Below are 144,179 nucleotides of genomic sequence, written 5' to 3'. Positions count from 1 at the left end.
CTGTTCATTGGGGAGCCCAGCAGTGCCAGCGTGGGTAGAAAATTGGTATTGGCCAAACAGGTTCGACATCACACGTAGATCGACAGAATCTGAAAGTAAATGAACTGCTGAAAAGAAAACTCAAGAAGGATGAGATAAGGATGAGTAAAAACATGCTACCTGAAAGCATGTTTCTGTCTTGGTTAAAGGTCTGGATTACGTCTATGTCGAGTGGTCCTTCACATATTGTGATAGCTTGTTATCAAATGCTGATGAGTATGTGCGAGTTTAAAAAGGCAGTAGTTAAGGTAAGAAGTGCCATCTAGCAACTGTGCATTGAAATTAAGATTAAGAGCATAATATTTCTCTTTCTTGCCTTGTTTTAGGGAATTAGTCTCAGTCAACATGGGCATGAGGCCTTTTATAGACTAATTATGCGCGGTGATAATTTTGAGGACCTAGCAGAACTTGGATGTTTGCGGCAGGATGGTAAATTGCCTGTCGGACTGTTCATTTTTTGTCCGCTTGTATTCACTCCTTGCAAGAAACTTTGTTCAGGATGAGGGTGTGTCAAGGGTGTCCTGTGAGCACTACGTTGTTCATCGTAAAAATGAACTCCACAGCCAAGATAATTCTGAAGTCTATGATGCATTAAGCCTTTGTCGCCGACCTTCAAATTGCATGCAAATCCTTCAATCCTCCACCACATCAACACGTGAGAAACAGATACAAATGACGCAAAACAAACTACTTTTTAGGCAGATGGAAATGAATTTAAGTTTTTTCTGCAAAAAAACAGCAGCTGTTTTTTTCTCATTCAAGAGGCTTTCATGTTGACCCTGCTGTATCTAAATGAAACTACGCTGCTGTTAAGACAACAGCATAAATTTTCAAACTATATTTTATAAAAAACTCGCATTCCTACCTCACATAAATACCCTCACTGCGAAGGTATCACATTCTCTGAACATCCTCAGAGTGCTCTGAGAAGCGCTGGGAATACAATAAGACATGTCTTCTTCAGATTTATCACTCTTTTTTACCATCTCTGTTGGATTATGGATGCATAGTGTACAGTCCCACAAAGCTGTCATGCCTAAAAAAGTTACCCTGTACATAATTCAGGCCTTCACCTTTCTAAGAAGCATGAAAAGCTATTTATTAAAGCTAAAAAACATGAACAAACAATCATTATTCAATCAGTCCTCTTTACAGCAGAGAAATAAAGAAATTTGATCTAGCTTCACTAACAACGAAGGTATCGACGATCGAAAAGAGACACCTCCTCTCCCCATTGAACTCGGGGCTTGCCACCATGCATGAAAAAAGGTTTGTTGGCGCTCACCATGCCCCAACCTCATCAGTTGGGTGTGCCCAGTAAGAGGGTGCAGTCAAATAACCCATTTGACATTAATGGTAACAGTGTGGTTACGTATGCATGGTGAGATGTCACCCTAATTGGCTGCTAGCGGTCACTTTCTAGAAATTATTTTCCTGTTATAGGGCCCACACAGAGATTTTAAATTTACTGGAATATTCACAGGGACCACCTTTGTAAATTTGTTGTATTAGCATATTACCATAAATGTAATTTCTGGGTCCCTTCAATGCAGATTATGCACATCTCCCCTAGCAAGCTTGTGTATATGAAGAAATGAACACCCACTTGATAGTATATGAACTACACTTACTTGCATATAAGGTCCAAATTCTACCAGAATACATCTGCTATTTGGTTGCAACGAACTGTTCTAGAATAATATTCAACAACAAACTATGCCACTCCTTTGCAACTTGAACAGATATGCCAAAAATCTTGAAATGCTAAAACAAGTCATTGCTCAGAGATGTAACCCACTAATCTCCAGTGCAGTGTGCTGACTCACTCTCGCACTGCAGTTCTGCAACAGCTCATCATTCAAGAATTCCTGAACTTCATGAAAAATATAGCAGTTTGAAAACCCCGCCGGGGTGGCGCAGTGGTTACGGCGCTCGACTACTGTTCCCAAGGACGCGGGATCAAATCCCGGCCTCGCCGGCAGCTTTTCGATGGAGGCGAAAAGCAAGGCGCCCGTGTGCTGTGCGATGTCAGTGCACGTTAAAGAACCCCAGGTGGTCGAAATTTCCGGAGTCCTCCACTACGGCATCTCTCATAGCCTGAGTCGCTTTGGGACGTTAAGCCCCACAAACCAACCAACCAACCATAGCAGTTTGAAAATGGTTGTTTATGTTGGAAGTGCAGTAGTGCAAGGAAATTAGAGGGAAACATTAAGACTTTACAGCGTGCATCCACCACCTTTATTAAGCGTTATGCCATCTTGGCTGCTGTAGCAAAAATAGCATTTACACAGACTCCTTAAGTACGCTCACTGGGGGCATCATACATAATGTAACAAATGCAACGACTCAACTATGTAGCTTAAAATGCTTCTGGTTCCATGTCATGTTGGCATTAAAGGCAATGAAAGAGTAGGTGTGTGTGCTGCTCAAGCTCATAGCAACCTGATCAAGAAAGTAACTATACTATTTAATGACTACATGCAGTTAGTGCAGTATAAACAGAGCGAGAAAACTTGCAGTTTTCTTAGAACAGGGAATTAAATCACAAGCTACATCTAGTCAGGCCCCTGTTAGTAGAATGAAAATCATGCACACACCAGAAACGTTTCAAGGAAGTGATTTTATGCCACTTATAACTTCATACTGACAAAACAAGACAAGCCCCTTTGTGTTGAATGTAGAAATGAGCTAACAGTAAACCACATTTTACTCATGCGGAAAACTTAAAGCAATAAAGAACTAACCTTTTACTCTGTTTTATAATGAACATATCCCTTTTCATCCAGCATTGCTTTGAAGGGGAAATGCTATTTGTTTTGTTTTAGATTTTCAAAAGCTGCAGATGTCATCTGTGTTTAGCATTCCCTTCCCAACAATGCTATCTAAAGCATGGCACTAGTCCTTGAAACAAAGCCTGTCAAAATAAATGGATGTGTCCCTTCACAGTACTACAAGACGAAAATGAGAACAAGAATGGGCATGCAGACAGTGCTGTGTATGCCTTCAGTGCCATCTATGTGTCCCTTCTTGTTCTCATCTTCGTCTTGTTTCAGTTCAGGCGTTCAGTCGTGTCCGACTCTTCGTGACCCTATGGACCATGTCACGCCACGCTTTCCGGTCTCTCACTATCTTCTTAACATCACATAGCTTCATCTGCAATGCCTCGAGAATGCCATCTAACCATCGCGTTCGCTGCCTACCCCTTCTCCGGCGACCCTCAACCTTTCCCAACATCAAATCTTTCTCCAGCGACTCCTCTCTTCTCATCAGATGACCAAAGTAGCTGAGCTTTAACTTTAGAATTTGACCCTCCAATGAGCAGTCAGGGTTTATGGTCGACAATATCGACTGATTTGATCTTCTGGCAGTCCAAGGAACTCTTAAGAGTCTTCGCCAGCACCACAATTCAAACGCGTCAATTCTTCGGCGGTCAGCCTTCTTCACAGTCCAACTCTCGCATCCATACATCACAACTGGAAAGACCATAGCACATGTTATACGGATCTTGGTTGGCAGACTAATGTCTCTGCTCTTTACTAGGCGGTCAAGGCTAACCATTGCTCTCTTTCCCAGAAGCAGGCGTCTCCTAATTTCATGGCTGCAGTCTCCTTCAGAGGTAATCTTGGCGCCCAAGAACAGAAAATCTGTCACAGCTTCCACTTCTTGCCCATTGATGCTCCAGGACTTGATAGGGCAAGACGCCATGATCTTCGTCTTTTTAATGTTCAGTTTAAGCCCAAACTTCTCACTCTCTTCTTGTACGCGCATCAGAAGTCTCTTGAGTTCCACTTCACTTTCTGCCATTAAAGTGGTATCATCCGCATATCTAAGGTTGTTGATACGTTTTCCAGCAATCTTCACTCCAGCTGAAGACTCGTCCAGACCAGCCTTCCTCATGATGCACTCTGCATATAGGTTAAATAGGCAGGGCGACAGTATGCAGCCTTGCCTCACCCCTTTCTCAATCGGAAACCAATCAGTAAGACCATGCCCAGTTCTGACTGTGGCCTCTTGCCCTTCATAAAGGTTCCTGAGGAGACACCGTTCTTATTCTGATGTGCTTTGAGATCTAAAACAAGAGCTTATTGTGCTGCTGTGCTGCTTTGTTTCTTAAGTAAATTTAGCAGCATTAAGTATGCAAATGTTAAACTGAAGAAGATTAATTGTAGTATATATATTCAACAGCATTTAGAGAACTAGTGACGTTTGCAAGTTTGTCCAGCTACCATGGGCCATTACTTGCAGCAGTCCTGATGGAAGTGTGATTTACTGTCCCTGTTGAAGCTTATGTGAGATAAAAAAAAACTTTTCATAGTGTTTAAATATGACAATATGCATTTGCTTTATCATTTATTGGTGATAATTGCTAGTACCTGCTGATTTGAGGCTAAGCTTTGCAGCCGTAATATAGCTAGATAATCTCTGCTTCAAGAAAAAAAAAACTCCGCTTCTTCAGAGGTGATCGTTCATTAACCTGTGGATGCAGATGCAACTCCGTTTGAGGAGGTGTCTTTTTGCTAAAATAGCTTTATAGCGGCCATGTGACAGGGGTGTGATTAGTGTCTAACAGCAGCCCTCGTATGGCATGCTCTACACCTGAAAACGTTGTGGAATCCAACTTTTCTTTAATTTTGATAGACTTTTATTCTATATAGAGTGTACTCCTAACGGGATTACTCATCTTATGATAGGCAGTGTCTAGTTCGTTCCCAAGCATTGTCTGCAACGGCTTCGATGCAAACCAGGTGAGGGATAGCAATGCCTTGCAAGAGATATACTGCCAGCACACCCGTAAAAAGTTTCTCACTAACCTGGGTTCAATGTTTTCGCCCACAGGTTTTTGATAAGTTTATCTATTGCCATTTTTTGTGTGTCAAATTATTTCACAATTTCGTTAGAGTTGGATATATCAGAGTTTGACTGAATTGCCTTATCTTTTTTACAAAATACATTGGCAGTAGCCATTGTGCGTGAATATAACCAAGAAAATAAAAGCGTTACCACAGCAACCAAATACTGGAGGTGTATTTTGCAACAAAAAAAAGATGGGCTGAAATTGCTCACCGACTGTAATGTGTGGATAATCTTTTAGTCTCCAAGCTTGATTATAAAACTAAATACCTCTTTTCTTTTCTTTATCGAATTAATGGTGCATCTAATGTGCATGATGAAATTTACCATGTTTTCTTTTCTCTGAGATCTGCCTGTTGCAAAGTATGTTTAGAAGTAGTAGTCTCGCCGTAATCACAATCGTTTTTGGCTTGTGCAGGCAATCCAGAAGAACAACCTGGAGGGTGCACGGATCCATGCTGAAAACTCAATCAGGCAAAAGAACCAGGCTCTCAACTACCTCCGCATGGCATCACGCGTGGACGCAGTGGCCAGCAGGGTCCAGACAGCCGTCACCACCAAGAAGGTCACTACCTCCATGGCTGGCGTGGTCAAGGCAATGGATGCCGCCATGAAGAGTATGAACCTCGAAAAGGTGGGCAGCACAGCCAATGAGGTGTGGCAACACTTGTGTACACTTTGGAGCTGTGACACTGAGGCCCATTTAGTTTCTCATTTTTGAAGGCCGTCATGCAAGTAATGAAACTAGCAAAAATAAGTATACTCAACTAGATGTGCAGGGCGGCACAAAAGGACTCAGCCCGGAACATCTACATGCGAGGAAGGATCACAGTCACTCGCACCAAAAGAGAAATCTAAGAAGGAACTAAAACTTTTTCACAGGCTTGTTGATTCATGGTCTTTGTCCTCATCTGTACAGCTTATACCTGTTTCAAAGACCAAGAAGGAAGCCTGTGATTGCTTCGTCATGAGAAAGGATGATTACTATGTTGAAAGGAAAGGGATGAAGCTTGAGGTTGACTGAAAGGAGTCCAGATGACAACTCAGAAGGAGGTGGCTAAATGATGTAGAGGATCAGCTGAAGGCAAAAAAGGATCACCATAAGGTGAAAAAAAGGGAGGGAGTGGAGTCATCAGAAACAGTGATTACTAATATTACGTAAGGCAAAACTGCAAAGAGGGAAAACCAGCAGCATTTGTGCTTCTACATTTCCTCAAATGCTGCCTATCTTTGGCTGAGCAAGGTACACACCTGACTGACGTAGTAGACAGGGAAAAGCTTGCATCAAAAAGTGGCTGTGCCTAGTTGGCGGCTGAGTGCAGCTGTTAAGGCAACACTCTCGGTGACACCAGTTCACACATCATCAATGGTAGGCCTAATGGTCAAGGCATCACCATATTCAACAGTCGTGATTGAAAGGTCGCTGTGATTGATCTGAAAAGGACATGGCAACAGCCATCTGTTCACCCTGCTCCATGTGCAGGTATATTACTGTATTTACTTGATTCTAACGCACCCTTTTTCTGGAAAAAGAACGCCGACCAATGACTTGCACATGAGCATCGAATACGAAAATAAGACTATGATAGCAGCACACTGTTATCATCGCCATCACAAAATGGCTGCTTTGTAGTTCTTGACGAGTCGATGTACGATATGAGCACAGCGCTTTGTCCTCGTTGTTGTCCCTTGACATAACTCCCGGCAGCGAAAGCACCGTCCCGGTGCTAAGTGGAAGACAGAGCAGGTGCATGGTACGGCTAGAGGCGAACAACGTTAACAACGCCAGTGGCAGGGCGGGTGGATGACGTCATAGAATCAAGGGAGACAACCTCATATGCCATGTTGGTCACCTGACGGAGCACACGATAAGGGCCGTTGTACTGATGAAGGAGTTTCTCGGAAAGACCGACACACTGAGAAGGAGACCAAGCGAGAACGAGTGAACCTGGGGCATAGTGTACGGGGCGATGCCGGCGGGCGTAAACAGACTTCTGGTAGGTCTGGGAGGCGGTGAGACGGTTGCGGGCTATTTCGTGGGCCATAGTTGCTTGGGCGATGGCGTCACGTGCGTACTCCATGGTCGAGGTCAAAGAATGTGGCAGTAGTGTATCCAGTGGCAATGCAGCATGTCAACCAAATAGAAGATAGAAAGGCGAATAGCCTGTGGTGTCATGCCGCGACGAATTATAAGCAAATGTTACATAGGAGAAGGCAGTGTCCCAATCACGATGGTCAGGCGCGACATACATAGATAGCATGTCAGTCAGGGTCCTGTTCAGCCGCTCAGTGAGCCCGTTCATGAGGATAGTACGCTGTAGTGAGCTTATGCTGTGTGGAACAGGACTGGAGTATGTCATCAACTACCCAAGACAAAAAGCAGCGGCCACAATCCGTCAACAATTGGCGTGGAGCACCATGGTGAAGGATGACATTTTGTATCAGAAAATCGGCGACATCGGTGGCACAACTGGATGGTAATACACACATGATAGAGTACCGAGTGGCGTAGTCAGTCGCAACAGTGGTCTAGTGGTTGCCGGCACTGGACGTTGGAAAAGGTTCGAGGATGTCTAGTCCGATGGAATGGTTCCAGGGGTACGTCGATAGGCTACAGAAGGCCAGCAGGCAAAGTAGATGGGCGCTTCCTGCATTGACAGAGGTCGCAGCTGGCAATGTAACGCTGAACACTACGGTATAGACCAAGCCAAAGAAGTGGCGTCGGACCCAATCATACTCTCGTGAGACACCGAGGTGGCCCGCGATGGGAAGGTCATGTAGTTCCCTAAGGACAGACGAGCGGAGACGCAGGGGAACGTCAAGCAGGAGCAGATGTGTGTCAGGGCAAAGGTTTCGGCGGTATAGGATCTCATCGCGAAGAACAAAGAGTTTGAGTTAAGGGTCCGAGGGGGCACCGCTGAGGGTAACGCTGGCATCTGTGCGAACTTCAGTTGGGGCCGACAGGTTGAAGTAGGCCAATACAGGAGGTGAGCAAGTGGGTAAGTGAAGAAAATTAGTTTACTTGGGCAGGGCCCCAGGTAAAAGGGGTGTCTTTCTTAAGGAGGTCGGTGAGGGGACGGGCGACGGGAGCGAAATTTTTGATGTAACGTCGAAAATAGGAGCACAAGCCAACAAAGCTTCGCACATCCGTAGACCATCAAGGAAGAGGGAAGTCCTTGGCAACTTGAAGTTTAGCAGGATCTGGGCAGACACCATAAGCATCGACAAGAGGCCCAAGGATTGTGAGTTGGCAGCGCCTGAATTGGCATTTGTACGAGTTGAGCTGCTACCTGTCTTTACGGAAGACGGAAAAAATGCTGGTCAGTCTTTCGAGGTGCGTGGAAAATGTGGACGAAAAAAAACCACAACGTCATTGAGGTAACACAGGCATGTAATCCATTTAAAGCACCGAAGCAAGGAGTCCATCATTCGCTCGAAGGTGACTGGTGCATTGCAGAAACCGAACAGCATGACTGTAAACTGATATAATCTGTCCAGTGTGACGAATGTGGTCTATTCATGGCCTTTGTCATCAACAGCTATTGCCACTTACCGGGTTCGAAGGTCGATGGAAGAGAAAAATTGGGCTCCGTGAAGACAATCCAACGCGTCATTGATCCTTGGGAGAGGATACACGTCCTTTTTCGTGATGCCATTGAGGTGCCGGTAATCAACGCAGAAGCGCCAACTCCCGTCATTCTTTTTAACAAGGACAACTGATGAGGCTGAAGGGCTCGCCGAGGGCTCTATGATGCCTTTGGTAAGCATCTTGTCCACCTCCAGCTGAATGATGTTGCGTTCTATACTGGACACTCTATACGGATGTCTGTGAATCGAAGCAGCATCACTGGTGTTTATGTGATGCGTAACCACAGAGGTCCGAGCCAAAGGGTGGTTATTGAAGTCAAAGATGTCGCGAAAAGAGGAAAGAAGATGTCTGAGGTAGTGAGTTTGTGCTGGTAAGAGGTCAGAAGCAATCATTTTTATGTATTCGTCAGATGGTGGGACATCTGACATGTGGTGGTTCGCCAAGGGGGTACGCAACCTATAACAGCTGATACAATGCATTCGGAAGCAGGGCACAGCGTGGCGAGCAACATGCCTTGAGGAAGCGGCTGAACGTGTGATGCAAAGTTGAGGACCGGAAGGGAGAGTTGATTGGCAAACATAGTGACCACGGTATGCGCAAGGGCAACGTTCCGTGCGAGAGGTTCATCAAGGGCTGGAGAAACGATGTACTGGCCGTCGGGGACTGGTGGGACGGACGAGAACGCTACATATGTGACGGCTTCGGGGTCCAAGCAGAGAAAATCGACAGTACATAGGCGGTGCACAACTGTATCTAGCTGCTCCTCCGTAAAAGATAGGTCGAGCTGAACAACACTTGTGGCACAATCAATGAGGGCAGAATGTTCATAGAGAAAGCCAAGGCCGAGGATTAGGTCATGAGGGCGGTGTTCAAGGACAGTGAAGAGAACAGAATTATAACGGCCCGCGATTGAAATACGAGCTGTACACATTCCAACGGCAACAGAAATACCACCATCAGCGACACGGACAACAGCTGAGGGGGTAGGAGTGAGTACTTTTCTTAGGCGAAGGCGGAGACTGGCATTTATAATGGAAACGTGCACTCCGGTGTCGATCAGAACTGTAACGGATCCCGTCCATGTCGACACTAAGCATGTTCTGTCGGGCCTGGAGAGTTGGAGGGTTTTCGGGTCGGGTCGTCAGAGCAGCATCACCTCCAGACGCTGCAACTGTCAGTTTTTTGAACAACATCGAGCATACGGGTCAGGAGATGACGGGCGGCGAGATCGGGGCGACTGAGAACGGCGGCGGTAGGGCGACGACGAACGGTTGGCGGGCAGAGTCTGAGCGTCAGAGCTTCAGAATTGCTGTTCAGAGGGTGATGAAGAGCGGCGGGAATCGACAGAATCCGGGTAGTGGTGGTATGTCGATGATGGACGAGTTCGGCAGTGTCAAGAGATGGGACTGACTTGGGAGCAGTGAAAGCAGATAGGCCTGTTGTCAGGTGTTCTCCACTCATCTGTTGTTGCTACGGCGAGGGTAGTACGGATGTCCAGAACCAAGTATCGGGGACATACGGCGAGCATCTCGGGAGCTAATGGAGCATATAGGTTGGATCCAGAGATTGGTGAATTCTTATAAGGGATACTGTAGGGGCCCTGTCCGGTACCAATAGTTGGGAAACTGTGGGAGACACTACTTCTAGTTCCCGGCGCACAAGTGAGATGTTGGCAGAGGTCAAGGTGGGATTGAGTTCACATAGGACGACTTCGCAGCCGTGTTCGGCAGCCGCGTGAACTGAGAGGAAATACGGCGGCTTTTCGCTTGTTCATATCGGCGGCATTCTTTTAGAATCGTGTCAACCATTCCGCAGTCCTTGTACACGAGCAAGTTGAAGGCGTTGTCTACTGTTCCCTTCAATACATGATCAACTTTATCACTCTCTGTCATAGGGGTGTCAACTTTCATGTAGACGGCCAATATGTCCTGAATGTATGACACGTACGACTCTGTAGACGATTGTGCTCGGCATGCAAGCTCCTTCTTCACAGCCAGCTGACGTCCGATTGGCTTGCCAAACAAGTTAGAAAGCTTCCGTTTGCAGAGGTCCCAACTGGTTAGTTCATCCTCATGTGTCTCGAACCAGACCCTTGCAGTGTCCGTCAGGTAGAAAAGGACGTTAGCCAACTTCATGGTCGGGTCCCACCTGTTGTGTGCGCTCACGCGCTCGTAAACAGTGAGCCAGTCCTCCACATCAGCACTGTCCACTCCATTAAAGGTTCCGGGATCACGCGGGTGGGCAATTATGATAGCCAGGGTGGGGAAAACCGATGGTGCTGCCCCATTGCTGGGCATGGCTAAAGAGCCGGGAAGGTGAAAACCGCTGTCAAGTTCTGTGCTTGCTGTAGGCTACCCAGCATCTCCAACCAATAGTGTAACGTGCATGCACGCACACAAAGAGTGGATGTATTTTACAGATATTTACATAGGGGTAGCTGACAAGAGTGCTGACAAACAACTTCGGGACTTCAGGCCAGTGGTGCCCAGCATGAACCACACACACTTCGTCATCCTCGCGTTCCATATGTTTCACACACGAGCACAGCGCTTTGTCCTCGTCCCTTCACAATTCTTTGCTATGAGTTGGTTCAACCAAAGAAGGGGAGCGTTGATGTTTCATTCATTTAGGCAGGCCACTCATACATCTGTCTTACACAAGGTAGTAGCATTCTTTTATTTAATGGGTTTGTACTGGCAAAGTGTCCAGTGTGTTTATCTCTGTATACTCAGTAGCCATGCATGCCTGTTTTGTCCTGTTCTCAGTGCAGCATTGAAGACCATTGTAAACTGGGGGGCAGCTACAACCAAAACTTGTCAATTTTAAAAGTCCCAACGCTTCGAGGCTGCCTCAGCTTCTTCCTAAGAGGCGACAGGGTGACAATTGCCTTGCAAAGAGAAGGGGAGAAGGGAGGAGTGAAGCATAGCGAATAAACATTGACGTGAGGTTGAGAAGTCGCATTGCAGGACTATGCGGGCGCAGTCATTGGCGTCTATTCTTTTTTTTTTTATGGCTGTATCTTTGCTGCCCTGTCAGCCCTGGAGAAAACGCCGAATTGGTTCTGAAACACCAAGACTTTTAAAATTAAAAAGGTTTGGTTGGAGACTCCTCGGAGTTTAGTACAATAATTATTGTGCCTAACCAGATGGCCAGTTCTGTTGAAATGTCAATATTCATTTAGCATTAAAGACTGCCACACAGTGTTTTTTTTTACTCGGGGTAGGTGCCACAAAGCAGAAGTGCCACGCATGCACACACGCTGTTGCACTTTTTGTCTTTCTGTAGGCCTCTGCCACTGGGTTTCTGCCGTTAGCACCCTCTCATTCTAAGCATGCCCTTCGCTTCCATGTCCCTTTCACAGATTTCTGGGCTGATGGACAAGTTTGAGAAGCAGTTTGAAGACCTGGACGTGCAGGCATCGTGCATGGAGGACACCATGAGCTCCACCACCACGGTGACGGCACCCCAGCATGAGGTGGAGGGCCTCATGCAGCAGGTAGCCGACGAAGCCGGGTGAGTGCCCGTGGCTCCAACGGCAACCCTCTTTTGATCCTCTAAATTAATTCTGGCTCAAGATGATTTTGCCACAGTTTTAGCTTTGTACATTATAGAGGCTTGGGAACATGTGAGCAGCTTTCCATGGCAATGCACGTGTGTTCTCTGGCAGCTGGGACACTCTTTTTCCGATTCACTGCTGTTGTCGGTTTGCCAGGACGTAGTAGTGCACAAAGTGCATTGTTACCTAATTGCTGCACTGTAAAGCCTACTATGATGTAAAAGGAGTGCTGCTTTGACCCGGAATGTATGACTCACACTGTCTATTTGGTACATTTTTGGCACGAGTGACACCTTGAAACTAGCAAATTTTGGTGAAGACTCAGTGCTCCTGTCCTTGAAATTTAACGCTTACTTCATTGCTGGGCCTTTCTTTCAATTATGTGCACCTGACTATGGTCTTTGCACAAGAAGTAACGCTTCAACTGTGAGACTTGCCAAAGTCAAGTCATTTGTGTTGCCCTTGGAATGAGAAGCATGCTCCGTCTGACCTGTCTGAGGAAACAAAGAATAGATTTAAAATGTAAATCTTTTTACTTGATCGTCTTTAATTATTAATGTAAGCAGTCGGTAATATTTTTGTGCAGTACTAAGCATCTGCACAAAAAAAAAAAAAAAAAAGATACCTTGTTTCACCAGAATACTATAAGGTGTTATGTCAACAACATCCACAGTAGATATACTATATGGCTGCACGCATTTACAGACCTCATGCAAAGGCCATTTTGGTGAATGCAATTCTTGGCGTTGGTCTCAGTGTGCTACGCTATTATAGCCCATTAATGGCAGTGTTTTATAGACCAAAACTGACCTTTGACATAAGCAAGATGCAGTCAGCGGCAGTGCCGTTGCCAGCTGAGTCACCTGGGTACTTAAAATAGGGTTAGCACGAAGAGTTTTCAAATACTATTCGAAATTTCAAAATATGAATCGAATATGTTTGTTGTTCGGTTCATATTCATTTCGAAAAACCGTTGTTCGGAATTGTCCAAATATTAGAAAATCTCGAATTCACCGCACTGCGTGCTTCACTGTAATCCTTGACCTATAGTATGAAAAGTCACTTCAGAGATGGTGTGATTTGGGGGTGTGAGGCAGGAGTGAGACAGCAAAACTTTCTCAAATATTTTTCTCCACCATTCTTAACTAGTTGTCAAATACTTTGGAGAAGGGTGTGGCAAAGTATGCTGTGTCTTTTCAAAGAATCCTTTCAAAATGCCATGATAAATGTGCATGGGGAAGCCGAGCATACCCTCAAAAGGTGCTCTATCCACCGGATGATTCCTCGAAAATGCAAGCTTCTCACCTGGTTAAACATGCTACCGCATGCACTGCATTAGCTGACTAATACGGTCACTCAGACTAAACCGCCTACAATGAAATCTCATTACTACAATCCTCACATTGACAAATTTTTAATATTTACTAACTTTTTGGAAATCCTTGCCAAAATGCTTATATCTGCAATCTGCAAGTGCTAGTACAAATACAAATGCCAAAATACCGAACATTTCAGAAGAATGAGCATAATTTATTTGCTTGCCGGTTATAAACACACCTCACTATTATGAATTTTTCCCAATTACATTGTGCTCATGCCACTCTAGCTCTGTTAAAAGCCATCATCATCATCAGAAAAAAATTACTAAATCGTCTGTAATTATAAGCCAGATGCAGATTAGCTGCACTGGCACATTGGGTTTCACTTCAGTTATGGTTCGAGGCTCTGTTTTCAAGGTCAAGCAGGCTTCAGGCAAACATTGAGGAAATTGGTGATTGGTGGCCTTAGTGGTATAGCACAGTATAAAATGTTGGGACTTAAGACCTTTTAACGCACACTAAAAGGGCAGTGCAATAGTGGTGCATTCAGGATCCATTTTACACAGATGGACATTTATGAAGACAACCAAAGTGCAGCCTGAGAGGCTCGCATTTAGATCATGCAAGGTGTTCGGCTGCAGCCACCATTACTCGCAGCCATAAAATATTTTATTTTCTTTTAAGGTCAAGGAGGGGCTTTGGACCCTCGAACTTCGGCAGAATCTGAGATCAGGAGTTTTAGCGCTAGCGCACTAAATGCAGCTTTGTTCGGTCAAATGTGTCAGATGTACGCTCTACTAAACCTTTCACTAGTTGGGCATGGGCCTTAGAATTAAATCTCATCAAAGCATGGTGTTGGTGATTGCCCTGGCTTTCATTCTCGCTATTATTATTTTTTAAATTCTTTTATGTGTAATGTTGTCCTTGTACTGTACGCTCTACCGTTGCAGCCTGGAGTTGAACATGGAGCTGCCACAGGGTGTAAACAGCACCATCGGCCAGTCGACAGCAGCCTCCACAGAACAGGTGAGCACTGGTACAGCCAGCGGAAGCATGGAAGGGCTCCCAAAGCAGTCTCCTGCTGCTGTCCTTCATTTCTAAAGAACACATAATAAATCTCCTAATCTTAAATTGGTAATTTAGTACTATTGAATTGTGGATGCAATTAATCACAACATCATTATTTTTTTTACATACTTGTTCTTTGAACTTCGATAAAGGATGAACCTGTAAGCTGTGATGCTAACGACATAGCACGTATAGTAAGATCACTGGCCGAAATGTAATCCGTACTTTCAAGAGCACACTTGCTATGTTGTCATAATCTCAGGATGCGAGGTTGTAGGCTCACAACTGTTTCACAAGCGCTTCTGACTTTTCCTCTGCAATTAAGGTGCACAAACCATCGCTCGCTGCAGTTAAAAACAAACAAAAAAAGACCTGCTGTACCTGACAAGTTAGGAGGCAGTGACAGTTACTCCTACAAACATGCAAGTTCTTTATATTCTAAAATTCTGAAGCTGAAATCAGTTTAGGTCTTCCTACATTTGTTGGCAATTGGTGAAATATTTCTCAAGCATGCTATGCTCTGCTCTTAGTGTATCGCAGCCTCTAGCTTGGTTGCTTCAGTACCAAAATCGAAATCCATTGGGACGTCTCAAATGCATATTCTGTTCAGCCCTTCAGTACTTGGGCGTGTGCATTAAAAACCGTATCTTTATCAGTGGGTAACGTTGGCCATTTCCATTGCTGTCACTCCGATTTAATTTTGGTGTAACAAAAGTGCTCACTATCAGCAGCCACTGGTGCTTATCTTGGAACCAGCTGCAATGCGAAGCCCTGTTAGTACACAGCGCTGAAGTCGTGAAACTGGCAGTGCGTTAAGTCGCAGATGCGAGCGCTGTAACCGTGATGCATTCAGGCATGCGGAGCCTGCTGTCATTTAAAGCTGTGATTAAAAATTGAGATAATTAATGCCATTTAATTAACAGTCATCATCATCATCAACCATAGTATGCCCACTGCAGGACAAAGGCCTCTCCCATAAGCCTTAATTACTAAATTAGACGAAACAAAAAACATATGCCTGCCAGTACTTTACATACCTGCTAGGAACATTCTAGACCTAAATTCAGGAGAACACTTTGTTTTTGTTTTAAAATTTTTATCCAGCTCAGCTGACACAACCTGTAGATTAACATTGCTGTGTAGCTTTGTTCTGTTTGTTTTTTCACGCTCGGTGCCACTGGTTGGGGCTTTATCACTTTCTCTGTAGCGCAAGATGAGCTGAGGTTTATGTCAAATGATTGCAGTCATGTGCGAATTCTTCCACATTGTTCCAAATCATTCTAGGTCACTTTACCGAGATGCTGCTGTTCTTTTTGGTGAAATTCGCCACTAGCATTTGAGCTTGTCCCTTTTGAAAACAGGCGATGCCGAGTCCTCAGTCTAAGAGCAACTGTGCAAGTCTCCTAACAATGCCTTCTGCAGTCTCGATACCCTTGGTGTGATAACCATGGGGACAATGTGACGCTTGATCAATGAGTTACACTTTTCACTGAGGAGATCTCGAGCAATATGATACTTCAAAGTTGTCCTGACAGTTATGGCTCTGTTCATTGAAAGCTTAATGAGCATGGAAGGAATGTTGATGATCACTCGATATTTTCTCAGGAAGTCCATGCCCAAAATCACATTGTGAGAGCACTTCTGCAGGGTTGTCAAGTAGTGAACTCGATTGTCCACCAAGGCAGTAACCGCGTGACCATTGATAGGCACCTCATGGTGTATTGTTTATGTTCTAGCATCACATGTTGGTCTTGCTGTCTGTTCCCTACTTGATTGTGTACTGTTGTTATTTCGCCGAGCAGCGGTATTGTTTCTAAGTCTGATCACATCATCGTTGATGTCGTTGTCTTGTGCAGCAGCGTGGTAATTTTTGCAGCATCAGTAGCAGCAGAGGATTTTCGTTATTTCGCTGTGAAACATCACCTCCAAAGGTTGCTCCCTTCAGTTTCCCCTTCAGGGGCTAGAGGACTCCTTCACACAGCCACAGCATAGATGCACCCTGGCGATGAAAATCACAGGCTGAGTGGCAGTGGGGAGCGGGACCGATGGTCTGACACCATGTACTCTCCTCTGAGCTGGTAGTCGTCGATTTCTTACCATCATTCGCTGATGCGTCATCGTGGAGCGTTGATAGCAAAACCACAGTGGCCAGTTCGTCTGTATCGGTGGTGACGAAGAATGTAGCCAGCATCACTGCAATCAGGCATCGCATTTTCCTTTTCCCTAGGGGACGCTTCTTGAATTAACTCTACTGTTTGCTGATGTTTGGGTACGAGGCCTACCAACAGTTGATTCTTGACGCCTCGCATCAGTACCTTTACTTTTTTGTCCTCCATCATTTCAAGCTTGGCACCTATGAGGAGATGTTTCATTTCTTCTGTATCTGTATAAATTATGACGGACTCATTGAACTGTTGAACATGTGGGTGCAGCCCTCAGTTCAGCCCTCTCTTTGCAGATGACACTTGTAAATGTCTTTATATGCTCTTGCTTGACCAGAGGGTTAACCAGTATGTCTGGTTTTTATACCAGACTCAGGCAGACTCATCCAAAGCAAATACCACACTTTTATAGTGAGCATGGCCATTGAGTGTTGCTGTATGTTCAAATATAGTGCCTAGAATATACTGACTAGTGTGTCGAGCGCGCCGGCTGGGATGGCTCGAATAGCAATGAAAGCCGCCGGCGGCCGCATAGCGGCGCTGTGGTGCGAGAGGGTGCGAGCCGGCTTCTCGCGCACATTGCGCCGCGCTGCTGAGAGTTGGAAAGGGAGCTGCGCGTTGCTTTGGCTCACGTTTAATACTTTGTTTTAGAGCTATTTCAGGAGCTTAGGATTGATATAACGTTTTAACATGCTAACATTAGTATCGAATTGCTTTGTGCAGATTGCTCGAACTTGAAAGCTCAATCGGTACGTGAGCCACACGCTAACCCGGTAAACGCACATGAGAGCTTTCGCGTTTGGACGAATTCAAACTCAAAGAATACAAGTCACGAAACGCAGATTCAGTTTAATAGAACGAAGGCAGCATGTTTAATCAAAGGTGACAATGCGAGTGGAAGGCAATGCTGGCATATGTTCTTCCCACTTGTCCAGATATCCTAAAAAGTCTTCCAAGAAACGCATGTCTGGGCTACCCGGCTTAAGTGCACGCTTGGTTATCCTGGAGGTCATTACTCGTATCAGGCGATTGATTAGCTTGACGAAGTCTTCTGTTGGTTGCACCCGAGTGTATATATTCTCCACATGCCGCCGGTGCAAAAAAAGTCCTTTAATAACCTCATCTCCAAAAAGTTGTAATGCAAGGTCAACCTTCATCTTTTCAAAGTTATTGGGTCTTAAGCATAAGCTAGGCTGTCATCCACGGAAGGTATCCGCATCCATGTAACCGGAATGAGAGTGTCCTCAAACGGATGACGGCCTCCGTGGTGGTTATGTGTCTGCAGTGTGGCCTGCAGCTGCCACTCTGTTCACCCACAATGCCCGCTTCACTGGAGCCGGAGGAGTCGTTGCAGTCTTGAAAGCCAGCTTCGAGAAAACAGGAGCCCTCGTTGATTTCCGAGCCCGAATCGCCGGGTCCAGTCCCTGCGTCCCGCTTATGGCGTTTACGAGCTGGTTGCTGCTCGCATATATGTTTCTTTCCTTCCTTTTTGGTGCCATCTTGGGCACCAGGTGTGGAGGGTATAATGTTAACGCTTTGAAAATAACGATGTTAAAATAACCATCTTCTACATGCTTCTGTTTCGCACCCCAGTTATGTAACCCCCCTCACATAATAACTCCAATCGTAGCCAATGAGGTATTTGAATAAAAAAATAAATAAATAAAAAAAACTGCAGAACACAAACGAGGAACCTTTACTTAGAGCGGCTAATTAAGGTACATCGCGGCCTGCGATTGCACAAGGCTTTGCCGAAGTCATCATCTTTTGAATGAAAAAGCTGACAAAGTTTTTTTTTTTTTCTCAGATACACAATATGCACGAGATGGGCCGGTTAATCGCAATGAAGCTCGTTGGTAATGCCGCGCTTACGGTGAAACATGCGCCTAATATATAACTGCATCCATATGACATATGTGTAGCGCAAAAGGACAATCGAGGGACACAGAAAAAGTAAACAACACAGGTGCTGTCTGTAGCGCCTGTGTACACTCTTTGTGCTACACACTGCCATGGAGCACCGTTACCGACTCGCCCAGGTTTGCATCCTTGTGAATATAACTGCATGCTCTAAAAATGTTTCTCGCCAACAAAAGCAGTTGCCGTTTACCTTCCGTCATTTCTATCGATGCTTCGTTCCCATTGTACAGAATGCGTACTTACGTAGCATCAGATAGCGCAGTAATACGTACGCTCCTTGTTCTAGCGGTAGCCCCGTTTGCCAAAAAAGCAAGTCTTCTCTGTGCACCACCGCTTTCTTTTTGGCATTTTTCTCTGCAGTCTAGTGAGAGGCACTGGGGAAACAACAATAGGGAACCGCGCTTCACCACTGGCGACGCAGTAAAAAAAGAAGGGATACAGGTGAGCACAGAATGCGCGCACAAAACGAGAAAAGAAAAAAACCCGATGCAATCGTCGCCGAGCAGGTAGAAGTGCGGAACGACTCGCATGAGCAAACACCTACACCGTAAATAAACTACTGCACCTTCGTGAAAGCAAAAGACGCGCAGAAGCAGGTTTAACACGCACGCACAACACCAACAGATTGCCGTATTCTGAAGAGAGAAAACTGCGTCGTCTGCTCAGGTGGCACCCTCCCGACAAGCAGCGCTCTCTGCCGCTAACGATTGGCTTTCATTGCAAATAGCGCCATCCTCGCCCATAGGGAAGCGCCGGCGCTCGTCACACTAGCCAGTATATTCTAGGCACTATAGTTCAAACTATTACATTTCTTTGGGATCATGGTTAACCATTGAACGTTGGTGGCAGTTAATGCAATTGGGGCATCAATAAGGACATGCACATTCCCACACCTCCACCAGATAGTCAAGAAGGCACCAGGAGGCTTTTGAAGGAAATAGGTTATTGGGCCGACTTGCACCTGCAAAAGAACTGTATAACTTGGCTGTGGGGATAGCAGAAAAAAACGTATTCAGCAGTTGTTGAAGTGCTGAATTCTCGCTGCTCTTGTGGAAGCATTCATGTGTGGTTGTGATCTTTTGAACTTAACCTTGACATACCTTGCACTACAAAGGAAACTATTAAACTTGGCAACGCCTGGTATTAAGCATGAGTAAACAAACAACAAAACTATGTGGCAATATCTACAACTTTCATGAAGTGAATATGCCGAGGACATGAACACTTGGAGAAGTATCACATGAGGCAGTATCGGAAAAACAGTACTGAATCCAAATATACCTGTGCTTTCCTTGGCTGTGTACAATGTCCAACTATGGTATATAAGCATTGACATGCACTGAAATTGCAGTAAAAGATTACAGAAGCACAAAAAGCCACACAATATAAGATGAGTGCTTAAAGTAGTAAATGCAAAATGCAAGTACATTTTTAATCTTTCATTTCAACACATATGGTGTGCCCACTTAATTGAGAGAAAAAGGGCCAAGAAAGCTGCCATGTATGAAACATACCATGTGAATGCAGTCAGCTGCCATGTAATACAGTGGAATTGAGGAAGCTGTACTATTTTCAGTTGAATCGACAGGTAGTTGAAACTACCTTTATAACACGGGTTTACACGGGCATTTTCTGCTCCTTTGGAATGTTCTCTTCTTGGTCATTTCCAGAGTGCTTCTGAGTAGGGTCGCAGATACCTGACCTACCTGTTTGCATTTCCTTGCTCTTCAGGACGAGCTTACACAGCGCCTTGCCAAGCTTCGACAGCTGTGACGGACCAGCATGCCTTGAATTCACACCACCTGGGGCCCAGTCGGGGAACAACCCTGTTCATTCGCTGCACAACTTTGTTCTTTTTTTTTTTTTTTTGTGCACTTTCTGTCAGAGGCGACAAGGCTTCGCACATCAAGACATGTGGCTTCTGTAGCTCCAGTAATCCTATATTCTTTGAAAGCAGCGCAGGGAATGCGAGACCTGGGAGCCCAGTTAGGTCTCGGCTTTTTGTAGTATGTTCCAATTTTCGGTTTATTTTATTCTCATGTACATAGAAAATTCTTGAGGAGTTTCGCGCCTGAATACACCCACTTGAGAATGTGTGTTTTTGTTGTGATCATTGTTGTTCTGTGCACGAGTGCTGCGCTTTGAGTTTCTCCACTGGATTGGCCGTGTGAGGCTTCCAGGAAGCTTCACTGATCCCCAGGCCTGAATAGTATCGAGCTCACACGTTTGGTTAATCCAACCATAGAAGGCCTTGTGGTCTGATCTGGTCAGTTCAGTTTCTGTGGCATGTATAGAAGGAACTTGATGGTACTAACAAGAGCTGTTACTGCATCAACCATCTTCAAGAAAATAAAGAAAGCTTTTGCAGTTTTAATTGCACGGTGTCTCTGGCTTTTATTTCTGTGTAACTCTTAAATGAGTGAGCTTAAGCGAACTTTCACTGAAAACATCACAGTTTAACGATTGGAGTAGGAAGATGGGAAAAATGTGCAGGAGAGGACAGGAGAAAGGGTAGTGGAAGTGTAATCTATCCTGATTATAACCTTTAATAGCCAGTGTTGTTGTTGCCTATTTACTCATGCCAATCTGACTCTGCAGCTATTGATAAAAAAACAGGTTTTCAGCCACGTTCTCCAGAAGATCCAATGGCGGCGTTGTGAGCAAAAAAATCATGTTCATGACTCCAGCAGATTGTAGTTGTTAGGTGACATGGCCACGTGCTGACTGGCGGTCATGTTCTGTGATGTCATGAGAACAGATGACATGACCGAGTTGGCAAGGGCTGCCAACTCGGGCCTCACCTTTGAGATCAGAGGGTAAAATCCTTTCAAGGCCCTTTGGTCCCGAGTTAGACTCGCTGCTGCTACGCCATGTAGGCATGTTTGTACAACTTGGCTCAAGCGGGGATTTATATTCCTGTTGGGTGGTCTTTCACATAATGCAGTATCCTACAACTGTATGGTAGTGAGAATTTATGGGATAATAAAGGCACAACTAAAAGGTTACTGATTAAGTGTGCAGAAAAGTGAATGGACGTGAAAAAGAATCCACAAGGGAAGCCGACAAACGAGAGCCATTAATGATGTCGCGTTGCACCCTTGAAGATGAAGCTTAAGCATCTCACCAATTTCTTCTTGAGGCAATGTATGCAGGAATGGCGATAATGATTCGCAGGTGTGCAATATTTTTTTTCCAATATTGTAACTTTTTTTTTTTTTTTTTTTTTGCAAATTAGTATATGGCCTGTTGTATGTTTCAGAAGTATACAAATGTTGGCAATGGCCATTGTAATTGGCTACGGAACATTCGCAGCACTCTTCGAGAAGGATACACTTAACGGTATTCTTGAGAATGTTCTGAAAGTGTCATAGGTTAGAGCAATGGGAACAATCTTGAGATTTTCTGTGATATTTTCACTGCACCCTACCTCGCATTTCACGCTTGGTATTCGCACTTTGTTCTAAGCTTTGTCCACTGACAATATTGTCACACTTCAGCAAGAATTGAAATAAGTTTGCAAAGTGAAGCTTTGAGAAGCAAGTAGGAGCTTGATTTAGGTTCCTTGTCTGCATGAGCTACACAGGATATTTAGTGCAGACTGTCTGGCCTGAAAATTGACACACTGCCTATGATCGGTCGAGATAAGCCTGAAGATTGGACATTGCCACTCACACTTGGTTAACTTCTTATACATGATCAAAATATTTTGAAGCACTTTGAAAGGAAACCCAAGAAAATTGGGCAGGCCTTTAAAGTGGTTGCATTTTTACTACAAGTCCTATGCTGCTTGAAGAGAGGTAGGCCACAATGATACCACACTAAAGTTATCCAGTAAGATAAAGTTGGGTGGCCTATCAAAGACCATTCCGATCATGTGTCCAACATGATCGGAATGCTCATTGCAATGCTCGCACACTACGCTGTGACTGACAGTTGGTGGGTGTGTATACATGTAAAAACAGTGCAGAGCGCTAGTAGCATTTCATATATAACAGCCCCTCAATGTCTTCTCTTCCACTGCATATTGTCAGCATAATAACCTATGGCGTAAAAGTTACCTGGAAAATTTCTCACCTGTGCGCTGTTTTGAACTTCAGTTTGCTAAATGTTGATATTAAATATGTAAAGTTCTGATAACAAAAAGAAAAAAATTAAGGAGAGACACTAGGACCACCTACGTGTTATATATGAAGACAAAAGCTAGCTCATGCAATGTGCTACTGTGAAGGCTGCTCTTCAAGGTTCCTCCTGTGGCGCACGCCGCTTGACTGGTAGCGCGAATGCTCCTGTACTCTTTCCACTTCGCCCGTTGGTCTAGGTCACGTGATGGGCTGAGATGGTTAAGGCATGCAATTGGGTGTACACATGTCGTCGGTTCTACTCCCTTTTGCCAACTAGCCTTCAACATGACTGGCACATGCTTTGTAAATGTGAAGCATAATGGTATGAGACAACCAACCCAAAACATTTCACAGGGAATGATTGCACCACAATTTTGATATGAAAGAGAGGATGCTGGTGCTGCGTGAAGCTCCATTAATGGTGCTGTATATTCAATGCCATTTTTAAGGGTACCGGCATTTGCCGACAGGAACCACTACAACCGCAACAACGATGTCAGGCAGATTTTCACAGAATGGGTCTGGTAAGGCTTTCACCTTAATTTATATCAACACCATTTTTATGTTGTTGTCAACAATTGCTACAATTGCAACAACGATACCAGTCAGGTTTTCACATAATGGGGGTAGTAAGGCTTTTGCCTTGATACATTACTTTGGAACTCTGTGCTGGTCTTTCAAACTGCCTTTCTGACTGCACTGTCACATTCTCAGTCCATCACTTTGTATGCCCCTCTCCCTCACCCAAGATCTTCGCTTGGCCTACCTGTCCAGATTCTTCTTTGAAGATCAACGTGGCTTGGTGTTATTGGTGAAGTATATATTTTGGGCGCTTAATCTATGTTGCGAAATGAAGTGCTCAAGCGCTGCAACCACCAGAAATTTTCCTTGGTCAACAAAAAGCCCTCGAGTCTGTCAGTTAAATAATTTTTCTTTTTAAGTTTGGTCAAATTTAAGGCATCGCATTGGTTCTCATTAAACATTATTTTTCATCAAAATACCAACATAGTCAACATGACTGAGTTGAGAGCAGTCACTAAACCTAGGAATAAAACTTGGATTAACTCAATGGTCCCACTCTGTATTCATTATATTGTGGAAGTAAATTACTCACCTGATAAACATTCTTTACTGACCACACTATAGTTCATTCTTTACTGGCAAGCCAGAAAGTGGAAGAGGCAGCAAATTTTCACTATTTTAACTGCCTTTCTGCTTCAGGACAATTGCTTGCATCTGAGCATACATATAAATCTAAGTTCAGACTTTTCAGTCATTATCAAATTCCTTAAAACCGCGTAAGAGCTAATTCCGAAGTGGGATATATATTGGATAATTATTTACAAAAGAATTTTCAGCTGTCTGCTTTAGTGAAAGTATATCCTCCATAGTCCTTCCTCGGACTTCGCAAATTAACCATGCTCCCTAACCAATCTTGCCCATTCTGTGAATTGTGCAGTCACATACATTGTTTCATTTTTCTCGTTTCGTCTCAAAAAACCTGTTTAGTATTACATATTGTAATAGAGACTACTTTATTTCTGTGAGGAAAGAAAACCATGACAGGTTGCTTGTGCTGAAAAAGCACAACTATCAACCGAGCTACTTTTTCCAGAATATGACTCATTGGCATTCACAAAGAGCTTTATGTACAAAGCCTATACAGATGTACTTTGCGACATGGGCTTCAGGCTCTTGCACAATGAACAAGAAAGCTTGGAAAAAATTATTGCAAACAGGATTTTTATTAAACAAGCAATCAGGTTAATAAATCTTCATGATCTCATGTTACCATTTAAGCTCTTCATGCTAGAGTATAAAGTGACCACTGAATAATATACTATGTATACAGCTATACTCGTTCAAGCATGCCATTATTAAGTACTTCAGTTTTTCTCCGTCCCTGTCATGATGTTGTTTAATTGCCCCAAACTTTTTGCTACAGCATTATAAGCACATATTGCTCATTTTCCTCACCAGTATACTATGTTTATCTACAGTGGATATGATCGCTTAGCAGATAGGACTGCACGTAAATGTATTTCAAAGTGTTTTTCCTCCTGTCCTAGCTAGTAGGTGAGACCTCGTCAGTTTTCGTGCCATTTGCTTCGACTTCTACTTTCATTTTAATGAGCCTTGCTGTGGTCGCTTAATGGTGGTTAGGGTGCTTGACAGCTGATCTCAGGAACGTGGGTTCAATTCCAGTTGTGGCGGCCTCTTTCCATCTGAGGAAAAAAGCAAGGTGCCCGTGTGCCATGCGATGTTAGTACACATTAAAGAGCCCCAGGTGGTTCTTTAATGTGGCGCCCCTCTAAGCTGAGTTACCTTGGAACATTAAATATAAACTAAACTTTTATTTGAAAGCCTGGTTTGCTCAGTAAGCCCTTTGAACATATACAGTCAGGTATATTTCGCTTAGCATAAGTTAGAGTCATGATCGAGTAGGTGTACGGCCACGGTAGACCTGTTGCAACAGTTTATGACCATGCATCGTCGGAAACGGCGCAAATAGAGAAATCAAAAAAGCACAGCCAGCTGCGTCTGTGCCTCTGTGCACTGCCTAGCTAGGGCGTCCTCTCTCATCGCGTCTGTGAGAGCTAGGCACGCGTGCTGATAGTAGGATTCTAAACATATTTCAATACTTCCTAGCATGCTGAGGGAGGAGATCATGTGTGCTGCAGGGTTCGTGCTGTCTCTCTGCACTTCTCCCCCATCTAACGTTTGAACGTGGTTATTTGAGAGTGTGTTGTACAAAGATGGTCAGTTCTGGCTTAGGCTCCAACAGCGGTAGCAGGCAGGCCCCTGAGAAGAGAGCACTGCTCTAGCTCCTGTGTAGAGTGCCAGCTGTAGAATATAGAGCTGTGCTTGGCGTCTTTGTTGTAGAACAGCAGTCGCCTCTCTCTTTCTCTATTACAATTGTGTGCTGGTTTGTTTTTACCATGTATAAAGTTTAATTTCGTCTGTTGCTTTGAGTTCGTCGTCCTTCGTCTCTCATATATGCATGTCGCCCGCCATTCAACAGTCACTTCGAGGAGTCGAGGTGCAGAAGAAAGAAGATTGAACCTGATTTTACTATAGATATTGAATATGCTTGCTTATATGCATGCACATGCATGATCACATACATTCAGGTGTCCACTCGCTCAAGACGCAGCATATACATTGCCTTCACAAACCAACCATCATTAATCAGCCATTCTTTTTTCCAGGTTATTTTGCCTGTTCCACAAAGCTGGGCTCAGGTGATCCCTGCATAATTTTGATGGTTGTTATTTCATTAGGCAACTGTTTTGCAGAGCTTCAACCACAATTGCATCTCACTCTCTTTTCGGGAGCATGAAAAGAAAGGAATGAAGACTTCCAGTAGTTTTGTTCCACTACACCTTTCAGTAGCTTTCATGAGCTGGTACAAGGCCAATAGCTTCCCATCTCTTTTCTTCTTCTACAGAGATTATGCATATGCAAGCCGAGTAACCTTCGCATATGAGCAAGTTCGAATTGCCCGGCGGCAGCTGGCGCTATGCTACTAGCTAGAGTGCTAAAAGTAGAACTCAAGGAGGTTATATAGAAGTTCTATATAACCTCCTTGGTAGAACTATGGCCGCAGTGGAACAATAGAAGTAGTAGGGTAGCGAGCATAGCTATCATATTGTTAGGAAAATTTTTCTTTTTCTTCCATAGTAGAGACAGAAAAAAAAAAGGTTATTTAATTCATGGACCGCTGATCGATGTACGGTACGAGGGAGATAACACCACCGTGGAAAACACTGCTAAAGCAAGAACAACACCAAAATTGAGGTGCCACTCATATCTTGACTCATATGCTATGAGCATACAAAAAAAAAACAATATAAACAATCTCAATAACTCTTTACCAGACCAAAAATCCTTATTCGCAGGCCTTTTTAACGCTTCCAAAACCGAAAGCGAGCGAAAATTCTCAGACGCACTTCGGGTTTGACGCACTATCCAAACGTGGTCTTCTTTGAACGTGACATCATTTTTTTTCCCGTGACGTTAAATTGATTGCACCAATCGTAGCGGCACATCTTAACGACGCGCTCTAAGGGCCTATGGCGTCGCAGATAGTCAGTGACGTAGGGTTTGTCGCGTTGCGATGGCTACGAGTGTCAGCGCCGTCAATGGCCAGGTGACTGAAGCAACCGGTCCATTCGGATAGGCCTCGGTGAGTCCGGATTGTGACAGTTTTTTGCCATTTTATCGCGGAAAGCTGTGCTCTGGTTATTTCAGGTAATTTTTATTAGCAATGCAAAGACTATGAGAGATGTCTTGTGCAATTTTTCTGAGCGCTGACTCTTTCCTCAGGGCGAGAAAATGAAATGTAGAGCAGTGCGCCGGCTAGTCTGTTCGTGCGCCGAGTGGACTATGGTCCCTGACGCGAACACCATTGAATGGGATTTTCGAAAACTGGCCGATATTTGCTACCACAACGTGATTTGACAGGAGCGATTGCTTAAACCGGCAGATGTGTGAAAGTGCGACTTTGTCGTCGTGCTTTCTGCCCTGTGAAAGTGATGTCAAGCTGCTAACGGTACCATCATCGCGTGGTGACCTTTTCGTCTCGCATTTCGGTGCGCGTATGTTTTTTTTTTTTTTTTCGTTGACGATTTTGCGATGACTGACGTAATAATCGTTGCTTTGTTTGTCTGAGCTCGTGGCTCCGTTGCCTCATATACATCTGCGCACATCCGAGGTACAGCGTCGGCAGGCAGCCACCACCGACGACGCGTCACGATACGGCCTGTCCGGACAAGTTGCGGGGTCTCGGTGAAGCGACCTCACCGCCCTTTATGCTACAGTTTCCAGAGGATCGAGTTAACCGGCGTGTTCATCTTTTGCTTGTGCGCCTCTCTTTTTGGCGCTCCCTTTGAAAATCGACCCTTAGGCAGCAACGGAAACACAATCCTGCGCGTCGATTTGTCTGTCTATCGACGGGAGACCTTGCGGCGAGAGCAGCTGCACAGCTGCTGTACGGTGAAACGAACAAAAAATAAAGCCGGATAGGCGTCAGCACGGAATAATACAAAGAGACCAACCTGGTATGTGTAGGTCTGCAGCGTCAGGTCTATGCTGCGGTGGCGATTCAGGTACCCCTCATAGTTGTGCGTCTTGTCTGTGACGCTTTAATTTTGTCGCCGAAGGAATAGGTCTCCCATGCCCACTGTTGCTGTTCTGCTCGCGAGAAGGCTCCTCACGTAGTCATGGATTTTCTTTCCACAATTGGTAGTGTTTATTCCCTCCATTATGGCTGCGTGGGATACGTTGTCAAAGGCTCCCTTTATGTCTATGGCCATGACCACCTCCCTTTTTCATGTATCGACTCACCAACGGGCCTTGTTTTTAACATTTCTCACTCGCCTATGTCTTCCCTCTGCGCTTAAAGGTGTGACGCGTTTTGAATGTTTCAGGTGACCCTTTTCGACTAGCCACAGCGAGAGCTGGCAGCTAGGTCGCTAGGTCTCCATTCATTCATTCATTCATTCATTCGTTCGCAAGCAACAGTGAGTGGCCGACATTACGTCAACTCGTCGTGAGAAGAGAGGAGGAAACCGCGAGGGGTAAACTGGATTCTCGACGCGTTTGTATTCCACCTATATCATTGTCTAGTCGTGAAAAGAATGATAAAACTGGCTTTTTGCCTACGCAGTGTGAACAGCTACTGGACCCGTCAGTAATCAAAAGGCACCCGAGTGTTTGCCTTGACCGCGGGGTCTGGTGGGAAAACGTAGTGTCAAGGAAAGAACTTAACGCTTTGCGCGCATCAATTGTCGCTCTCGGTTCGTCCGTGTGTTGTGGCTTACTACACATCGCTTAAAATAAAAGGATCTCTCCTCCGCGGAAGATGCAGTGAGGCGCGGCGCGCGAGATGCGCGCGTTCTTCTTGGCACGCGTCTTATCATTCGCTCCTACCGCGCCGTTATTTGTCCCGCAGGAGTCGGCTGCTGTGCCGTGGTGGATTGCGACACTGTCTGGCTCGAGAGGCACGACGGCGACGTTTTTGCATCTTAACTGCGCGGTCGGCGCCACCGCGCAGCTCGCTTGCGTGGCCCTTTACTGTCGATTTCGTGCCCCGCAACGCGACGCGACCCCGTTTTTTGAGACCGACGAAACGCTAACGTCCTCGTGTGGGTGGACGTTAACGACCCCCAGACGGCGAAAAATAATCCGGCATGCTATCATCGCGGCAGCTGGCGCAGCTGTTGCCGAATCTCGGGCTAAACTAGTGTTTCTCTCTTTAGTTTGCTCCTTCGTCGCTTCATAGCCATTTTTTTCTTCTTAAGCATGGGCCGTGTTGTAGTTTTCTTCTGAAGAGCTGTTCCCTAGAAGGCGTTTCCTTGCTGCAATGATCAAGATTGTTTAGCACTGTTCGTGCAGGTAAAGGAGAGACATTGAAGGCAAATATTTTGATATACTCACTCCGTGCAAAAAACAAGGACTTGTCAGCAGTGGGACAGGGATATGTCTCTGTTTCCTTGTGGAAATAAACATAGTGTTCCCATGATGAAAGTTAGCAGTGATTCGTGTAATCTTGTGAAATGAAAACAACTTTAAAAGAGCATGGCTGGGTTCATGTCGTTCATCTGCTTGGTTACTCATCTCTACAACTGCACTGTCGCGTTCTGCCTCTGCTCTCAACACCACCTGCCTACACTTTTGCAAAATGGTGTGTGTAGAAACTTCCTGGCATATTGTCAGCTGCTCTTCATTTTAATTCAGAGTGCTTGTGGCATATGAGGTGGATTACACTTCCTCTGACTTGCTAGAGCACCATTCCCATTCTTGGAATTTGATTCTTCAAGGAGTGGTCAGTTGGAGTATGAGAAAGGGCTGTAATTAGTGATTATTTTATCCATACCTTATGCCAGTTAGATGTTCATCTGAGGGGTCTGTGAGGTTCTGCTCAACCATCAGAGCTTTGTGCAGTGCACTACAAAGCAAGGCATATTGTAATGCAAACCAGATGTCATCAGATTTAAGCACATTGTGCTGCCAAAACTTTCTCTACCCATGTCCGGGAAGCTTCATTTGCACTTTTAAATAAAGTTGCTAGCGGTCAACACTAGTGCGAATAATGCCAAATGTGCTTATGTCAGGTGCATGAATTAATGGGCTACACTGAAGCATCGTCTCTCTCTTCGATGCTTCAAGAGCAGCGTAGTGGGAACAGCCAACACAAATAGAATACAGAAAACGGAAACGAGAAATGGCATTATCATTTTGGCCTTGCATTCAATGCCAACGTCCTCACTTCATCTCAGCATATTGCACTGTTGTCTGCAAACTCATTCAAAGACCTCTTAGCTGACTGCAAGAAAACAGACTACAATCTTAGAGCTGTAAGTTTTGGAAGTCATAGTAGGTGGTTGTTTGTCTTGTCGTAAAGATAGCAGATTCTGTCCTCTTCATTCTCTGTGCGAACTTAGGGCATGCAGACGCCAGCTTTTTACTACCACATAGCCCATACCAGTGCCCTTATCTTTTCGGTGCAACAGCGTGACATCATTTAAACTCTTCTCGGTGCCAGTAATATGTCTTGTGAGCACACTTTGCCAGGCTGTCTCTCTTCAATGGTAACAACTCAAGGGTTCATTCTGTAGAGGCCTGGATGAAAAAATGTAGCTGGTTCTGCAACGAGTGGCAGCCTACGGCAGACTGCATGATTGCATTATCACTTTGTGACAGTTGGTTGATTTGTCGAAAGGCCCTTTGTCACTTTCATGTCGTTTTTCAGAATTAAAAAGTTGCGGTTGGGGCAACTAGTTGTTTCTTTTTGCTTGAAAATAGTTGCACATATTTCATATCTTGGGGCAGGTGCTGTTCACTTGTTCATCACGAGTTGGTTAAACAATGATAATAAAACAAAACAGTTTTTATTGTCAGCAGCAGTAGGCACTAGGAGCTGCGTGACAGGATATGCGCGCAAGGCATTGTCCCGAGACTGGACACCGGAGCTCGAAGTCTCTGGTGACAGTCGGCAATTGTGCGCATTGATGACAGGATGTGCCTGGGGTTGTGTATTGTTACTTTGTGACCTGATATCGTGCCGCTGTGAGCTGCTGCCTATGCTTCTCTGGTTTTATCCGGCCCGCGCCTTCTGTTTCAAGACGTACCTGCTTTGTGATCTCTGCTGTTCTATGTACAAGTACTAATGATTGACAGTGCCGGCATTGGCAGAGAGGGTGGGTAGAGAGCTGGGTATTGTTCTAGCGGAGACAATGGTCTGGCAGACAAAAGATGCAAAAAGGACAAAAAACAAGTTGTTTCGATCGTCTTTACTCGGTGCCATAGGCAATTTACATTTATTAGTTCACTGGAGTTAAAACTGTTTTGAAGCGAAAACTTCACTAGGCTAGTCAACTCCGGGTCTGGCGTGCGTGTGATCACTTTTAGCTGCAGCTGCGCATGCGCGAACTCGCCGAGTGATGTCATTAGGAGAGGCGCAGGTGTTTGAAGCGAAAAGCTTCACTACAAGGGTCAGAGCCGAGCTTCGCGTATGCCGTGACGTCACAGCCAAGGCCAAATGCGCAGCCCCCTCACCAAGCTCTGCCGGCGTTGCCTAGCAACGCTTAAGAGGTCGTGAAGCGCTGCTCATAATTCCGCTTGTGTACCGTGAGGGCAAAGGCTCTTTATTTTTCTTTCCTTTTGCATGCCTCAGCATAATATTTGCTTACCGTGAGGGTGATAGTGGGATTCCGTGCATGACAGATACTGCGATTGGCATGCAATTTGAAGATACCAAAGACTAAAATAATTAAGTCACTCAATTAGGGTGACGTCACCCATCTGCCGTCAGCTATGAGGATCAAGCAGGAACGAATGTGCTCTAACGCCGCCGGGTGGCGCTTCTTACCTTCGGCGAGTGACAGATACTGCTTCTTGCCTTCCGCGAGTGACAGATACTGCGCCTTTCCTTTCCTGTAAACGAATTATAGAACGCCGGTGAACTTAGACGCGCTCGACATGGAAGCCAAGGAGCGTTTAGCTGCTGGCGAACGGCACAGAAACTTGCAGAAATTAACTTCTTCTGATCCCAAAGTAGTCACTACTTTTCGCTACGTATATCCAGGCATAGCAGAGCTAAGCCATGTCTAATTTTTGTTTATTTTTATTATGCTAACTCCACTGCTTTACGCCTACCCATGGAGGTGTAAGCAGCACCATCAATATTTTCAAGCTTTGCGACTGCACCGAATGAAAGTGTCACCACAGAGGTGTGCAAACCCAAAAGCTGGCGACCATAAGTGGAGTGGCGACTCAAAGTAAACATGCAGAATCAGAAATTCTGCTGGGTTTCAAGAAAAAAAAGCTTTTTGTTTATTACTGGTGGTTTTAATTTGTTAATTGCAAATTCGATAGCTTATCATTTTACAACATTTCTGAGGATGCGAATGTCAGATTCAGTTATATGAATTTCATGTGTCGGCGATCACCACCTAGTACCTGTCTAGACGTGCAGTAGATAAGCACGAAATTTAAAAGTGCAGTAAACAGTCTCTGTGCAATATGAATGTTGCACTGAATGGTGATAAGAGTACAGTGCACAAAAGGTATGGATGTTTATGCAAATGGCAGTAGTGAGTGTTTCATAATTATTTGAATTAAGTTGTATGTCACAGCAAAAACATTGAGGATGCCTTAGGACATGGAAATGTATTTATGGAGCTAAAACTGCCTCTAAATACCATGTTCCATAATGAAGCCATTGTATAAGTTGAGAAATCATTGAGCTTAGGCATTTGTTGTATGGCGAACGTTGCAACTTTGTTGTGAATGAGTTAAGTTACTTCCTCCTTTTTAAATGCTAGCTTTGTAAATGTTGAAAAGACAGCTTTAAGAGCAGTTTTGTAAGATGGGATATTTCCTCGATGTCTGGGAATTCTAATTATTCTACTGTTTATTAGCAAAAGACGAATGATGGAGTAAGGTCATCCTAAAAAAAGCAGGTTTTTCTTTTTTTTTATATAATACAGTTCATTTTCTTCAATGTCAAAGTTATATAAATACTTACAAAAGCGTTGGTATTGATCAGCTTTAGTAGTTATATAACCATTGCTCCCAGAACATTTTTATTGTTTGCTTTCATAGTTTATCGGCACCTAATGCACAATGATGTCAGCCTAAATCAGCTTTGTCTTTTTGCCAAATTATTCCCTTCAAATTTTTGTTTTGATGCGAAATGAGAAATTAGCAGCTGTTGAAAGAGTAGGAAAACTTTGTGCTGCATACTTCCTCATGGCAACCAGCTAGGAATGGCATCATCATTTCCCCTGAAAGCCGTAGCACCCACGCAACTGCCATAGAGGTTGTTCATGGGAACAGGTGGTGTTTTACATAGGAGTGCAGTCCTCGTATACTGGGTTAAACCTTGCATTTGAGAGATTCAGTATGACACTCAAGGGGCTTACATTTATACGCTGTGCCACGTGTGTCGGGTCGTTGGCTGCCATGTGATTCATTCATTCGAAATTTCCTTGAATTTCAGACGGTTCCCGAGCTTCATAGAATGTACGTCAGTTTACTCACCAAAGGTACGTTGATGACATTTTTGTACGCATCAAGAGGTCTGTTTATTTCACATCTTGGTTAGGGGCTACATTTTGGAAAGAGGCAATTGAGAAGTTTTTTCATCGGGTCAAGCACTGGCTTTTAGCAGAACAAGTCACGACGGTCTCGTCGAAACACTAGCGGCCTGTGCTTGAATAGAAAATGTCAGAGATGTTCTGTGATGCACTTTGAGGGGGAAAATAAACATATTCAGTCACCAAATCATATTGCTTTTAGCACCTGAGCCAACTACGCCTCTTACACGAACAGAAAGCATGCTTATTGGGTGTTTTCTTCATTCCTTTATGTGTGCTAATTCCTGCCATTCTTGAGACGGCATAGCTACTTGTGTTGGCCATTGTGGCTGCACATTCCCAGTGGGCAACGAAAGAAGTGCTCTGAATATTTAGGGTTGCATGCTGCGTGAAAGGAAAACCAGGCAGAAATGTGCCGAGCCAGCCTAAGCATTGTGTTTGCTGAAGCAAATAATAGCAAAAGCTCGTATTTGCAGCATTAAAGGGACACTAAAAACACCCAAATATGCCTTCAAAATCTAATAAACGGCATTTGGTGACACTGTTGCCGCATATCCGGCAGCAAAAAAACGAATTATTGCTGAGATATTGCGATTAGAAGTTCAGGTTTTTTTTGTTCCCGCCAGTCAAATTCAAACTGTTTTCTCCTACTACGTAGTCGGTTAAGATGACGCACACTATGACGCAAGAGGAGACTCCGTGATTTGTGCCGCGCGGGGAGCGGATAATACTTCGCAGGTGCATGCCGAGAGGTGCATCTGCTGCTCCGAGCTCGTATTTCAGGCGCTGCAGGCCCAAACCAAACTATCCGAGCACGCACGAAGTTCCTAGGCCGGAACATCACCGAAACTGAAGTGGATGCCTGTAGTGCCATGTTAGCTGAGAGGCTAGCGGCATCTATCGACAAGCGGACAAAATTAGTATATCTTTATATTTGCCTTGCAACATTTACCTTGTATTTTCGTCTTTTCGCCGTCGTTTATGCGTGTTAAAAGCATGCTATCATATTCAAAACAAAACAGACTACCGCATTCAAACGGTCAACGTAATTCGCATTTGTTGTCCTCCAGGATCCCTGGCGCGTCACGTGATTTGTAGTTGCGAGCCTCGGCCGTTTCGGCTGTGGCGGTGATACCTGTATTTCTGTTCTTCCTCATTACTACCTTATAACAGCTCTGTTATCAGTAAGAGTGGCTTTTTTGTAACCAGTAACTGGCATTCTATCGATGCAAGCCCACTTCATTTTTCTCTTTAGTGTCCCTTTAACGGAAAGCTAAGCATTTGGTATGAGTATGAATTAACGAATATCTGCTTTGTATTGCTAGGAATAACTGAGGTAGACACTTTGTGTGCAACCATATTCTCGTTTTCTGAGCCACACGTAAGCCACAATCCTCTTTTTCATGAAATGATTTTCGCCACTGATTTTGCCTTGAACACAGCTTTTCTCACCAGCGTCCCATTAGTGCACTGTAAAGACAAGGTCATGCCTTGTCAACAGTTTATTTTCATGAACAGTTCAGGTCCAATGTGTTTATCTTTGTACCCAATATTGCAGTGCCACTTTTTATTACCTGTGTGTATTAGCACAAGAACCCTGAGTGCAGGTTGTTTGTAGTATTCATCGTGGTAGGAGCTGTACACTTGGCATGGCTTGGACATTCTGGCCTAGCTAACGCCATGGGTTGTTAAATAAGACAGCATGCTTAGCTTATGCAACAGTTATGGCATGTTCTTCATTATTTTAATACCCGATTAGTTGATGCCAGCTTCAGATAAGTTGCCCAGAGCTTTTATTATTTGTGCATTGCACATAATGAGGGTTCTCTAACACTGCTAGATGGTCCAACTGCATCCCATACAGCTTATCTGGGCTCTTCCTTGTGAAGGTTACCTCATTGTGTCCAGTCGATGATGCGACCAGTGTCATGCCCCTCTCTTTTTGTGGCAACAGGGCTGTGTGAAAGCTACTTCCCTCCGACCTGTGTGGGTAGCCAGCTGCAGAGGCTGCCAGACAGCGGAACTGCCCACAATGGCAGCCGGCCAGCGCAGCAGCACGACCCGTGAGGTCAGCCAGACTAGGGAGCACCCCTTGGAAAGGTAAGGAGATGCCACGCAAAGAGAAAGGAGCGCTGTCACTGCATGTGTACTTGGCCAGGATGCTGCAGTGCTGCCATCTGGTGGACGCAGGGTGACGCCTGATGGATTGTCCCTGGGCGGCGGAGTGGCCAATGAGGGCTTCAGCCGGACCCCATCGGAGGCCTTGTTTGCTGTGGTGCCAACGGCAAACACCCCTGATGGCAGCCTCTACTCGGAGAGCGCCACTCTGCTCAATGGGCAGCTGCCCCGCCTCACCACCCTCGAGGGAAAGCCCCGTCCTGAGCTGCTGGATGAGGAGGAGGTACCCTGCCCGCCGACCAAGGTAGCCACTGCCCTCTCTCTCTCTCTCATGCTCTTGTTTTGTAACCAGTGTAATGGGTGGGCTTTTCATGCTGTAACATGTGACCTGTTGATCGCACATAGTGAGAGACATTGTGTGTGTCGGCAGGTATGAGTCTTGAAGGTGCACCTTTGATCATCAAGTATCACCTGTGAGCAGGTGAAATTGGTAGGCGAGGCATCTTAATTACTATGATTGCCCTTCACACCTTGTGAGCACCATATCCACTTTGAGCTGAAAATTTGTTATTTACTCATGCCTACCTAAATTGTTTGTGGTTTTTGAGAGACCTGTTTGTTGCAGCACTAAGCTTCAGAACCAGTGAGTACTCTTCAGATTATGAGAGGTATTTGGAGTAGATTGCTCTAGTTGTCAAAATGCATGTACAGAGTCACAGGCACCTCTCATGTTGCTGTCCCATGATATCTTCATTCGGTGGTGTTTCAACAAGGGTCCTTATTGTAGTACCTCTCTTTTTCACCAGGTGGCACTTGGTGGTGGCGATCGGCCATTATCTCCCGGTGGGGCGATCTGCCTGGACATTGTGGCCGACGTAGCCGCCGACGTTGCTGCCGAGGAAGAAACTGCCATCACCAAAGAACGACTTCGCGTCGTAGCAATTCAGGTGCGCAGGGTGGCATGCAGTGGAGAGCCTCTGTAAAAGCAAGTGTTGTAAATGCTATAGGAAGTATTTCAACATAGGCAGAAAGCTAGAGGTGTATATAATCTGCACCCCTTGCCGAAGGCAGACGGCTCATGGTGTTTAATTTTTTTGCACTGCCATGTTATGCAGTTCGTTGGACCTTGTGATTTTTCTTTTTTTTTTTTTTTGGCTAGAATATGTATGTTTAATGAAAAAGATCAAATATCAAATTATACCATTTACTGCAAGTAAAGCCAGTACAATAATGTTTCCTTGTAGAAACATTTGTAGCTTCTAGTCTGTCATCATAAATTTTAGTTTTCATCAAGCAAAACAATTATGGAGGGGTCTGTTAATTATGTGGAGTAATATTTAGCAAAAATGTATGGTTTGACAAGGGAAATACAATACAGTAGCCGCCTGATTTTTTGGACTCCAATAATTCGGACTTGCGCAATATTTCAGACTTTATTCAGGAATCGTCACGCGGTCCATGGGAGCGTGTACATTTTCACAACCAATATTTTGGACCCTATAGCGACTAAAAGTTTGATTTTTCGGGCCAAATTTGATGCAAGCAATACTGTGGAGATAGTTTTTTGGCTGAAGGCTTGTTTTTTCGGCATCACTTAGACGCGAGTGGGCGTCATTTTCGCAAACAAGTGGTTTTGCGCAGCTGTGAAAGTTAGGCGAAGTAGTCATTCGGATGGACTAGCTTGGCTATTTGTTCATCGTCGTCATTTGAGGCAGTAGCAATAAGTGAATGCTCGACCTTTTCATAGCGGCAGCCTACAAAGAGCGCGCTATCGGATCGAAAATGTAACGTGAGCAACGTTAGCCACGGCTTGCTCTGCCCGCTGCCACACGTGGGGAAAGGGGGTTTCATGGGGGCTCTCATTCCACTTGGTTTTTTTCCGCGAGTTCCATCTCGGGGTCTTGGCTACCATCGTCAACCATGGAAACTGAATGTTATTGCTTTGCTCGGCGTGTGCATTTGTTCGCGGCATGGTTGATTGCATCGCAGTACGGTGTTAAGTGGCATGGACATGACGAAAGCATGACTGGCCAAGATTTCTAATTTCTAACTGGAGGGTTGTATCAGTTACAACTTAGCATGATCTGCTTCTGCGGGGCACCACTACACGCACGGTGACTGCCTTGAGCGAGTTGCATGCTTCCCAGCGGTGCACACATCTGCCGTATCTACACCAGCCAGCGCGAGCGCACTGGCAGACGCACCCGCCATATCGAATCACACCAGCGCGTGCGCATGGGCGGCACGCGGAAGCCGATCACAGTAGCAGATCGTGCTATGCTACAATTCCCTGTTATCGGCATATAAACGAAACGTGGGGAGCAGCAAAGTTCTTGATTTTTAAAGCTGATTTTTCGCAGAAAAGTGATTTTTTTTTTTCATTTTCATGGATTTTTTGGACTGTTCAATTATTCGGACCATTTCCCGGGTCCCGCCAAGTCCGAAAAAACGGTCGGCGACTGTAAAACCTCGTTACAGTAACATCTAAGTGATTCAGTTCTGACGGGGTCGCAAGAAAATTCTTGTTATTCAAAAATTCATACTGTAACAAATTAAATTCTAATGTGGAAGCATGGAAAATGCATTCATGCCTATCAGTTTTACAGCTGAAGGGATTTATTTATGGCTGTGCAGAGCATACAGTGCAACACAGTGTTGTCATTTAGGATTTCTCAGCACAAGGTCTCAACAGCCTCCCTGGTAGGTGACTGCCACTGCATTTCTGCTTTTAATGTCATATGCCAACTTGCATCCATGCTAGTTTGCTGCTAGATTGTAAAAATATTATATGGCGATAATTTATCAAGTTGCTAGATGATTGTATCACCTTAAACTCAAAGCCGCAAGAGAAAGCCGTGTAATGCTTTGGGGAATTTATACTATCACCGCGATTTTTAATCCCTAGAACAGAAAATTACATGAACTGGCAACATACCACCGTGTTTCGTTTGGCAGGAAAAAACTTGTTGGCGACAAAAATTCATTTAAAGATGGAAATTCTCTTCCCATCATTCAGATCAGACTCTCAATGTCAACCAAGATGACTGACTCGATGGTTCCTGTTTAGAACTCGTAGAGGGTTGAATGGAGCCCAGCATTGGAGATCTGCAAAAAATAACTGTCTCGACATCATTGCACTTTGATTGCGACAGTGACCAATGGTGGTGGCACCTGGACTTCATTTTTCTACCTTTCCTAGTCTCTATTAAAGCTCCATTTTCAGTGACAGTGGTCTCGGTAATGTTTTCCTTGTGGTTAAGAGATCTAGTGGAACAAATGGTGTGGGCAGGGCAATTAGTGTGAAGAGAGGGCAACCAATGGTCCATAAGGGCAACAAATTGGATTACAAGACGAGGAAAACGTAGCAGGGGCTGCAGAAATTCAGGTGGGCGGATGAGGTTAAGAAGTTTGCGGGGATCAAGTGGATGCAGCTAGCACAGGACCAGGTTAATTGGAGGAATACGGGAGAAGCCTTCACCCTCGAGTGGGTGTAGCCCAGCTGATGATTATGATGGCCTCAGTAATTAGTACGGAGCTATCTGCAAGTACATATACTAGTATGGTGAGGCTGCCAAAAGATAATAAAAAATAACGTGCCTCTGCCCGTACCACCAAGTAGACAGCTGAATTTCAGTTGGCCCACTAGGGTCTGAATCTATTGTCTTGGCTGCTGTGCCTGGTGTATGGACAGTTTGTTGCTGCTGTTGCCTAGCATATCCTCGGGCAAGGCTGTAATTCGTGGCGGTCTTTTATGGCCAGGTGTTTGTTCCGTTCCTGACGGCCGGCTTTGGCACGGTGGGTGCTGGCCTGGTGCTGGATGCTGTGCAGCAGTGGCCCGCCTTCGCACATGTCACCGAGCTGTTCATCCTGGTGCCAGCTCTCCTGGGGCTCAAGGGCAACCTGGAGATGACTCTGGCCGCCCGTCTTTCAACACAGGCCAACCTGGGCAACATGGACACGGCCTCCGAGTGCGCCACCATGGCTGCCGGCAACATGGCCCTCATTCAGGTGTGATTACGTTTTACTTTTCTATGATGAAGTGCTCTTTGTGTGCAGCAAGGTTTAGTTACCTTAGCCTTAGAGACTGTGAAAGCTGCAGTGATGAAGAGCTTGGAAGTCTGAATTTTTTCAACCTTTCGCTTGTTTATTTAACACATCCTTTGCATAAATACAAGGCACACTGGATTTTTATAACTTGAAAAATCCTGTAGGTTTATGCACGAGGATCATAACTGACTCTAACATATGCATCCACTTATCAAGTTGGAAAAATTAAAAGAATGTGCTTTCGGTGGTGTCACACACCAGACTCATGCTTTGATAAAGGAATAAGGGTTCTTATCATGGAACAACTAACCTTTATTGCAACTGCTCTAAAGTCGCAAAATAAATGGCAGCACCACCACCACCTTACTCACCTTTCCCCATCTCATCGGGAAGACTATCACAGACATCATCACTGTCTGAAGACTCCTTTGTCACCCTCAACACCTCAAAGCATTTCATTCTTGGTGTCATCCACAGTTTGAAATTCCGTAGTGCTCCTTGTAGTTTGTTTTGAGCATGGCAGTCAGGAAGGTGCACCACACATCCTTCTCCTGTTCCTCAAAGTCCTGCAACGAGTCACACTTCTTGTTGTTGCTTCATGCTGCAAACAGACAAGTGTAAAGTGTTCCGGGTGGTGTCGCACAATTTCTCGATGCACATGTCATACTGCCGGTAGTCAAGTCGGAGGTTAGCTTGCGACAAAGATTCCATCTAATCATGTATAAACTTACACTGAGACATTCACTCTTTCCCCTTCACAGCAAGTAAGCAGTCCTAAGCACCCTTTGTGGCTTATCCGACCCGATGTTGTAGTCAAATCGGAGCAAGCCACTGTTTTGTGATGACGATGACAGTAGGGTGTTACTGATGCAATTTTGTTCTTGCTCTGTATTCTAACCAGCATGTCATTTTTAGAAAAAATTTTTTCAGGAAGAAGGTCGCATGTCACAGTGAAGTGTAACTGCAGTATGTGGAACTTGTGCGATCAGTCTAACAGTCTTTGTGTGCATAATTAGTGCTGAGATGCGACATCTTGAGTGCACACAGTGACTGACACATCTTTCATGTCTACTAAGTGAAGCTGTCATGGATGGGGCTGATTGTTTCTTTCTTTGCGGAGAAAGTCAGTCTGCATTTTGGTCTGGCCTTCAGAATAAGTCTGTGTGTAACCAACCCCTGAAACAAGCATGTGCTTTGGCCAGTTTTCAGGGTAGCACATCACCATAGTTGCTGTGAAGCTGGCAAGTTGCAGTGCACATACCATTGGATTGCCTGCAATAACATCTGCTCTGAGAATGTCGCATTGCTCTAATTTATTCAACAGACATGCATCCATGTCACTCTAATTGTAATTCTTCCCTAACAGCATCAACAAAATATTCAAAATGCACTCGCATAGCCTTTGGAAAGAAATGTTTGGTGCATTAAAAATTGAGAGTGAGTCAAAATGAATAACAGTTCGTAAAGGTAGCTAATGTGGTTCTGTGCCCTGTGCTGTGTGGTGTGACAGTTGGGCAAGGGCTCTTTACAGTGTTGTGTCCGGTTAAAGTGTGACTGTCACCAGAGAACAGCTGCAATCATGGCCTTTTGTGTTCCCCTGTGCAGTGCCAGGCAACGGTGGTGGCCTTCCTGGCATCCCTGTTTGCCGTCCTGATGGGCTACCTGACCGAGAGCCACTTCGACTCGGCCCAGGCCGTCATGCTCTGTGCAAGCAGCTTGGTCACCGCCAGTGTGGCCAGCCTGCTGCTCGGTGGGTTGTTTCCCCTCTTCTTCCCTCTCGCCAGCATTACATACTTGAATTGCTTCTTGCAGTAACCTTCTAACGCAAGAAATTCATAGAGGTAGTCTTTGGGAGTAATTGAGTCAAATTCGGAAGCTTTGCATAAAGCCTATAGTTTACAAATCATTTTTAAAAGTGCTCCTGGCAACCGCTCGCAACAGATCTGTGGGACACACCCCTGTGCACAAACCTCCTCGATGACGTCACTGGGCCTTGCTGTGCATGCCCGCTCATTGGATGCTCCCAAGTTACGCAGGCAGGACGGGGTGTAGTGGGGTGCCGTCGTGACTTGTTTTTTCCTTTTTTCTTGCGCAGCAGGGCTGAGTTGAGGGGGGAGAGGAGGAAGGTTATCTTCGTTTGCCCATATGTTCGGTGCTAATGAAAGTAGGTTAAAAATGTTTGTTTGTGGAGAGGATTGATAGAACACCTAATACCGTATTTACTCGCATAATGATCGCACTCGCGTAATGATCGCACCCCTGAATTTTGAGGTCAAAATTCCATTTTTTAAATTCCCCGCGTAATGATCGCACCCCGAACATGGAGCCGCCTGGTGGTTGATCTGCAGTCATCCCGCAGTGAATGCATTCCGACGAGTTCCCAACCTAGTCTAGTAACGTTGGAGTTCCCATGATTCCATGCTTTGCGGCGTTCGCCATTTTGCAATTATGCAGCGTCGTAGCGTGCTTTGTGTTTTTGTGCGAGTTTACGCCATTTCACCATGGGGCGGTATGCCAGTTACACCGCCGCGCTCAAGCTCAAGGCTGTCGACTATGCACTGGAGCATGGCAACCGCGCTGCTGGTAGGCATTTCGGCGTGGGCGAAATGAGGATACGCTATTGGAAGAAGCAGCGCGAGAAGCTGATGGCTACGAACAAGACACGGCGGGCTTTCCGTGGACCCAAAATGGGCAAGTTCCCTCGTGTTGAGGAGGCGGTCCTAGAATATGTGAGGGACCTGCGCAAGGATGGTTGTGCAGTGTCATTAGAAATGATACAGACGCAGGCGCGCACAACTGCCAGGAAGCTGGGAATCGCCGCAAAGGATTTCCGCGCTAGCTCCGGTTGGACGACTCGCTTTATGCGACGGAATGGACTTTCCCTGAGGCGGCGGACGTCGTTGTGCCAGTGGCTCCCAGCCACGTATGAAAGCAAAGTGATAGACTTTCATCACTTCGTCACTAGGCTTCGCGAAAAATGCGGTTACCTCATGTCGCAAATTGGAAACGCCGATCAAACTCCACTGACGTTCGACATGCCCCGGAATACGACTGTGAACGAGAAGGGTGCTCGGAGCGTCCTCGTGAAGACTTCTGGCGCAGAAAAACAGCGATGCACAGTCATGCTTGCTGTGACGGCCGACGGGCGGAAGCTGCCACCATACGTGATCTTCAAACGGAAGACTATTCCGAAGGGAAACTTTCCCCGTGGCATCCATATACGTGCACAGATGAAAGGGTGGATGACTGCAGACCTGATGGTCGACTGGATCAAGACTGTTTGGGGAAGAAGACCAGGAGCATTTCTGCTTCTCTCGCTTCTGGTTTTGGACAGTTTTAGGGGTCACCTTGTGGACAGCGTGCGTGCCAAGCTGAAAGAGCTGCGCACGGACATTGCAGTCATTCCTGGCGGCCTGACTTCGCTGCTGCAGCCTCTCGACGTGTCTTTCAACAAACCGTTCAAGGACAACGTTCGACGACTTTATGCTGAGGGGATGGCGATGGGCCAGCATGATTTGACGCCGAGCGGAAAGATTAGAAGGCCATCCGTGGAGATGCTGTGCTCGTGGATCACAGAAGCGTGGAGCAGTATCCCCGACGAGGTAGTGGCTAAGAGTTTTAAGAAGACAGGCATATCTAACGCTTTGGATGGAACGGAAGATGACTTCCTGTGGGATTGTGAAGATGCTCCCAGCCACGACACTGCCGTTTCCGATGAGTTGTGCAGCAGTGAAAGCGAGGATGGCGAGGATTCAGACTTTGATTAGAGTACTGACGAAAAAAAATAAATGGGCATTGTGCACTCCATGTGATGCTTAATGTGCGTGTTTATTGCGAAGGTAAGCCTTACTCAGCTTTTATTTTTGGTTGTAATCGAGATATATGTTCTAAGACGTCTGACCTGCAACTTGTTTGCGTTTTCGGTGCTCAAAAATTTTTTGTAGAAAATTTACCCCGCATAATGATCGCACCCCGAAATTTGCGTCAGTATTTTAAAAAAAAAAAAAGTGTGATCATTATGCGAGTAAATGCGGCACTCGTGCACGTTTTCGTGCACGTAGCATGTCTATGTAACTTGTAATTGACACGCTAGCTTTAACATCACCTTCAGAGACAGGGCGCACAGTTTCAGTGATTTTATCTGAAGGTTTTCCGTAGCTGCAAACTTGCAAACTCCAGTTCATCGTTGACCGAGGCTGCAGCTTGACTAGTGGAGGAGGTACCCTATCACTAGAAACTGCAGCGCCTGAATGAGTTTGCATTCTTATCTGAGGAGATTTCGTCCCACATACTAGCGATCAAGGATAAAGCTTCCAGTCTGCCCGATTGCGCTCCATGCTCATTGGGTGACGTACCAAACCCTTTGAGTACTCCTGTTGACGCACTTTATAATTCTGGCATCAAATGTTACAGCTTGCTGGCGTAATTTTGAGGCAGGAACACAGCTTTGACAATAATCCCCAAGTATGGAATACCGTATTTACTCGAATCTAACGCGCCCTCGATTGTAACGCGCACCCGTTTTTCGTGACCCCCACCCCCGAAAAAAAAAAAAAGCTCCGATTGTAACGCGCACCCGTTCTCCGCGAAAAAGAGTACCGCGCACCTAACGCTTTCATACAGCAATACAACTTTTTCTCGTTTGGAAAAGCAAAGATTTAATCTTGGTGCACTAAAAAACACACACACAAAAGGAAACGGCTTATCTTGCCAAGATTGTCACTATGCCGGCACAAGGTTCACTCGTCGTCGCTGTCAGACAACTCCTTGTCACTGCTGACGGACCAAAGCATCTCATCCTCGGTGCCGTCCATGGCATTCGATATGCCACATTTTTTAAAGGCCTTGATGACCATGGCAGACGATATCGTGCACCACGCATCTTTCGCCCATCCAGTGAACTCTTGCAGCGAGGCACGCTTCATTCTGTTGCTGGGAGTGAATTCATGGCAGCCACTCACAAGCCATTCGGTGTACAGCGCCCGAATCCTATCTTTCACTGGCTTGTTCAAGCAAACATCGAGCGGCTGGAGCTGCGATGTCATGCCACCTGGTATCACGACAAGGTCGGTGTTGCACGCAGCGAGCTTGTCCTTGATGCGTTGGTCGAGATGGCACTTGAAAGCGTCGAGCACAAGCATCGCACGCAGGCCCAAACTGCCGCCGGGTCTCTTGCGCCAGACGTTATCGATCCAGTCGGCGACCAAGTCCGTTGTCATCCAACCTTTTTCATTGGCGCGCACAATCACGCCACTCGGAAACACGATTCCTTTCGGGAGCGCCTTGCGCCTGAATATGAGATACGGGGGCAGCTTGTGTCCATCCGCGGTGCAACAAAGCATTGCGGTGACGCGTGTTTTTTCGTGGCCGGAAGACAACACGCGCACTTGCTTCGCCCCCTTCTTTTCAACGGTTGTGGTGGCAGGCATGTCAAAGTACAGCGGTGTCTGATCGGCATTTCCAATCTGGCCGAGGTGGTAGCCGTACTTGCGGCGCAAACTTAGAACGAACCGCTGAAAACTGTGCAGCTTTTCTTCGTACTCTTCAGGCAACTTCTGGCATATCCCTGTCCGCCTTCGAAGAGAAAAGCCTTTTCTCTTCATAAAATTAGACAGCCAGCACCTGCTCGCTTTAAAGTCGCTCCGCGTTAGCCCTGTTTGTAGGGCTAGCTGCATCGCCCGGACTTTGAGCAGGTCCGTCGTCACTGGCCGCTGCGCCGCTCGCTGCTCTAGAACATATTCTGCGAGCCGCTCTTCTATTTCGGTGAACCGGCCCTGCTTCGGTCCACTGAAACCTTTTCGTGTAGCCTTGCTGCCGAAAATCTTTTCCTTCTGCTTGCGCCAGTCCCGCACGCATGTTTCCGGAACTCCGAATGCGCGTGATGCGGCCCGATTTCCGTCCGTCTCTGCACACACGATGACTTTCCGTTTAAATGCGGCATCATGATGAACTCGACGAATCTTCGGCATGTCCATACTGGTCGGTCAATCGCAGAAAACGGGTAGGCTAACCAAAGCACATGTACCAGAGCACACGAAGGACGCTACTGCAGCTAGGCATTCTAGGCACTATAGCATAGACAGCTAGACCAGCTAGTAGGCTCGAAGTGCATACCAGGCGGCCATTTTGAAATGCCGATGGCGATATGATATCGGAGATTTAGGGTCGTACTCGATTCTAGCGCGCACCCAATTTTTGGACACGATATATCGGAAAAAAGGTGCGCGTTAGATTCGAGTAAATACGGTATCTGATGGGTGGTAAGACATAGCGTCCGGGATAAGAAGAATTTGCCCGTTGCCCACTCTTGAATCCAGCTGCTACAGAAATTCAAAATGTATGGCAACTGTCCTGCACGCCTTCTAAAATTCATCAAGTATAGTGGCTTGCCAATTTTGAAGGAAGGAAGCCATCATCACTAGTGCTAAATAGTGTGGTCAGACACTCTTTGTTCCGTTTACTGCCATGGCAGCTTTGTCTCTTAAATGCAAATGTCTGCTTGGGTTGAATGTTATAAATAACTGTAGTTTTGTCTATGTTGAATACGTGTGTCGGCACATCAGTTCCGGCAGCGATGCAGTTTACTCAACAATAGGGGGGGGGGGGGGCTGATAGAAGCGCTTTCTCTACAGCAGTGGCTGTACAAAAACATTGCATCCACTGGAATCCTTAAAATTGTCATTGTTGCACTACGGAGTAGCCTTCTCTGCCCTTTCCCTGAAGGTGGCGCAGTGCATGGCAATCCCAAACCTGACCCAACCTTCAACGAGGGTGTTCTCCATAACTGCGAACTCGCAGTATTTCTCAGCCTTCCTTTTCAAACTGAGGTTGCTTGCAGAAAAGTAAGCAGAACACTTACTTTTCTGCCAGTGTTCGTTCTCAGTGATGAATCTAGGATGTTAAGCTCGTTGAGGAAGACCTAACAGCGGAGTTCTAGTGTATCACTTCTTTGCTCCAGCTGCTAATCAGTACTAAAGTGCTCGCTGTAAAGGGTTCTTGGAATCCAAGCTGTAGTGGCTGCAGGGGCAGTGTGTGAAACTTTCTTCATCGATGCTTGGCCCTGGTGAAGAAAGTCTGTGGCATGTCTTCGTGTCAGATAGTTGCTTAATGTATGCTGCTGCCACCTGTGAAAGCATATGGTGCGCATGCTTGATATCCTTACCACCACTGCTGCCCTGCACCCTCAGGGTCCCTGATGGTGGGCGTGGTGATTTTGGCACGCAAGTGGCATCTGAACCCGGACAACGTGGCCACACCCATCGCAGCTTCACTTGGCGATCTCACCACCCTCGCGCTTTTGGCCGGCGTCAGCACTCTGCTGTTCAACCAAATTGGTGAGTGGGCAGCACTGCTTACATCTGAAGTGCACAGGCAACGCTGTGCTCCCCTGGCTGTTTCAGTTTTACGAGGGCTGTTTGTCAGATCGCTTGCCAAGCTGGTCATACCTGGACACGATCTTTCTTCAGGAGCTTGTGCAGATCAATCACTACGAGACCTGCAGCGTCCAAATCACCATAGATTGCCGGCATCCGATGTCATAGTTTTTATCAACACTGGCCAGGACAGTGTTGGCAGTCCAAATTATCGAGATTTCTGAACGAATGGAAGTCGAATTGACAAAATTTCACATTGCCTTAGAGCTTTGGACAGGAGTCCAAATTATTGAGATTTCTGAACGAATTGGAGTCAAATTGACAAAACTTCGCATTGTCTTAGAGCTTTGGACAGGAACCCGGGTGATCAAAAAGAAGGTCCCTGGCTCTCCTCCATATGTTGCACATAGCGACCTGGTCTGTACCTCTGTCGTCTGCTTTTCCCTGTGCAGATGTGGTGTGGCTGTCTCCGCTGGTGGTGTGCGTGTTCCTGGCATGCGTCCCCATCTGGGTGTACCTCTCCCGACAGAACCCGTACACCCGGGAGGTCCTCTGCACTGGATGGGTGCCAGTCATCTGTGCCATGGCGATCTCCAGGTGGGCCGCTGCTCCCTCTATGCCTTCTTCCAGCTTTGGACGCTCGGTTTCTTGCAGTGAGGTGCCTATATTAACATGGCAGCTTGTGTAGAAAATCTGGCATGCACATAGCCGGCCTAGTCAGAGTTGCTGTTGTGAGTGACTGGCGTGCTCCTGGCTTGTGGGAGTTGGCAGGTGACATGGCTGTGCACCGACTGGTCGTCGGCTTGTTTGACGTCGGAGACCACATGACGTGGCTGAGTTGGCGGGAGCTGACAACTCCTTTAAGATGGGAGGGCGAGTGAGTGACAACGCCAGGTGCTTGGTGTCACAGCGAGCCATGTGACACCGAACCATGTAGATCCATAATGTCAGCAGTACCCAAGATATGTAGTGCAAATAGGATTGTTAAGCAGTATAGCCAAATAGTAGCAAAACTTCAGGGGCCCCTGAAAGGGAGATTCAGAAAGTGGCCACCAAATGCGTACATTATGCAGAGGAAGGGCTACTGAGTGTGCATGCTGCATACAAGCCCTCAAAAACAAGTTGATAATTTTCTATATATTTTTTTAATTTCCCGCTTTTGCACTGCATAGCAGACTGCAGTGCCGGGCATTCAAACGAGTTCTCCTCACACTGCATCGTCGCATGCAAGTGATTTTGTCGAGACTGCTGCGAAGGGTATCATTGGTTCACCACCGTCACAGCAAAGAATGGCGAAGTGCTCGCTCGGCATAGCTGAAGATTGCGGTGCGTCTCCTTTTCCACTTCCTTGCACTGTCTAGCTTCTCCGGGACAACAATCAACAAAAAAAAAAAAATGCAGACTTAGCAGAGTTTGCTGGTAATGCTTTCGCAAGCGAAGCCTAGTATCGGCTTACAACCTTTGTTCTTCTCTTGGAAGAAGGCAGCAGAGCAGGTAACAACACAAAACTTAAGAAGCACACAAAACCAACTAGCTCAACGTTCAATTCTATTATTTTGTTCTTCTCGGTCGAGCTTGTCTATGGGTTCAGAGGAAAGAGGCTGAGGCCGTTTACATTTGCCCATATCTCTGGTGCTACATGTGCTAGATGGAAAAGTACTGCGTGGGAATGAATGGTGCGTCAATATCTATCGGTCTCATCGGCTTTTGCTACCCTAGGTCCTCTGTCCGCCAGCCGCGGATAATCTACCAGACACGAATTTCAACGTCTCACCCACAGACAGTGGGACCCCCTTGAGGCTATCAATCGTGAGGCTATGCATGTCATAACATGTCTCCCCCGTCTAACACCCATACCCGTGCTTCAGGAGTACGCCTAACTGAACACGCTCAGTGAACTCATTGATCAGCGGATGGCAAACAGCTCGCAAACAGTCTTTACAACTCCATCATTTAAAGACACTACCTCTGTGGTCGTACTGCCAGCTCACGGGCAATCGCCTCACTGCATCTCCGTCGGTATCATCCGCACATCTGCCTGAAGGGTTCATATTGTATACTGGTGCATCACATACTGCAGAGCAAGGAGTTACTTCTGTGTGTTGTCCCTCTCATCTGCGTCTGAACTCTCACATGACATATACTGTGGATATGTGCACCCCTCTGGCACTGGAACTTTAATCCATTTACCATGCCATTTATTCCCTTCCACCCGTTCCTACATTCAATACAGTTCATCTTTACACCGACTCCCTCACTGTGTACAGCTTAAGGCCGTTCAACGCACATTCCAGATAATTCAGTCCATTCATCTGCTCTGTAAAAAGTACCCATGTCCTCTGTGCATACACTGGATACGAGGCCATGCTTGCAATCCACATAACATTCAAACGGATGCTATGACACATATTAACATATTATACGACCCACTACCTTCTCCTCTTCCCCCAGATTCGTTTCTGTCCCACGTTTCCAATTCACAAGTTCTGCGTCAGCGAACACGTGCTCTCATTCCTTCGTGTTCACACCCTCTCCCCCGTAGTCTTACTCGGCATGAGGAGGTATCTGTGAGCCAGATTCAGGCAGGGGCGGCTCTGACCCCATGTGTACGTCTTCGGTGGGATGAAAATGATCTGCCAGTGACTGACGGGTGCCCTCAATGTGATGCTGCACCTGAGATTTGTGATGTGCGTCACTTGTTATGGATGGGCCCAGCAACGTTTAGAAAACGGCTGCTCATGAAGATGGCCGGGCGGTGGAACCGCAAATATGAGAAGTGGGCAATGGACAACCAGTACACCGCCAACCTCTGCGACTACCTCAGTGAAACTGGACTTCACTCCTTTTTTTAAAACCCTGGAGGGGAGCGACACTACAGCCAGCGTCATATTTACGACGTCGACATAGGCATTAACTTTGTCTCCTGCATCCTATTCCCCCTTTCTCAACTTATGTCTTATGGCAAACTTCTCGAATAAAAAAAATGTGTGATTAGGGGATTTGCTGTTTAATGTGGGTTTATTACAAGGGTCAAGGCGGCTCAACCAGGCGAGCTCGGCTTTTTCCAATCTTGCGGTGAACTTGGTGCAGGTCCTTGAATTGGCCGAGCCGCCACAAGCTACCGGGGTAGAATTCAGCTAGTGAAATTTGCAAATTACGAGGTTGTAGAAATTGCACTGATTATCTGCGATTTACTCCATTATGAAACATCAGCATGGTAGCTTCTCTCGTGCAAAAGTACAGGAATGTTGCAACGAAAGTTAGACTCCCATTGCTCGGGGCGCTCACTGTGTTCGGTCAGAGTGCTGCGGCTGTGGAGGCGCTGCTTTTCTTCTTGGGCACCGCTGCCATCGCTGCTGCTGCTGCTGCCGTTGTTTTGGCGCTTCACTTTGTGCGTGCCGAAGGTATGAGGCAGAGGTGAGTGTTGTGGGCCTTGGGGGCCTTTGCGATGATGGCTGCCGCTACTTCTCTGTGCATGTGCTACACGTGCGAGAGTCTGCTCTGAAGTTGTGAGCAACGAAAAGATGCGCACTCTCCTCTTTCGACCTCCTCTTGCTCTTCCTTTCTCTCGCATCTGCATGAACCGGCTCTTGATTGGCTGTGTGCCCAAGTTATTGTTTTGCTGATTGGAGTAACTCTGACCCCACATATGTTAAACTCCATTCTATATAGGACACCACTCCTGAGAGCTACATGTTCAGTCTAATTGGGAACAAAAGCGAAGCCTCGTTCTCTTGTGAATAGTTTGTTGATCAGATTTATTGTTGCAGAGTCATTTAGCTGTTTGCAGTGAATGCTTTGCAGTTTTTGAAGTATGTGGCATTTGTAGTTGTGAGAGAACTATATAAATACTAAATGAGCGAATTCAAGTGTACCTCATCGCTATCAAGTGGGAATGGTAGCCCCAAACTTCGTGGTGCACTAATTCTTGCTCATGGTAAACAACACCGTGTCCGTTCGCTTTCCTGCTTCTGTTTCTCTCTCTGTGAGCCCCGCTGTATACGCGTCTTGGTGTTTCACCAGCTTGTCGTGACCTCTTCTTCCCGCCTCACCGTTTCACAGTGTCGGTGGCTGCATCCTGGACGCCGCTGTCACCAAATACCAAGGCCTTGCAGTCTTTCAGCCTGTGATAAATGGTGGGTGCTTCCAACTGGACAAAACTGGACATCCAGTTGCTGCTCTTTTGACATCCGCAGTCACTGTCGAAGTTATCTTACAATCAATATGGTGGGCAGAAAACTGCCAAGTAAATAACGGCACTTTCATTATGTTTCCTGTGTTGCTGCACGGTCTCTCCTGCATTCTGTATCACACACTGTTGCACAATGAGCGCGAACAATTGGATGCATTCGTTGATCCATCAGATGTGGATCTCTGCAGTGCTGCTCCTCATTGAAAATGTGATGGCATCTACGATCACTGCATTCAAAACTCACTGTTTCCTTGTCGTTGTCAGGCAATTACTGTGCAACACATGTTAAGACCTGGTAATTTTTTTTTTATTTAATTTGGACTGGGTGCTCTTCTCTGCTGAGCTACTACAGCTGTGGCTGAGGATGCAGCACACAATGTGCCCCCCCCCCCCCCCCCCCCCCTTTTTTTTTTCATTCCAACCAAGAAGGGTGTGTGTGCTAGAATGACCCGTCGTGCCCTCTGCAGGGGTGGGCGGCAACCTGGTGGCCATCCAGTCATGCAAGCTGACCACCCTGCTCGCCCAGCGCTCCAAGCTGGGCAGCCACCCGAGCTCGGATGCCCAGAGCTGCATCGACCCATGCTCCGCCTTCTGCGGCAAGAGTAAGTGTACCTAATTGAAGGGGCCATCCTTGAAAGAACACTCCAACAGAAACCCCGAAAGCGGCACCCGGTTAGCTCAACTCCGGTGCGAGGGGCCAATAGACATGTATAACTACCTTCCTAAGCTGTGTTGTTTCTTTTGAAGGGTGCAGAAGGGTAGCTTCTGAGGATGCTTTGTGTAGTCTGCGCCAAAGCAGCGATTAGAAGAGATCATATTTGCAGCTAAATGGTCATTTATTTATTTATTTATTTTTTTGAAATGGGATACTACTGTATATACACAATTGTAAGTTGACCCCCCCAAATCGCATGTCCCCCCCCCCCCCCCCCCCCCCCCAAAAAAAAAAAAGAAACATACCAGTGGATGTCCCGCCGGGGTGGCGCAGTGGTTACGGCACTCTGCTACTGTGCCCAAGGATGCTGGATCGAATCACGACCTCGGCGGCCGCTTTTCGATGGAGGCGAAAAGCAAGGCGCCCGTATGCTGTGCGATGTCAGTGCACGTTAAAGAACCCCAGGTGGTCGAAATTTTTGGAGTCCTCCACTACGGCGTCTCTCTTAGCCTGAGTCGCTTTTGGACATTAAACTCCATAAACCAAACCGTGCCGGTGGATGCTTTCGACAACACAAAAACTTATTGCCTGGCTGTACTTCTCGTCTCCACTTTAAATCACATACTTTCATGATATACACTGCAAGCTTGACCTCCAGCTCTGGATAGCATACCAACTGTATCCCATAGAAGCCTCTTCGCTTGGCATCACATTTGAAAATTTTGTCTCGCTGCAACCGCCACTCCTGCATAACCAGTTTAAAAGCTTCGAACTTGCGGTCCACAGCACAGTTGTTCCTTCGGCATAAATGATAGCCGCATCCTTGAATGCTGTGCGGAACAAGCGCCGAATGCTATTTAGACTGGAGAGCTCGTGACGAAGCATGTGGCCGGCCGCAGGTTCTAAAGTCGATGCTCAAAATGTGCGAATGCGCGAACTCAATGAATGATCGGTATTAGCTCATCCATGAACCATCGACACTCCCTGGAAGTGCCGCCATGTCACGTGACCTGACGTGACTGACGTACGAAAAGCGAGCGTTGCTGCGATTCGAATAGGGGCTCTTCCGTAAACTATTGACACTTCCACAGGTGCAGTTCGGGCTGTGCAATAGAAATTAAAGAAAAAATTCTTCCCGAGAAGCATGCACAGTAACTTAATGTTGCACTTAAAACCGTAGAGCAAACAAATTTGCCATAGCCCCCAATATAGTTTTCATCTTGCTCTTATTAAGAGTGCCATGCTTTGGCTTTGATTGAAAGTCGACCTCCCCCCCCCCCCCCCCCCTCCCCCACCCCCTCACTTTGGATTTTCGAATCTTAAACTAGTGGTCGACTTATAATTGTGTAAATACGGTGCAGCCCAGTGTCTTGCAAAATTCCATAAACATAGCCTCTTTTACCATCTTTAGCATTCATGAAATTAGGGCTTTGGAGCAATGAATTACAAGTTTAGAGCTTTAGCGACCACAAAAAAAACCCCTCAAATTGTCCTAATGCCCACTTGCCAAACAACCAACAAAATGCAGTTGGGCCCCACAGTAATGAAACTGCAAGTGCAAATTTCCTGACAGAACAAACTACATATTTGTGTCCCTGGCCAGTATTCACAAGGTTCAATGCATTTGGTTTCTCCCAGCAACAAAACACGGTCACACTTCAGTCTAAAGAATGTTTCTGAAGTTGCAGTTCGCAAGTTTTTTTCGTGTGTAAGCCACAGAGGAAACTTGAAGGACCCATGAAAGGCTGTTTACTGGAATTATAAAATGTGTACTAGTAGTAGGTATCCCATCAATCCTCTCTGCAGTGCAAAAATTTTTTACCGAGCTTCATTAGCACTGAACGTATGGGCAATTGAATACGATACGCCTCGTCTCCCCCCTCAACTCAACCCACCCTGGCTCTTAAGAAAAAAACTACAGTGGCTTAGCTGTAGTTAAGCCTAGGAGATTGCGAAAGCAAGAGAGGCGAAGTGTCTCCAATGGAAGACGACACCACCTGTTAGGGTGCCTCAATGCGCGCGCCCTCACGCCTTCGAAGGGTGGAGACACGTCCGCCATATTTTGGCCCACCCTTCTCATAGCGCTCCAGCAGCGTTCCTGTTATCTACAATCCCAACCTTGAATGCGCGCTAAGGAACGCCACGCGCCACGAGCGATGGTGTACCATCCAAACGCACACTTGTCGGAGAAAGTGTGACAGATACTGCTCCTTTCCTTCAGAAGTCTCATCTTGTCTAGCGTTCCTGCCATCTACAATCCTAAACCTGAACCCGCGCCAAGGAACGCCACGCGACAGCCACCGCAAAAGCAGGACACACTTGCGTGGGCCCAAATATGGAGGCGTAGAGGCGGCACTGACCCTTTCAAAGAATGTCTCCACCCTCCGGAGCGGTGGAGAGGGGTGCGTGCATCAAGGCACCCTAACACCTGGACCACAGCACACCTAGTGGAAGAAGCACGAAACGCCCGGCGTGGCTACGAGCCACACTATGCTGAAGAGCTGACATGGTAGCCCAGCTCTCGCGCTGGTATGACGTCAGTAGTCACGTGTTGTGAAGCATAACTACCGGACCACGCTACGCTAAAGGCTCGAAACCTGGCGTGGTATTGCCTTCGCAATAAAAGGAAAAGTCGTAACGGCACCTCACCACGCCCCGTTTCTCTTGCCTAACTAGGGAGCGTCCAATGAACTGGCGCACTCAGCAGCCCCACTGATGTCAGTGGGGAGGCTTGCGCGCGGTGATGCCGCCCAAATCGGCTGCGAGCAGTCGCCAAGACCACTTTTTAAAAATTATTTGAAAATTATCAGCTCCACGTAAAGCTTTCAAATGTGACTCGAATACTCACAAAGACCACCCCTATGAATTGCTCGCAGTGGAATTTTTCCCTAAGTAGCACCTCAGGGTCCCTGTAAAAAGCACGACCGTGCTTCACACCTTCTTCAAAACTTCCAATACTTGCATGCTGCGAGCAAGAACGTTTACTGGTGCAGCTATTTTTGTTTTACAATTGGCTGATGATGATGAGTGCGAGTAAATGATCATTTATAAAACAAATTTTTTGATGGGTTTTGACTGATTGGCAACCGATTCACGCGGGCACGGCAGCATCGTCATTGTTGATGTTGCTGTTGGGACCCAGCATTGCACACACACTTTGTTTAATAAGCTGCCGAGTTGAAAAGGCGCCTCCTTCTGACAAAAACTTAAGTCTCTTGATGCTCAGGAGAAGTTAGACATCATTGCTCAAGCTGTGTAAGGCAAAAAAGCGGGAGCTGCCAAAGAGTTCGGGATTCCATGCTATTCGCCACTAACAGTTCTGAGGTTTAAAGACAACATCTCGGTGGCACTGGAGAATGGAACGCAAGATGGCGACGAATGTTTGCCAAATATTTGTCTCTACTCTGTTTGCCAAATAGGGCGTAACAAATTTAAACAGAGTGTGCTCATTAGCCGAGCAGTGCCAAGGCATGGAGTAACATTTTTGCCAGAGTACTTTCCGGGGAATGAGCTAGCGACGACGTTGAAGCAGCATCAACTTGGATGCAGAAGAATTACGAAAACGTCCCAGCCAAATACAGTCAAATCTCGATATAACGCATCGCGGGGACCGCCTAAGGTCAGTCGTTGTTTTGAAGCATCGATGTTGTGAAAAACTGGCTATATTATAAACCAAGGTATAAAAATGACGCACGTTGGCAGTAGACACATGTGCGGGCAAGCAAATTCTCAAATAAATATATTGCACTAACTTCAAAGCTGCTTTATTTGAGGAAATAATTTTTTGGCCACACTCTTGCCATTTCATCGTGCCTGTCCGTGAGAAGAAGACAGATAACTCTGTAGTTGGTAGAGGCGAACGAGTTGCTAGGACAGAAGGTTTGTTCAAACATTGACAGCGGTGTGCTCTGGAGTTCAACATAGAGACGATGTCATGCCACTAGAAGTTTTCTACACCCGAATGAGAATGGTCAACGACGATAGGCAAGGGGTGCTCATACGTGAAGTAATTCCCCTATGGCATAAATAACGCTGAAACTATAGACTAAACTGCTATGTGCAAAAGCCATATCTTTACTTTCAAGCTGAACCTAAACGTAGCCATGCAGATTGCTCTCTCGTAACACGAGGTTTAACCACGCTGGATCATGGAAAAAGCAAGAGAGTTCCAGAAACCCATCTACTTCTGCTTTATCGACTATGCGAAAGCGTTTGACTGCGTAGATCACAGCAGATTGTGGCAAGCTCTCCAAGAGATGGGAGTTCCAATTCACCTCATCTGTCTCCTCAGGAACCTGTATGAAGGGCAAGAGGCCACAGTCAGAACTGGGCATGGTCTTACTGATTGGTTTCCGATCGAGAAAGGAGTGAGGCAAGGCTGCATACTGTCGCCCTGCCTATTTAACCTATATGCAGAGTGCATCATGAGGAAGGCCAGTCTGGACGAGTCTTCAGCTGGAGTGAAGATTGCTGGAAAACGTATCAACAACCTTTGATATGCGGATGATACCACTTTAATGGCAGAAAGTGAAGTGGAACTCAAGAGACTTCTGATGCGCGTACAAGAAGAGAGTGAGAAGTTTGGGCTTAAACTGAACATTAAAAAGACAAAGATCATGGCGTCTTGCCCTATCAAGTCCTGGAGCATCAATGGACAAGAAGTGGAAGCTGTGACAGATTTTCTCTTCTTGGGCTCCAAGATTACCTCGGAAGGAGACTGCAGCCATGAAATTAGGAGACGCCTGCTTCTGGGAAAGAGAGCAATGGTTAGCCTTGACCGCCTAGTAAAGAGCAGAGACATTAGTCTGATCCGTATAACTCGTGCTATGGTCTTTCCAGTTGTGATGTATGGATGCGAGAGTTGGACTGTGAAAAAGGCTGACCGCCGAAGAATTGACGCGTTTGAATTGTGGTTCTGGCGAAGACTCTTGAGAGTTCCTTGGACTGCCAGAAGATCAAATCAGTCGATATTGTCGACCATAAACCCTGACTGCTCATTGGAGGGTCATATTCTAAAGTTAAAGCTCAGCTACTTTGGTCATCTGATGAGAAGAGAGGAGTCGCTTGAGAAAGATTTGATGTTGGGAAAGGTTGAGGGTCGCCGGAGAAGGGGTAGGCAGCGAACGTGATGGTTAGATGGCATCCTCGAGGCACTGCAGATGAAGTTATGTGATGTTAGGAAGATAGTGAGAGACCGGAAAGCGTGGCGTGACATGGTCCATAGGGTCACGAAGAGTCGGACACGACTGAACGACTGAACTGAACTCATCATTTACGTCACTGCACTGAGCGATGAAAGTGCGGATTTTGTTCATGCACAGTAAAGCACAGTTCGATACAACCTCATCTTCAGTGTTCAGTGAAATTCGACAATCTTGTCTCGGTCTTTCAAAAGGATTGCGACAGTCGATGGGGCGATGCGAAGCTGTCTGCAGAGGCCGATTTGCTTTTTCCCTGTGTCGATTTCATGCAACATGGCTACTTTTTCCTGAAGTGAAAACTGCTTTAGCTTCTTCTTGGCAACATCGCTGGCTGCATTAATCGTCGGATCTCGCACGAACTTCGCAGTAAGATAATAATAATAATAATAATTGCTTCACAGGAAGGGAAAGCGCAGTATTTGTTACACTTGCGTTGTGGACACCTGAACCGCGCAGTAAGGGAAGGGATGAAGGTGGGAGTTAAAGTGGAAAGAGAGAAGGGGGAGCCGTAGTGGAGGGCTGCGGAGTAATTTCAACCACCTGGGGATCTTTAACGTGCGCTGACATCGCACAGCACACAGACGCCACTTCATTTCGCCACCGTGGTCGGGTTCGAACCCACCACGGCGGCTCCCGCAACAAAAAGTTTTCATACGACACGCACGAGTGGTGCGAACAACCAATCAGCGAACTACACACAACAGGGGGAAAAAAGGCAGGTGGCTAGGCTAGGCCTGCTGGCTACTGCCTGTTAAACCAGAGTCTTGTGGTGGCGCTAGGTGTTGGCACGAGATATGGGGATGATGATAGCTATCACGGCATATTACACAGAAATGGTGGTTTTGGTTTCACACATTAGTTGTGGCGCTGTTCATTTTAGCCTAATTCGTAATACTGATATTCCTTGATTTTAGGGGAAAAGTACATTATATACATTATTCTCAAATATGTGCTATATTGAAATTTGTAGTTCTGAAATATTTTTACATTAAAAACATTTGAAATCAGTTAAGGGTCTTCAAAAAGTTTGTTAATTTGAAAATTTGTAGTAACGAAGTACAAGTCCTCCGATATCTACAGCGCAGATGAAGCTGGCTTTTTACGCCGAATGCTGCCATCAAAAATGCTGTACCTGAAAAGGCAAAGACGCCAAGACACAGTAAGAAACGGGTTATGGTTCTTTTGTGCTCCACTACTGACAGCTCAGACAAGCATTCGTGTCTCATCGTTGGCCAAAGAAAAAGCCGCATTGCTGTAAGGGAAAGGGCAGCAGAATGAGCTGCTAGTACAACATGTGTTTTTGCAAGGTGCAGTGTACTTTTTATGCTCTATTTCTGGGCCCTATTTTCGCAGCTGACGCCAGGCCAATGAGTATGTTGTTGTTCTGTGAGTGCATAAGACTAATGGCAGTTTTCAGTGGTCTAATAAATTGCCCAAAGCACTCTGGTGTATAGTCTCTTGTGCCGTCGTGTTATTCCTAAGGCCGCATTGTGTAAAACTCTAATGGGCACAAGGAATAACATCCCTGCTCCCGCAGACTCGCATGCCCGCACGGCGCGTCTTCTGATGCTGATGGTGCTTCCGGGCCACCTCATCTTTGTGTACACCATCCGACTGTTGACCTCCGGCCACACTGTGATCACACCCCTCTTCCTGGCCTGCTACCTGACGTCTGCCCTTCTGCAGGTCAGTGTTTTTCCACAGCAATTATGGAGGAATTGAGATGGGGATAAGAGAGTTGTGGTAGAAAGCCGTAATGACCTCCATCATATATTGGCCTATCGTGTATTGGTATCTTGTATTGGTATTGTACATTAGCCTGTATTTCCCACAATTTTACAAATGTAGCCCCCACCCCTGCCTTGCACTCGGCTGCACTGATAATATTATGTATTATTGAATAGATCCACTGAGGGTACATTGGGCTACAAGGCTTACTATAGTGGGGAGCTTAAGAGTTTACACTGCTTAGAATTTGGTTTGAATCTCGTCACAGCTTACCTTAGTTTGTTTCCCAGATGATGTTCTGCATGATGCTCTGATGAGGTCAGAAATGTTGCAGGAGTTTGTACCCCTATGCACATTCATTGGCTAAAATGAGGCCGGAAATTATGATTTGATCTAAAGTGCTCCTCAAGTGACCTCGTATATGTGCATTGCAATTTTCAGCTAGCAAGGAGAGCATATCAACATTTGATTGTTTGTGTCACTGTGGTGAATGCAGTGTTGCCTATGGATATTGTCTGAATTGAGAGCAGAAAAACAGTAAATGTCATTAAGTTTTACATGTGTGGGAATGAAACGCCACACGACTGCCAAACGAAATAGTGGAAATGACCACGGTGGAAGAGTAAACTGATAGGAGATTTCACATTCTAGCGGGTAGTATATTAACTTTGACCTTTGGAGCTTCCCTTCGAGGTAGGCTAGTGCATACCTTAAAGGAGTACAGACATGAAATTTTCATTCTGTTTGTAAATATCTTTTAATGATTTGTAACCGAAATTGCCATAAGAATTGTGTCTCTGCCCAGCAAATAATTTGCGAAGGAATCCTTCCTCTAGGGTGAATTTGGTTTCTGCTTCAGTAGGCAAGTGTTGAAAGATGGCAGGATTTATTTAGGCCGTGTGATGCACGCATAGGCAGTGCTGTGTGAGCCACCACTTAATTCATTTTCATTCCAGCTTTAGCCTTGTATGACCTGCAGGTAACCTAAACCAGAATGACGTTACAAGCAAAGTTTTATTATAAATTATTTACCTCAGTTGGGCAAATTCAGCATGTTGATCCATGTAGTACTATGGGAATATGGATGGGCAACTTGCAGGGGATAATCGGTGTTTGCCTATAAATTCATCAACATTTACTGCTGCAAACGATCACCTCCTAGCGTTCATCGAAGTTGTAGCTCTGACTGAACTCGGGAAGCGCGTGCTCAATGTTTAGCTGAATTGTCCCTTGTTGCAGGTGGCGCTCCTGCTATACACAGCACGCTGCATGGTGTACTGGATGTGGAGCCGGCGGGTGGACCCAGACAATGCTGCCATACCTTACCTGACGGCTCTCGGCGATCTCCTGGGCATCGCCCTCCTTGCACTGTCCTTCTGTCTGCTCGACTCGCTTGGAGACGCGGCATCAGCACACCCAAGCACCGCCGCGATCATCACCACCACTGCGCTACCCGAACTCAACAGCCTCGCTTTCACTTCTACCGACTAGCGTTGGCTGGGGTCCACTGGAAGAGAGCCAAGACGAACCGGTGACTTCCACCGTCCCGAAGCAACAGTCGTGACAACACTGCAAGATTCACATATCTGCCATCAGCGACTCACAGCTCGAGACAGGTGTTGTATTTAACTGGCCCTGCAGTCAGTGCATCAGTCCGCAGATTGAATAGTACAGTTATGATGGTTATCATAGCGTTGACGATGTATAGTTGATCCGATCTCTGATGGGCTGCATGTTGTATTTGCGACTCTTTGAGGGCTTAAACCGTTCCCTCCAGGAAGAAAATCTGGCCCCATCAGGTTAATGTTGCAGCTCTACTCATCTCATCTTGTAGCCTGGGTAGTCTGAATCCTATTGGTGTGACCATCCAGCTAGGTTCTTGTGTTAGGAAACCTCGGCAGCAAATCTGAAGCCGAGTTTTGTGGTGACCCAAAACTCGGTGTCCTCCTTGACTCATATTTTTGAGCTTGTCACACAGGTTTCCCATTGCTTCGATTGTTTTCTGGCAGTTCTCGGCTGATGTTATGCTCTTGTGAACTTGGCGCTTGGGTCTGGGAAATGGATGCTGCATCACAAAAGACTGAAGATCCCACTGAGTAGAAGTGTGGCCGTAGCTGGAAGAGCAAAGGTGCACACAGAACTACGCTGATAGTTATATCCGGTTATTCTCAAGTTTAGTTTTACAATAGGGTTTCTATCACAGCGGCCAACACGTATACAAGTATGGTCAGTGTTGAACACTCTTACAGGGCTTCGCGTACAACATGTAGAAACCGGTGATTCCTGTTAGATCAGTGTGTGATGGGAGCGCAGGACATTACTGCCTGAAACCGAAGCATTTATTCGTGGTTTATCTCATGCTTGGGTTGTGTGTTCAGCATGTCTTGTTTTTCTTGTTACTCGCGTTTTGTTGGATCGTAAAATGTAGCTGGACAAAATGTGCTGCACTTTGTACCACCCTCGAAGTGCATAGAGACGCGCTTTGTGGAGCACTTTCTCTTTCTTTGTCAATCAGGTTGGCAGAAAAGAAAACATTTTGTCTGTCCCATGCCATTTCGTGCTTACTGGCCGACATCATAAAGCCACAGAATGTGCGCGGACTTTTGAATTTCCACAAAATATTTGACAGAGTGAGCTGCTGGGACAGTGGCCGGGACACTTTGTAAATTAGAGTGCATTTGCGAACTTTAGTTCAAGAGAAGAAAAACAGGATATGTGCCACATGTTTTTCTGTTTTTTTAACAGCTGCCGATTAGGAGCTTGTGAGCTAGGTCTCGGTCTCTCATTTAGTTAACTCTTACATGGAGTACATCTACCTCGTTCCTTCATGTCCTGCCCTCATGGTGGGCTCATGAAGAGCTCTGTTTGCACTTGCTACCTTTTTTTGAAAGCTTGGCGTATTTTGGTTTCTAACCAGCACTGTTTATCGCACAAAGTAATATACAACTCGTTTGAACATCTCGTGCAGTCATGAAAATATTGAAGCATCTGTCTTGCGTCTGAAAGCTTGGTGTCAGAGCTTTAGGCAAATAGTTTTTAACCACTTGTTGACTAATGATTTTAGGTTTTAAAAGGGCTATATAGCTTCTGCCTTTAGGCTGCAGATCTCGGCTTTGTTGTTGTTTTTTTTTTGTCAGTTTTGAAAAAGGGGAACAAGTTATTCGTGGTGCATTTCACTTAACCTTGGTTGTTCTGCATAGTTTCGACAAGACTTTGTTTTCCAGCTCTCTGTTCTGAGTGTGCTTGTATCTTTTTGCCTTGATGGGATCTGAGGGATCAACGTTCCAGTTTAATAATCATCCGTGCTGCTGTGAATGTGAATTTAGGACAGTTTTCCTTTTCGTGGTGTGTAGCTATGCCAAGCAGTTGCATCAACACAGCAGCCAATGCTGAACCGTGGAACAAGCAACAACTCGAGCACAGATGGAAGGGAATCTCTTGAAAACCATTGATAGGAGGTTCTTCTTGTCCTGTTCTTAATGTCTTTTTATATCGCTGTAAATTGGGAATAGCTGCCTTCTTGTTTTATTACTGTTATCGTTATCATCTCTGTTTTTCTTTTAGTCTGCTGTTTGAGGATAGCTTGTTACATATAATTGTATTTAGATCATGTGCCATGAAGATGCTCCAAATAGTTTCACGTCCACTTTGTAGGCTGGTTTAAGTGACGCACGTTTCAGATGTCCAGAATGATGAAAAGAGGAAAATACAAAATAGCAGTCTTTGAGGGACGCTCGCTTGGCTTTCCGCGTGCAAAGCCAGTGTAAAAAGGCTTTGCAGCTGGGAGGAGCTGGGTCAGAAGAAACAACGGTACCAGTACTTTGAAAGTATTACTATTTTAGACAAAGGCAGTATGTACAGCTGCCTGCATTAGTCGTGTTCACGCTGTTATAATTAAAGCGATAACCTAGACATATTTATTTAGGTAGACTGTTTGAGAATTTACATTTTTGCTAAGCGGAAAGAACCAGGTTGCTTTTACTTCATGTTACGCTTTTTGGTTTTCTTTGTTACTTGCTCATTCGTCTATGGCTTCTGCGCAAGCATATCTTTGCAGCTTCTGCACAAGGAAGCACTCTCGTTTTCTCGCTTGGAGTCACCACGTCGTTTAGTGGATAGGTGGCTCCATCTTTTGTCATTTTTGTCAAATGAGTATTAATGAAATGCATTTCGTGCGAATATTCTGCGTTCGTACATGTTGCAGATGGCTTAAGGAGGGTTTTTAATGGCATGCTGTTGATTGCAAAAAGATTTTCAGCCAGTGTCATGACTACCTAGGGCCGACATAACTGCAGTTGCCTTTTTTGCGAACAAGTAAACCGCGCCTAGAAAGGAGAGCTTACAGGTGCCTTTAATTCTTTTAATTTTAATTTTTGTCGCCTAGTTAACCTCCCTGCCTTTCTATTCGGTTTTCTCTCTCTAATTTTTGCCTTATCAACGAGCTGTAGTGATCCTTCTCTCTGAAATGCAGAGTTCGCAAATTTCAATGCAAAAATATGCATGGTTTCATAATTCATTAAGGTCATTGCTGCAAATTACGTAGCATGCCTGGTGTTGAGCGAAACATTTGTCTTCTGGTTTATATTGTGCTTAAGACCTGCAAGAGCTCCCTAGAAAAGGCACTCTGCATGGCCAATGTTTATGAAACAGCTTCACGCAACGTTCATCACCTATATATGTGAGATGGCAACAGATCTCTCCCACACCCTTGATTTTTGCATTATGGCCACCGACTGCATATTTTTTAAAATAGATGGCAAATGTGACATTGTGGCCTGGCTATTTTTACAGTGCATATTTTTGCCAAGATAATGGCTGCAGTTTAGGCTGATGGCTCTGGAGGTTGGAGTGGCCTTTAAATAAGGAGACGACATTGATTGCCGCAGTGTTTTTTTTTTGCAGTCATGTCCACGTTGATTTACTTTCTGCTCTAGGCTACTGAAAAGCTGAGGGAATGGTTGCAAATTATTGTGCAGACTGGAGTGCTGCTGTACCACTCTTATGTGAGGTGAGAGGTATGTCTCGCCCCAAAGGTGGTGTGCATTAGGTTCGAAGAGGAGTTTTGGAGGTTAAATGAGCACAGTGTAGTCATGCACAGTTGTACCTGTGTTAACTTGGCATTTACTGCCAAACATCGTGTGCCATGCTCGTGAACCATTGCGGAACAAGGACTAAGAAACTCCTGTACGGCATAGGACAGCAAGCCTCATGAAACCTCCAACCACTCACTTTGTCGTGTATGCTATTTAGACCGGGACACTTGATATTGTTGCAGAGAAGCTCCGTCTTATTAGTCATAGAAGTCCTCAACAGCTACAGGTAGCTGGCGTGACGTAGGCAGTGTTGAAGAACAGTGTTCGGCTACTATTGTCGCATAACAACTGTAAGTTTGATGTCTAGCTACCTTATTTAGACACTTCAGGGTCCTCCTTGTTTGCAGCACAGCTAAGAAAGTGAGTGGTGCAGGAGAGAAAGAGAGAGAGTTAGCGGTGGGGAGAGAGACTAGGAGAGCCTTGTGCATGGAACTGAAGTCTTTCAATAGTGGATGCTGTGCGTCCATGTCTGTTGTTCAGTGCCTCGCCTGCCCGTGTAACAGTCGTGATGTGTGACACTGTGCTGACGTCCCCATGCTGTCAGTCGCCAGTGTGAAAGAGGTAGACAATCTGAGCATCAGTTGCTGGAAGAGCTGTGCTTGGGCTGTTCACCTGTTTATGATGCTGTGTGGTTAATTATTCAAGGCTCTTGACATCACAGACAAACCTGGATATCTCCGGTTACAGGGCGCAGCTGCGTAGTTGAGTCCACCTTTGGTGGCACAGCCTTGGTTGCCATTTTTCTGCCAGTGTGGGTTAGGAGCTTATGAGCAAAAAAGCTTTCGACCAAAAATGTCACCTATCGTCTTAGAGTGGTTTTGCTCCCTCCCTGAATGCGGAAATGCCCATTTTTGTTTCGTGCTGGATTCAGTACTAGTTGATTTGAGGCAGCTTCACTCTTGTCAGGCAAAAGAACATGCTCATTTTACCGAGATTCAGAAGATATTAATTTCTTGTTGCCGTTAAAGTGAAGCAGAGCAGACTTCGATACCAACTGATCAAGTTCAGCGTAATACCAAGCTAAGCATACCATAACAGCGTGCTGAATTGTGGCAAACTTGTGTTTAGCCCCTTAGCAACCATCTTGCCATTTTGCAGTCGTGCATGTCTCTCTGATGTGTTGACAGGTGTGTGTGTGTGTGTGTGTGTGTGTGTGTGTGTGTGTGTGTGTGTGTGTGTGTGTGTGTGTGTGTGTGTGTGTGTGTGTGTGTGTGTGTGTGTAATGTTGTGTACGCTCGTGTGTTAGTTTGAGTGGAATGTGAACAAACCTCTCCCCCTCAGCAAGACGTGCGCTCTTCCTATGGACTTTTGACAATTCACTGAAAAAAATCATGCCTCGAAGTACAAGAGTACAAGAGTTTAAAGGTGGTGTCACGAAAGCAGCAAGATTAACTTTTACACCTGGCGACATGGGGAACGTTGGACACTTTCAGAGAAGGTCACACATTTGCATTGTGTGCACAGAAATATTTGTACATTGAAAAATGGATGCAGAGCATGATATGCTTAATTGCATTCTTGGATGCTCTCCTGAAATCCATGTGTAAAAAATGTTGCAAATTTTGATTATAACTGTAGTTTGAAGCCACCTTACAGTGTCAGGAGATGTTAGCTTGTTCTCGCTTTTAACTGAAAATCAAGCAAAAATTGTTTTGCTTCATAAATCTATAGTTTTTCTGGTGTGTTCTTTTCAAAAGTGCTGCTTTGTCCGTCCCTTCTGTATTGTGAGTTCTTGCGTTTTGCGGCACTGCATATCTCAGCGGCTTAACGGGAGATTAGACAGTACCTATTCTTGCAACAGTGAAGTCAATTGAAGACCCAGTGGCTGCGCTCTTTCCAACTGGAAAGGTCCCGTACCTACAAAGTGGTGCTTTGTGCTGACTTCAGAAAACACATTGCAGGTCAAGTCTGGTTCAGGGTGTTAAGCCTGATGGCATTTGTGGAAATGTGTGTGTGCAGTCAGGGGAGAATATAAGATGCCTCTCTGCGGTTTTATGCTCAAGTTCAATATTTTCTATCTGTTGAAGCCAAGAAACTCCTTTAGGGCCTAAGTTAATTGTTTGCAGTTTACATAGGAGCTGAAGGCAAATTTGTTTCAAATGAAGCTGCTTTCAATCTTGGCAAGAAAATGCTATTGCGTTCATGCATTTAGGGATGTTGAGGAGGCTATTGCCACAGGGATACATTTGCTTAATGATTGCAGTGTGGTGACCTGCTTTTTTTGTTTGTTTGTTTTTAGGCAGGTAATGTTGAAGTGGAAGCAGGCCTATGTACTTCTGTTGTCCTACCCCTCTTGCGTTCTGATAGTGTCCCAGCGCACATTCAATCTTTTGGACACTGTGTAATGGCGCATTTGTGTGGTGGGCCTCCTTGTTGCCTTGAGATCGGATACCTTTGACGTCTTTCTTGTTTTGACAAATCTCTGCGAATTGAAAGTGATGAGTGTGTAGCATTTCTTCAGTTGTGGGGTTTTTTTTATCCAACCTCTCACAGGGGAGATGCAATGCTTGGTCTCAGATCTTTGGTGATTGGTGTAATTTGAAGTTTGCTGCTGCTGCATTATTTATATGTATTGCCCTGCAACCAGCACTTCTTCTTTGTTATTGTTGATTTATCCATGTCTACTCGACCTGACATCTTGTTCAGTTTTAGGTGTTTCCACACGTTACTGTTTTTCTTTAAGAACATAATTACTTGGAAGGCTTCTTAATTTCTCTATTTTCCAGTGGCTTTTTGAGCATATTTTTTAGCCCTAGCCACAGCATGTGTGTATACCGGTGTTTTATCTATCCTCTGAAGTTGTTTTACCCAAGTACATGCTGCTGCTTCTTCTTCTTCTTCTTCTTTTTTTTTTTTTTTTTTTTAGGTTGTTGCTGCAGTGATGTCAGTGTAGAATCCCAAAGCTGGCTCTGCCGCAATACAATGTGAACCGCATTTTTGTCTAATAACTCAGTTGATAATTGTTTTTCAGTGCATGGTTGCCGTGCAGAACCACATATGTCCTTTGCTTTTGTTTAGTAGCACTTCACTTGCTTCCAGTGCGGTGTGTCAACCTGTTGCTCAGCTTTGTTTTTCTGTTTTTACTGTTATAAATGCGAAAATATCTTAATGTGTTTGTCTTGAGGGGTGGGTTTATGACAGCTTCAGTGCTGTGGCTTTGCCGTGAGGAATGAAAAGTTCATCGAAATGCTTCGCAGAAGGGGTCAAATTGTTTCTAGTTTTTTTCTTGCTTTGCAAGTTGTGGCTTTTAATGACATTGCTTTCCTGGGAACACACGAGCCACATACAAAACAACTTTTGGTGAGGGTATTGATTACAGTGGATATACATTTGGATGCAACTATACATGTGTAGCAGCGAGCTGTACTATGATTTTCATGGCCACGTGAGGGGACTCATCTCCGTGTCAGTTATTTGAGATGTTTGTTAGCTTGGAGTAATTTAAAAACTTGTTGCTTGCATCTGTTTCACTAGGTTCTCTTGCATTGCTGTGAAGCTAGTGATGATAAAGGAGAGGGTCAAGATTCTTGGGATAGTGAGTTGAAGAGTGACATGCCATTGCTAGCATTCTGTATGTGAGGAATTGTAGCCATTGTTGGATTTCTTGTTCACTGATGGCTCCTTGTGGATGGTAGAAAGTGGAGGAAGGGGCACTGCCAATCCTTAGCAAGCAAACCCACACTGACTCTGTCCTGTCATGTTTCCCCAGCCGAAGGTAGTTGGTCCTGCAAACATCTCGGACACCCTGCATGCTCCACGCCAATGAGATTTAGTGAATCTGTTGTTAATCAACTTTCTCAATGCTGTGCGCGATGCAAACTCACGTGAAAGGCTTCATAACTGTCACGTGTCGCTCCTCATTTGGGTTCGCTCTTAAGTGCTCGGCTTCAAGTGGAAGCATGCCACAGCCATCACAATTCAGTTGCAGTGACCTGTAACTTGTTTGTTATCTCTACTAGAGTTCAAGTACAGCCACGTAAGTTTGTGGGATGAGCAGGTGTTGTGCTGGGTCACTAAATTCCGGTGCTTAAAGTTTTCTTGTTACCCGGTAGGTATGTTCTGTGCTACATTCTTTAGACTGCCCTAAAGTAGCTTCCTTTGTGTTGCCATTCGCCTGCAACTACCTGAACCACAACCTTCCACAGCATTAGGCAGTTTGGATGTGCTCCTGAAGCACGTCAGCGCAAACCTGGGCACCGCTTTTACTCTGTGTGACACAGATCGCCTCATATTTTCTTCTACAATTGTGTGAGACGTGCGTGCGTGTGTGTATGCTCTTCATTGCGTGCAGCACCTTTATGCGGCTACATTGTGCGTCGGTTCATGTGCAGGGTGAGCTTGTGGGAAATGGGAAACGGATGGTCTAGGGGCGGATGTCAAAAGAAAACGCAGTCTTTCAACTGTACAGCCTGAGTAGTTTTCTGCTTTACTCTGCCCCATGTGCTGCTCTGTGTGGTCTTACACAAATCTCTGTGTTTACCTTCGTGTGTCCGAGTGCGTTTGTAGCGCATGTGTCTAGCGTTTCGACGTTGGTGTCGGGTGTGTATCTGAGCGGCCGTCACCCGCCCAAAGTCTGCCTTGTGCAAGTCGCGTGACTGCCCAGTCAGTGCACTCAAAGAGTAAAAATAAAATCTACACAACCATGTGTATGCATTCTTTCTTTGGCCTTTGCGCACCTAGCTTGCATATCATCAGTAAGAGCTGCTACACACCTTTGCAGACAAAACCAAGGTTTGCAGTCGGCTAAGCCCCCTTGACAATGGCACACGAACAGCACATACCGGGCAGTCTCCTCTCTGCCCCATCGACAGGGAGAGGAGCTGGCCAACCTAGAAAAGCAATAAACAGTCCACAGCCACTCCATTCTACAGCACATTCATTTGTGCATGCATGTTCTGTTACTGTTGCATTTAGGTAGAGCTGGCCTAGTGGATGTTGGCATTCATCACCATAGCTCCTTTGGAACACAGCAATTTGTATCTTTGTCTAACTCGATCATGCTGTTGACCCTAGGTACTACTGCTTTCTACTGCATGTGGCAGGCCTTCTTAGATTTAACGCGAACATTTGTTTTACATCTCATACAATCGCGTATGTTTGTTTTAACACCGCTCACCAAAATGGAGGGGAGGGGCAGAATTCATTATTGATAGAAAACTGATGCTTATCAGGAAGTCTAAAATGTATGCTTCTTGCATACTGTGCCTGGTACACAATACACCTATTGCATTTGAAGGTGGAACTTCAGAGTTTGGGTAGGTTGTAATGGCCAGATGACCTTAGTTCCATTGATATTCAGTAGCAAAAACTGGACAGCATCACATATTCCATGTTCTGCGCGGCTATTGTAATTTGCCCTCAGCGTAGTGCCTTATTCATTACGCCACGCGGACGGATGTGCACGACACGACGACACTACCTTTCCGGCGTATAAATTGAGCAAAAGTTCGCAGCCACTGATAAAAGGGAAATACGGGAAGCAACGCGACCTGTGCGCTCCGCGTACGCACCGTCTTTAAGACTGGCCACCGGCCCTTTTCATCGATGTGATAGGAGGGAACCTGTAGACTTCTGATCCGAAATCAGACGCCTTATCCATTAGGCCACGTGGACTGATTTGTTCCACCCTACCTTCCTAATGTGTAAAAACTACGCTATTGTTCGCAGCCTCCATTCAAAAAGAAAATGTGGGAAGCCACGTGCTTTGTGCGCGCCTCACGTGCCCTCTCGCTCTCCTCTTGGCTAAAGTGAGCTAGAATCTTGGCCTGCAGCACTGAAGGTTGGGCCGTGGGCTCAAAAGGTCGCCGAGAGCAACGGTCTTGAGGCCATCTAAGTGTAGCGCCCACAAATTGCTCATTGCTGACAGTAAATGTTTTGCAATCAAATCCAAATCCATCGCTAGCAAAGGATCAGGATACATGACAAAATAAAAATCAGGACGTCCGCGACAGGACTCGAACCTGCAGTCTTTTGATCCGAAGTAAGACGCCTTATCCATTAGGGCACGCCAACAAATTTGTACCGCCTTACCTTCCTAATGCATAAAACGTTACGCTAACGTTCGCAGCCTCTGATCAAAAGGAAAACGCGGGAAGCAACGTGCTTTGTGCGCCCCACGTGTCCTCTTTCGCTCTCCTCTTGGCTTGATACTGCACTGAGTTTTGAAGGCTGGGCCGTTTCCACCGATCGGAAAGCGGGAATGCACGGCTTAAAATAAAAATCAGGACGTCCGCGACAGGACTCGAACCTGCAGTCTTCTGATCCGAAGTCAGACGCCTTATCCATTAGGCCACGCGGACTTCTTTTTCTTTCTTTATTGCATGAATTGGTACAAATACATCAGTAAAAGATCGTGGTTGCCATGCCCCTTGGCTGACAACCGTGTCTAATGGACTTTCATTACCACAAGTTCGCCCATCAGACTCAAGACCTCCGCAGCGTCTTGCTGCTTCAAAATTTCTTTGTTTATACACTTGTTCAACAATATAATCACATACAAATCGTGCATCGACATCACAATGTCTATAAGCCATCCTACTCCTCCAAATACTGTGAAGGCCCGATAGCATGATGAGGTCATACTGAAAATCATCATTAACAGTTGACGCCACGTGGAATTCGGTACTAGGCCACGCGGGCGGATTTGAATTCCACCTTACCTTCCTAATGCATAAAACGTTACGCTAACGTTCGTGATCAAAAGGAAAACGCGGGAAGCAACGTGCTTTGTGCACCCCACGTGTCCTCTTTCGCTCTCCTCTTGGCTTGATGCTGCACTGAGTTTTGAAGGCTGGGCCGTTTCCACCGATGGGAAAGCAGGGATGCACGGCTTAAAATAAAAATCAGGACGTCCGCGACAGGACTCGAACCTGCAGTCTTCTCATCCGAAGTCAGACGCCTTATCCACTAGGCGACGCGGACGGATTTGTTCCACCTTACCTTCCTAATGCATAAAACGTTACGCTAACGTTCGCAGCCTCTGATCAGAAGGAAAACGCGGGAAGCAACGTGCTTTGTGCGCCCCACGTGTCCTGTTTCGCTCTCCTCTTGGCTTGATGCTGCACTGAGTTTTGAAGGCTGGGCCGTTTCCACCGATGGGAAAGCAGGGATGCACGGCTTAAAATAAAAATCAGGGCGTCCGCGACAGGACTCGAATCTGCAGTCTTCTGATCCGAAGTCAGACGCCTTATCCATTAGGCGCCGCGGACGGATTTGTTCCACCTTACCGTCTAATGCATAAAACGTTACACTAACGTTCGCAGCCTCTGATCAGAAGGAAAACGCGGGAAGCAACGTGCTTTGTGCGCCCCACGTGTCCTGTTTCGCTCTCCTCTTGGCTTGATGCTGCACTGAGTTTTGAAGGCTGGGCCGTTTCCACCGATGGGAAAGCAGGGATGCACGGCTTAAAATAAAAATCAGGACGTCCGCGACAGGACTCGAATCTGCAGTCTTCTGATCCGAAGTCAGACGCCTTATCCATTAGGCGACGCGGACGGATTTGTTCCACCTTACCGTCTAATGCATAAAACGTTACGCTAACGTTCGCAGCCTCTGATCAGAAGGAAAACGCGGGAAGCAACGTTCTTTGTGCGCCCCACGTGTCCTGTTTCGCTCTCCTCTTGGCTTGATGCTGCACTGAGTTTTGGAGGCTGGGTCGTTTCCACCGATGGGAAAGCAGGGATGCACGGCTTAAAATAAAAATCAGGACGTCCGCGACAGGACTCGAACCTGCAGTCTTCTGATCCGAAGTCAGACGCCTTATCCATTAGACGACGCGGACGGATTTGTTCCACCTTACCGTCTAATGCATAAAACGTTACGCTAACGTTCGCAGCCTCTGATCAGAAGGAAAACGCGGGAAGCAACGTGCTTTGTGCGCCCCACGTGTCCTCTTTCGCTCTCCTCTTGGCTTGATGCTGCACTGAGTTTCGAAGGCTGGGCCGTTTCCACCGATGGGAAAGCAGGGATACATGGCTTAAAATAAAAATCAGAACGTCCGCGACAGGACTCGAACCTGCAGTCTTCTGATCCGAAGTCAGACGCCTTATTCATTAGGCCACGCGGACGGAATTTCCCACCTTACCTTCTTAATGCATAAAACATTACGCTAACGTTCGCAGTCCCTGATCAAAAGGAAAGCGCGGGAAAGAACGTGCTTTGTGCGCCCCACGTGTCCTCTCTCCTCTTGGCTTGATGCTGCACTGAGTTTTGAAGGCTGGGCCGTTTCCACCGATGGGAAAGCAGGGATACGTGGCTTAAAATAAAAATCAGAACGTCCGCGACAGGACTCGAACCTGCAGTCTTCTGATCCTAAGTCAGACGCCTTATCCATTAGGCCACGCGGACGGAATTTCCCACCTTACCTTCTTAATGCATAAAACATTACGCTAACGTTCGCAGTCCCTGATCAAAAGGAAAGCGCGGGAAAGAACGTGCTTTGTGCGCCCCACGTGTCCTCTTTCGCTCTCCTCTTGGCTTGATGCTGCACTGAGTTTTGAAGGCTGGGCCGTTTCCACCGATGGGAAAGCAGGGATACATGGCTTAAAATAAAAATCAGAACGTCCGCGACTTGACTCGAACCTGCAGTCCTCTGATCCGAAGTCAGACGCCTTATTCATTAGGCCACGCGGACGGAATTTCCCACCTTACCTTCTTAATGCATAAAACATTACGCTAACGTTCGCAGTCCCTGATCAAAAGGAAAGCGCGGGAAAGAACGTGCTTTGTGCGCCCCACGTGTCCTCCTTCGCTCTCCTCTTGGCTTGATGCTGCACTGAGTTTTGAAGGCTGGGCCGTTTCCACCGATGGGAAAGCAGGGATACGTGGCTTAAAATAAAAATCAGAACGTCCGCGACAGGACTCGAACCTGCAGTCTTCTGATCCGAAGTCAGACGCCTTATCCATTAGGCCACGCGGACGGAATTTCCCACCTTACCTTCTTAATGCATAAAACATTACGCTAACGTTCGCAGTCCCCGATCAAAAGGAAAGCGCGGGAAAGAACGTGCTTTGTGCGCCCCACGTGTCCTCTTTCGCTCTCCTCTTGGCTTGATGCTGCACTGAGTTTTGAAGGCTGGGCCGTTTCCACCGATGGGAAAGCAGGGATACATGGCTTAAAATAAAAATCAGGACGTCCGCGACAGGACTCGAACCTGCAGTCTTCTGATCCGAAGTCAGACGCCTTATCCATTAGGCGACGCGGACGGATTTGTTCCACCTTACCGTCTAATGCATAAAACGTTACACTAACGTTCGCAGCCTCTGATCAGAAGGAAAACGCGGGAAGCAACGTGCTTTGTGCGCCCCACGTGTCCTGTTTCGCTCTCCTCTTGGCTTGATGCTGCACTGAGTTTTGAAGGCTGGGCCGTTTCCACCGATGGGAAAGCACGGATACATGGCTTAAAATAAAAATCAGGACGTCCGCGACAGGACTCGAAGTCAGACGCCTTATCCACTAGGCCACGCGGACGGGTTTGTTTCTCCCTACCTTCCTAATGTGGAAAAACTACGCTAGCGTTCGCAGGCTCCATTCAAAAACAAAAACAAAGCAAAAAAAAAAAAAACAATGCGGGAAGCAACTGCTTTGTGCGCCCCACGTGTCCTCTTTCGCTCTCCTCGTATCTTGTTGCTACACTGAGTTTTGAAGGCTGGGCCGTTTTCATCGCTAGCAAAGAAGGATGCATGGCTGAAAATAAAAATCAGCACTTCCGCGACAGAACTCGAGCGTACAGTCTTCTGACCCGAAGTCAGACGCTTTGTCCTTAATCCACGTGGACTTTTTGTTCTGTTTATTGCTATATGTACATAATTACAAAATATACAGTACGTATATATAGTTACAAGTTCACCAGGTCCTTTGCCGAACTTTAAAAATGGGGTCGTTTTATCTGACAACTCTTTCAACACCACAGTCTCCATCTTTCAACACATCATGGATTTTTACAATACTCTCAACAAAGTATTCATACACAGATCTCGTCCAAGTATCATAATGTCGATAATCCATAGCACTGCGCCTTATAAGGGTGCAGTCCCAAGAGGAATATGACATCATATGGTACTGCATGGTCGTGAACGGGAAAGAACCTTATACCTTGAGGGTTGCGGTGTAAGAGGAAGTTTCTTCCTACTGGTTCTCTGTAACACATCTTTAGAACTGCTCCACGCTGCATGCCTCCTGACGCCGAGACTCGAAGTGAGAACCAAGACGAAGATGAACCACCTTTGCAGACTGCAAAGTTGTTCGAAACAAGGTTTCGCCCACCAGGGCCACTGCGGGATTCACTGAGCATCTGTCAAGAGCACACCCCTAGAAAAGCCGAGCACCAGGCCTAAGGAGGCTTGTATCCATTTTTACCGGTGGGTATCCGGCGGTGGGATTCGAACTATAGCCACCTCCCGCAGCCGAGACGGACGCTCTAACTACCAAGTCTTCTACCCTACCTTCCTAATGCACAAAACGTTACGCTAACGTTCGCAGCCTCTGATCAGAAGGAAAACACGGGAAGCAACGTGCTTTGTGCGCCCCACGTGTCCTTCGCTCTCCTCTTGGCTTGATGCTGCACTGAGTTTTGAAGGCTGGGCCCTTTCCGTCGATGGGAAAGCAGGGATACACGGCTTAAAATAAAAATTAGCACGTCCGCGACAGGACTCAAACCTGCAGTCTTCTGATCCGAAGTCAGACGCCTTATCCATTAGGCCACGCGGACGGATTTTTTTTCCTGACATAGTATTTATTACACGTGGTTATGTACAGAAAAGGTTATGTACACTGGCTATTTACATAACACTCAGCCGTTGAGCTGCACAACAGAAAACAGAATTAAAAGGCAGGCAAAGATAAACACCGTGTCACCAGCGGAAACCAATCAGGTTGAAAGTCATTTCCATCATAAATGTGCTTCAATTGCAGCATCATTCTGCTAAAATGGAGTCTAGGTGGAACAACAGGTTCAGCGTTGCGATCCAACACGCGTGTCTTCCACAAGCTACAAGTCCAATAATGAAAAACATGTCTATGGTTCGTAATCAGATTGCGTAACAGCAAGATACCTTACACTGTACGAATTTAGAACAAAGTCTTTCTCTAGAGTTCTTTGCTGCACGTCCCAAAAGAGAATTGCGTCTTTGAAATCAATGAAACAGTGCTCAATTGTTTCAGGCACATCACACAGACGGCAGTTTACAGAAGATACAAAAATATTTTTCCTATGAATGGGTTAACAGGTAGAGCTTCGGTATGTAATTTAAAGAAAAATATTTTCATGCAAGGAGAAATCTGCATTTTACGCGCCCTCTTAAACACATCATGACCCTTACGACCACAGTATAAAGAACGATACAGTGGTGGCGTAAAAAGCATTGCTATCAATTCCTTCTATAGTATCTTGCGCGAAACAGAATAGAAGTACTCATTCGAGAATCGTACTGTCAAAAACCTCACCGAAGCATAAACTTCCTGCATAAATCCTAGTAACTGCGGGCGGTCAGTAAAATCTGAAGAAACCACTAAGTCGGGAAGCAGATTCATGAAATTAACTTCTAGGAATGTTCTAATAATCGGATGTGAACAATCACACACAAAAAAGAAGAAACGGGCAACTCATACAGATGCACTAAGTCGAGCCCTCCTGCACAAACAGGTCTGAATGGTTATCATATCGAATCGGTTCAAAATTTGATGACCAAATGAAAGTCGCAAATATTCGGTGAAAACGCTGGATGTAATGTCTAGCACAGTGGAGGACCTGAAGCATGTAAACTTTTGTCGCCAAGAACATGTTGCAGGCCTGAGCCCTACCGAAGATTGAGAGCCGATAGGGGAGAAATGTATTAGCATAACGGTGGACGACTGGAATTCGCTATTTCCAGTAATTTTCACTTCACTTAAATGCATGCAGTGGAACGCCCAGATATTTAGGGGGCACACATGACCATTCAACTCCTGCATATAGGGGCGGTGTTTGAGCACCACGAACCACACCAAAGGCCGGAACTCTTGGAGCGATTCATCTGAGTACCAGAAACAATGCCAAATTGTTCTATGCTGGATATAACTTTTTCTATGCTTGGTTTGTCAGTGCACAAAAACGCAAGATCATCCGCATATATGCAAGCACTTTAACCTCATTTCCAAGGAGCGGGAAGCCATGCATACTACTGTTATGTAAAACCTTCAGACAAAGTGGCTCCAAGTAAAGAGCAAAAAGCAGCGGAGACATCGGACAGCCTTGCTTCACAGTAGAGTTTATTGGTACGGGGGTTGATAGGTGGCTATTTACAATCATGCGAGTCGAACAATTCCTATAGCAAAGTTGCACCCTCTTCAGTACTACCGAACCAACATTCGCTCGCTCCAGAAGAGAAAACAGGAATGAATGACGAACTCGATCAAATGCTTTTGCGAGGTCGACCTGAAGTAAAGCAACTTGATCATGAGAGCAGGAGCACGATTCGAGGATTGTGCGCGCAATATCTACATTACTTTGAATAGCGCGGTCCTTCAAGCCGCACGTCTGGTGAGGGCCAATGAGAACCGACATTGCGAACTGTAGGCGATTTGATAAGATTTTGGCGAAAATCTTGTAATCCAGATTTGCCAGTGTGATTGGTCTATAGCCTTCCACTCAGCGTAATTTTTATTCATCAGTGCTGTTTGGAATTAGGACTGTGTGGCATTTCGTAAAAGTCTCGGGAAGGGCTTCTAGATCAAAACTCATTACGAAGACATCTAGCAGGATAAGGCAAGAACAGTCTTAAAAGCTTTGTAAAATTGGGAGGAAATGCCATCAGGACCAGGCGTTTTTGAGAGATGTAACTGATCAATTGCCATTTCTGCCTCCAGCTGTGTGAAAGAGCTACTAATTACCGAACAATCATCTTCTGATAAAGGGGTCAACAGGGATGTGAAACGCGAGATAATGTCAAAATTTCTCACAGGAGGAGTGACACTAAACAACACCGAGTAATAATCCACGAATGCGGACGTAATCTCCTTCGTACTCGTAACAAATGTGCCATTACGCATTAATTCCGGGATCAGCTTTGCAGTCGCATGATGTCGTTCTTCAAGCAAAGCTTGCCGCGTCGGGCTTTCGCAATGCAAAGCACGCTTGACACGAGATCGAATTAAGGCACCTCTGTATCTTTCCGCATCATGTATTTGTAATTCACTTTTGACACTAGCAATTTCGTCCGCATATGAGCCAGGGGATTCACATGCTAGTTCATACAGGTTATACAAGTTTTTGTTAAGTGCCTGCTCTCGATGGTTTCCAGTAGAAAGATTTAATTGAGCCAAGTTCAATTGCTATCGCACGTACTTCCTGCTTGAACATTTCCCAAGCGGCGAACAATGGTAGACTTCCAGAAAAACATGATTGGAGCTGTGAGCGCACACGAATGATAAATTCTTGGTCATTTACCAGCGATGAGTTTAACTTCCAAAGTTCCCACTGCGGCCTAAACTTCGAATGGTCATTGCCACCGAGCCGGGCCACTACCATGCAATGATCAGAAAACGAAACCGGTAAAGTTTCGCATACAAGCCCGCGGGAAACTAATGTACAAGATGCATAAATCCGGTCTAGACGAGCGTGAGAATGCCCCTGAATGTGGGTGAATGATCTATAAGCCCGGCAAGACACCCCTGTATCAACCATGCAGTCCTGCATCTTCTGTAACACGGAACAAAAGTTCACCGCTTCTGTCACTGCGTGCGTCTGGCCTAGAACGATCTATGGGGTTGCAAACACAGTTGAAGTCGCCCATTAGCACAAGATGTCGGTCACAGTCAAGTAAGCTGGCTATGTGTTCAAAGAAACTTATGCGCTGAGTCACAGTATTGAAAGCATAAACGTTAATTATCCGCCATGGCTTCCTAAAGAGTAGAAGATCGCAACATATCAACCGGCCCTCGGCGTCGATATTATAAGTTAGGCCAGAACAAGGCAGTGTCTTTCGCAGAAACAGAAAACAACCTGCAGACAGGCCCACAGCATGTGCAACAATGACATTAAAATCTGCCAAAAATGACTGTAACGCCCTCTCAGTCTCTTCCTCGCTCTCTATCTTCGTCTCTTGGACTGCCACAATATCTAGACGCCTGCTGTGCAAAAGTCGGTGAAGTTGCATTTGTCCCTGGCGAGACCTAAGACCCCATACATTGAGAGTTGCAAACACTATCTCTTATAGACCGCCATGGCGACAGCACATAGTTCTGCCTACAATTCCATTTGCCTGTCGGAAGACGGCGAAGCCGCCTCCGAATCACCGCCAGGCCTAATCGACCGCGAACGCCGGCACTTCCCTTTGTGCTTCGACGCTCCACCGCGACGGCGATGCTTGTTGCCAGCTTGATCGTCCTCCTCACTGGACTCGGAGGCACATGATGCACGACGTTTCAAGACTGGCTCGTCGGCAGCAGCGAGCCCGTCGGCCACCGGAACCGGGCACTGGTCTGGACGTTGTTGCACAGCAACGGCTACAGGGGTCACAATATCCGTAGAGGCACTCGCTGGGTGTTCAGGAACAAGTGGTGGCTCGTCGGCGGTTGGTTACTTGTCAAAAGCTTGACACGACATCTCGTCCAAGGCTGAGACGCTGCGTTGTTCACATTGCCCTCGGACGCATGAGCAGTATTTTCTTCCTAAGTAGCCCGTGGAATGGCACTTGAAAACTCGGCCACAACGCCGGCAGGAAGGTCGCCAGACGCATCAATTATCTCAGAGGCGTCCATGATGTGCTCCCGTAATGCATCGTCAGGAGGCCGGACTCTGTGCCTAAGCTTGTCCGCGTATGTAACCACCCACTCCTCCGCTGTGTGGCTGAAACGCCGGCAATCTTCGCAACGTGGCATACGGCAGTGCCGACGAATGTATCCTACACGGTTGCAGCGGAGGCAGAGAGGTGGTCGGCCAGGCATCAAAACGAAGCTCTGCACTCCACACACAGTTAGCTGATGTGGAATGTCACCAACGCTAACCCCTTCGGCAAGAGTCAGAGTCACATCTCGGCTGAGCGTCTTCATCTGTTCAATGTCGGCAACTTTCCAGTTTTCCCTCGAAATCGAGGTGACTTTGCCATAAGCTTGTAGAGCCTCACGAATAAAGGAGTCATCTGAGCGTTCAGGCAGCCAGAGAAGTTTCGCCTTTACTTCCTTCAGTTCCGGACCCACAACAACACAGCGACAGTTCTTAACCAATAAATCTCCACATGAGACTAGTCTTCCTTTAGAGTGCGCCTATTTACATGTAACCATTCAGACATGCGACATTTGAAATTGTCCGATAGCGCTTATTTCTTCCAAATCCACTACGTTCCGAAGGGCGTCTGATGTCTTGGGCACGGTAGGGGCGGCCGGCGAGGTCAGCATATAGAAAAACAGAGTCGACGACAAGCTTATCAGTTGGGAAACGGGGAAGGACAACATGGTAATTATTACTGCTGGAATTAACCTGAGCAGTATTTCGGCCAGAGGCCAATTGAACCTTCGTAGCGGAGAGCATCGTGAAACGCTATCCACACGGTATGGCGTCTTCGTCGTTCTCCCTACCACTCCGCGGGTCGTGAAGCGCTTCTCATAATTCCGCTTGTGTCTAGGCCACGCGGACGAATTTGTTCCGCCCTACCTTCCTAATGTGTAAAACAATACGCTAACGTTCGCAGCCTGCATTCAAAATGAAAATGCGGGAAGCAACGCTCTTTGTGCGCCCCACGTACCTTGTGTCGCTGTCCTCGTGGCTTGGCTTGATGCTGCTCTGAATTTTGAAGGCTGGGCCATTTACATCGATGGGAAAGAAGGGACACATCGCTGAAAATGAAAATTAGCACGTCCGCGACAGGACTCGAACCTGCAGTCTTCTGATCCGAAGTCAGATGCCTTAGCCATTAGGCCACGCAGATTTTTTTTTTATTATTGCATTTGGACAGAGGACATCAACAAAAAATAAAACGTGCCAGCAGCACTTGCACTGACACAAGTTAAAATTTCTTCAGCTCAACCAAATCATCAAGCACATTTAGCCATGTTGGCTGCTCAGGTAGTGTCAGATACACTTCCCTGAGGCGTACAGCACTTTCAATGAAATGCTCGCGTACAGATCTCACTACAACATCAGCATTGCTGAGTTGTGTTCTTGTTTTCCATAAACTATGGAGGCCAAGGAGCATAAATGTATCATAAGGAATGTCTCCTTTTTCTACCGGTAGAAATCTAATGCCATAAGGATGTAACGGTAAATCTTTCTTTATTGTTCGTTTAAGCACATCCCAGAAAGAAATGACATCCCAGTAATATAAAAACATGTGATATATAGCTTCCGGTTTTTTGCATAAAAAAGCAATTTGTCGACCAAGGAACAATGAGGCCTTTATCTTGCATCCATGTTTTTACCGACAGTGTGCCGATGTGAAATTTAAAAAAGAAGGTTTTTAAAGATGGATATACTGGCATTATGTTAACTCCTTTGAGCACAACTGCTCCTGGACCTCCACAGTTTGGCAAACGGTACATGGGTACAGGGAGCATTGTTTCCAGTAGATCTTAAGATTTTAGGTCCCTGGCCACGGCGATCGTCTGCGTTGAAGGCCTCCCAGGCACTGCTCAGCTTTATGAGAAGCACAGGCCTAATCGAAAGACTATATGAGTTTGCTATGACATGACTGTGACGTGATGTGATGTGGCGTGTCTGTTATGTGACTGTACTAACTTCAACTATCCCTCTCTCACGACTTTTATATCCACTCATCCCCTTCCCCCAGTGCAGGGTTGCAAACCGGTTGCTTTTACTGGTTAACCTCCCTGCCTTTCCTCCTCGTCTTCCTCCTTCTCCTTTACAGAGCTTTTTTCTAGTGACTTCGGAGTATTGAAAATCGCACCTCTAACATTCTGTACGCAAGAACAACTTCCCTCAAATACCATCTAACGGCACCAAGCATTTCATGAAGCGACCATACGATGAACCCTGGAAGCAATCTACATGAACGTATTTGCATAAATGTGCGAATAAGTATACATCATTCTGATCACGAAGAAACAAAAACGCGAAACGATTTGTCGTATACATAAATGCGCTAGGCCGAAACCACCTTTCTTCACTGGCAAGAGTTAGTTTGTTCGGCTGGTCCTTTCCCATATCGATGCCCAAATGAAAGCAGCAAACACCCGGTGGATCTTCTGGATACTGATCCGCGAGGCGCACAACACATTCATGATGAACCGAATCTTGGAAATAAGAAATAGGTTACACACAGTGGCTCGGGAGAACATTGACAGTTGTCCCTCTTGCCAAGCATTCGCCTTTTCCTTTGCTATTGTCACCTTTTCATTCCAGTATGGTTCCGGGTTGCTATAACATTCCAGTGGCACACCACGATACGTAGTTGGAATAGTACACCATCGAAGTTGGGAGTAGTAGTCGGGCGTTTCATCCCAGTCTCCATGCCAGAACCCATAACTCTTATCCCAATTTATTTGCGCCCCTGTGCATTTGTAAAACCTTTCCGCAACAGCCGTAGCTTCAAGGACGCTCTCTTTACTTGAGAAAAACACAGCCACATCATTGGCATACGCCAAGAATTTTACTTGTGCTGAAAGTAACGTGAAGCCCGTTATGGTTGATCAGAATTAAGAATAGCCTGACAAAGTGGCTCGATATATACTGCGAACAGCAGGGGCGATACAGGATATCCCTTTCTGACTGACGAACGCACGTGCAGGCTTTCCGTGAGGTCTCCATTAACAATGATGCGTGTTGTCCATTATAACGCTGCCCACATTAGTATGATCCAGGAAGGTGAAAAGAACATCATGCGACACGTGATCAAAGTCCTTTGCGAGATCTAACTGCATCATTGCCACCCTGTTGCCTAATGCATCGCAACATTCTAGCACACTACACGCTGTGTGTATATTAGTGGCGATGCTCCGACTCTTGATGCCGAAAGTTTGATGATTACCTAGCTACTAACATATATATTTATGACGCCTTGAATACGTTTTGCCACAATCTTCATGAATATCTTATAGCCCACGTTGGTAAGGCTTATCGGGCAATAAGAGCCTACCAAGAGTCGTTTTCCTTGGTCGTCAGTGTTTCGTATCAGCGCAATATATGCGATGTAGGGAAGGACAATGACATACGTTTTTTTTCTCGTTAGTCTCTACAACAACTTGCAGCAGTATCTGTGCTATGGCGGCTTTGAAATGTTTATAAAAGGCTGCTCTTAAACCATCAGGTCCGGGTGTGCTTTACCTAATGGCAGTTCATCTATAGCGTCCTCAAATTCTTTAAGCAAAATTGGCTGCTAAAGGCGAACTTCGTCATCGAGCTTTGGCATAAAGACTTTTTTTTAGGCCACACGGCTTTGCTGTCATAACGCCCGCCATTTGTTTTCCCTTGGAGCAGCAAATGGTGGCGACCTATAAAGAACTAGATGTTTCATTAATTACCGTGGCTTCGTTGCTGAACATAATTTTTACCTGTACAAATCTGGCCTGCCAGTCTCGCCTTTTTTCTCGATCTATACTGAGCCCAAAACTACGGATGTTACCTCTGTTCTGTAATCGTTTCACTTCCTATAGGAGGCAGCTTCTAGAAATGTTGCTTGAACAGCTCTACCTAGTTTTACATGCTAGGGTTCTGCAGTCCCTTGGGATTATTCAGGGGCGACCTACAGATCTAGAGGCTTCGTTAATTACCGTGGCTTCGTTGCTAAACTTAATTTTTATATGTACAAGCCTGGCTTGCCAGTCATCCCTTTTTGATTTTTCTCTACTGAGCCCAAAACTACTGATGCTACTGCTGCCCTGTCATCGCTTCACTTCCTATAGGAGGCGCCTTCTAGAAATGTCGCTTGAACAACTCGACCTGGTCTTAAATGCTAGGGTTTTGCACTCCCTTGGGGATATGCAGTTTTGACAAGCTAACAATAACGAGGGCTTCGCTATATAAGATGATATTTCAAGATCAAAACAGCTTCTTCGTTAAAATAGTTATTTAGTACTCATGCACATCATGCTCGCGATAATTTTTGTTTTCAAGACAACGTCTTTCAAGTCGGGATCACTTTCCTAGTTGAATTAGTAATCAATCTCCCAGAGGTCAATGCAACCGCCGTTTGCTGCAGAAAGTGAATCTTAAGGACACAGGGTTGATACACATACACTTGGAAGCTCATCTCTCTGTATGTATGTATGTATGTATGTATGTATGTATGTATGTATGTATGTATGTATGTATGTATGTATGTATGTATGTATGTATGTATGTATGTATGTATGTATGTATGTATGTATGTATGTATGTATGTATGTATGTATGTATGTATGTATGCATGCATGCATGCATGCATGTATGTATGTATGTATGTATGTATGTATGTATGTATGTATGTATGTATGTATGTATGTATGTATGTATGTATGTATGTATGTATGTATGTATGTATGTATGTATGTATGTATGTATGTATGTATGTATGTGTGCGCGCGCGCGCGTGTGTGTGCGCGTGTGTGCGTGCGGGCGGGTGCGCACGAGTATTATGTGCGACTGAATCCCGTTTCACTTCTTTTCATCATCATCAGGAGCAGCGTGTCACGCTTACTGCCAGACATTCATTAAAACGCCTCCCTCATCTCTCCCGTACCTTTTACATTAACAACGAGGAAACCTTAGTGACAATAAGGAGTCTGCCATCCTAGCCTTGGTCAATATTTCGTTGTGAGTATGCATGTACGTGCCATTTTCCTTGCGAGGACAATACTGACAATAATGGGTTGTTACGGATTATAAGGCAAGTAAAAGAACAAAGCAAGGTCATGGCCATTCGTCACCAATCACAACCAAGTCGAAAAAACGGCACGGTCATGCCAGGAGTACGACAAAATGTTTTATGGTTTTGAAAGAGATACAGATTTCCTTGTATTTTTGCATTCTCTTATAGTTATGTATACCTTTCAAAGCACCTTTCGCAGTTATGTAGTAGTTTTCTGCAACGGCTACAAAGAATTCTGTAGTACTTTAAAAGTTTACTATCACTAAAGGTTCATGGCCAAAAATACTACACATCTATGGTGACAGCATAATAGTGTATATATATATTTTTTTCTTTTTCGACGGAGTAAGGCGCGATAGCATATTGCAGATGGGCTTGCAATTTTTTTTGTCGTTGTGAAACAGTTCTCAGATGCACACCGGCTGCATTTGCCATATATCAAACATCGAATGTCGTAGGCATCGAAATAGGAACACAAGTGAGTTTTATCGCACAGGATGAATTTGGGTGCACCAATGACCCGACGGAGAGTGGTAGGCCAAAGTCTCTTTTCACTATAATTTCACTCCGAAGAAGCCGAGCACAAGGCAATGGGAGAGCGTGTACATAGCACAAAAATTAAGTACCCTGAGATCTTGGGGATCGAACCCGACCCATTCCTCAAGAGAGATGGACGCTTATAGCACTAGGTCATCCCTACAGCATTTCTCGCTCATCTGTTTGCAAGCGTGCAAATATAGAAATTCGTGCAGGCAGCGCATTAGCGTTGTATAGCATGAGTTGAAGTGAACAGATAGGTGCATTTTTTATTTTATTGTTTTACGGGCGAAAGCTACAGACAGTTCTGGTCATCGCACAGCACCGTAGGTAAAGTTTTGCTTAAAATAAAACCGGAAAAGTGTTTCTCACTGGGAGAGTGAGGAGATGGTCGAAGATTTGAGGTCGTGGGGGCAGTGCTGCAGCTTAATAAGAGAATAATTTCAGAAGCAACATTTGTGTCAGTTCTGGAATGACAAGCAAGCGTTTACTCGTTGTAATGGTACCAAAAATATATCTCAAAAGCATGAGATTTGTGCTTGATGTGAGCTTACCAAGCCCGCCTGTTTTTCAGAAAATATACTCTTAGTCAACGAGATTGTACGTGGCATATGTATCACACGGATATCGTCCACGGAAGTAAATAGTGGCTACGCACAGCCAGGAGGCAAGGATTCAGATAAAAAAAAAAAAAACACACACACACACAAGGGTTACCTTAGTTAACCAGAATCAAGAATGTGAAAAAGGAAGGAGAAATTAGACACTGCATTCTGCCCAAAACTGCAGGTTGTAAAAGACTGCAGAACTTAAATAGAGAGAGAGAGAGAGAGAGAGAGAGAGAGAGAGAGGGGGGGGGGCCATGCTGCGTGTAATATTTTTCACTCTTTATTATTTCGTTGCTGAACAATACTTGAAAATAAACATTGTCCCTCCTTAGCGATTTTAAGAATTTCCAACCGGGAAAATTCCACATCACAATTAAATTTTTGTAGGGGGATTGCGCGTCCCATCATCCAATTCCTTTTCTCAGTGAAATAATATTTTCTCTCCTTCTGGGTGTCTGTTATAATAGTTCCCCGGCAGTGGAATTCAAATTTCGCGCCGAGAATCTTGGATTTAGAAATCTCCCGACTTGTTGCCTCGAGCTCGTGACGTTAACACACGCACAAAAAAAGAACGGCTTGCCACCGTAGTGAAGTGTATGGCGATGTGGCGTTGCCTCACGGATCCGCGCCCAAATGCGGTGTCCACACATGCGGTTAGCTTTTGCGTTACGGCAAAGGCTGTAATTCGACCAAACAAGCTGTATACGCTTCGCATAAAACGGTTCGCTTTTCTCGTTTTTTTTTTTTCTCTAGGAATCGCAATAGTTGTAAGACAAGATGGACAGAAACGGCCATTAAAGAGAGAAAACAACAACGCAGAGCTGTGTGTCCCAAACTCTCTTTAGTTACGCTTGATTGCTTTCTCCCAAGCAGCTGAATAAAGTCGCATGTCGCTCCAGACTCCTCCTTGCTTTGAGGTCCTCTTATGATGGCATCGCACTAACTTCGATGCTTTAATTTATTTCCTGGAACGAACAAGCGAATAAAAAAGCCAGCTGGCGGTTAATGTTCTCACCACCTAATGCTTTCAACCAAATGCTCATTGTGGGTCCGAGTAGATCCCATAATATGCCGCAATCTGAACAAGATGTCTTTGCCACCGAGTTCATGCCTCTCCTGGGAGCTCCGTGGACGTAAAAAATTTACCCTGGAATGCTTTTGTGCGACAGGCGTGGCCAGCAGCGCTTGGTTATTTTACAGCGGTAATTATAAAGGCGAAAAGTAAGCGGCTTGGCAGCTATAGAAGGAGTCCATTTGCCAAATGTAATCAAGATCAATATAATGGACATGTTCCTTATCGCATTTACCGAGTTAAGAATTACTAATTACCCATGTTAGCGATATATACTATAAAAATGCAATGGTAGAAATCTGGGCGGACAGAACAGCAATGAGGCTGCTGCGAAGTTAGTGTAATGCACGAGGACTAGTGCTACGCCTGGCTTCTTTGCTGTAGCCACCGAAACTTCGTTGCATTTCAGCTGGAAGACGCTTAGCCCATCTCCGAAGTCGAACCGAAAGCATGAAACGCGCGGACGACCTTCTCGAAATTCACTTCGCTTTTACGCTTGTGTCCTTCAGTCATTCTTCCCGTTTAATACGGTCTCAGTTCTGATGCTCTCCTTGTGTCCGTGCCGAACCGGCCTTTTCAGATACGTGTTGATGTAGAAGTTGACAAACAAGCAAAGTATGAGGAACGTCTGAGCGTTGCCCAGTAGGATCAGATGCTTCGGAAATCCGCAGTCCACGAACAACGGTATGGACATGTGTATCATGATAATGACGAACTGCACAATCTGCAAGGTGGTGAGGTATTTCTTCCACCAGAGGTACTTTTGCATAGCAGGACCAAAGGTTGCCAGGAAGTAGTAAAAGTACATGATGACATGGACGAACACGTTCAGACACGTCCCCAGGGCGGGCTGGCCTTCGGGCGCGAAGAGTGTGAAATACCAGCAGTTGACCACCACGATGGTGTGGTGTAGGACGTGCAGATGGGTGATGTGGGTGAACTTCTTGCGGAGCACGAAGAACACGGTGTCGAGCAGGTCCATGTAACGAGAAATGGTGAACATCCAGCCCGTGCGGTAGAACTCGCGCATTTCGTCGGTCGTGAAGCCTGTTATGCCCTGACACCACAGATTGTAGTGGCCGCCCGGAAGATAGGTGAACCGCAGCACTACATAGAGGAACCTCACGTTGATTAGTACTAGGGCCAGGTTGTAGATACGCACGATGTTTAAAATCCGAAAGGGCTCGCGATTCTTCATCCAGCGTGGTCCGGCGACCTTGACGAAGTACAGGTAGCTGGCCAGCAGCGTCAACACGAACAGAGGGTTCATCACAAGCGGGTAGTCCCGCGTCCTGGGGTCACCCATTTGGCGGATCTGGTGCGAAAGCTCGAAGGGGTTCAGGCTGTATTTCATGACGGCTGAGTCGGTGGTGATTTTTCGATCTGAGGAGGCTCTGGAAAAGAAAAGTAGATTAAAATATCGGTAAGAAGATGACCCCTTGGTGAAAGCACTTAACGAAGTAATAAAGTCACAATATGAAAGGGTATCTATCAAGCAAGAAGACATGATCTTTTCATTGTAATTAGCAAGGTATTCAGACAGCTGGATTGAGAAAAGTTGGCAATAAGACTTTATGAAGAACACCTTAGTAAGTTGCGATTATCTGATGACATTTCTCTGCTCTGTAACTCGGGGGATGAACTGCAAGTTATAATAAAATAGCGGTTGGTTCAAGAGTATTGCGAAGACAGCTGACGTATACTGTTCAGCATTATCGGAAAGGAGCAGCATGCATTTTACCATATGCAGCAAGGCGCTGGAATTCTGGTAAAGGAATTCATCTACTTGGGCCATTTAGTGACCAAAATCTTGGTGTGAGCTAGTGAGGGGATCATCTTAAGTAAAAGAAGCAGCGCGCGCAAAATACATGGACAGAAGAGGAGGACACAAACGACAAGACTGGCGCTGACTGACGACTGAAATTTTATTGAAAACGGCAGAGCTTTAAATAGAGACAAGGCATAACGTGACCAAGTAGAGAATGAATCGGCCCAAGATTGTTTAACTAGCAACAAACCCACCCAAACGTTTATAACAGAAGGCATGAACAAGCATACAGACCAAAAATCACAGGATGGCATGTGCAGCTACACGAAACCCTTATCGTTCGAATCTACTTCTCTGTGCTTAATGACTTCCTATTCTGTTGATGTTGTTGCTGGGTTTCTGTTTATTTGTTGTTGGGTAATTTTTTTCCTTGCCTGAGCTTTTTATATGATATGACTTCTTGTTCTGTTGTGTTCCACGATTAATCCGATTTTTGAGAAGCAGCACATTCCCGTGATTTTCGGGCTGTGTGTTTGTTCACGCCTTCTGTGATAAATGTTCGGGTGTGTTTGTTGCTGATCTTGTACCGATTCGTTATCCACTTGGTCATGTGATGCCTTGTCTTTATTTAAAGCTCTGCCGTTCTGTTTAAAAAAATCAGTCGTTAGTCAGCGTCAGTCCTGTTGTTTGTGTCTTCCTCTTCTGTCCCTGTTTTATTGTGCTGTTTCTGCTTCTACTTCACATTTAGAGACCGCCGATCTGAACTTCGAAAGCGCAATAACTAGAAGAATGTGAATGAAGTGGAGAACATTAGTCAAATACTTTCGAATCATGAATGGCAGTTCACGGGCATCCTTAAACAGAAAACTACAAAGCAACATCTTACCAGCACTCATTAATGGGGCAGAGGTGTAGAGGCTAACGAAAAAGCTTCGACTTAGGTTGAGGGCAACGCAGCGAACTATGGAAAGGAAGATGACCGGTGTAACGTTAAGTGACGCTAAGAGAACAGAGTGTCTGAGGAGACCAATGGGATTTATATATACCATATTATCAAGAAGAAATGATCATGTGCAGAGTATGTAATATGTAGCTAAGATAACCGAATTTTATTAAAGTTAACGCACTTGATTTCAAGGAATGGCAAGCGTAGCGGAGGATGCGAGAAAGATAGGTGGGCAGTTGAGATCTGAGAAGGTAAGTTGGCACAGGACCGGTTTGACTGCAAATATATTCGGATGACCTTTGCCCTGTTTGTTGTGTATTCAGGCTGCTATTGTTGACCGTGATGATGTTTCGCTCACTCAAGGGAATTGAACAAGCCTGAGATAAAAGGGAGAAGAGGAATTTGGAGATGAGAGTAGACCGATTGTCAGCGCAGGGGAATACATTTCAGAAAAAAAAAATAATAAAGAAACAAACCAGCTTAGAGCCGAGCGTAAGACAGAAAAGTGAGCTTGAAAGCTTAGGATTAGCTGGCCAGTGTTCATTTCAGGCCCCTTGAATTCACGAGAGGAATTACACGTGTGAGGTCCGTTGGCCCTATGTCGTGTCTCTTCGCACTGGCAAAGTTTCTTGAAACGGGGAATTGAGATTAGGGAATTTGAGGGGAAGAATTGGTCGAAACAGGCACAATGAATGGTATATCGGTGGCCGTGGTCCAACTTTTTGGCCATATATACAGCGGCAGTGATAGGGCCTATAACGGCAATAAGCAAGCGATTCCGTCTGCATTCTGCAATTGAATAGGGACGACGCATGATGTTATCTCCTTTCATGCCAGAGAACGAGCACAAAAAGCTTTCTTGGCTTGTTGGCGATATTTTCGCTTGGCGCGGGAAATTGGTGCCTCAGTCAATGTGGGGTTTGAATTACATACTTTAGTTTTAACATTAATTCTACACTGAACGCGAAACGCGGAATATCACATTCAGACGCTACGAACCTTCGGTTGTACTTCAAACACAAAATAATACAGTCATACCTAGCAATCCAATACGATACAAATGTTTACATACATTATTCGAGCATATGAGGATATTACGTGTGAAGAAGCCCCTGTTTAAATTATGACTGTTGTTCTATCTGATCAGGTATGCTAATGCAATCAATGATCGTTATTACAAAATATAAGGCCAAGAACACTTATTTCGTCACCTCCCCGTTTCTTCCATTTAGAGAAATAGTAAAGATACCTGATCCCCGATGCACCAAAATGGAAAGGCGTACGCACCTTGAATGTCGAGCTGTTCAGTCTGCGTCCTTCACCTGACACAGCTGCCGCAAAGTGTGGTCGAGACAGTACTGTTTTTGTTTTCTGGCGCTTTTGAACTCAAAAGGCATCCAGGTAACATCTCGAGGATGACGTGAGAGACCGAGACAAAGAAAGAACTAACCGCTTTAGAGCTGTTCAGCTGAATCTCTCTTCTCCTCCTTCGCTCTCATATAGCCTGTAATTTGCGGGAGAGCATTAAGCTGGGATGAAGCTGTTATTGTTCTCTCGCTTGACACATATGCCGGTCGTACTTTCCTCCAAACCACTGGGGCGCTGCCGCGTAGAGAGAGAGAGAGAGAGAGAGAGAGCTTTTACCGTTTTATTTTGCGGCTCAAGTCGCATGCTCTGACGAGATGCGCTTAAATGGCGACCCGCCCACCCGTTTCCACCAAAGGCCTAATGTTGAATTATTTCCTTTATCTTCTTTTTCGGTACTTTTTGCCGCCTCTGCGTCGACGTGAATTTCTAGAGGGCGCCATGCGTGGAACCGTCTTTCTCGAAACTCGCCGCATTTACCGTTGCGTGGCTTGAATTGGGACATGGAGCTTCAAGCGTGCAAGCACATAAGTCCCCGCCTTCTAGTGCTAACTACATCATCAGCGACTCCAAAACCGCAATCTTAAATTACGCCAGAGGCAGGGTACACCTCTCTGCCAAATGTCTGCTAGCCACACCAAACCCCCACTACCCCCGACGAGTCGAGCACATCTGGGTACTTGCGCATTGGGGAAATCCCGGCAACGAGGCCACCGACTCCTTAGCCCGAGGGTCAAGAAGCTGGGCACAGGTGAAACTCGGGGGAGGGGGGGGGGGGATTTCTCGAAGGAGCGCATGCATACCTTCGCTGAGCTCACCGCATGCACTTCCGCGCCGAATGGCAACAATACCCACCACCACACTCCTCCCTTACCACAAGGAAACAGCATCTCTAGTGACGATTGCAAACGAGGACCCTCCCCACTCCCTCCCTATTATCTCAATATCAATCAATCCCGCCAACCTGCCCTCTTTGCCAAAGACCCTAAAGCGATACTGACCCATATCCTACTAACCTGCCCGACGTCTCCTCCCCCCGGTGGACGGACTCGGGAAGACTGGGAGACCACACTACGTTTGAAGGACCCGGCGAAGCAAAAGATTGCAGTTCGACGGGCTGCCAACGTCATGGACAGATTGAATATGAACGTTTGAGTGCGGTGGGGCCATGCGGGGACCCAGGATGCCAGGGAGCCCCGATTACACCTTGCCTCAATAAATGTTTTGTCCTCCTCCTTCTTCTTAACCTATCTAAGGATGTTGCAAAGAAGACCAGTATTAGAGCTACTTTACATAAATGACCACTTGTAAGTGGTGCATACAGCCACTTACACCATGGTAAACGTAGGATTTTCTTGTTGTTGATCGATGCGAATTATAACTACTACAATGGCGATAATTGATAGAAAGCAGAAAACAAAACAACCACGTGCTTCATAGTAACGCAGGACGTTCCACGTCCGCCCAGTGGGTAGAACAGAGGTAGCTAAACTCGGAGGTCGGGGATTCTGGATCGCACCGGTGGCATGTGGTCGTTTCTTTTTCTACCTTCTGATCGATTACCTCCGCGATTACATTATTATTTCACATTGTTTAAGACAAATAAAATCGTCTAAGCTTTCCTTGATATCGGGGTATCTTCGTTCCCTTCGTTTCTATCCCAGAACGAGCCTCTCATTTTCCCTTCATTTGTTCGCTGATTAGCTTAAAGCGATGACACGTCAGAATGCTATTGCTTCTCAAAGCATTTACTTCATGAGAGATTGCAGTTCGATTTATAGATCTGAAGCATCAGAATACACCATTTGAAATTCAACGCCTGTCTCATCGAATACGCATCCTGCGTTCGTCTGTCACAAAACTACGTATACCTATGGTTCAAAACCACTAGATATGCAATATCTCGTGTCAAACTCCTACAATCCTGTTAATCCGGAAATTTCGACCACCTGGGGTTCTTTAACGTACACTCAAATCGCACAGCACACGGGCGCCTTGTTTTTCGCCTCCATTGAAAAGCGGCCAGCCGCCGAGGCCGGGATTCGATCCCGCATCCTTGGGAACAGTAGTCGAGCGCCGTAACCACTGCGCCACCCCGGCGGGGCTGAAAGTAGTTTTAAGTATACCTTCGAATGTTCCAATCACTGTGCAGTTAGGTGCCACAACCGTTCCTAAGTAAATGCATCCCCTTACCACATCCAGCACCTCGCGACCTATATCGTAAGCTCCTGCTTCCTTCTGAGACTTTCAACATTAAAATAGTTTCCTGCACACCGTACCTACCGGTTCGCCCCAAAGGCGTGTTCTTTTAAGTAAGGTGAAACTCAATACCTTACGAAGTGGAGATATCATTGAAGCAAGACTATAAATTCAGTTTGAACCATAAATGTATAGTGAGGGTTATAGTTTGTCAGCTTCGTAAATCGTCAATTTACCGAAAGAATGGAAAGAATTACACGTGAGTACACCTCCTCCTCATCTGCTCGAGGCGCTGCAGATGAAGTCATGTGATGTTAGGAAGATAGTGAGAGACCGGAAAGCGTGGCGTGATATGGTCCATAGGGTCACGAAGAGTCGGACACGACTGAACGACTGAACTGAACTGAACTGAGCTTGCCCTAGGCAACGGAGACAAGCAATGAACTTTCTGCCTGCATATTTAAAAGGCACTGCACTTCTTGACAAGCTGTAGTTTCACGGTGCATATGTCACCCTCAGGCATTTTTCACGCTTCGAACTTTGTGCACTTGCATGTCACCCTCACGCGTTTTTCACGCTGTGGACTTTTCTTTTTTTTAAGTCGATATTTATTGCCTCAGGGCATCAGTAGGTTATGAGATGAAGGATGAATAAATGATTAAATGAATGGAAAAAGGTTGGCCCATTTGTAGGACTATGCATCTCATCAGTTCAGTGTTTAATATTAGTCGACGATGCACCTTAGTACGCATTAGTGGTCGCATTCTATCTCCCACTACTTTTATTTCTATTATTGTCAACAAGTTTGCATTCACTATTCTCTACACAATTCCCATCCCTACGTAGAACAGCGTGTCAGCGAATCCCCGACTAAATTCTCTTTTCATTAAAAAGCTCTCTCACTCTCCCTCCCGAAGGTCCAGCACTTCCCGCGATTTAAGAGCGGGTCACGTGGCTCACTTCACTTTCAAATGATTAAAACGTCTTTTTCGGTTGCTTGGAGCGAAGTGCGCCACTTACAGGATCAGATAGCTAAAGTTATAGCGTGAAATTCTGGCATCACTCGAGAATATTGTTCTTTAAAGCGCCGCTGTAGGCAAAGACGAAGCAAAAAGGACAGAATATTTGCCCGCTTGCTGAGAATTGTGCCTGGTAGTTATATGGCTTCATTTCCTTCTTTTACTCTCTCTGCACACAAGCAGCAGGCATGAAAGGTATACAGCGTGAAGTAAGCAAACAAGAAAAGAAAGTCAATGCTTGGTTTTCCGACGCTGCGCTTCCTCCGGCTTGCGTTGTAATCATTATGTTGTTGGCCAGACACAGCCGCGGTGATTCCTCTCCTTCGAAGCTTAAGAGGCGGGCCTGCAGTAAATGTGCTCAAGGTCATCTTTCTAACGACCGCTACGTACGTTACTGTCTTTGCCATTCAAAGCAGTCCATTTCGACAGGCGTAACGACACCATTAGCGACTTCCTTACGTGCCCTCGTGATGACCCTTCTCTCGAACTCTAGTTGAAAGGCCTTTTAACGCCTTCCTTCTTGCTGCCCTCTGCAAAGCACTCCCGATCTTCAGGGACTACAATGACGTCCCTTGTGTTATTGCGCCAAAAATTGCCCTTTGTTCGCGTGACGTGAATGGCACGTACGAATACGCTTCATGACATGTTCTTTCGTGCATAGCCGTGCGAACCTTTCAAACATTTCACAGCAGTACGTCACAACTAATCACGTCGCCCAGGATCTCCAGTGTCAGTGTATGGCGCGATGGCAGCAATGGGTCACTTCAGAGGCCTCAAGTTTTCCATTTCAGATATTCCGCATCAGAAACTGGGCCCATGTGACCAGATATATCTGATCAATTCTGGTAATACCTTCCCCTTTCCTGAAATGCTTAGTACTGGATTTCATATCAGTCCAATATGGCATTTTTGTAAGCCTTCGCATATCGCTTCGCCGAGAGCGAAATTGTTATTTAATACATTATTTTTAGTTTATAGTAGCGAAATATGCACTGCACTAAATTTTCAAGCCGTCGGCGTGGCACCGTGCTACCATGGCACCGTGTAAGAAGAAGAAAAAGAAAAAGAAGGAAAAGGAAAAGAAGAAGGAAAAGGAGAAAAAGAAGAAAAGGAAAAGAAGAAGAAAAGGGAAAGAAGAAGAAAAGGAAGCGGAAAAGAAAAAGAAAAGGAAAAGAAGAAGAAAAAGGAGAAGAAGAAGGAGAAGAAGAAGAAGAAGCAGAAGAAGCAGAAGAAGAAGAAGAAGAAGAAAAGGAAAAAGAGAAAGAGAAAGGAAAAGAAAAAAAAGGAAAAGAAGGAAATGAGAAGGAAAAGAAAAGGAAAATGAAAAGAAGAAGGAGAAGGAAGAAGACGGAATAAGAAGAAGAAGAAGGAAAAGAAGAAGAAAGATAACTCGGTAGTTGGTAGAGGCGAACGACAACAGCGAGTTGCTAGTACAGAAGCCATGTAGATTGCTTTCGCGTAACCCCAGGTTTAACCACAAGCTAAACCACAGCTATCGTTTTTATTTTCGTTTAATACAAGATACACGAGGCATCCCTCTAACCAAGTCGAATCAACCTGCCTCGATGACCTGTGAGTAGTGATGTCACTTGCGACCCAATAGTCACAGGTTCGGTTGCCACCTTACTACCACAATTTTATTTCTGCGTTACCAATTTACTTTAAAATATTTCATGATATAATAAGTTTGAGTTATTTTTCGACCTAAAGATTGTGATTTATTTGATGATTTAATCACTTGCAATTCCATGTGACGTCACGACCTTCTCGTTCAATCGAACGAACGAAGACTCCAATTGCGGGACTTTCGTTGCGAACGGTCAGCGCTCAGCATACCAACCCTTTAGCAGCGTGCACCGCTCGAGTAGTAATCCAGAATTGCCTTTATACAATTGAGTTCGTCGTACTGCCAAGTTGCTCACACGCTGTAATTTTAGGCTGGGATTTCCTGTCACGTAACGCTGCTATTATCGATTGTACTCGCGCTGAAGCGGGATTCTCGACTTTGCCCGTTGCCTTACCAGACGCTGATCCATCGAATTCCTGTGCTAAAGCCCTCGTCGCCGAAGATATCGACCTCCCGCCCTGCTTTTCTGTGCTTGTTCGTGTCGCTTGTGCCTCTGTTAGCGATGACACCGTTCTCTTCACACCAGCCCATACTTTCCTGCGCCGCAAGTGCCTTCTATTGCCCTACGCTGTGCTTGCTATTTCCGCTGGCCTTTCCATGTTATGAGTCTCTAACCCATTTAACTCCCCTTCTGCTTTGAGCCATGGTGAATGCCTCGGCAGTATCCAGCTAGTCGCATCTCTTCTGATCTTTGAGGAACATGCGCCCGCTCCCCCCTCTACAGAGTTGTTCCTCCGTTCCATTGACGCCGATCTTCCTCCAGCGCAGCGCACTCAACTTATGAACCTACTACATAACTTTCTTTCTCTCCTCCGACTCTCATCAAAGTTCTTTGGGTCAAACTTCTACAGTCACTCATGGCATCGACACCGGCACCCACGCACCACTACGATAGCGCCCCTATAGTGTGTCTGCAACCGAACGCCAGGCTATTGAAGAGCAAGTCGACCTAATGCTCCAGAACGGCGTGATTCAGCCCTCAAGCAGCCCTTCGGCGTCACCTGTTGTCCTCGTAAAAAGAAAGACGGTTCTATCTGTTTCTGTGTCGATTATCGCCGCTTTAATAAGATTACTCGCAAGGACACTTACCCTCTCCAGCACATTGACGACGCTTTAGATTGCAAGGCGCCGAGCTCTTTTCTTCTCTAGATTTACGTTCCGGGTACTGGCAAGTTCCCCTGGAAGCGGCTGATCACCCAAAACTTGCCTTTGTAACTCCCGACGGCTTGTACGAATTTACAGTTATGCCATTTGGTTTTTGTAATGCTCTGGCAACATTTGAGCGGATGATGGACACCATTTTGCGTGGCCTAAAGTGGAAGACATGTCTGTGCTACCTCGACGACATTGTCGTCTTTTCTCCTGACTTTGACACACACCTATACCGCCTGAAGCATGTTTTGACCTGCCTATCTGATGCCGGACTGCAGCTGAATTTGAAAAAAAAGAAATGTGGTTTTCCACCCGCCAGCTCATCATTCTCGGCCACGTTGTCTCCAAAGAAGGTGTATCTCAAGACCCTGCCAAACATCGTGCCGTAGCAGCTTTCCCAAACCGACTTCCATCAAAGATCTACGTAGCTTCCTCGGGCTGTGCTCTTACTTTCGCCGCTTTATTAGAAATTTTGCTTCCATTGCTGCTCCCTTGACAGAACTTCTGTCCGGCAGTTCCGACCTTTCGTCGTGGTCACCAGCGTGCGAAGATGCCTTCAATGCTTTACGCCGCATCCTGACGGCACCGCTTGTCTTGCGTCACTTCGACCCCACAGCGCCTACCGAAGTCCACACGGACGCCAGTGGTGTTGGTCTCGGCGCTGTGCTCGCTCAGCGCAAATCAGGCTATACTGAATATGTGGTCGCCTATGCCAGCCCTACACTCACGAAGGCTGAATCCAATTACTCTGTTACTGGAAAAGAGTACTTAGCGATTATTTGGGCTCTTACTAAATTTCGCCCTTACCTCTAGGCCGCCCTTTCGGGGTACTGTGACGGACCACCATGCGCTTTGCTGACTTTCCTCACTGAAAGACCCGTCGGGCAGACTAGCAAGATAGGCTCTTCGCCTCCAGGAATATGATGTCCGCGTTGTTTACCGCTCCTGCCGCAAGCATCACGACGCCGATGCACTTTCTCGCTGCCCCCTTATAGCTAAGGTCGCGAGCCTTTCCTCTTTCGACGATTCCCCGCCCTGCTTCCCACTTCGCCATTCGTGATAACCTCCTCTAGCGCCGCAGCTACTGCGCAGATGACCGCAAATAGTTGCTATAGTTATTCCCCAATAGCTACGTTCGCAAATCTGTGACTATTTCTACGCTGACCCACAATCCGGTCACGCGGGCGTCTTCAAGACATACACTCGTCTCCGGCTTCGTTACTACTGGCGGGGCATGTACACCTTCGTACTCAAGTACGTTCGCTCATGCCTCACTTGTCAACGTCGCAAGCCATCTCCTCAACGTTCTGCTGGAGAGTTGCTGCCATTATCCTGCCCACCACGTCCTTTCGACCGCGTCGGTATTGATTTGTATGGCCCGCTTCCCTACATTGCAGCCTGCAACCGCTTTTTTATACATAATCATGGTCAATTTTAGGCTGAATAAATGTTGAAGTGGAAGTATGTTCAAGCTGTGGTACAGAGTGTGATTTTAATGAACTGAATGACATGATCAGGCTCATGTCATTCATGAGCCTGATCATGTCATTCTTGTTGAGCTTGATCATGTCATGTCACTCATGTCAGGCGTTGAAGTCTTTCTAATGCGTGTAATATGTATTTCCCCAGCAAGACAAACAGTAGTTAAGTTGACTATGAATGTAGGCATAATATAAGGAACGTATTATGTCAGGTTGAAAACATTCACGGGTTTTTATTATGATGTGAATGCCGAACGAAACTTACGCGTGAGCGACGGAGCATGGTGATGGAACTTAGATTGTCGAGAATTACGCCCAGAATCTTGGAAGTTTCTGAGATAGGCAGCGTGTGGTTATCAATCGTAAGTGACAACACTACTCACAGGTCATCCATGCAGGCTGACTTGGTTAGAGGGACGCCTCGTGTATCTTGTATTAAAAGAAAATAAAGTAACTAGAAATAATGTATAAATAACAATTTCGCTTTCGGCTAATAATAATGATAATAATTGGTTCACAGGAAGGAAAGGCGCAGTATCTGTCACACTCGTTCTGTGGACACCTGAACCGCGCCGTAAAGGAATGAAGGAAGGTGGGAGAGAAGGCGGAAAGAGAGAAATGGATGCCGTAGTGGAGGGCGCCGGAGTTTTTTCGACCACCTTGGGATTTTTAACGTGCGCTGACATCGTACAGCACACGGACGCCTCTTCAATTCGCCCCCACCAAAACGCAGCCGCCGCCGCTCGGGTTCGAGCCCGGGTACTCGGGCACCTTAGCCACTGCGCCACTGGGGTGGGGCCAACTACTGCGCTTGAAGTTAGGTTTGGGGGAACGAAACGCTAATTATACTTTTGGGCGGGATCGTGGACACTCACACTTAATTAGGTCAAAGTCACTTGAAGGTAAAACTCTCGGCCACGGCCACCTCTGTTTTACCTAGCGTAGTGAAGCTTTCAGTTAAAATGTTTTGTCACCCTACTTTTGCTTCCTTTGTACTTTTTAACCGTAATTGTTCTCCGGGTGCTCTTTTTGTTTTTTGCACCGTAGACTATTCCCGAAAGTGTTTCAGCGTCATGCAGAAATCAGGCCGGGCGTTGCGAACTGGCCAGCTCGTTACTTTTTTTAAATATGAAGTGAACAAGCAAAGCCGATTTTTTTTGCTCAGTCAGCGATCGGGTTGATGACCGTATAATTGTCGTTGTGAGCTGTGCAAGAGTTTCGAGCTGTTCAGTGGCAGTTGAAAATACATGCTTCCAATGCGTAGTTTTCTCAAGCTGTGTTACCGTCGACAACCAGGCGAATGTTGAATACACAGTCCTTTCCGCAGCCAGCCGAGCAGAAAAAAATCCTGTTCGTTCACCTACAATCAGCACCGACTGCAGCGCGTCGTCTGCTGTAAACAGATCTCTTGGAGAATTAAAACCACACATGACGACATGAACGGCGAGCGATGCGGCTAGAAGCAGGCACAAAAGAAAAAAAATAAATAGGTATAAACCCTTTATTAAAATTATTGGGAGGAATATGCCTCACGTCCGCTTTAGAGAATGAAAAACAGTCGGCGCGTGTATGTGACGGCCACTAAAAAGTGAGAGGGCAGAAAAGTAGCAAAGATTCAAATTATTGAAGGCTAGAAAATGCAACTGATGTAGCTATTGAGACAAAGCCTAAAGAAGTGATCTTTTTGGTTATTTAACGTTAAATTGTATTGATATCTCGTCGGGTCAAGCAATGCAGCAGTTGTGTGTGTGTGGCAAAATAATGTTAATCTTGTACATTTACATTTATTAATAATGTTTGTTGACTCCAGCTTTGCGTAACCCACATAGCGTACTTTTCCTTTTTTAGTAAATGCTACTGTAGAGAGGAAGTTCCAATCAGGTTGACAGATCGCCGAGAAAGAGGAAGTGCCTTTTGCGGACAAGCTGTCTACAAGCTGAGCCACCCCCGCCCCGGTCTTACTCGCTACCAGTGCCCACTACCAGTGCCTGGATCCCCGCTTAACACTTGGTGGAGGTCGCGGGATTTCTCTTCTACTTTCTCGCCCTGGAGCTCCGCAGCCGCCGAATTCCAACCGCAATGACTGACTCCATCACCAACACCACCGGCCCCGCTACCTCGGCCTCTTCGGCCTCTTCAGTTCCATGCTCCGGGGTGCTTCGACAGCGGGACCCGCCGTTCTTCAGCGGTACCGACGATCAGGACGTGGAAGATTGACTTTCGTCGTATGAGCGTGCCAGCACCCACAATAAGTGGGACGACGTCTTGAAACTTAACAACGTTATCTTCTACCTTACGCAAGTCGCAAAGCTGTGGTTCACAAATCACGAGGCTGACATTCCAACTTGGGCCTCCCGCTGGTCGCTTAGACTACAAGAGTATGATATCCGAGTCATCTATCGTACAGGGCGTAAGCACTCCGACGCAGACGCTTTATCTCGCTCGCCAGTGTCGCCTGACGCTCCGTTGTCCCCTGCCTCCAGCTCCGCCTTGTCTTCCTTGTCCATCGACGACATGCCATCAGAACAGCGCAAGGATCCGTGGCTTACATCACTAATTGATCTTCTTACGAACTCGTCACTTTCACCGGCTCCTCGCGCCCTTCGTCGTCAAGCGCAGCATTTCGCCCTTCGTGACCGTCTTCTCTATCGACGCAGTTATATGCCAGATGGCCGTAAGTGGCTGCTCGTCGTACCTCGCCACCTTCGTAGTGATATATGCGCATCTTGCCATAATGATTCGCAGTGGGGTCATTTGGGTGTATTTAAGACTTATGAACGGTTGCGACAGCGGTTTTACTGGCGCGGTATGTACACCTTCGTCAACAAGTATGTGCGCTCAAGCATCGACTGCCAGCGTCGCAAGCCTTCTCCTCTCCATCAGCCGGCTCCGCTACAGCATCTTCCGTGCCCGTACCGACCATTCGATCGTGTTGGCATCGACTTGTATGGACCCCTGCCATATACACCTGCAAGGAATCGTTGGATCATCGTGGCCGTCGATCACCTTACTCGCTATGCGGAGACAGCAGCACTTCAGGATGCCACCGGACCCAACATCGCGTCCTTTCTTCTTCATCATTTTATTCTGCGGCACGGGGCCCCTCGTGAACTTCTAAGTGATCGAGGAAAGTCTTTCCTATCCGAGGTTGTCGAAGCGCTCCTACGCGAATGTCAGGCCATCCACCGGACAGCCAGCGCGTACCACCCTCAAACCAGTGGCCTCACAGAGCGCTTCAACCGCACGCTGGGTGACATGATGTCCAAGTACATCGCCTCCGACCACTCCGATTGGGACAAGATTCTCCCATTTGTAACCTATGCCTATAACACCGCCGTTCAAGCAACTACCGGATTCTCACCATTTTTCCTGCTGTACGGGCGTGAACCTGCGTCTCCACTCGACACCGTCCTCCCCTACCGTCCTGATATGTCAGAGTACACATCACTTTCAGCAGCTGCCAGGCACGCTGAAGAATGTCGCAAGCTGGCTCGCTCGCTTACTTCGGTCGAGCAAGCCCAGAAGAAAGCGCACAGCGACAGCAGCCACCCTGTGCATCAATTCTCTCCCGGTGCTCACGTATGGCTCTGGGTCCCATCGACACCACCAGGTCTTACCAGCAAGTTTACTGCCAAATACCACGGACCATATCTAGTGCTCCAACAGACGTCTCCCGTCAATTACCTTGTTGAACCGCTAGCCGCTTCCACCGACCTTCGTCGCCGTGGGCGTGAGATTGTTCACGTGGACCGTTTGAAACCCTATTACGATCCCGCTATCCTTTCGTCTCCTTGAGTCGTCAGGATGGCTCCTCTTTTCTGCGGGGGCAAAACTGTAAAGAGGAAGTTCCAATCAGGTGGACAGATCGCCGAGAAAGAGGAAGTGCCTTTTGCGGACAAGCTGTCTACAAGCTGAGCCACCCCCGCTCCGGTCTTACTCGCTACCAGTGCCCACTACCAGTGCCTGGATCCCCGCTTAACACTACATATATAACTGACGTATACGTGCTGAATAAAAATTTGAAGACTGCGTCTTTGTATTATTGTGTACTCATTTCGTTTGGTGTACTGCAGAGAGAGTAGTAGTGGCAAGGTGGGTGGCTTACTAAAAAGAAAAAAGGAAGTAAACTACTATATGTAGGTGCGGACCGCGGTATAACTGCCGTTTATTCCTTGGATATCTGATGTGCAGCCGTAAGAAATAAAATCGATAGGGCAGATCATAACATGAAAGATACATAGTAAATTTAGGAAACACAACAGGGCAAATCATGCAACCAGAAGACACAAGATAACACAGCCTCTGATGAAAATGGACAGTTGGTAGACTTTCCTCAGGAGTATCCATTCCAACTGGAAAAGCACTTTCCCAGTTAAATTTCCAGTTGGACTGCCATTTTCCAGCTGAAAAGGGATGAGATTCCAGCTGGAGTATCTCTAGCTGAAAACTTCACAGCTGGAGTTTGACTGGAGGTGTAAATTGTCCACCAGCTGGAATCTGGAACATTCCAGCTAGACATGATTTCCAGTTCAATTACCCAGCTGGAAATAGATGACCATCCAGCTGGAAGTTTCTTTTCCCAGTGGAAAAGCTCGGTTTCCAGCTGGAAATATTGGGTACAGGAGTTTAATAATCCAGCTGGAAATGTCTTTTTTTTTTCTTTTTTTTTTAACTGGGGCGTGACACAGGTTACATGCCTTGTGTCACGTTGTTTTCTCTTGTGTCTTGTGGTTATATGCCTTGCGCTGTTACGTTTCCTAAATTCAAAATGCACCAATTAATCGCATAATGAGGCATAGCAAAAAAATAGTGAAGAAAAATGTTTTCGCAAATATACGCCGTAATCACGCGTACACTGCATCTACGCCAGGAAGGTAATATGAAAATAACTGCTCATGCGCACGTCCTTAGAGTCCCGTACAGTGTGTGAGAGCAAAAAAAAATAATAAAAAAAGGGCTGAAGTGAATGCTGCATCCACATTTAGAACGTTTAGATGGTAAATTCGTAATTATCAGCAATGTCCAAATGCAAACTCTTTTGGCAATCTGTAGCACTATCCATGCGCGAAAATTAAAAAAAAAACAGGGGCAGACGAAAGCGCACGGCAGCTTGCCCGCGCCAGCGCTCATCCGCGCACGCACCCGCCGGCCGACCGCATCCCGACTACGTACAGCGCCACTACTGCATGGATTTCGGAGGCGGCCCCTCCGCTGGCGCGAGACGGAAGACTAGCAAGTTTTTCCAGGGACCGTACTATGACATAGTTGGGCTTGGGCCAAGTTGGGCTTTGCGGGTAGGTGTCGCCTTCTGCCGGGAAAGTAGGAGTTTGATATGGGGAGCCACAGTGAGATGGCGTCTCTGCTGCCATGGCGGTTGGTTTGAAAACTCCATTTCGCGCTCTCATTTCGACTAAACTGAGACTAATTTATTTGCTTAGAACACGAAGCAGCTCTACTGCCCTCAAGTTACCATTTTCTTGCAGGCAGATGTTGACGTCAGTGTGCAAAGTTTCAAGACTCCCTTTACAGTTAGTACACGCCAACAAACCCTGGACAAATATCGAACGGCTGATAATCCCTCCTTAAAAGTACGAGTTTAAGCTCCAGCTTTTACAACGTCCATTTTGTTCACAAAAACCCGGAACCACGTTTAAAACTTAGGTTTGCCAATAAGTTAACGTACCATAGCGGCAGCGAAACGATGCATCAACACTGTGGCGAGCATACATGAGTACCCTTTTTTTCAGGTTCCCGGTGGTGTTTGAAATTGGAGTGACTTTCAGTGAAACGCCATGTCAAATATGCAGAAAGAACATGTTGTATACGTCGTTACAACCTAGAAAATGGGAAGAAAAAGTTCTGCTTTCTACTCATGGAAGACCGAATGCAGGCCTCTAGCGAGGCACTGTAGAATCTTTTGGCAGTTGACACTTTTCTCAAAATTGAAGACCACTTTAACGAGACTTCGTGCATGGGGAACCGTGAAGGACGTGAGTGAGAGTCTAGTACATCCCTCTCGTCGAGAGGTGAGGGATGTTGCGGTCAACCAAGCGGTCGCATCTGGCACAAATTCTAAGGCTGTGGGGTTCGTTGAGGCTTGTACAGGGCCTCCACCACCCGGCAGTAACTCTGTCACTCTTCCACTCCTAGCGCCACCCATCGCCCGAGCCGAGCCCGTCATGGACGCATTCGCACACTAAGTATACTGAAAGAACCCTGTAAATTAAGGGAAGCGTGCGCTACTTGGTGGTTCAGGAGAACGAAAAATAAAGAGACTGCAGTGATTTTGAACTCGGTCACTGTGTCTAGACCCTCGTCAAACTTTTGTCCTGTACATCGTTCTGTAGACAGCAAAGGCATTCAATTTCTCCAAGCAGACCTTGGTTCAGCAGATCATAATTATCATGCACGTAAGCAACTAAAAGGCCTAGTAAGCCTGAAGCTCTGACTATGACTGGCTATGACTGTGGAGCTAATTAAGCGTGCAAAGTCAGCTATGAATTCAGCAGCCGCTTTTCCACAGAGGCGAAAAGTAAGGCGCCCGGGTGGTGTGCGATGTCAGTGCACGTTAAAGAACACTAGGTGGTCTAAATTTCCGGAGTTCTCCACTACGGCGTCTCCCCTAGCCTAAGTCGCTTTGGGATGTTAAATCCCACAAACCAAACCAAATCAGCCGGCTGAAGTGGCATTTATTTAAAATGCCACTTCACTTTATGGCTGAATTGTAGCCACTTTTCGTCAAGCGGCAAATGAAGAGTGGTTCTCAGCGTAAAAATATGCAACAAAACTTTGGGTTTTGCTTGCTGAAGTTATCAGTGTCATGTGGAAGACATAAGATGGCGCTGCGGAAAATGCTCGTAGAATTGAAATTAGCATTATCTGAATTTTTTTAAATGAGCTCTGTTTGCGTAACGTTATGTTCAATGGAGTTTCGGAGGGGGATTTAATAAAGTTCGTAGAACTGAATACTTTGCTTAAATGACGTTAGTTCAAGTGGTAATCTACTGTATGCAGCGCCATGGAAAACATTGCAGTTTAATCACACCTGAACATGTGGAATATGGAGCGGCTGAGGGCTATCCATTCTCACCGGAGGCATTTAGTACACATGCATTTTTCGCCTCAAATATGTGTGTTTTAATTCTGGCAGGGTAAACATGACATGGCTTGAATGGTAAGATGGATGCACAAAACAATGGCTACTACGTGGCCATTGTTTTTTTCACCGATTTTTGTCATAATATGCACTGTATTTCACTACATGCGACGCACGTACGGACATAAATCAATGAAAAAGGCGACTGGTACAGTTGGTTAGGGAGTGCGTGCCGGACTGCACTTCTGTTTATGTCCTCACCTCACTTTCGCAGCAGACAGTGCATGGACAATAAGTTCGAGATGATTTTTATACGTGTCCGCACTTTGTTGGACGAATTACGCTTACTTCATCAGTTTACCATTCCCAGATTTTCTTGAGCGCAGTTGCTTTCATAATTCTTCGGCGCAGTGTTACCGTTTTTGTTTTTGAAACTAGTACTGAATAATTAACTTTTGTAGCCGTTTGGCAGAGCCCGCTTGATGATGGCGAATAAACACTTCCTTACTTTTTAAAGCCATCCATATAACAACCGCAGCTGCAGCACTGTCTGGACCGAGAGCGGCGCAAACGACGTGGGAATAATGCGCGTGAAGTATTGCCTTTTGTTCTTTCCATCAGATTACACTGAGAAATATACTCTTGCTCAACACAGTAATTAAAGATCCATAATTTCCTCTCAAATAGTGTTAGCTTCTTTCATGCGCACCCTAATAAGCCTCTCACTTACTGTATGTCCGTCTTAAGCCGTCATACTTAGTTGCACGGGCAGCGGCACATTATTTTTATTATTTTTGGGTGGCCTCACCATACTATATGTATGTCCATCTTTACTTGAAAAGTGAGCACTCTACCAGTCTTTTCTACGAGCGTTACCAGAACAAAACACCTCAATGTGCACAAGAGTGCATATACACGGTATTTTTATTGCATTTTGTACTTTCATTGATATGTCATAATATCGTATGCGGTGTGCATAACATGTTGGGGCGCCAGCCGTTATAAACGGGAAACATAAATTTAAAAAAAAGCGATGGCTTTAAAAGGCTGACAGAAAGCGTAACGAGCATATTGCTTTGAATGTTGCTTTGGAAAAATCCCGCAATGTAATTGAGATGTGCTGTTCTAAACATAGGAAAAGAAAAAAAAATGCCTAGCTAATTTTGCCAATTGAGCGCACACTGTATGTTCCAATTTGTTCTATGGGCGTATCAGAAATAACTGGCGAAGTTGTAAAACGCACATCGCATGCGATGTATACGCCGCAGTGTCTTACGTAGTGTCACTGTCTTACGTGAGCGTGACATTAAGCACAGTGAATAAAAATTTATTCACAGCTAACTCATTCTTGAAAGCGGTCTCCAAAAAAGTCGTACGCAGCAATGAAATAGGCTCATTTTTCAAGCACACGTCATATCTTTCGACGCCAAGTGTGACGCGGATGCGAACTGTTTCTGGCCACGCAACGGAAATCTCCCTTAGCACAAGCTCAACGGAAGAGGCTCTACGTGTAACCATATATGACGGTGATGCTAATAATAGTAATAAAATCGGAAGACACAAAACTACGGGTCCGTGGTGTGTGTTAACTCTACGTGTGACAGTTTTCCTGGAATATCGAGACGCCAGAATAACTTCCCGACAGAAAACGGTGACGGTAAGCGCTGGCCTCAAAACGCGGGGTCGCCTCGAAAGAGATTGCTCACTGGACTTGAAATCCATCAGCATTTGCTACTCTTTCTCGTGATCTATACACGTAGTGAGTGTCTTTGAATAGCAAATGCCAGTGTAAAAATTTCAACTGGAAACACTTAACAAAATCTGGCTCTCTGAATTCCTTTACAAATATTCTTCATTGATTCTTCACCTCGTTCGTAAGTAAGCGATAAGTTGTACTTCCCTCCCATCGGTCTTGCTGGCAAGGTGAAAGATAAGCCTAGTTCTGCACGGAAAGCCCACTTTGGTACATGGATATGAACTGAAGAAACATAGGTGCCTCCACTACTTTTGATCACGTTATGATGTGGCGCCGGCTAGTCACGATACGGTATCAGTTCGGGTACCTTCGTCATTCTGACTCCAAAAAGAGCCAAAGGCACCACTGGCGTTTTTCCACTGTAAGCGCATTTGATATGATTATCATGTGTATGTGATCACAAGACACAGGAGTTTTTTTTTTCTTTTTTTTTTGTAGCTTAAAGTGGATAATTTATACGTGCGAGACAACAATAAACCCTCAGAGAGTACCCTCCGGCTCTCATTCCACACTTTGCTTGTATGTTCACCTGCATTGGCTTTGCACAGAAAGTCACGCGTGTATAATTGGCACAGTTTCATCGTTCATAAAATTTTCACCCACGAGGTTGAATTATGGAACAATATCTTAAAACGCCTCACCACTGCCCTATATAATTACTCAACATCGCAGAGCGTGCGTCTGCCTTTGTCAATAATAACTCTCGATATTTTTTGTTGGCTACGGATAAAGGTACGCCAGACGTACCGGTACTTTTTCCGCGGGCACGTCCGACGTATCCAATCAATCTGTTTTGAGGTTGTGACTAGGAAGTACGTCGGACGGATCGGATACATTATTCCCAGGGCCCGCCGTACATATCCAGTAAGTGTTCTTCAATGTCTGATGCCGTATCTCACAAAATCACGTCCGCTGTTGGCCCTATCAAGACATGTTTAAGTTGGCACCCTTCAATGCGCGCACTTCGAGTGCGCCACCAATGAGTTTTTCACGCTTGCTACGCGCGTATGACAAACGTCATGTATACGTCCATCAGCTGCTTGACACGCGCCATTTTGCAAAATTACTCCTGTGATACTGCAAAATTACTGTTGTGCTGTTTCCATGCAAACCTGATGTACAGCCTTTGTCAAAGGTGTAGAGCGCAGAGGGTCTGCTTGTGAACTGTGTAGTGGCGCTGATTTAGCATTAGTATAGAGAGGGTAGGAAATAACACTTTTCACCGTCCTGAGACTCAGAACACTGGAAATGCAGGAAATGCATTACAAGCTGAGCGAAGTGCCTCAGAAACAGGCCCTCTGGGCTCTACACTTCTGGCAAAGACTGTACATATGTGATTTTCTGTCATGTGCCGTTTTGCGCACAAGTGTGTGCAACAAATATCATGACTGACCAATGAACGGACAAAGGCCAGACGGGGCTTTAACCATGGGCCTACAAAGACGCCCTTCGTATATCGTTAATGACGATCGACCGCGAACGACAAATGTAGTCAGGAATTTGGCGTTTTCTTTGCAATGTTCGCATTTCGACCTCCTCTGAATCCGCGTAATTTCGTTTAAGCGATAGACTTGCTCGCGACGATGCATGTGTTTTCGCTGGTTTGATGGTGTTCATCATGGTAAACTGTCGGCATTACCAAGATACTTTGTTGGGCGAGTTGGTACTTATTCATTATTAATATAAACAGCGCGAACACGAAGACAAAGGACAAGATAAAAGAAAGCCACATTCCAAGCCCTGACTCACAACATGTCTAAGCCCTTTATTCCAAGGCCAGAAAAAACAAACATGAAGAAAACGTATCTTTTTTAAGTGGTTTTTTGTGCAGCAGGTGAACCCAGGGGTTGTTTCACGTGACTGTTTCGTTTTCTACATGTTTGTTTTTTCTGGGCCTTGGAGTAAAGGGCTTAGGCATAGTTGTGAGTCAGCGCTTGTACTGTGGCTTTCTTATATCTTGTCCTTTGTCTTCGTGTTCGCGCTGTTTATATTAATAATGAAACTGGCGGTAACTACACACGTCGTGTAACACTCCTAACATTCTTCGAATGTGCAAAATGAACTGTTATTCTACGTTGACGAATTACTCTTCTCGTAGAGGGTAGAGTGAACATGCACAGCCTTCATCATAACTGCAGGGTTCTGTTTTGATCCTAGCAGTGGTGCTCGCCTTCCCTCAATCTGCAGAGCACCGCAAACGTAAGAGATTTGAGTCATTGGGGTGGCTCAAGTAAACCTTCACACAGCCAGACACTGAACTATGTGGGCCGGACACTTTAAGACAAAGCTCACACCTTCGACGAGAGCGCGGTATCTCGCGAATCGCCAGGTAGCCGGCTGGGAGCGGGGCACGCACGAGTGCTTTTAAACTCGGCAGCGACTCGCGAGAAAGTTCTCGGGCCCCCGGAACCCCGGGGAATGAGACTGCCTGTACCTCGCAACATTCACTTCGCACTCAGTGGCAGAGCTGAGTTCCAAGTAATCCTTCCCCGACCGCGAGGGGCCCTGCTTTTTCACGCGGGCTGTCTCTGCGATCGCCTCCGGGTGTGTTGGTCAACCCCGCGTGCCCTACTTTGTCAAGACCTCGTAACGGCGACCGGTGAGTTCATTGCCACGCGAGACGCGTGGCTGCAGCTCAATTTGTAACAACCAGCGCAGGAATCAGTGAAATTTGCCAATATCCGCTCTAGGGCCTTGGATATAGTTCAGGTGGTTCGAAGGTGCTTCAGTGCGCAGCTTGGCAGCTTAAGGTAATGAATAGCTTAAATTTTCTGGCGCCCTCGCGTCGATTTTACTGCATTTTTGTGACGAAGACTGTGGCTCTAGAAAACACGGACACCAAGGAAGAGACACCACTAGCGCTAACGAACTAGGCAGTGATTCACCTAATTGGTTAACGCCTGCGTCGCTTGCGTCGAAGAAAGCATTAAAGATCTATGAGTAGTACAATTTCAGAACGCCGGCCACAGGGGTACCTGAACAAAGTTCTTAAGATATTCTTTCTACCTCTCTTCCACATTTATCAGCTGGCAAGGCAGACCTGATCATCTGCCGGAAGAGGCTTTTTGTATCGGGTCTTGTGTTTCGAAACTTATACCTGGCAAATACTGACAGAATCCTGAATGATCACCAAATTGGATAGTTCAGGTGATGTCTATTTCGTATTGTCCCGTCTTTTCGAGTGCTATTCGTGTTCACGAATATCCAAATCGCCCAATCATGCTACTTTCATTAAGTGCATTTTCGGCACTCAGGGCCTCAAGCTTACACAAAACGCACACAACTTATTTCATGTCGAAATTCAGCAGCTCCATATCTGTGTGGGAAGCCTACGTAATAGTTGAGATGCGCTTTCATGAATAAGCAATTATTGGCACCAGCCAACCTACTGACGATGGCATGACAGAACCCTATGCTGTTTGCTGTTTCTTGTCTACAGAAATATCCGTAAATATATGTGTAGTGGAACGTGGCACTAAGGACGATGCGTGAAGTTTCAAGAGTGCAAGACATTTCGATAACAGGCTTCCACCTAAACCAAACTATATCATTTGCCGCAGTGTTAAGTCCTACAGCACGTGGACCGTCGTTAAGTTCGTGCTTGCAAGAGTTAGGCGCTTACAGCACTTTGCTTTGAAAGAGCTAGCAGGGGAGGGGTGGAGCGATAAAGCAAAGGTTGCAAATGGAACAGGATCGTATTGATCACGCCGCTTTTGACAACAGCTAAAGCTAATGAGGCCGCGGAAAGTTTGCCGAGGACGACGTGGTTTCCTCATTGGAGGCGTGCAGTCGTCTTAATGGTCATTCATATTTAATGCGCCCACGAGCCCGGTAAAAATAGCGTAATCTTTTGAAATGACGTGTCGTCGTTCTTGTAAACTGAAATCGCATTGTCAAATATTTCACCCCATGTCTTAATTTCTTTGTGCTATACCTTAAGCTGAAGCAACAGCAACAAAAAAAGGTGCACAAATACAGACATTTTTTTTTTAACTGGAAATTTCGATAAATATAACAACCTTTTTAAAGAAAAACTTGAGAGGTTTGTACACTGATACGTTGATAAATTAGTTTCCTACTGTTCTTGTAAATTTGCGAGCTGCAAACGTTTTGCGTATCTCACACTTTTTCACTTATCGACTGCTGTATGGTGTTTTACGCCTACGCACATCGGCTTTTTATTGCTCTCGCACAAGGGCACGCATTCTTCGAGCGCAACACAATGAATACGCGAGGCCCGCTGAATGAGCGAAGACGAAGCAGAACGATATAGCTGCGATCTCCGGCCAACTCGGCTGGCGCATGGCACGCGGCAATGCCCCCTCAGCACGTACAACACGCACTTCGAGTGCTGGAAAACCTTTCCCGGCGGCACGTACGCCCCGGTTGCTTGGTCGCGCAGACTGCACGGCGTAACCTGGAAAGAGGAGCTCTATCGAGCTTAGAGATCTGCGACCGCCGAAGGTTCGACTTCGCCGTCGTCGCCGCCGCAATGTCGCAATCCTCACAGCGCTGGCAGCAACGAGGGATCGGGATGGCGTTGCCGGGGCCGGTTGGCAGACATGTTGCGTGCATCAGGCACTGAGTGTCGCTTCGTGGTCGCCGCAGCAGATCCGCATTTGAAAACGAGGATATATGTGACTGAAGGTTAAGACACGCAAAGGGGAATATTGTCGGCGTAGCTCTTTCTCGCAAAATAGTAGGAAGACGTAGGATATTATGCTTAACGGCCCGGGTTACGCGCTGCTCTATGATGCAGTAAGGTAGAAAGTTGGGCGAGCTGGTAATTAGACATGACCGAAAAAATGCACTGCGCTAAAAAAGACGACGACAAAGCACTCAAAGAACTGGACAAGCGCATAATCACAACTAAGTTTATTCGAACAAACAGACGAGATATATACAGAGAAACAAACAGATGCACCTGCGCGGATCCGCCAGATTGTCAAAAAAGAAGAAAAAGGAAAGAAAGAAAGAAACCATTACATTTCAAGTTTTGTCAAGATATAAAAATTCACACTCTGCAAGGGAGACAGAAGGCTGACTGATGTACCTATCACCTTGTTTCATGATACAGTCGGCCTCCTTAACTTCTCGCGTTAGTTTATCTCTATGACGGAAAAGAACTCTAGTTTGTGAAAACAGCGGGCAGCAGCTTTGTGTATCTATATTACCTTTTTTATTTTTTTCTTTCCATGCAGTTCCTGCAATGAACAGCCACGTGTGAATATTTGTCAGATGATATGGCCCCCAAATGCTCCTTCAGACGTACACATCGGCCCGTATGGCCATCATACACCTTAGCGCAAGACAAAGGCAACTCAGAGTGTGAATTTTTATATCTTGACAAAACTTGAAACGTAGTGGATTTTTTTGACAATCTTGCGGATCCGAGCAGGTGCATCTGTTTGTTTCTCTGTATATATCTCGTCTGTTTGTTCGAATAAACTTAGTTGCGAGTCTGCGTTTGTCCAGTTATTTAAGTGTTCTGTCGTCGACTTTTTTAGCTCAGTGCATTTTTTCGGTCATGGCTGCTCTATGATGAATGTACTTATAAAGGTTCGCGCTTTTTTTTTTTTTTTTTCACCCTGCAGAAGTTTTGGGCTCGTTGCTCCAACCTGTTTGCGATTAAGTTCTTCTGAATGATCCTGAGCGTCGTTTTTCTCTCAGTCATCTTCGCTTAGGTGTTATGATGAGTTAGTTGTGTATCGCGATGCAATATTCGCAGATTTTACAAGCACTGGTGGATTGTTTGCTCGGAGTTACCTTTAGTTGTGTTGTTTATTAAAACCCGTGAGGAGGAAGGCTGCAAGTGCTCTAGGTTCATTTGTATCACTTGAAAAAGTGTATCAAACGTTTGTTCATTCTCAATAAAAATTAGCTGCGAATCAGTGTTCGTCTCCGTGACTCTTTTTTTTTTTTGTCAGTTTCCACACTGCACCGTCCAACCATCCACTATACACTGTTACTTTCCTAACACTCCTTCCTATACCATTACCGCGGCCTGAAGTAAGCCTTGGTCGTTAAAAATCTTACTTCCCCCACAATTCGGTCATGCCGCCGAACAAGCCCTCTGCACCCCCTTCGTCGAGTCCTATGATCTGCTTGAGCGTCCCATTGGCTCATAATATGTAAAGTGTCCTGCTGGCTTGCCGTGCTCTGGCTTGTCTGGGGTTTTGGGAGTAATTCCTGGGCCACTCACCCGTCAACACACAATACAACTGCTTAATTAAAATGACTATGAGAGAACAAATAGAAGCTGGCCTACAACGATAGGGCATTGCCTTCCAATCACAAAGAAATCACCCCCATACAAAACAGTGCTTTTACCAGCTAGGCAAAAATTAAGAGGACGTTTAATCCTCACCTTGAGAGTAAGCACGATGATGCCTTTATCGCCGCCTTTTCATTTCACGATTTTTCTTTCAGTTTTCTTGTTCAAATCATACACGTTCTTAAAATTATACTGCTTTAGCCTGAGTACACGCACAAGCTGTGGTAAGTAAAACGCACCCCAACGCGCTCACTAGATGCCCTCTAACGTACGCTTGGTACCAATGCCCACACAACTTCTATAGGCTACCACCCCCCTCTGAGCAGTTGAGGTACCCTCTTAAGCTGCATATCTCCCTTCCTGTTCACAACCCCGTGAGGACTGAGACGGGGAAGGTGGACATTCTGGAGAGGAGAAAGCCGCCATGCGCCTTATTCGGATAGGAACAAATCTACCTGTCTGCTCGTCATATATGGAGCGACGTTATCAACTCAGATTGGCTTCTTTGTGGGTGTGTGGGGAGCTGTATTCCGGTGGAACCCTGCATAGGACTTTTATAAGCGAAATTAAGGAAAACTTAACATGGAGGTTCTCCTTGGGAAATGTAACGTCTATATGTGCTCTCTTCTTTCATTACCTAAGGTCACGGTGTCTGAAATGCACGATGGCATAGCCATCGAACAAAATAAGTATGTTTCTGAATTAAAAAAAAAAGTACCGCCGCGCCTGGGTGTCCGTCGTGTCATTTGGTATGGTTTAAGATATACTGTTTTTATTTTGTAACATTTCATGCATTTTTTTTTTCATTCTGCTTTCAGGTCACCAGTACATTATTTTTCTTTTGCTCGTGTATACTGGTGATTCGTTCATTTCTCTTTTCTATGTCATCAAAGTCCAGAACTATTAGAAGACTCAGCGGGTACGTTTTGACATCTGGGTCTATATCTTTGCATTATAATTCCAGTGCATCTGCAGCGACATCCTTCGGGTTATAAACGTACACGTGTTACAAACTGCTCCCTGAGACAAGTAGAGCGCGAAGCAGCGTTCACGGAGTCAGCACGATTCCGCTGCGGAAGGCTTACAGGAATATATTTCTCCGCAAAAGCGAGCGTAAGTAGTTAGTACAAAAAATGGTCGCATGCCCCGATATACAGCAGCAGAGAAAACACTCAAGCAGACACCTCACGCCGCACATTTCTAAATTATTGCGAATGGTTGGTTAATAAAGGATTCGATTTATCGATTTTTATTATATCATCTACTGTTGCTGTGGGAGTGCCTCTTTTCAGCACCGAAATACATGCGCTGTGAGGTGGTCACGACTTCCTCTGACCTTGCCCTGTGACGGAGGGTAAGATTTTAGGACTGTGCCCTCTGCAATCGATGGCCCTCAAGGAGGACAAATCGCTGTTTCGTTACACGAGGTTGTCATGCATGCGAAATGAACTGTATTCGTGCTCCTCAATCCTTCCCTCTGTTATTTTTACATCTCCCGGCTCCTTTCTTCCAATACAGGGTAGCCACCGAAACACTGTTCTGATTAATCTGCCTGTCTTCTCTCTCCCGTTAGGATAGAACGAAAATTTTAAGTAGGTAAATAAACCCTCAATATCACTGACTATTCGGGTGCAACTCGATGACATCGTATGAAAATGCATGGCGCTCATTTCAGGATGACAAATTCTGGCGTACCTGTAACACGTGACCGTACTCTGATCATCCTCGTGAGGTGCCTAGCCTCCTATAGAAACACCCCACACATGCTCACCGCTGCAAAGCTCGATTTGTAAACACAGGGAAAGTCGAAGGACGCCTCTAGATGACCTCCATTCCTGCCCGCGCACTGCATCGCTGCTCTCTCTATGCTTTGTGCAAAGACACCAGCATTGTTTCAATGGCAAGCACGGGGAGCATAAGCTCTGATTACTAGTCTACACACGTCTCTGTACATATGCCAGAATCCTTTTTCTTCCTTGCGTCCAGGGTCTTATCAGGTATAGTACATCCACCGAAGGCCGCCCGGAGCCTGACGTAAGGGAGAAAGTTTCCTGGTACTCGATGTGTAAATCGGTGAGTCATCGACGCCCAGCTGAGTGCGCAGACCTAGGACGTCAGCGTGAACGAATTCTTGAGTTTCCGCGGGAAGCGCTGTGTCCCGGTCCTGTACCTGTTTGTTTAAATTACATTACGTTTAAATTACAAATAACAATTAAATACATACGTAGAACGTTATATTCATCCGGCGAAAAAAAATGAAGTGAAAGAGCCACGTGCACGCCACGAGCGCTATCAAGTGAAAGTTTATTCACTTAATTAGGAAATGCATATGCTTTTCCAAAAGGCACAAAAAACAAAAAGATCCAAATGTTTGGCACAGATGCGGGCTTCTCGTTTTTTATTATTTTTTTTTTCACAAGTCGCAAATAGACTTTTGAAGAGCTTCCCCCGATCTTACAGCATGAAAAAAAAATATATAAATAAAAGCCGATCAGAAAAAGCACTTATTCCCTTCTAGCTGCTATGTCACTTGCGACGCACGTGTCCGCCTCTCTTGATTATGTAAGTTTCCACGTGTTCCCGGCATGTATAGGTGTACGCCATTGGAAAATTTGAGCATGAATCACTATCAACTAGGCCAGTTTTTTATTCACCTTTTGTCGTTCGTTTTTTAAATTGTCAGCACCATCGAAATTAATCAGGAGGGCGAACAAGGCCCGTTGCACTCATGTCGACGCGCGGATGTGATACAACCAGATCATACAGTCTCTATTGAACACGGCATGCCTGCGTCATTCTTTGCTTTCGCACTTTGCACCACCAACAAGGACGGGACAGTCGCTTTAATGTTTCGGCGGAGGAGCCAGGTCATATCAGCGATATCTGTAATGCTCTCGTTCAGGGGAAAACCAGACAATGTTCTGTCGACATTCGGCCATCCTCGCTCGAAACTCCTGTTTGACCTATAGGGTCATAAGACTCATGACGTCACAGCCACGTGACTTCACGCGGGAACTTGAAACACCCTACGACGTTCGCGCGCAACGAAAACGACTGAAACATCGTACGTAATAAAAATTAAATGTCGTCACATGTATCAAATATTTGACCTTTTTAATAATTTAATTTTGTTTAAAGGAAAGCGTTAAAAATCTTAAGCCTCATTCGGGATTGGAAAATCCAGGACCTATGGTTTGCGAGTCATAGACTCCACTAACTATCTGCACAAGACACGTTTGTATGGGTCGGGGACAAGCGGGGTTGATATATATGGCGCGTTGTTTCCACGTAGAGTGGTAGCTTTAAAGGACTGTATGCTAATGTGTGCGTGCTGCCATAAAGGGTGGCTTCCTACTGGGGAGGGGAGATGTGAGGTATTGGGATTACTGGGAAAAGATTAGGGGACTGTTATGTAAAACGATAGGCGGTTGGATACGCATTACAAAAAGGACATGGGAGGAGTAGCGTGTAGGGTAAAAGGTGCCCCTAATCGAAACACGAGGGAACGTGTCAGTCTGGAGTTGTCTCCAGAGAGCCGCCGTCTTTGGAGAGAGATTCTCATGTGGTAGCAAGTACATTCTGTGGAACAGTCAGTAAAGCGTTGAAGTATGCGTAAATAGGTGGCTCCCTCTGTATTGCAATGGCCTTCTAGTGGCTCTCGGAGCATACTTTCTCAGGCTGCCTCATGAGAAAGAAACACCTTTTATTGCCAAAAGAGTGTGGTCATTTAGGCATGTCGGCCTGGCGTGGCCCCCAGGTGAGAGACGCACGCCCGAGTGCCTAGGCGAGGCGAGTTTTCAGGATTTGACGGGTGCGACATGGTGCGATTTACGCGACAGGGCAGATACTTATGTGTTCGATATTGTGACGAATGGTTAACTAGTCAGTGATGATAATTATTGAATTAACGATATGTGCCGGTCACTGAACTGTCTGCCACGGAAATAATTTTTTTTTTCCACCGAAGACAGTACGCGGATGTTTCTAGGGTTGGCTTTAAACCTTCCTTTTCCGGATGGTACTATCTTCTGGAATTCATTTTTCAGCATACCGTATGTTAGCACTGACCATCACTTTGATGATATTGCTTTAGACGTTCCAATTTTATATTTCAAGCGCCGTTTAAAAAAGGACATCTGCTAAGCCAGCTGGAGGAAAAACGCATTTAAGCCGTATGTGCGTTACACGGTTGCAACCTAAATCTGCAGCGTTTAATCTGCTTCCCAGCAAATATATCGCAGGTACATAAAATAAAAAGCCTTTGTGAACTAGTCGACTCCTGAAAATATGTTTTCTCTCACCGCATGTAGCTGAGGCCGACTGATAGCCAGGTGTACATTTCAAAGAGAAAAAAGAACTGAGGGCTATTCACGCTCCGTCTATAAAGTTATGACAAGACAGCATTAAAGGCTGCCGTCTAAGGCTCCTTTTCGGATCCTGGTTAGCGTACATGCACTCTCTTACCGCTTTAATTAAACACTGATCCCTTAATTTGCTCGTATATTGTCCTACACATAATCGAAACCACACACTCCTGGACTATCTCGTTATGTGCAATACCACCAGAAACAGATATGAAACCCCCCTAACCTAGTTGAAGCTGCCTGCATGGCTTGGGAGTAGTGTGTCTTATTCGGGGTCCGATAGCCTCAAAGGGCTCGATTACCGTTTCAAACGAACAACGCAAGTGGGAAGCTCCCATCAACACGGTCACGTCATGTGATCACGCGGCGTCACACGACCCGCTGACAAATCATTAACTGGCCATGCCAGCTGCTAACTACAACAGGCGCGTGCCTGTGAATTTTCGCTCACTACGCGGACGCTGCCAAAGCCGACGCAGAATGTTCTGAATTTTCTTCAGTTTTGTCGCGTTAAATAATTGAGAAGGGGAAGGTCAGATATCACAGCCATTACCGTTAATTACGCACTCCTGATCAAGGGCTTTAATTGGCATAGTATTTTCCAAACGCCACGGAATGGGCACTTAATAAGAAGGCGGACGACGCCTTCAAGGACAAGGTTAATGTCAAATTCTTCATGGAACGTTAGTAGTCGAACCGATCGGTTATTCAGATTGTATTTCGCCTAGAAAAGGCGTCCGTAACGCGTCTGGCCATCTGTTGCTTTCATTCAGCATACAACATCAGTTTTTTTTTTTGCGTCGTTCTTTGGCATGTGAACATTATGACGTGATAAGGAATCAATACAATAAATAACGCTACCCCGTAATTATCGGGAGTAGAAACGATAAATGCATAGAAATTGCACGAGTATTGATGCTGCACAACTGGGCCTATGCCTATTATAGTTAAAACATAAAGCAAGTAGCAAGGCTTGAGGTGATAGAAATCCTGAAATATTTAACGCGACCGAGCAAAGGCTTCGGTTTCCAGAAAGTGCAGCTTTGACGTTGTGAGCAAAAAATCCCAGTCATGGCGCTGGCAGGTGGCGGATGGCAGGTCATGCTAAGCCCTGATTGGTCGTCGGATTTAGTGACGTCAGGAAGATGCATGATATTGCCGTGTTAACGGGATAAGAGAGTGGGAAAGGAATCAACCTTCTAGGGCTTTGGATACCGAGTCGGACACTGTACTCTTTGGCCACGTGGGCTGTTGGTATGGCTTGGTAGGGATTGATATCTGTGTCAGGTGCTCTCTCATATATAATGTATTAGTATACACCTGTACGCTACCGAGTGTATGCGGGCTAATGGGGCCACAAATTACGGTATTAGAGATTAGGCGAATAAAAAATTGAGTGTATAAGCGAACGAGGATCCCAAAGGAGAGCCGATGACGGGAGTCATCGACACCGTCGCGTCATACCCTCAAAGCCAAAGCTTAATTAAGTGTCCCCCCCAATTTTCACCGTACATTGGGTGAAAGATTTAACAAAAACAGAAAGGAAATTCGTTTTGTCCGTTACCCATATCGTACAAGGATAGTGGTTTATTAACGTCCGCTGTTTCGTTATCAGCAGTGGCTTTCAGTCAGCCCTTCGTAGAGAACGTCAAAGGGCCATCGACTGCATGTGCCTCGTTTTGTAATGTTTTTGCAATGGACTCGGAATGCATATGTGGGTCCCTACTGTTTTTCGCGACACACAAACGTGTACAGCGTGTATTCGGGTACTGAAGGACGTGTACTCGGGTGAAATTTCTTTGTTGTGTCATGTTGACATCAACATATTAGGTTAGATGATAAATTCCTACAGAGACTTTTCAATGCCTGAGTCCCATAATCCTATCAATATCTTTTCTATGTGGATTACATAGACACATATGGACTGTATGGAGCGGGTATAGACTATATCGGCTGCGCGTATGAAAATATATACGCTCCGCATTAAACCCCGGAAGATACATAAACTTTATGGAAGGATACAGAAACCATATGGTGAACATATAGAAAACGCGTGGATTTCGAAGTAGTTTTCCATTTCGTATGGACTATATATTCCTATAATTCCATATGATCGGCACACATGAAAATTTTAAGTCCCAATCAAGCAGAACTTTTGCAGCTAATGTCCCTAGATGAGTCGCTAATATCTAAAAGACTAAACTTTCTTTCAACAGTTGAATTTTCTGACTAACTAGGAGCCGATGCCATAAAGCTGGTCTAGCTAAGTTACCATGTATTCATGACCATCTGACGGGATAAAATACCTAATGTCACTTTGATCGTTAAGGAGATGACCAATCTGCCACCATTTGCATTTCGAATAAATTTCTTGTCAGGAGCCTCTGATTTGCTTGTTAAGAATTCTGACTTCTGCTGTGTGCACACTGTTTTGATGATACCATGTCTGTGTGTGTGAACTCATGTATTTTGAGTTTTTGCATGGCGCGATTAAAGGTAAAGTATCATGCACTTCTTTTTTCACCCGAAAATTCCTCCAGCGTACATGATGCTACGTTATACTTAGTGTGCTAGTCTACGATTAAATGATTTTAGCGGAAACGCGCTGTTTTAGCTAACAGATGGTCTTCGACACCACTAACAAGTGGCACAACGCATGCCGTCTCTTTGAGCTTACGGAATTTAAAAGCGCGTGCAATGTAAGGACTCCATTCAATCGCATCACACCGCGGGGCATGCACGAAGCCTCCTACATCCCCGGAGCCATCGACCGCCATGTAGTTGCATGCTTAGGACGGCGAACTTAGACTTAGATATAGGCGTGCTCGAACACATCGCACATAGCAGTGTTGAAAACAATGGATTGTGGTGAGGCTGTTGACTTTGTTCGTCAGTAAGGAAAAGAATTCGAGTGAGGTCTTGCACTGAGCAATGCGAAGGCGATGAACTAATTTTTGAGGCGGAAATGAGATAAGGGAGTCATAAAATGTTACATCGTGAAGATCGCACCACGCATCGGTAAAAGCTACGGGTTTTTTCATACCCAAAACCTTCTTACAAAGGCCGGGGAACAATTTTCGAACGCAATGTTTTTCACGTGTTGCATTACTGCGCAGTGACAATCGCTACATGCGCAGGCAGTCCCTCGATAGGCTTGAAGGTTTTTAAATTTATTTTCAATAACGCACACTATTGGTTTACTGTAACAGTTTAAAATTCTCGTTGTGAATAAAGGTCGAACTTCAAAATCAAAATTTCCTTCGTATGGAAAGGTTAGACGTTTCTATCGTGTGTTAGTATAAGGTATCTTATACTATTCCACAGTTGTATCACAATTATTTTTTTTGCAAAAACGCAGACCATTGGTTTTTTAATAGAAGGTTTAGCCGTTTGGTGCATGACACCATTGAGAAATACAATCTCACAATTACTATAACCTAGCGCCTGACGTCATAGGGCAGCATATTAAAGCGTCTTCAACAACAAGAAGAAAAGGGTTTGTTGGTGAGCCACAGGAATTAATAATCCCACATGGTAAAATATCTTGGCGCTAAAAACTTTTATAACTTATAAGTTTCCAAAAAGCATTAATTTCTTTTTCGAGCACACTACCCAACATGCTACGCATGAACCTCCGTCAATTTTAGAAATACATTAATCCCGACCAGAGCAATACGCTAACACTTTGCGACAATGATAATAACCCAGTAGCGGAACACGAGGTTGCAGACTTTCTAAACTTAACCTTTAGCTCTGTTTTCATTCACGAACCGGAATGTTTCAGATTTCCCTACGTTTGGTTTCCAGCTATGCCTGATATAAAATAAAGTTCGAGCCTAATGGCATCCTCGAAATGAGACCCCTGAAACTACACACACACACACACACACACACACACACACACACACACACACACACACACACACACACACACACACACACACACACACACACACACACACACACACACACACACACACACACACACACACACACACACACACACACACACACACACACACACACACACACACACACACACACACACACACACACACACACACACACACACACACACACACACACACACACACACACACACACACACACACACACACACACACACACACACACACACACACACACACACACACACACACACACACACACACACACACACACACACACACACACACACACACACACACACACACACACACACACACACACACACACACACACACACACACACACACACACACACACACACACACACACACACACACACACACACACACACACACACACACACACACACACACACACACACACACACACACACACACACACACACACACACACACACACACACACACACACACACACACACACACACACACACACACACACACACACACACACACACACACACACACACACACACACACGCACACGCACACGCACACGCACACACACACACACACACACACACACACACACACGCACGCACGCACACAATGCTGTGACCAACATCATGCTGTCACATTTTTCAGCAATTTCTTTCACGAGATTTCGCACTACACGATTCGAAAATGGGCAAAGCCATTCCAGTTCAAAAACATGGTTCTTCACCTTCTCGTCATAAGTACCGGCTGATATCAATCACGAGCATTCCTTCAAAGTTAATGGAGCAAGTAACTTTTTCCCACAGGAAATTCCTAGTATCCGTCATTTTGTTTTCATCCTAAAAATGTTGTTTTCTAGAAGGCTTATCTTGCGACAACGAGTCAAGTTCCAGCATCGATCTTTACGTTCACATTAATGTGTTGCTTTTAGATATTAAAAATTGTTCGCCAAAATTCTTAACGGCTTTTCCTAAACCTTTCACGTATAAACATTAACAGTTATGTCTTTTCTTGGATTCAGAACTTTCTTACCAACCGGCAGCAGTTTGTCTTGGCTAGTAAATGCTCTTCTCATACGCCGGTTATATCTTGGTCCTTGGTCTCCTGCTTTTCCTTATTTAGATAAATTACTTATCATCTAACCTACGTTCTAATGTGCGCATGTTTACCGATGATTGCATTATTTGCCGCCCTTTAACCAACAGTAGTCACCCCAACTTCTTCAGTTTGACATTGAATGCATAATAACCTGGTGTAACAAATTGCTAATATCCTTAAATTCGACAGAAACATCTTTACTATCTTTTCAACGACGTCAATTTTTGCAGCAGCAAACGGTGGCGGCAGGAGCGCGAAACGCAGGAACGGCCGCCAAAGAGCTGCGCTCTACAACCTTAAAAGCAAATGTTTGCTGTGCTTAGGAAGGTTAGACCATTGCAGTCAACATGTATGAAAAGTGTCCCACAACTTCCCACAGTGGTCATACAATTAAAAAGGTGTCGCAGAGGGCTCGGCGTTTAGAGCTGCTGTAAAAGACAAGACACTGCTGTTATATTTCGGATCCTGGACGGCAATTCTCTACGATATTTACGCGCAGTTAATCCCGTCTCTTCTGGGCTGCTACATAAAATAACACGTTTCACGTGTTTAATTAGGAATGCTTAATATGGTTGAATACGCTTCTCTGTATCTATACATCCTCTTCAAACGGGCACGTTTAGAGCACGAGAATCTAGAGCTCAAATGCGATCGTGGTAGCGGAACGAAACATAGTGCCGGTTGTAGTCAAAATAGAAATGCCCTAAGAAGAAAGTTTAGAATATAAATGAATAAGTTGTGAAAATCAAAGCATTAGCTGTCAAATGCAAAATTATATCGAAGACAAAAATTCATGTATGCAACGCATGTTAGTTTCTAGGAGCAAATTTCGGTACATCTAGGTTGTTCAGTGCACTTTTCCAAGTGAAGCAGCGTAAACATATACATATAGCCATCGGAAAGCGAAAACGATGGGGCACGCACCAACATTTCAATGTCGTTGATTCCCATGGTCTTTTCTGTTAGCAGAATTTTACTTCAGAATAATTACTGCGAAGCTGTGGTCACAGCTATCGAGCTAGATTCAACTGCTTTTCCAGCGTATATGTAGCACGAGATACACTCAAGCCGCCGTCATGCCAGGATTCGGCGCCTGCGCAAACAACTCGAAAAAGACACCGAAGCGATGCTAGCCTATCCGGTCGGGAACAGTTTCACAGTAGAGGCCCTGGATCATGGTTCCAACCCTGTTGGGAAAGCCTCTATACGAGCGGAGGGTTCAGCCACATCCATCGCCCTGCACATCGGTACCATCGGAGCCCTTTTCCATGCCATCACCGACTTTCAAAAAGTCTGCCGCAGCTACATAACACCCCCCCCCTCCCCCCTCCTTCCCATCCCACCAGTGTGACGATCATCCTGTTCTCCTGCGTGGTCAAACAACATCGCATTCTGTGGACCCCAGGACCACGAGTGCTCGGAGGAAGAGGGTTAACGGTTTAGCTCCTGATATAGTCTGAGCAGATCTGTCTGTTATACTCCAAGCCTAGTCCCTATGCCCCCACGTATTAAGAACGTACTGAGAGCCTAGCGGCTCGACCTCCTCTTTTATTCACCCCCACGTAGAAGATAAGACCAAAAGCTGGGCTACTTGATGTGTCATGATCATTTAAAGAGACTGGCGCATGCAACGAAGACAAATACATGGGAGAAAGACAGTATACGAGATGTAATCCTATCTTTTTAGCGCTCGTCCTGTCTTTTCTTTTTGTCTTTGTCCTCGCTCCATGCTCTGATCTTCCTAAATAAACATCCCACATAGAAGTCTGACCACAAAGGAGGACTACGCCTGGCGTCAAATTGAAACGAACACCTTTTAAACCCTATCAAGACTCATCATCATCATCAGCCTGACTATACCCACTGCAGGGCGAAGGCCTCTCCCATATTCAATCCGGTCCTGTGCTAGCTGCATCCATTTGACCCCTGCGAACTTCTTAACCTCATCCGTCCACCTAACTTTCTGTCGCCAAGACTACACGAGATCAATTCCACACAGTGTCAAAATGCCTGTCCTTGGCGCGTCGCTAGTGTATATCACTTTTTCTTGTACCTTGGAGGTGCCAGGCTAAGCCGATATTTCTACAGTTGCCCGACACGTCCCCCAGCAGTGGGAGATACAACTGACCAGTGTCAGCTTGAAGAGTCAGTGAGAGCTTATCCGCACCATGGTGCGTTCGTCGGCCAAGGCCACGGGTGTCCTAGATTGAAGACTTCAACTACCACCATCTCGGTCGACACCTTTAGTCAATAAACATTTTCCCTCCTCCTCATCCTATCCACCTACTTCCCGGTGCACCAGTGTCGTATTTGCCTCAAATGCACGACGCTAAAAATAGTGTGAAAAAAGAGAGTTAAAAAAAAAACCATATTGTGAGCGCAACGCGTGAACTTTCACCTCTTTCATCTGTATAGATCCATCATCATTATCATCATCATCGCTGACTGCTGCTCGGAGCGTCGCGCGCTGTGTGCCAGATGGTTCTGGAATAGAACAGACGTTTTGTGCAAGTGCTGTCTCACAAGTGGCGGAGGTGCGATTCGTATTCCCCACCTCTCGCTTTAGACCCGCCTACCTTTCTCCCTGGAGCTCCGTTCAGGCCTTCGCTTGCGTCCACGGTCCTGTGCCATGGATGAGGGCAACGGTGCTCGCTCACCCCCGGCGTCTCCTCCTCCTACTGCGGCTGCCCCTACCTGGACTGTCACCAGCCGCCAGCGCGATCCACAAATCTTTGCTGGCCTTCGCGGTGAAGATGTCGACGACTGGCTCGACAACTACAACAGGGTCAGTGCATTTAACCGCTGGGATGACGCTCATAAACTGCTAAACGTCGTCTTCTACTTGGCTGACGTCGCCAAAACCTGGTTCCTCAATCACGAGGATGACATCGCTGACTGGCCTACATTCACGGACCAGCTAAAGAAAATTTTCGGCACTCCGGCTGGTCGCTCAGAGCAGGCAAAGGAAAAACTTGAAACTCATCTCCAGCAGCCCGGCGAGTCCTATACGTCGTATATCGAGGACGTTCTGGCCCTTTGTCGCCGTGTCGACGCTGCTATGCCTGAATCTGAGCGTGTGCGCCACTTAATTAAGGGCATCAACACTGCTGCTATCAATGCCTTCGTGTTTAAAAACCCGTCGTCCGTATCTGACATCACATCCACATGTCAACGTCTGGACCATCTACAGTCCTGCCGCCTCGTGCAAGACCCCAGTGATGGTGGCTCCCTCATAGATGGAAATTTGCGGTCCCTAATCCGCACCATGATCAGGGAGGAGCTCTACGGCCTCACCGACCCCTCTGCAGTATCTCCAACTCTTCCGCCAGCAACGGTGAATTTGCGCAGCATCATCAAAGATGAACTGACGAATTTCAACTGCACTGTGGCACCTGTCCCACCTCCCATTGCCTCCCAACCTCCCTCGCCGCCTCCCAACGCCCCCCAACATTCCTTGCCAACCTATGCCGAAATTACTTCACGGCAACCCACTCCGCCTTCCCCGACTTGTTCGGCACCCGTGTGCGGTCACGTCGCTGCCGTGGCACCATATCCTACAGTGCATCGTCCTGTTACAGCCTGGCGCCCCTCCCGCCCTGTGTGCTACTATTGTGGGATACGCGTGGCCACATTGCCCGTGTCTGTCGCCGCCGCCAACAAGACGAGCAACGGGGTTATGCTCCCTTTGAACGTGCCCGCGTGCGCCAGCCTGATGATTCTGCACTGCCCTACTCAGACTTTTACCGGCGTTCTTCCTCTCCTCCGAATTCCACCAATGTTTCACGGCCCTCGCGTCCTTCCCGACGCCGATCCCCTTCGCCTTTTCGCCGCACGTCACCGCTTCGTCCTGCCTCGCAACCCTTCCAACCTATAACGGAAAACTAACCGAAGCAGTTTCTGGAGGGAAAGCTGCTTCGAATTCGAAATCTACAATTCCTCCTGGGCGACCGTCGAATATGTTAGTGGTGATTGTTGAAGGATTGTACGTTGAGGCCCTCATCGACACCGGCGCCGCTTATTCCGTCATGCATTTCTCTCTGTGTTCTCATCTGCGCAAAGTTATAACGCCATACATCGGTCCGCCACTTCGTGGAGCTAATGGAACTCTTATGAAACCCACCGGCCAATGCACAGCACGTGTCCTCATCGATAACCAGCGGCATCATATCGAATTTATTGTGCTCCCCACGTGCGTTCATCTCATGATCTTGGGGTGGGATTTCTTATCGTCGGCGTCCGCCCTCATCTCTTGCCGTGAGCGCCTTATTCATCTTGCGGACCCCGATATATTCTGATTGTTCACCACCACACGTGTTCGCAGCAGTTGATTTCGTTTTGCCCCCAGGACGCGAGCAGCTGATCATCGTGGCATTGGACTACCCTCTCGATGGCAAAGCCTTCGTTATGCCCGCTCCTCGGTGGACCTCCGACGGCCTAGCTCTTGCCTCGTGCCTCACTACCTTCACCCGCGGTTGCGCGGTCGTTGAGGCCCATAATACAACTCTCCAGCCGTTCTTACTGCCCAGAGGAGCCACAGTTGGGTTTATTTTTGACTGCGATCCCGTTCCCCTCAACACACTTTCCAGCGCACCACCGCCTCCTGCCAAGCCTCAATTTCCGACATCCTCTGCTCTCGCAGCCGCCATCAGCCCTGACCTTACGTCCGAGCAGTCCACAGCTCTGCTAGACGTCCTCCTGCGGCACCGAGAGTCTTTTGATGTGTGCGCCTCAGCGTTGGGGAAGACCTCCGTCACCTCTCATCGCATAGAGACGGACGGCTCTGCTATTGTTCGACGAAGGCCGTATCGCGTTTCAGCAGCAGAACGCAAAATCATTGAGGAGCAAGTTGCTGACATGCTTGCTCGAAATGTCATCCGACCATCCACGAGCTCTTGGTCCTCACCTGTGGTCCTCGTTCGCAAAAAAGATGGTTCAGTCCGCTTCTGCGTGGATTACCGGGCACTTAACAAGATCACGCGCAAGGATGTTTACCCTTTGCCTCGTATTGATGACGCATTAGACTGTCTCCAAGGCGCTGAGTATTTCTCCAGTCTCGACCTCCGCTCGGGATACTGGCAAATTCCTATGCACGATGCAGACAAGGACAAGACTGCCTTTTCTACCCCCGACGGTCTCTACGAATTTAACGTGATGCCTTTCGGACTCTGCAATGCGCCGGCCACCTTTGAGCGCATGATTGATACCGTGCTTCGCGGCATGAAATGGAAAACATGCCTATGTTATCTCGACGACATCATTGTCTTCTCGTCAAACTTCACTCAGCACTTGCAGCGTCTCACTGATGTCCTCACGTCCCTTGCCCAGGCGGGGCTTCAGCTGAATACCAAGAAGTGCCACTTTGCCAGTAAGACCATCAAAGTACTCGGCCATGTCGTCAGTAAGGCAGGAATCCAGCCTGATCCCGAAAAAATTACGGCTGTCGTTAATTTTCCTCGGCCCCAACGTCAGAAAGATCTTCGCAGCTTCCTTGGCTTAGCCTCCTACTTCCGCCGTTTTATTCGGAACTTTGCAACAATTGCTGCCCCGCTACACAAGCTCGTGTCTTCCCAAGTGTTTTACACCTGGTCCACTGAATGTGAAGACGCCTTCAAAGCTCTCAAGCAGGCACTCACTTCCACCCCTGTGCTTCGCCATTTTGACGCTGACGCGCCCACCATACTTCACACAGACGCCAGTGGCCACGGTATTGGCGCGGTTCTCTTGCAACGCAACGCAGTGTCTGAAGAGCAAGTCGTCGCATACGCCAGTCGTACGCTTACTGCAGCTGAGCGTAACTATACTATTACCGAGCAAGAGTGCCTCGCCGTTGTTTGGTCGGTTCAAAAATTTCGACCTTATTTGTATGGCCGCCACTTCACCATTGTCACAGACCATCACGCACTCTGTTGGCTGTCATCGCTGAAGAACTTATCGGGTCGACTGGGTCGCTGGGTACTACGTCTTCAAGAATACACCTTCACCATCACTTATAAATCTGGGCGAAAACACCTCGACGCTGACGCCCTCTCCCGCTGCCCATTGCTACCTACTGACGCGGCCCCACATACGGTCTCCTCTCCTTGCTGCCATCCGAGTCAGCCTTCTGCTGGCCACCTGAATGTTGCACCCATCGTTATAGCTCCACTCGAGAACAATGCTGATTTCTCGTCCCTACAGCTGACTGACCCTTACTGCCACACAATCATCGCTCGCCTCCGTGGAGAATCAGTTGTCCCAAACAGTCGCTTGCGCCGGCAGCTTCGTCGGTTCCGATTTCACCATGGAACACTTTACCGCGACGTTTATCACCCTACGGGTCAACGCTGGGTACCCGTTGCCCCTCGCTCCCTTCGTTTTAAAATTATGGAGGCTTACCACGACGACCCCACTGCTGGACATTTAGGCCACTTTAAAACTTACGACCGTATCAAGAGCCGCTACTTCTGGCCTGGGCTTTCTGCCAGCGTCGCCAAATACATTTCATCATGTCCGTCTTGCCAGCATCGCAAGCGTTCAACATCCCCTCCTGCTGGCCTACTGCAACCTCTACCTTGCCCATCTGTGCCTTTTGACACGGTCGCCATTGACTTGTTTGGACCTCTCCCTTTGACGTCAGACGGCAACCGTTTTGTTGTCACTGCCATCGACCATCTAACGCGGTACGCTGAAACCGCACCTCTTCGCTCCGGTGCCGCCTCTGAAGTCGCCGATTTTTTCCTGCGTGCGATAGTTTTGCGTCATGGTGCTCCTCGTATTCTCATTAGCGACCGTGGAAAGACATTTCTTTCTCAAGTCCTTGAGGAAGTACTGCGCGCAGCCAACACCGTCCATAAGACTTCTTCTAGCTACCACCCTCAGACCAACGGACTCATCGAGCGGTTTCATCGCACTTTGTCCGACATGATATCCATGTATATCGCTCCTGATCACCGGAACTGGGACAACGTTTTACCTTTCGTCACCTACGCCTACAATTCCGCTGTTCAGCGCACTACTGGTTATAGCCCTTTCTTTTTAGTTTATGGCCGTCAACAATCGACAGTACTGGACACTACTTTCTTCTCTGCTCCCTCTACGTCTGAATCTCTGGGCGAAGAGTTTGCCACTCGTATGGCCCAGTGTCGCCAACTTGCCCGTTTGAACACTGAAGAGGCTCAACAAGAACGCAAAGCCCTGTATGATCAACGCCATCGAACTCCCTCCTTTTACCCCGGTGATGAAGTTCTCCTGTGGACACCAATCCGCATTCCTGGCCTGTGTGAGAAGTTTCTCCATCGTTACATTGGCCCTTATACAGTACTCCAACAAACATCTCCGGTGAACTATCGCGTTATTCCCTCGCACACCGTCGCAGATCGACGTCGTCGCTCCGAAGAGATCGTCCACGTCTCGCGCATGAAGCCCTATGCCCGTCGTCCCTCATCCCTGTAATCAGCGACCAGGGTGGCCGCTCTTTTGTCGGGGGGATTTGTGCGAGCGCAACGCGTGAACTTTCACCTCTTTCATCTGTATAGATCCATCATCATTATCATCATCATCGCTGACTGCTGCTCGGAGCGTCGCGCGCTGTGTGCCAGCTGGTTCTGGAATAGAACAGACGTTTTGTGCAAGTGCTGTCTCACAATATACATATTTTAAAGATATATCAAAATTTTAAAACAAAATATGCAAATAAACGCCTACAGATCCCTACAGGATCTGCCGCGTTTATCCAGGACTCAAATGCAGGGTCACGTTCGTAGACAATAATGCTTCCGGACTGCACGAAGTAAAGAAGGGCAGTAGAAACAAAAAGAGGGCTTAAGTTCAGCTGTTTAGTATACGACAAGACAGCGTTATTGGCTCCCGTCCCCGACTCCCATTTCAAATCCCCGTCCTCGTACACGTCTTTGCTGCTCGCTGCCTTTAACCTGCGCCTCTATTAGACCGCGCATACTCATTTACATACAATGGCAAGCTACGGTATCATGTGAAACCCCACCCGACTTAGATGCAAAGTCCCGCTTTCAACAAGCCTTGCGAACGTGCCCGCGTAGCTTACGAGAAACTTGTCTATATAACTATGCACCGTTTCAATTAAAATAGTCCTAAATATGGCAGCTCTTTGCTGGAGAATGACTGTCGTGCTGACGCGGCGATTTCCCGCAAGTATAATTTCGCAGGCGCGCTTTGTCCACACACCCTCGTAATACTTTGAGCAACGCGAACACGACCAAGAAAGGCATGGCCCACCAATCCCCGCTATGGAAATTTCGTCGATAGCGCTGCATACATCTTTGCACTTCAAACGAGCACGTGTATCTCCCAACGGTCGGAAAAACTCACGCAGCTACAATATGCAGAACAGTTTGTCGTGAAAGGCAGCATTTCGCTACAAATTTCGCAGATGTGAACAGCTATCTAGAAAAGGCACTGATGGCAAGATCTAACGTCCCTTTCTCGGGAAGGCTGCAAAATCACGTGGTTTGTAGGCGCGTATGCAAGCTCGCCATTCCTGTATCTCCCCGATAACGAGTTTCAGTGCTTGGAGCAAACACTTTGACGTAAGCCGAATAAAGGGCGACTGCGACGATGCGTATGCGTGAAAGCACCAGGCGTTTATGACTGAGCTTTCTGATGGTACTTCCTTGTTTGATTTGGCATCCTTTAGTTCAGCGCATAGTGATGATATGCTGTGGATAGCCAACAATAAAACCTTGGCCATACGTTCCGCTTTCGCCGAAGTGTTTCTAGATACAAGGCCTTGTTCCAGTGTGCTTAGCATTACCGTCTTTTCAACGTGCTGCATTGAAGGTCTATATTTTCAGTGATGCTAGGGCTAGAGCAATCAGCAGAAGTGTACACATTACACATAGAATTCTAAACCATTATACTAAAATCTGTGCTCAAGGCACGACTTATCTCCCAAACAAACCGGTGACCAAATTATTTTTAGTTCAACAAGAAAAGTTCATTCCTCACATTTGCTTGCATCGGGCACGCAGTGTTGCGGTTCACGAGAGCGCGAGAAATTGATGGCCCCTCTTTTATAAACTAATGCCCTTAAGCATTAGTGGGGGTATCTCCAGAGTCCTGGCAATGACTGTCAATGTCACCTTCACATGAGTTACACCAGTCTTAATAACAATCGTGGAGAGAGTATTGATAGTACGCCCTTGTAGAGTACACAAAATGAACAAGGGGATGCATGAGGGAATTGCCTTAGTCCGCTAGCCAACGTTTCGACGAGATGACCTGTCTCTACCAAATGTTATCCGTTTATATTTTCGATTTCCATTATTCGTTTCCTGATGTCCTGAGTCCTACCACCTGCCGCCTAACACGATGATTCGTTCTTTAGTGAATTCACCAACTTATTCGGCGAAAACTGTCGCAGAAAATCCGCACTTGGCGAATGTATAATGAGATGAATAAATCAGTGATATTTCACTGAGGTAACATGGATGATTCCAAGCAAATCAAATCGTAGTCGAGAGAAGAGGGATGAACATTTAAAAAAAAAAAAATCCGCGATAATTTCTCTGCGGATTACGCCGGACAAATTGGCTCGGAGAGCGTTAAGTGAGGCATGTGGAAATAACCTAGCCAATGATGATGATTACAGCTATACGATAGTTTGTTCTAATGTATACATGGCTTTATTTCCCCTCTCAGCTCAATAAATATTAATCTTACTTAATCACTTACGTAGGAATAGGAAGTGTCTCGACACTACTGGTCCTCAAACTCTGAGAATTAAATGACCACTATCATTCTGAGTGCAGCTGATAACGGTGAACGTGGCACAAAAAGGCAGTCACAGCCAGTTTTTATTAGTTCACTCGACACGCAGATTACACTTAGACTGCGGAGCCTTTGAAGCTCTGTTGGGATTTGTTCAGTTGGGTGACTGAGAAGGGGGACGGCTAGACGGCGCTAGGAAAAGGAGTGAATTTAACTTGCCTACTGATGACGATGATGATGGTGAAAAGTTAAGTTGCTAATAGCTAGCCCAGTATGTGACAGGTCGCGGAGACATGCCGGGCTGTGAGTTCAAGGCCACCGAACCACTGTCGCTCATCGCGTTGTACAGGATCTAGGTCTGAAAACAAAATGTCGCGCATCCCCCAGAAGGTACTCGCAATACTATAGCACATAGCAGAAGGCACTGCGGGTACATGTGCGACTTCTAACGATTTTCTGTGAGCGAAATTTGCTCTAGCGTGGTTTTAGCGAAGAAACCGCTAATAAAGCCATCTTCATCAGCATCGATTTACCCAAATAGTTCAGTGAAAGCCTAGTAGAGGCTGTGTAAAACAAAAACTTGTTGATGGCCTAAAGCCTTAGAAATGGGGCGCCAGAGCAAGACTTGTTTTTGAAGACGTGCCAGTCGCTGAACATTGAGGCGACCGTCAAGTGTTCTCGCTCCTTGTGGACGTAGCAACTACTGAGGTAGATGACGGTTGCTGTCATCATACGTTGCATCGCGGTGGGTATCGCTTTCTGCAGTTATCGCTTCTGGACTCAAAGACTTAGGCGTGCGGGATTTTACTTTTCTTCTGCACTCGCTACGTATTAGTCTTATTAATTTAAGTTCCTGGCAGCAAAAAGAACGTCTCCGTAGTACTCTGGTCGTGAAACTGCAAGAGTTTGGAGACCACTTTCCCGGTACGAGCGTGCGATACGGGCGAATATGAAACTATAAGGAGGTCGCAGGCAGTTTTTATCAGCTCGCCTGATATTTGACGCAGAGTTCACTGCGACTCAGAACTATAATAGGATACCATCCCTGCGCATGACCAGGAAGAATATTTAAAAAAATTCCGAAACAGAGAGTTCGAAATAGAACCGAAGATGTTTCAGGAATAAGCTATGAGCCGCGGGAGACGTCAGTCAGTATAAAACTATAACTACGTGAATAATTATCCTATTTCAAAAAAATTCAATAAACACAATCTAATAGTTAACAAGCATGGGGAGCTCGAAGGCATGCTCAAGACAATGCATATCAGTTTTTCAATAGTAAAAAACGCGTTATATGAAGCTGTTTTGCGCCAGGAAATCCGGAGCTTTTGTTCACAGAAATCACGAAAGGCAAGCAGGAAGCTCTGTGTAAACGCAAAACCCGCTGATGACGTGTTGCAGTGCGTACGGCGCATAATTAGAGCTGCCGGCTCTATCGTGCCACACGTCATGCACATATTTTGTTCGCGGTTTAGTGCAAGAAAAAAGGACAGTCATCACTAACTTCGTGGCTACTATTTCCGGGAGTGAGCGAACAAAACAAAGTGTTTGCAATACTACAATGAAGCGGGCAATTCAAATTTCGCGCCTTATAGTCACTATAGCGAGTCATCTATAAATACTGCGTTTGTACCGAGCTTTCTGCATGCCTCATGTTCTCAGGTACAATTTTTGTGCGCTTAAAAGAAACGATTTTCCTCGCAGCACAGCTTTCGCGAACATCGTTTTTTTTTCTTAAAAAAAAAATGATATGCCATCTTTTTGTCCATGGGCTCAACTCCCTTTTGGCTCTTTTGGGCTCTAGCTACCAGACTGCCTATAGTTAAAAAAGCTAGACAACAAAATTTAGTTTTTGTCTATTGAAGATTACCTAAGTATATTAAGGGAGTTATTATTTATTGGCACCCCCCTAAGCGCAGCCAACAACAAATGAAATTAAAGCAGAAATCTGGGCGAGTTGGTGAACGTTCATGATGTAAAAAATAGAGCGAAGAACATACGGACAGAAAGGACGTTCTGTCCGTGTGTTCTTCGCTCTATTTTATACATTATGAACAAAGGAAAGCTAGACCGTTTTTTCAGGAACTTCGCAGTTACCTTCCAGTTAATGAAGGTTAATTGCATAGCAAATGACGCCTGCATTTGGTGATGACTTATTCGTGCAAATATTTCGGTTATATTTGGAACGTTTTACGTCTCGTAAACTGACAATGTATACGCTGAAACAGCATTATAAATCACCTCCTTTTATATCACAATGGTGCTAACCGTTTGAACGCCAACACTTCTTTCCTTAATTACAAACATTTAACTAAGTGCAAGATGATATTATTGTGCTAACAAAACTGAAAGCATCTTGTGGGGAATTACTTTCAGTTTACACAGCACGAACGGTCCAAGCGGTTTCTTCAACTTCTCATTTGGAGTCTAACAGATTATTAATAGCAGACCCGGATTTGTTCAATATTTGTCCGCTATAGACCGTTTATAAACTCTACCATAAGAGCGCACCACAAAAGCGATACTAATGTAATAAGTATGGTAGGACGAAGCTAGCATATTTAACGAATGACCACAGTGAATAATTTTTTACTCACTGCATTTATGAACACATGGTCTTTATGAAAAACCACCTCACGTCATACCTTTAAATGTTAATGTTAAGTGTACACCATAATTTCTCCTTGTCTTTGCTGTGGCCTGGAGTCTGCTTCTAGTCCGCCACCATGCGTCAGTTAACGAGGATTTAACGGCTCGTCGTAGCGTCTCCAGCGAACTAGAATCTTATCTGTTTAATGTAGAAGCTCACTCATTTCATCCGGCGATTGTCTGCTAACTTTTCGTCCTCCCATAATCCAGAAATTCCCCGCATACTGCTCAGTGGAGCAGAGAACCACCATATCTTATATCGCAAGCAGGTCTGCCTTTTTTTTTTTCTCGGTAATTTTCCCGGGCTCTATGAACTGGGCTCATTCAGGGGCGTAGCGTGTAATATATTAACGTGACGTTTTAGTATAGTTCAGAATAAAAGTAAACTCTAAAGTCATCAAGGAAAGAAATGAGCGTACAGGGAACACAATCAAGGTTTGTTCTTGCTTCCATTCTTCAGAATGAGCTGTCTTGCTTTCAGTGAACCGAACAGCGAGGACACCGGTAGAAGCGAAAGCTTCGTAGCTGCACGTTTCTATTAATGAAAGACAATGTCAGCTGGGGGCGCAGGGGCTGCGGGGCTAGAACTAGCAGCTGCCAACAACCTCACAGCACATCCTCTAAAGCTATGTCCCTTTCTCCCCCAAAGGCGGCCCATTCCGCCCATTCTTTCATTGTACAGGTCCCGAAACGTCATGTTTTAAAGTATTTTTCATTTTTTCCTTACTTGGCGAGTGTATGATTTTTTTTTTCGCTTCAATGCTTGTCCCTCATGGGACAGTATTCTGTGGAACCCTTGACTATGTCTATTTCTCCGTGCCAGGCCCACAAGCAGTCTCTTGCTCTTTTTAACCAATCCGAACGTCTATACTCTGGGGGGTCAAAGTAAAATCGTATTAGCTACCTATAGCTGCCTTTCATCAGGGCCAAATAAAGTACCGAAAGAGTCGGGCTCTACTTAATACTAGCGTTCCTTGTATAAAATAATAAAATAAGGCGAGCTCGGCTCGCCACGAACCATGCGAAAGAGTGCATACATTATCTGGACAAGTACAACAGAAGTGGATATGCCTTATGCCTGAAATTATAAGACATCTCCTACTTGTGCGGCCACTGGCCAGGGTATCTACCTAGCACATGAACGCCGTATTATCATGACACTGCACGTGACATCAGTCCGGACAGTTTACAGAACTAAAGCAACGCGTAACGTACTCATAATAAAATTCAGGGTGGCAGTTCCATTAGGTGGCATTGCCAGGCTTGCTGTGGTGCTATCTTCGTCGCAGTCCTTGTAAATGGTATGTCTGTAACGCTAGCCATACTCTCGAAACGTCTTAGCGTAGCACACCTGAGGAGCCCATTTTCGATTTGGACTGGCTATGGCGCGGCAGAAATAAGTTGATGAACCATGCAGCCGTCGTGGTCCCCGTCATGATCTCGGCGAGTTTTAGTGCAAAAGTTTTCTCGATGTCATCTTGCGCTAGCATGGCTAGTTAGCTCAGCTCCGCTTAACTTTTAACTCGTATCTGTGTCACAGTTTATTGTTCCTGTAGTAGAGGCTGCACCTCTGGCCAAGAAATTGCTGGTCGGACTGTCAATCATCTGGCAAGTATAAGCATGATGCCTGGTTCAGACGCATTGTTTCGAGTATTGTGATGGTGTGATTTAAAGAAGCAAAAGGAACAACCTATCATACGCACACCGCTATGAATTAAAAAAAAAATAAGTAAAGCAAACTTACAAATAGATAAAGCCGATGCCAGGTTAATTGTCAAATGCCATAGCCATTTTGCTGCCAGGTCAAGGGCAGACACGGAGAGGCCGTACAGAAATGTTTCTGGTTCATATTCGGCTACAGTTTTCTGACAAACAAGAACGCAAATTGGGGTTTTTCTTGACATGATCTTAGAAAACAGATACCAGTGCGTTTAACTAGCTTCACAATCAGAAAGGGCAGGGCAGGCATCTCAATATAACGGCTTGAGGGGCTAGTTGGTGCTGCATAATACCCAGAAATGTGGCGCAACAAACACAAACACAAGCGAAGAGACACAACACACGCCCACCCTACCAACTGTAATAAGGATCTGAAAACACTTCCTCTTACTTGAGATGTACTTGAGTGTAGAAGAAGAGGAGTGGTGAAGAGGAAGTGTTTTCAGATCGTTGATACAGTTGGTAGTGTGCGCGTGTGTTGTGTCTCTTCACTTGTGTTTGTGTTTGTTGCGCCACATTTCTGGGTATTATGCAGGGCAGGCAATTTATGCAGCATGAAATGCTAAGCTCACCGCGCTTAAGCATGCCAATTTCGAAGCTATGAAATGTTTTCTTGCATTTAGCTCGTGATTTTTATCACACTTAGCAACTAATGCAATGAGTGATTCTAAAGGGGGCTCTGGTTTCTATAAAGCTGCGTTTCATTTAGGATGGAATACATTCGAAATGAATTGAGTCTGAGCTAAATGGGCAGCTGTAAAATTCTTATACCTAGCCATTTAGGATGGCCGCCAGATGTCGTCGAGCGTGCTCGGAATTAAAGCCCTCAGATCTGGCCATGCTCTTCATGTTCTTATACAATGCAGTACATTCTTCCAGTCGAAGAGAGTAGTGACAACTTTAACCTGTTTGGTTGCGGCTCAAAGTTAGATCATTCCTTATTCCGAAAGGCTGTGATCGACAACTGGGTCGCAAAGTGCAAGTAAAGCGGACCGTCTATTCTTAGAACTCTAAAACGTATACGTTTGGCTTATAAAAAATTTCCTTTCCTGCGATCCACGGGATCAGCGTAGCGTCACATGTGGCTGCTTGGAATTCTGATCTACGCTAGCAACTTCCGAAAGCAATTTATTGGGAAGTAAACAATGTCTCTTGTTCCAGCCATACATTTCCTTTCCTGCATGTGAACCCATCGAAAATGCTGTTAGCTCGTTATGCTATTAATAATAATTTTTATTGCTTTTCATTACCACGCTGTCAATTACATATACTATTTATGTCAAAACTAGCGGATTATGGTTTTACTGTTCTCTTGCGATACGGGCAAATGTCTCTATAACCATATTTGACTCAACTACTTTCTACTTTTCTTAACAGAACTTATTTTGAACTAAAATTTAACATAACCAGTACGTCAAGGTTGTGTTTTGTAATTTTTAAAATTTTTGCTACCAAATATTGTCCATTTTATAAATGACACCTTGCCTTGAACTTCAAGGACGAAGAGACCTTGTCAGGAATTCCGCCTTTATACCTGTCTCCCTGAACGGAGTTCAATCAGTAAAATAATAAACTTCATACTTCAAATATTCAAGTGCTCTTCGAATATCCCGCAATCATTCAATTCAGCCCTGCGGTGAGTGCGATAAACTCACGCTAGGCCGTTGATTTCGTCACATAAAACGTCACATGCCTTTGTCGGGCTAAATTCGATAGATACAAAACCACCTGTGTCATACAGGCGCTGCAAGTCGCACTCCGTAGCGCGGCTGAACTTACAATAGAAATAATCAGCTTTATTCGAAACAGATTCGCTCTACAAAGCGCTGCGATTTCTCATGAAAACTTAGAGATCAATTTCACCGCATCCCCGAGGTCCTTTGCATCGCTACTTGCAACTTTCGTGAACTTTTCACCTTAAGGAGTTGTTTCCTTGAAGATGTTGACCTCTGATGTCGTAACTCGTTACGATAAGATTAGCATTAGAATCAATAGCAACGCAAGCACTGCCACGCAGACACCAGCAACACGCAAGTTGTTGCTGTAATGCGGCCAAGTAGCAGGATGTAGTACGTGGCACGCTGTTATTTTTAACCACGCATGCGCAGCACAAACGCATGCAGTCTCATGCTTTCAACAGCACTTTCTCGGCTTTCTTTCCAGCTAGGCAGCTGAAATTCGCGACCCCAGCAGAGCGCTTACGTATAATGTGCAGCCGAAAGCGACGACGTCAGTGAGTAGTGACAGTCTCCTAACTCGTTTAGTAACCTATGCTTACCGACGAAAGAGTGTTTCCGAATATGCCTTCCGCATGCGGGATTCTCGAGAAAAAGAGAGATGAATACATATAGCCGGATTGCCATTTATAGGTCACGAGCAGAACACGTACACGGACCGTATGGTGATGTTCCACGCTCGGCTTAGTCAACAGGGTGGAACTAAACTGAACGCATTGCCACTCGCGCTGCAGTGCGGCTAATTTCCTATTCGGAAAACAAAAAAAGAAAGCGCGAGGGGTGGTACTGGAATGCAGCATCGGTGTGAATTGCGCACGACGGAAAGAGAAAACCGTCACGTGCGTCCAAAAATATGCCAGAAATTGAATGTATCTCGAAGCTCTTTCTCCAACACTTGCGATGCATTTTTAGTTTTCACACCACACGCATCTACAATTCGCACCTGTGTGTATTTATTTGTATTTGTTTCACGGATAGGGATACTTACCAGTGTCCTATGAACAAGTTAACGGGTCATATGCTTGAACTTTGACAATGAAGAACGAGTCAAAGACTTGCGTGAAGTATGGATTATGCCTGAAACCGCTAAGAACGGGGTTGAAATATGAAGATACCATAAGTGGTTGTGACTTCATTTTTTGTGTCACGTTGTTACAGCTGTTTCAAGCGTGAAAGTCTAACATGCCCCTTTCACTTCACTTGTTTAAGAAGATATCATTTTGGGCTATTTAACTTTTCTAAGGCAACAGCAATTAATTATTTTACCTTTAATCTCAATGAGAAGGCAGCCGCCACGTTGGCTATGAAGCGTACTCTCATCAGTAAATGACAAGAACACGAATGCAGATTTGAAGTTTTAAAGTAGTGCTGGTTAGTTAAGTAAAATAGCGACGAGCGGGACAAGTTTGGTTTGCCATGTTTGACGTTTACGCGGAGAATAAACTTTGCCGCTTTACCAGGTATCAGTAATTTTGATTTTTCGTCATGTGCTGGGTTCATTTTATTTTCCGGTAAATCATACGTGTCGGCAATTAGTAGCGAAGCGCTATACTCTCTGGTCCACTCCGGCCAGTAATTTTCCAAAGTTTTATCACATAGATGGTAAACCATAGTCTTTAACGGCAGCTACGCATATCATGTTTAAAGCTTAAACAGTGTTTTCACACCTATGATGTGATTATTTGAGTCCCTGGCATTTTCATTCTGTCTAATTACTGTTTGCCTGAAGCCGCTGATACTAAAGTGCCACCAAGTGCCGGAGGTTACCTGCAAAAGGCGTGATCATTAACGTATGCCTGCTCGACGACAGTCCACGCTGTCGGCACTAAATGGTTGAGTGAACTATAACCGTACGGAAACGTTAGTACACCGCAGCACTCACATTTACTATCAGTGTTCTAAAGCAATCAGGAGATCATAGTGACACGCTCAGAACCAGAAAAACCTAACCGCAAAATCTGAAAGAGCGACAAAAAAAAAGTTAGGCACAAAAAAATATATATATATAACGACTCGGTATACGTAATATCTCGCACAGAACGGTTAGCGTAGCAGCTCAAAAACGTTTCGTACGACACCGTAAACCACATTTGGAAGGAACCTCTACCCTGCAGCGAACTCGCGGCGTCTTCTGATAAGACCCTCGTTGCACGCAATTCAGAAGGCGCCAGCAAAGCCAGCTCGCGTGGCTCCTCGCTTAAAACGGGGAACCCAGATATTGGAATCTCAGCGCGCCGATATCCGCGGAGGCTGCGGCGGCGGCGGCGGCGCTGCCGGTCTGGCGAGAAGCCGGCGGTCGCCAGCGTTAACGGTGCCCACGTGCCTTGTCGTAACCGTTACGGCGTGACGTCGGCGTGGTCACGTGGTCGCCGGAGGCCAACAAGAGGCGTCTGCGCCAACGGCGGCGGCGCGAAGCAGACGACGCGGTAGCGGCAGACGGCTAGCAGACGACGCCGAGTGAGCGCGACACTACTAACGATCGAAGTCTTCGAGCGCCGGTACAACACCTGCAGCAGCACTGCGTTTTGCTGCGCTCAGCCTTTTGGGTCCACTTCCAGAGTAGCCACTTTGTGCGGTACTCGTGCACCGATTTCCGGGCCCGCCCTTACTTTCCCCCGTTTCTCGCCTTCGTCGGCGCAGGTGCGTTCGCGCCACCGTCTAACCGGGCTTCGCGTCAGTGCTGCCTCCGGCCTCGTGGTCCGTGCAGTGCCCTAGGTCTTCGCTGGTCACTTCTCTGAGTTCCACAGCGCACGACTTTCGGGCCAACAACTCTCATCCGCCATGAGTCCAGCAAAGATGTCCGCAGTTCTACTGCTGATGGTTTGTGCAGTCTTGACGCGTCCAGACGGGCTTGTCTTCGCTAAACCCCAAGAAGGAGACGGAGCACCTTCAGCACCAGCAGAAGCTACAGCACCTGCGACGCAGAATGTAAGACGATTACCCTTCAGATTTTTTTCGGAGTTGTTCGTTCACACTGTTCACATCCTGCTCCGAAAGCGAGAATTTTTTCAAGCGAGATAAGTGCTTGATGTGACTCAAGGACACCGTAACACGAATAAGAAAAATATAATGAAATCTGAAATTTGGCTTACAGTTACGAACATATAGAAGGGAGGCTGTTGTACTACGTTCGTCTCCTGTTGCAGAGCAGTAGTGTTGCATCACTCTTTTTTTTTTTTTTGCAATTCAGTCTCCTCGTGATCATTACTATTGTAACGATGTTTTTGAGTAAGCATTGTAAGGCATCGTCTTTAAGTCTACATAGGCCGAGAGACAAGCGGGAAATTCCTATGCAGGATAGTGATTATAGACTTTGTATGCGTTTTAGCCAGATGTTCACAACTACTCTGGAAGAGCTGTGGGTCATTGTATAAAGCTAATATTAGTCAAACAAACAATCGTAATTCAAGTGGCGCTCCGTGTTAAACTACGTTGTAAACGAACAAAGCACTCAGTACATTTGTGGTCTAGCTTCAAACAACGCAGTTCAACAGTCGTGCCCTGGACGAGCGAGGGAACCAAAACACAAATAACAGTTTCGAGTCTCGAACTCGAAGCGTGACCTGGTTTGGCGACCGGAGTGGGACAACAGTACATCGTTCGCCGGCGTGGGGCCGCAGCCCGCAACCTGGACGAAGGCCGATTCTGCGCCAAGGTCTATATTCCTGTAGTGGAGGCTATCGATATATCGCAAACTTGTTGAAACAATACTCAGAAGAAGGACGAACCTTCGGGCTATGCTACGCTTGCATACATCAAGTTGCGTCAGGTGCGGACTCGGCACAAAAATGAAAATAACAAGAAAAGCGCATATCAAAGCTTGCAGAGCAAGATCCGGATACTTGGCCGGGTGAGTACTAGCGGCGCGAGACTTGAATAACTTAACGCGAGAGCCGGCTAAGCGTGCCTCGAGGAGCAGCTGCACGCGCTCTGCGAACCGAGCAAGCTTAAAGCTGTCTTTAAGTGAAACACAAATGAGCAACAAAAATTCATTTACGTCATAAAAAAAAAAAACTGGCAGAACTCTGCTCAATACGTAACACCCTCCTCCCCACCCTTTTTCATGAAAATGTAAAGACGGTGGTTAGTACCGGTCTCAGCAGTATGGAATGGAACAAAGTTTGAGCGTTCAAATAATGATTGCTCCGTAGTCATCTTGACAAGCGCACATGCTCCATTTGTGTTCATAGCAATTCATTTGTTTTTACACGTAGCACATGACATCTTGAACTTTAATTAGTAGCAAAATAACAAGAGAAATCGTCTCTCATGCAAATTTCTTCTTTCATTTCATACTCGAAGGGCGGGTGCATTTCAGAACTGGGTCCCCTAACATTGTTTATTTTCGCACCTTAGTCAGATGTTTCTATTCATTGCATTCTTATTTTCGTTTTCCTTGGAAACCAAGTAAGAAAACAGCCGGATGAAGTGTATAGATGCTATACTTATTATGATAGAAATGAAACATTTCTCTTAACTGACACTACAGCACCTAGATTGGATTCTTTACATAGAGTCACTTCATCATCGTGCCTTTCTGGAACATTACGAGGCGCTAAATAATCTAAGCTCTTCATTCCACTGTTGAAGTACTATATCACAATAACAAGGAGAATCGCACCGTTCGACTTTGGTGATACACGTTTTTTTTTTTTTTTTTTTTTTTTTTGCAATGTCATTGACATTGCTTTAACTCGGGGTGTATACAACTCAACGGCGCAGCGACAGGTGCCCATCGAAGGACGCCCTCCAGCCAATCCCATCGACCGATTGTAATGACATTGCCGTTATTCTCCTTTCATTAACTGTGACGTCATGGGAATAGGTCGATACCGTTGGCTAGAGCGCCTCCATCGAGGGTCAGTCATCGGTTCATCCTTGAGCTCTGCGTCCGACTAAAGCTGCGGCAAGTGCCTTTGGAAACAGTCTGTGCCGGTGCTAGCTCCGTCAGATGCTCACGCTTATTCCGCGCAATTCTACACATTCTTTCGAATGTATGACAGAGGACGCGTGATTGTAAATAAAACAGTGAGATCATCTTTTCAGAAGATGTCTAGAGCGGTCAAGAAATCGCACCTTGCGAACGTGCTCAAAGAGGAGTACTTTTGCTTTACAGCAGGAGCTTTTATACGCGATGCCTTGAGACCTGAGAAATCCGTTTGTACGAGCAGTGCATCAGGCCTAGGTGCACATCTGAGCAAGAGGCGAGAATGGCAATTGTGGTAAGGGTTAAAAAAAATACTCATTATACTTAAGCGAACATGCGTATAGGTAGAGGCTGTAGTAGATCGTGAAGGCAAATTTTTTTTTCATCGTTCTACGCAGTCTGGGTACTCCGTTTTGTAGTTACTGGCCTTGTATTCGATGTGTCCAAGGTAGCAGCATACAGCATGCGAACCGAGTGCTCTCTGCATTCTTCTGTGATTGCGCGCGCACAAGATATAAAGCAGAAATATAAAAGTAATTCTGGATGAAATGCCAGAAGTTAAACAGTTCTAGGAGGCTCTTTTCAAGGCAGCTTGTCTATGTGCCCCGTATATAGTAGTCTAGTAGTCTATCTAGTAGCAGTGGTAGTAGTAGTCTAGTAGCCACTAGTACTAGAAGAGAAGATGCCGCGCACTTTGGTGAGCCGTCGCACTCAAAGCTGCAATTTTCGAATACTCGCGGCAGGAATGGCAGACTATGGAAACTAAAAATGGCAGAAGGTTCAGGCTGCGGGAGGAAAGAGAAGCCACACCCTGCCGTCCTGCTTGCCTAAATACACCGCGCGCTGCTTGCTTCGCATCGCTCTCGATGTGTGCCGAGGTGAAGCCCATATGCCGAAGAAGTCACGGATGGGCAGGACCGAGTGCATGAGGAAAGAGCGTCTGTACGGCAGGCCGTATCGAAGGTTTAAATGTTTCGTTTAACAGAATGATTTTATAATACGAAAAACATTTTTTTTTTATGGCGGTATTCGATTTCTCCGCTTGTGAAACTTCAAGAACTCTAATTTTCTGAATTGGATGTATATAATATCAGTGTTTAAAATTTTCCCGTTAAGTGTAAACGCCTCACCCTACTTCACACAAACTACGGCAAGGCTCAAACATTCAGCTTCCACGTTGTTACTGCGTGTTTATAGTCTCGTTTCAACGTTTCCCTTTTTCGTACTACTTCTGGGCTAACAAGAAACAAGTCGCAGACAAACTAGAATCTATAACTTGCTAAGAAATGCGATGAGATCAGTATTTAAAAATAATTACGTTTATGCACTGTCCTTACGAAAATAATGAGGTAAGCTGGTTTGCACGCCTTGGCCGTGAGCTGGATCACCTATGGCAACCCTTAAGAGTGTTGGTCTTTATGAATGCCGCAGGGATTTCACTATACGAGTCAGAAGCAAGCCCGTGGGGTTGCCTGATATCTTTTGGCAGAGACGGTACATCCTTGACCTTTTTCATCGGGGTGAAGACCTACTCGTCTAATCATGCAAATTAACTTATAAAATTTTCAGATACGTATTCATCTTGAAGAATATTTACATTAACTGGCTACTCAAGCTTTATTTGCTGAATACGCAAATTGTTCAGTGATAACGGCTGAAATACGCATGTTAGAAATATATGAATCGAAGTGGGCACTATGCTTATATGCATACAAATTTGCATGCCAACATATCGCTGCCGCACGTACT

General features: G+C 45.9%; 2 protein-coding genes, 10 non-coding genes and 1 pseudogene across 14 annotated transcripts in view; 2 read left to right on the top strand and 11 right to left on the bottom strand.

Annotated features, from left to right (window-relative positions):
- The window catches only part of Chmp1 (charged multivesicular body protein 1), a 22,154-nt gene extending 1,266 nt beyond the window's left edge, over positions 1-20,888 (top strand). Inside the window, exons 3-6 of the mRNA XM_084590438.1 lie at positions 5,309-5,524; positions 11,841-11,992; positions 14,305-14,380; positions 20,236-20,888. Coding sequence (XP_084446564.1) covers positions 5,309-5,524; positions 11,841-11,992; positions 14,305-14,380; positions 20,236-20,277 — 486 coding nt within the window. The 3' untranslated portion in view covers positions 20,278-20,888. The remainder of the gene's footprint in view (positions 1-5,308; positions 5,525-11,840; positions 11,993-14,304; positions 14,381-20,235) is intronic.
- A 5,803-nt stretch (positions 20,889-26,691) lies between these two features.
- Positions 26,692-68,278, top strand: LOC146207790 (solute carrier family 41 member 1-like). 3 transcript variants are annotated; one of them, XM_084590417.1, is made up of 13 exons: positions 26,692-26,811; positions 33,130-33,175; positions 35,181-35,326; positions 35,417-35,648; positions 36,151-36,291; positions 39,104-39,352; positions 40,997-41,141; positions 46,579-46,725; positions 47,217-47,361; positions 50,827-50,900; positions 51,424-51,558; positions 58,350-58,498; positions 59,780-68,278. In XM_084590417.1, the coding sequence occupies exons 3-13, from the start codon at positions 35,259-35,261 to the stop codon at positions 60,029-60,031; spliced, it is 1,737 nt and encodes a 578-aa protein (XP_084446543.1). In that variant the 5' UTR covers positions 26,692-26,811; positions 33,130-33,175; positions 35,181-35,258; the 3' UTR covers positions 60,032-68,278. The 3 variants fall into 3 exon arrangements, with proteins under 3 accessions (XP_084446543.1, XP_084446550.1, XP_084446533.1); XM_084590424.1 differs by having other exon boundaries at positions 26,759-26,876; XM_084590407.1 differs by lacking the exon at positions 26,692-26,811 and adding an exon at positions 27,710-27,733.
- A 1,581-nt stretch (positions 68,279-69,859) lies between these two features.
- Positions 69,860-69,932, bottom strand: TRNAR-UCG (transfer RNA arginine (anticodon UCG)). The gene has a single exon. It is a non-coding gene; the product is annotated as a tRNA-Arg (tRNA).
- A 549-nt stretch (positions 69,933-70,481) lies between these two features.
- On the bottom strand, positions 70,482-70,554 carry TRNAR-UCG (transfer RNA arginine (anticodon UCG)). Its single transcript has one exon. It is a non-coding gene; the product is annotated as a tRNA-Arg (tRNA).
- Positions 70,555-71,054: 500 nt separating this feature from the next.
- On the bottom strand, positions 71,055-71,127 carry TRNAR-UCG (transfer RNA arginine (anticodon UCG)). The gene has a single exon. It is a non-coding gene; the product is annotated as a tRNA-Arg (tRNA).
- A 213-nt stretch (positions 71,128-71,340) lies between these two features.
- Positions 71,341-71,413, bottom strand: TRNAR-UCG (transfer RNA arginine (anticodon UCG)). The gene has a single exon. It is a non-coding gene; the product is annotated as a tRNA-Arg (tRNA).
- Positions 71,414-71,626: 213 nt separating this feature from the next.
- On the bottom strand, positions 71,627-71,699 carry TRNAR-UCG (transfer RNA arginine (anticodon UCG)). Its single transcript has one exon. It is a non-coding gene; the product is annotated as a tRNA-Arg (tRNA).
- A 207-nt stretch (positions 71,700-71,906) lies between these two features.
- Positions 71,907-71,979, bottom strand: TRNAL-UAG (transfer RNA leucine (anticodon UAG)). The gene has a single exon. It is a non-coding gene; the product is annotated as a tRNA-Leu (tRNA).
- A 499-nt stretch (positions 71,980-72,478) lies between these two features.
- TRNAR-UCG (transfer RNA arginine (anticodon UCG)) lies at positions 72,479-72,551 on the bottom strand. The gene has a single exon. It is a non-coding gene; the product is annotated as a tRNA-Arg (tRNA).
- Positions 72,552-72,764: 213 nt separating this feature from the next.
- TRNAR-UCG (transfer RNA arginine (anticodon UCG)) lies at positions 72,765-72,837 on the bottom strand. Its single transcript has one exon. It is a non-coding gene; the product is annotated as a tRNA-Arg (tRNA).
- A 1,432-nt stretch (positions 72,838-74,269) lies between these two features.
- Positions 74,270-74,342, bottom strand: TRNAR-UCG (transfer RNA arginine (anticodon UCG)). Its single transcript has one exon. It is a non-coding gene; the product is annotated as a tRNA-Arg (tRNA).
- Positions 74,343-79,463: 5,121 nt separating this feature from the next.
- On the bottom strand, positions 79,464-79,536 carry TRNAR-UCG (transfer RNA arginine (anticodon UCG)). The gene has a single exon. It is a non-coding gene; the product is annotated as a tRNA-Arg (tRNA).
- Positions 79,537-86,131: 6,595 nt separating this feature from the next.
- Positions 86,132-86,980, bottom strand: LOC146207779 (very long chain fatty acid elongase AAEL008004 pseudogene; annotated as a pseudogene).
- Positions 86,981-144,179: the final 57,199 nt, after the last annotated feature.

The sequence above is a fragment of the Amblyomma maculatum genome, chromosome 1, assembly GCF_055883805.1.
Source record: "Amblyomma maculatum isolate TAMU_Amacu chromosome 1, ASM5588380v1, whole genome shotgun sequence".
NCBI classification, from domain to species: domain Eukaryota; kingdom Metazoa; phylum Arthropoda; class Arachnida; order Ixodida; family Ixodidae; genus Amblyomma; species Amblyomma maculatum.
The sequence above is the reverse complement of the archived record's forward strand: the minus strand, read 5'-3'. Positions and strand labels throughout refer to the sequence as shown.

Bases quoted from the DNA above. Each gene is read 5' to 3' on its own strand.
- LOC146207790 (XM_084590407.1), top strand. From the start codon at position 27,714: ATGCTGCGGTGGCGATTCAG. The intron at 35,327-35,416 runs GTAAGGAGATGC...TGGTGGACGCAG, and splicing joins AGGGAGCACCCCTTGGAAAG to GGTGACGCCTGATGGATTGT. The intron at 50,901-51,423 runs GTGGGTGCTTCC...TGCCCTCTGCAG, and splicing joins CTTTCAGCCTGTGATAAATG to GGGTGGGCGGCAACCTGGTG.